The sequence below is a fragment of the Vidua macroura genome, chromosome 14 (assembly GCF_024509145.1).
Source record: "Vidua macroura isolate BioBank_ID:100142 chromosome 14, ASM2450914v1, whole genome shotgun sequence".
In the NCBI taxonomy this organism is placed as follows: domain Eukaryota; kingdom Metazoa; phylum Chordata; class Aves; order Passeriformes; family Viduidae; genus Vidua; species Vidua macroura.
Window position 1 is genome coordinate 13,293,016 of NC_071584.1, and position 144,179 is coordinate 13,437,194.

General features: G+C 41.0%; 1 protein-coding gene across 4 annotated transcripts; it reads left to right on the forward strand.

Moving 5' to 3' along the window:
* Positions 1–822: 822 nt before the first annotated feature.
* Positions 823–81,908, forward strand: KLHL13 (kelch like family member 13). 4 transcript variants are annotated; one of them, XM_053990303.1, is made up of 9 exons: positions 836–898; positions 11,052–11,116; positions 18,345–18,403; positions 57,910–58,051; positions 59,232–59,364; positions 59,619–59,815; positions 65,844–66,639; positions 73,709–73,822; positions 75,390–81,908. In XM_053990303.1, exons 3-9 carry the CDS (start codon positions 18,384–18,386, stop codon positions 75,875–75,877), a joined length of 1,890 nt encoding a protein of 629 aa, XP_053846278.1. In that variant the 5' UTR covers positions 836–898; positions 11,052–11,116; positions 18,345–18,383; the 3' UTR covers positions 75,878–81,908. The 4 variants fall into 4 exon arrangements, with proteins under 4 accessions (XP_053846279.1, XP_053846278.1, XP_053846280.1 ...); XM_053990304.1 differs by lacking the exons at positions 11,052–11,116; positions 18,345–18,403 and having other exon boundaries at positions 823–898; XM_053990305.1 differs by lacking the exons at positions 836–898; positions 11,052–11,116; positions 18,345–18,403 and adding an exon at positions 43,785–43,864.
* Positions 81,909–144,179: the final 62,271 nt, after the last annotated feature.

Consider the following 144,179-nt stretch of genomic DNA (forward strand, 5'->3'; position numbering starts at 1 on the left):
GGAGATGCTTTTGTGTCTATCACTCACATTCCCTAGGCCACCAAGGACTTGGTGAGGGGACTAGAAGGAAAACAGAGAGGGGCACTTCATTGGGAAGTGTAGTGACAGGACAGGGGGGAATGGCTTCAAACTGAAAGGGAGTAGGTTTAGATTAGATATTGGGAAGAAATTATCTACTTTGAGGCTTGTTTGAGGCACTGGCACAGGGAAGCTGTGGATGCCCCATTCCTGGAAATGTCCAAGGCCAGCCTGGATGGGGCTTGGAGCAACCTGGTCTAGTGGCAGGTGTCCCTGACCATGGCAGGAGGGTTGGAACTAAATGGTCTTTGAGGTCCCTTCCAAACCATTCTGTGATTTTATGACAGTTGCTGCCTCTTTCTGTCCTCCCTGCTGTTCTAGCACCTCGTGATGCACCAAGGTGACAAGCTGGAGACAAGCCCTGCTGGCAGACCTGCTACTGCTGTGTGCCATGGCCTCTACCCTCCTCTTTTCTTTTCTTTTCTTTTCTTTTCTTTTCTTTTCTTTTCTTTTCTTTTCTTTTCTTTTCTTTTCTTTTCTTTTCTTTTCTTTTCTTTTCTTTTCTTTTCTTTTCTTTTCTTTTCTTTTCTTTTCTTTTCTTTTCTTTTCTTTTCTTTTTCTTTTTCTTTTCTTTTCTTTTTTTCTCTCCATCCCTCTCTCGCCTTCCCTCCTTCCTTCCCTCTTTCTCTCCGATCCTCCCCTCACAGAGGCCCCGCCCCTTTCCCCGCCTTCCCGCCCCGCGCACGCGCAGTGCGCACCCGCCGGTGACGCGGGGCCGGGCGGGGCGGGCCGGGCGCGCGCGGGGAGCGGGGCCGCGCTCGGCACTTCGGGGACGCTCCGGAGCGGGACCGCGGCCGGGGCCGGGCGGCCGCAGCCGCAGGTGAGGGCGAGGCGCGGGGACCCGGCTCGGTTCTGTTCCGCTCGGGGGCCCGGCGGGGCCGCGTCCTGCGGGGCCTCTGCGGCCGCGGGGGGAGCGGGGCCGCACTCAGTGAGCGGCGCGGGGGGGCTGCCTCGCAGCGGAGGGGCTGCCCCGAGGGTCTCCGTTCACCGGGGGCCGCTCGGAGGCCGCGGGGAGCGCTGCTGCCGGCGGGGGCTCCCTGCGTGCGGGACGGGACCGGCGTGTCCCGGGTGCGCTTTGGGGGCGGCGGGCGGTGACCCCTGTGCCGGGGGGCGGCGTGCGGCAGCGCGGTCCCCGCTGGGGAGGGAGCGCGGACGGGAGTGCCCCCATCCCAGCGGGCACCCAGCGAGGGGTGCTCGGAGCCGGGCAGAGCCGAAGTGCGCCGTGCCCGGCGGGGCAGGGACGGGGTCCGGCAGGACGGGGGTCACGGCTGGGAGCGGCTGGGGACACAGCGCGAGTGTCCCGGCCGGGGTCGCGGCTGGCGGCGTGTGCGGACCGGGCTGCGGAGCTTGTGCCGCTCGCAAAAAGTATCTTTAACTCTCCTTTCCGAGGTTTTGTTGTGCAGCCATTGTAATCGTTCTCTTCCTTCACCCGGCCCGTTCTGCTCCTCAGTGTTTATTGTTCCCTGGTCCTTAAAAAGGCTGGAGGAGGTCTGGGTGCGGGAAGGAGTTTTGGGGATTAGTTCTGAGGTGCAGCCATTAGAAAGGGGGACGTAGCTGTAGGTTGTAATTAACTTGTCAGTTTCCTCTTCTCCCTGTTCTCATAAAATTTAGGCCAAGCTCTGTTTTTAGTAGGTACTGTTCAGGACTTTTCGCCTCCGTATGAAAAGTGCGATGTTAACTTAAGAACTCTAGGAGTCTTGGCTCGGCTCCTTTGTATAATTCAGGATACGCAAGGTGCACGTCTTTTTCAGATTTGTATGGCAAAGGGCTCTTTAGCTTGGATGTTCTGAGTGTTAATGAAACTGATGCTGTCTTGGACCTGCTGTGAAATCTGCATCAGAAATACTTCCCTCACTCATTTAAATATGCCTCATACATTTGAATAGAATGCCACAGAGGAGTTTTCCTTATTCTTTCCCCAGTGAGCTACACATAGAGATAATGCTAATGAATAACCTTCAGGGCACTCTTCCCACTTCTCTGATTTCATGGTAGAGCTTGTTCTGCAGTCCTGGTTAATACTAGAATATGCTGCAGAGTGTTGATAGTAAAAATAATTTGTGTAGTAACTTGGATTGAATGCTATCCTGAATGCACTTCTTGTGATCTCTTTGATTCTATGATTTTCAAAATTGTGCTTCTAAACATTTTCCTTCACTTCTAAAGTTCAAAAAATTGTAATGAGGTGCCAGCACAAATTAGCATGCTGCTCTGCTTCAAAGAAGCAAGACTGCTTCTAGTGAGCCAATGACTCTAGGTGTCAAAAATGAATTAAAGTGACTTTGCCCCAGCTAGCTTTTTTTTATTATTATTACTTTAAATAATTTCTTCTGCTCTTCTGTAAAAGATTCACTAAACTGAATGTCATCTGAGGCCGTAGTTCAACTGTACCTGATCTGTAGCAGTAATTGTGGCTTGCAGACTTCTGCAATTCATGGCATCATTGGCATAACTTCTGGTGATGTATGAAGCAGCTCCGCAAGTGTACCCCACCAGAAGAAAAGGTTTATGCCCAGATTCCCTGGTCTAGTTTGCAGTGGAGTCCCCCAGATGCCAGCAGAGCGTGTCTGTGGAGGGAAGCTGAGCACTGGGATCGTCTCGGGCAGCTGTGGGGGCCAAGCAGGGAAGGGAGTGTGTGCAGCTGGTACGGGAGGCTCAGAGGGGAAGTGAGATGTAGCTGCTGCAGGAAGGGTTCTTCTGCTGGCACATGACCTTCCTAGAGGCACAGTGGGGTTGGGCATACAGAGTAAGGCCTTGTCTTTTCCCCCTGAATTCCAGGCCAGGTTGGATGGGGCATTGAGCAACCTGGTGCAGTGGAAGATGTCCCTGCTCATGGCAGGGGGGTTGGAACCAGGTGATCTTTGAGGTCCCTACCAACCCAAATTGTTCTATGAATTCTAGTCACAGGTGTGATTTTTCCTTTGTTTTGTTTTCTAACAGGCTGAGAAAAATGCTGGAGTTCTTGAAAAAACAAAAACCAAAAATCAGCAAGCTATCTAATGTTGAATATATCTCAGTGTAATATGATACTTCTATGGTTTCTTTGACAATGGTCATCAAGCCCAGGTTGTCTGGATCTAGAGGTATCATTGAAGTTACCTCCAGGGCTCTATGTTCTTGGTGTGGTCTAGCTGTTAGAAGGGGATCATTAATCAACACTACAAAGAAAGTGTTGGTAGAGGTTCCAAAGGAATCTGCAGTGTGTTCTGCTGGGAGTGTTTCTGCTAGCACTACTCTATCACCTCCACAAACACTACAAGCAAAGCTGTCAGAAATGCTCATATTTTTCATGGTTGTTAGGTTGCTGAAATAGTTGTGATGCCTAGTATATGGCTTTTTTTTTTCCCTTTACAATTTTAGATGATATATCTATGCTGGCAAAACTTTCTGTGAAACTGCGCTATGGCAAAAATTGAACAATTATGAAGTGTTTTAAGGATAGCAGTCTCAGAAATATTCAGTGTTTGGCTGTTTCACTGTATCAATAGTGAAAAACTTCTCTAATGACTCTTAATAGCTTATCAGAGTTGATTTTGGCAGCCTGGGGCTGGTTTCACAGGGATGGATGCTTTTATCACAGATCTGGCATAGTGTTTATGGGTGTCAGTGTGAGTGGGAGGTAAAAGCTTAAATAGATGGGGCAACATATGTTCTGCTTTCCTTTCAAGGTTCTCTACTTTCAGGTCTTTTTAATTCTCACAGCTGTATTGCATTGTCAGAGTACTGTCTGGAAACATTTTTATGGCTTTTTTTTAACTATTTGTGATGCAACAGATTTATTAAAATTGTGAGATTAGGGCTTTGTGGATAAATTAGAAACACTTCTGTGGAAGAAACTTTTCTCAGTATATTGGCTAGCCCTAAGCCAAAAGCTCTTTGAAAAGCTACAAAGTAATTAAACAATGTTAGATTGTAGTCTCTGGTGCAAAGGGATGCTTTCAGTGGGCATTCAGGGGAATTGAAAAAATTTCCGGTTTTATCTGAATTATTATGAATGCTGATTATGAAATTATTCATTATTATGAAATATGATGACTTATTTTCATAAAGCTTTGTTTCTGAGGGCTTTACACAAGAGGAGGTGTTTTGGGGTGCATTTGCAGTGCAGACAGCCTATATCCTGTACCAGGAGGTTCTGGGAAGGGAACCTATAAGTGCAATAGGGTGGGAGATACAGGGAGTTGGAATGTGTGACTTAATGTTGGTGACAGAAGTCTTTCAGAAGTGGATTTCCTGAAGATATCTTTTGAATTTTGAGGTAGGAAGGGATCTGTTTGAACCCAGGAGGAGCTTGCAACCTGCAACAAAATTTAAACCTGACTCCTTTAATTGACTTGTGTATTTCAGAAGACTAACTAAGAAAATTTGGGTGATTTTCCATGTTCAGTGTCCTGTAATGAATTTGATGTCTTTGATGCCTGTTCTGAGAAGCTGTTTTCAAGTGAGTTGGCTGTACTACTTTTTGAAGAATGCCCCAGCTACTGATTTATATTATTGATGTTTTTGCTTTAAACTTGCTGTAGGAAATACGTAATTCAATTTCTTTTTATGGAAACAGTGCTTTGTTAAGACTAATGACAATGGTCATATGATTCCTTGGAGCTTTTGTTTTACCTTCTTTGTGACTGATGCAGCTGCTTGGTGGTGTGTTCTGTAGTTGTGAAATGTGAGATTTGTTCTGCAATGCCAGCTATTCTGCTTGGTTTCTTCAATGTGAAATATTTAAAATATGAACAAACTTATGTACAGGAGAAAGTACAAATGAAAATAGCTTGTGAACAGAAGTTTTGCTTTTAAATAAGTTCTTAGAGCTTTTGCCCTGACTTGCAGCTGCTTAAATTTTGGGGAAAACTTCAGACCTTGCTCCATTTCCTTATTAAAGACCATCAATCTTACCAGGTGCCCCATGCCTGCTTGAGTTGTCACATTGCACATTTTGCTCTCCCTTTTCAAGAGCCCCTTCTCTGGAGGGTGCCCAGACAGTGATGCACATGGAAGGCAACTGAGAGAGCAAAACTGCTGCTGTTCTCTGTGCAGGTGTGGATGGGACCAGAGCAGACCTGGTTGTCAGCAGGCAAAGCAGCAGGACTATTTACCTGTGATGTCAGACACTTGCTTTGGCTCCTGCCTCCTGGCATATGGACTTGTTTGTCCTGCCTCTCAGAAGTCTCTTTATTTGCCTGAAGTGGGAGGTGTAAGCTGCTTTAGGACAGAGGTCCTGTCTAAGCTGTTCCACCTCACAAGAAGAAAAACAGTTGGCACAAAGCTTATGGGAATGTGGTGCATGGATCTCATGGTTAAAACTAGGGATGGGGTGATTTGAGTGCCTGTCCCTGCTCAGAGGACTTAAAAGTATGTGTTCTAACAAATATTGCAGTACTCAGCTACTCATCATGTGAATCCTGGTATGAATGTTAATTTCCATCTTTGCAGGGCAGTGGGGGAAGGACTTTGTTCCTTTTTTCTTGGTGATGAAAATAAACTCATTTTATCAGTCTATTATTCAGAAATCGCAGATCAGGATTTAGCATCATGACAAGTGAAAACCGTGGTGCATGGTAAATGAGCTTTATTCACACCATAACCATCTGGTCAAGTGCAAATTGTTATGAGGGAGGTGAGGTGCCATGTAATGAAAAAATTCAGCAGAATGAGTGTGAGTGATTATGATTAAATATTAGAGAGAATCTTATAGGCTGAAAAAAGCAAAGATAAATGTGAATTTCAACGCAGTTCCTTTTTCCTGGCTGTTCTTTGGGATCTCCACGTGAGTGGTGTTCTCTAGTTTAAGTTGAATGTGTTCCACATGCATTTAATTTAGTATTGTGAGAACTTTGATTCCTTTGAATAACTGACCTTATCTGATAATGCTAATGGGAGGTATCCAGCAGTATGTTAAGATGATGATCTGAAATACCCAGTACATTTTTACTGTACTGGCTTTCTGAAGTTGAAGCTCTGGTTCTGTCATATATGATTGCAGTATGTTTTTAAATTTTAAAATAATTCTGTAAGAAAACAATGCAAAATATTTCTTTCAAATTTCGAACTTCTTCATAAACTTGTTAGGGATTGAAAATTAAGCAGAATATTCACACACTCAGACAGCAAAATCTGATGGTGGAGACTTTGGAGACAGTTTGGTGCTGCAGGTAATTCATCAAATGTGCCTCTGGGTGGTCCTGCCATATGCCCTGATCTTCTGGAGTAGCTCCATTGGCAGAGCTAATGCTTGAGTGATTGCAGGATGATTTCTTTCATGCTGCTTAGCTCATGGGAAACTTACCCACTCAGTAATGTTTTTATCAGTTTGCTAACTCACCCTGTGGCTACACCTTGCTACTGCTCTCGCAGGCAGAGGCAGGAATTGTGTCAGGAGGTGAGTGGAGGGAAAGCAGCATGGCTTCTCCCAGCAGATGCTGGGGATGGAGCATCAAACTCAGCTCAGCAGGATCAGGGCATTGCTCCCACTTCAAACTTGTCATGTTTCCAGATGCCTTTAAAGAACTCTTCCTGGGATTCTGTTCTCCAATTAGCTTTCCATCTGTGAGGAAGCCGAACTATCCATGTAACACTTAAATTCATGTTTTCAGGTAAATATTTATATTAAATCAGAAATTCTACACTACTTTAAGGAAGGGGGAAGACTTTTTCTTAGTTCTGGAGGATTCAAACACTGCTTTGCATCCTGCTGACAGATACCTGGCTCTTGAAGGGAGCCAAGAGGGAGAAATGGGTTGCTCTTCTGCCTTGTCAACTTCTGGCTTCTCAGTGCCTGACACTCAACCAGTTTCAGTGTTACAAAACACGTGGTTCTGGGCAAGTTTATGGCTGCCCACAGTTTTTGAATAGAATTGAGGAAGTGAGTAGCACATCCGTTATTTAAAGAAAGCTGTGAGCAGCACTAGAATCCTACAGACGTGGGCATGTGTTCTGTGTATATATTTCTTTTTTTTTTCAGAAGCTGATTATCTACCATGGTGCCAGAATTGTAGAAAACTTGTGTTAATATTTTATGCCTACCACCCCCATCATCTTTCATCTCAGTGTTAGTAACTTTTTAAGTAGTAGCAACTACAAGTTACAAAATACATGTGAGGTTGTATTGCTGACATTTACTAACAACTGAATTTTATTGCTTGTTTATGTTGGAAGCTTTTAACAGGAACAGCATTACCAGTTTTGCTCTCTTCAATGTTGAATTTATAATATAGCAATGATTTTATGGTTAGAAATTTAATCTGGGCTCTTGTGTTTGCTGTTCTAAGTAAAGCTTGTTTTTATACAGTGGAATTAAAGTATTTCCACCAGGGTGTATGTCCTATGAGACATACAAACAAAAGACTTTGCAAGCTTACACACTGAAGCTGGAAATTAGTAATTAAACACTTAAACTACAAAGGAATTGAAGGATAAAATCTAGATAAGTCAGCAATTGAATTTACCAGGTTGCAATATTGAATTTACCAGGTTGCAATATTGAATTTACCAGGTTGCTGGAGCTGCCTTATGCCGCTCCCTTGGTGGCTCTGCAAATCTGACCAGTCTCTTGTAGTTCCTCACCTTTGTAATGGGGAAGGAAATGTGCCAGCATTCACTGTCTCTGCTCCTTATTAGTACCAAACTGGGTAGTACCAAACACTGATATCTGTAATGCTAAAAGGACTGTTGTGGGGAGTTTTGTGATCCAAGTGAGGCTTGGTATCACATTTTACCCCTGAGTCTGAGAATTTTGTCCTTAATGGCCAAACAGAGTTCTGTTATTTAAAGGATCATAATAATGACATGATCATGTTCTCACCTGTCTTGGGGTTGGTAGAAGTGTTGTTAAGTCATCACTTATCTCAGTGATGTTGGTGCTACAAGAGAGCCTGGCCTGTATCTTTGCAAATCTTTTTCAGGAATGGTTTAGTACCTTGTCTTAATGTAAATTTTGATATGTGGAAGAGTTTGCTTTGAGGCTGTAAATGAGCCATGGTACAACCCCCCTAGCACTTCCCTGTAGCAAGAAGGTAGGGACTGAGATTTTGTGTTCCTACTGCCATTCCTTTTTTTTTTTCTCCAGTGTTTTAGCTGGTGATAATTAAGGGCCACAGTGATGCGCCAAGACCTTGTTATGATAGCGCCTCCCATGTGCAGAACAAAAAGGCAGTTTCTGTTCCCTTCCCAAATCTTGCTATGCCGATGTAGACTTTCTTCCACTGGTTATTTTTCTGGTGTTTGGTATGACTGTATAAAGGAACAGTTACAATTGTTGGTAACACCTTAGTAAGCAAGTAGTCTAGCCTGTGGTGGTAACATTTTTCTCTTTCTTGTAGCCTTAAGGGGATGTGATGGACTTTACCAGCACATCTTGCCTTCCTCCAAGGGCAGGGGTTTGTGTTACTGTAGGTGCTTACATATCTTTCCTGGCTCATGGAGCTCCAAGTTATGTCTTTTCTGAGAGAAAGGGCTGAACAGATGTACACTGGACTTGCCCTCCTCTTAAAATTGATTTCTTTGGTGATGATGAGTGTGCCAAATGCCCTGGCTTCTTTTGGGATGACAGCAGGGATTTCTTGTCTGCTGCTGGCTTTCTCTTGCTGTTGGATATCATTCCTCATTTGTAGGAGCAGAAAATATTTCAGTAAGGGGGTTGTAAGCCTTTACTCTGGCAGCTTAAACATTTATGTGAGCTCTTCTGCAGAATGTCAACCAAAATAAGCTGGAGTGGTTTAAACAGTCTAAATAATCACCCTTTGTATTGGTTGATCCTGAGTAAATAGGTTAGAAAGTACTTAAGAGCAGCTCAGCTGGAGCCTGATGGCAGAGAGCAGGGACAAGCAGCCAAGGGTGCTGAGCTCTTCCATGGCACAGCTGTTCCTAGAGGAGGAGATCCAAACCTAGGGCAGAGGTTCACAAGCCAAAGGGCTGCTTGGAGGCAGAAATGTGGCTTGTCCCTGCAAATAACCCTGTGATTACAGCTGAAATAAGAAAATCCCTCTTCATCATCCTCATGGGGAATGAGTGTATTTTTTGGTTAGGCTGTAATGATCTGCTGGTGTGGCGTGAATTTAGACATATTTCATGTGGAAGGAGGGGATGGCAGTGCTGGCACCCTTCTGGTGGTGCTGCCAGGTGCCAGGGCACGTGGTGTGGGGCTGCTATGCAACAGTGCCTTGTTTTCCCCACATGTGTACAGAAGAGTCCATGTTTTGGTTGTAACCAGCTCCCACCACTAGTTCAGATTGTTTGTTCATTAGTAAAATTAATGGTAAGAGGGAGTTGGACTGGAAAACATGAATGTGCAAGGTAAGAGGTTGCATGACAACACTTCACGGTCCTAAACAAGGAGTCAGGAATAAATAATGACAGAAAAAGAAATGGGAGGAGGAAAAAATGAATGGTCAGAGGAGAAAATGCTGTCTTTGTATTGACTTTATTGTTTCAGTGCCATCCCAGATGTGTCTAACAAGTCTGACATTGTCTGAGATTTTCATTACTTTCACAAGGCCCTGCAGTGTAACACTCGTGTGTCACCGGAGCAGCCTGACATGGCTCTGCCACCCTGCAGGTTGGGCAAAATGTGCTCATAGGGGATGGGGGGAGCTGGATCTTACTCCTGGTTTTAAAGGTAGTAAGAAACCACCAGAAACTACTTTCTAACTTCATGTCTTTCTGCCCTTCACCAAAACAAACTGTGTGAGAGGCTTCCTGGTGGATTGTGTGTGCCATTTCTGACACAATGGCATTTTAGTTCTGGAACTTGAGTCATTCTGATTGCTGCCATCCATAGCTGTGCATATATAAAAGCAGAATAATTTGACACATTTTAAGGAGGAGTATCAAAAGCTTCATGAAATAAGACTGCTCTAGCCCCTTATCTTCAGGTAAACCCTTTGTTTTGGTTAAGAAGTTTAAATGTCCTGTAGTGCTTCTGATCCATTATTATTGGTTAACCTGCACTTTTCTATGTGATTTTGTTGTTAGTATTGCTTTATTGTTTTAACTGGATGAATTATTTGATTGGCAAGGGCTTGTAATTGGAAAAAATACTGTTCATTCATTGAATTATAGAAGTGACTCTCACTTTCTGGTGCTAACGGTGTGAGAATATGGGTTACCAAGTGCAATGTTTTTGGTTTTTTCTTTTCTGAGAGGAAATGCAGAGGAAATGAAAGCCAGCAGTGTTATTGCCAGCATTTCTTCACTCAGCTTTATGTTAGAATGAATTAAAAAAAAATTAATGCCTGTGCAAATAACAGCACTGCTGATTGCTCCTTGTGTTTTGGGGTGACTGTTTGCTGTTTTCCTTTCAAATGGGTTGTGCTATATTTTCAGCATTAAAAAGAAATGCAGTGTCTCCTCCTAAATCCCTCTATCCCATTGTTCATGGCTGTAAGATGACTTTTCACTGCAACTTTGTGCTATTTCACCTCTGCTGGGACTGGTGCTCTCTGTGCAAGCCCAGCCAGAGCTTCCTGCTGTGGTAACAGCTGCTGGGGGGAATTTGTGAGAAGGGGGCTTGGCTTGGGATCATGGTGCAAGGTATTACTTCTGTTAGGACTTCTGTACCTCCTGTGGCTTGTATGCATTTAGTGATTGACATGAAGTGGTGGCTGTGATTCTGAAACAGTGTCTGCCTGAGTAGCTTCAAAGCAAAAATTAGATCTTTTTCTTCTGTGCTACTGTTGGAATAGATTTTTATGTGGAGCTGTGTTCTTGTGGGATTCTGTATGAAATATTCCATACACATGGAAAAGAGCAGGATGCCACAGATTTTTAGTGAGTTATGTGAACTTTTCCTTCAGGCAAGAAGTGGGACTATCCAATTTTCCACTCACACTAGAGACAGAGCTCAAAGGGCTGCAGAAGCCAATAGTTAACTCTGTTGGAGATGCTCTACCCTACAGTTCTTTAAAATAACATCTACAGTGGATAATAGTGTTCAAACGTGTGTGACAATTTTTTTCTCTTCCCAAACCTTATTCTAGATGTCAAAATTAACCTGGACTGCTTGGGAATGGCGAAACATAGCCCTGGGATCCTGCCATGAACAGTAAGAAAGTTGAGATACTTTGTGTATGCAAATAATTTTGTTTTAGTGACTAAACCCCAGTGAAATCATTCCTGCTCAATTAACACAACCAGGCACACATTGTGTAGCTGGGTGTGGAGGTGCTCCCAGCTTTCCAGGCAGTAAAGAGGCAGCACAGAAGGTCAGAGGGGTGGAGCAGCAGGGGAGCATTCTTTGGGAAACTGTAGTGGGGAAGTTTCTGCAGGCAGTATGGCACTGGAGGTGGGAAGCTGCTGTGGGTGATACATTAGGAAATGATTGAGGTAGTAGCTGAAGGATGCTTTCCTGTAATGTGTAATTATATTGTGAGACTCCATTGTTACCCAGTGTATAATTATATCAAGACTCCATTGTAATGGGTTATCTTGAGTGCAAATTAGATTGAAATGTGATTAGACAAATTAGTGGAAGAAAAAAAAGTGAATTTTGAAGTGCTCAAGGCTGATTCCAGATGCAGTTTATGGGAGGAAGTCCCCAAAACCCTGACAGAGGGAAGCTGCCAGGAGGCAGTGTCCTTTCACTGTCACTGCTCCTGAATCGACTGCTGTTAGGCAGGTAGCCTGGCTGATTAGGTCTTCAGTCTGAGCCTTCCTGTCTGACTTTTGTGTGGTGCTTTTCTTAAATGAAACTTAGTGTGTAACAGAGGTTGATTGAGCAGTTCATATAGCCAAGAAAACAAGATAGCTTGGAAGATATTCTTGATTGTTGATCAAAATATTCAGATATTTTTGTGTTGTTGGTATCCTGAGACATCCTAGTTTGAAGGATGTGTAAATATTCATGTATGTACATGCTCTGTATTCTTTACATAGCCTTTTCCAGATGTTGCAGTAGACATCCTTAAATTAACACATTGAAAATTATTCTGATTAATTTTCCTGGTACAAAATAGATGACTTGAGAGACTGTGTGGGTGAGTAATATGTTTGTAAAGTGTCAACAGTGTCTATGGAAAACTTAGACAATTTGTCAGCCTTCACTGGGACAGAAAGTAGAAGGCTTTTTTATTGTTACATATAATAATTTGGATATAGTCCATTGGAAACGTACATCTCTTGAAAACTCCTGTAATCTAAATTCTTCACAGCAGAGTAAATACTTAACATGCAAATGTTCAAATGAAAAAAATATTTTATTTTCTTTTGTAGGACTCTGACAATGTCATGTTTAATTCTTCTGTGGGAACAGTTTTTTCCCAAGGGCTTTCAAAAGCTGGTTTATATACTTCAGATGTTAGGCACTGCAAATATCTTGAAAATATCAGGACTATTTTTTGATGAACAAACTATAATTGTTAAATTCTTGTAGATCAAATCACAGAGCCTTTATGTTCTTTATGAGTAGAGCTGATAAAGACACAGGAAGCTTAGTGCTTTGTACAAAGTAGGGTATGTAACTCCAAGCAGATTCTGCTAAAACTGATTACTTTTGGCTTTCTGAGAAGTTTGTTCAGTTTACCTAAAAAGATAAATGTATATATTTGTAGAATATTAAATAGCTTTGAAATTTTTCCAAAATGCAGCTAAAGCTTCAGTTTACTTTTTCTGATTGTGGATTGGCTGAGCTAACAATTTAAGCTGTGCTGCTCAGAGGTAAAAGATTCCTTCATTTTGAACTGTCTTATTTAGCAAATTCACTGTTTGAGAGGTTGGGAGATCTAGAATGATCCTGGGTTTTTTTGTTCCCTGCCAATCAGATATCTAAAGGTTATGTGGCTTCTCTCCTGGCCTTTCTTTCAAGGTGGTAATTTGAGCCAAAAAAGCTGGACTGTTGTTGTACTGGTGTTCAAGATCCTTGTGCTTGGGAAGTTCTTAATGTCCATTTCTAGCACAAGTATCATCAGAAATCCAAATCTCATTTTGCTTTTAAAGCTGTTGTATTGGAAAACATCCATGTGCCACTAACTAAAGCTGAATGACCAACATGTGAAGTGCATCCTACTCAGCTCTCATGTCATTTGTGAGACTTAGGATAAGGCAGTGAGTGGTGTGAGCTGTGTTGTGCTCTGCGTACATTTCTGACCTAGTGTGTCCTGAATTGTCAGTTCAGTGTTTGTGCCATTTCAAGGTCTGCTCAGAATAGCTTTAGGAAGAAAATAAAGGAAAACTAGTGCCTCTTTGTTGATCTGCAGCCTGGTGTTCCCTTAGCTTCCACCTTCACCCATAACAGCACTGCAAAATTAGGAAGCTTGCTGACAGTGATTGCTATTGGAAATCATACTGACTAACTTCATCTAGAAGCATTTTTTCCCAGGCCTTTATTTGCATATTTGTAGATTAGGAGCAGTCTCCAGGTAAAGGACATTGTTGATGGAAGTAACAGCAGGTGGGAAGGCTTGGAGTTCAGTGGAAAGTGGTTCCAAGGTGGCTTGTCATAAGGATACTTGAATGGTAGCAATAAGGAAATACCAAGGATTCAATTTCTCAGTGGTGCAGGTGGTTCTGATACTCTGGTATGTGATGTAGGAGAGGGTGCCAAAAGGTTTACAGCAGAAAATGGGCTTTAATGTTCTGAACTCTTTGCTTTTATTGCCAGGTAATGTATATTGGCTATCCAGGAGTCGCTTGTGAAGGCTGGAAGATTTCAGTCTGCTGAAGTGTGTGTGCATTGTTTTACTAGGAGGCTTCACAGGCTTTTACTTCCTGTTTTTATCACTTGTTTCCAGTCTGATGTGAACTGGCCTTTTCATTAACGCTTCCAGAGTAGTAGTTGGTGCCTCTAAATCTGTGACACAGACTGTCCAGGATGGAGTTCCTGGAGAATGGAAGCAATCCATGGAGGATAAGACTCCTAACTTTGTACTGTTAGCACTCTTGGAAGATTATGCTTATGACTGGAGGAAGGGTTTTAATCATTGAGGCATTTTAATCATTGAGGCAGAAGCTCACATTACCTTTTGGAGAGGGGTAGCATGGAAGCTGCTTTGTTGTCTGGACACAGCAAACAGCAGGAGTTGTGAGCATTGTCACTGGTAGCCACTGCTCTGCGTTGTGGCTGTAGGAGCAGCAGTAGGAGGACAAGAGCAATTTGGGCAGCTGCCACTGACAGACCATCTGGGTGCTGTGCACAGCTCTGAACAATGCTTGGATCTGCAGCTGGGCATGACAAGAGGGTGCAGATGTTTGAGCCAAGGGCAGAAGAGACAGAGCAGTGCTGCTGTCCAGGAACAGAGCTGATGTGAACCCGGGTGAGTCACTAAGCTGTCAGGTCATTGTGGCTCTCGCAGGGAGCTGGCTTGTCTCACACTTGCTTTCTTGTGTTTTGGGGCACTGGTCCTTGCTGGCATCTTAGACTCACTGTCACTGCGGTGTGTCATCTGCAGCCTATTCCTTGTCCCCCTCTCTTTGGTCCCAGGCTGGGATTGCTGTGTGGGAAGATGATCTCACTAGGGCTCAAGGGAATGGGAGAGAAGTCCATTCATTCCTTGGCACTGCATTATGCTATGCTGTAATTGCTGAAGCTCCCAGTGTTGAGAGTATAATATAAGGGCATCCAGCCTAGGTCTGTTAGGCTTAGCACAGCTATTCAATACAACACAGCATTTTCTTCTTGCCTATGGTGCCATTTTAAATTGCAGGTGTTTTACTTAGGTGTGATTTATACGTGGTATATTAATGACTCGATCTGCTTCAGGGAACTGTTTTCTCTTTCTGTGTGAGTGAAATACTATACCAAGAAGCTTGGGGTTTTTAATACTTGAAGTGTTACTGAAGACTTCTAAGCTTGTGTGAGCATGCTGAAGCTTGTTTTATTTTGTGTTCCTAAAATAAGTTGAATAAAATTTTTATCAAACATTTTTAAAGTATGTTAATGAAGGCCATTCTGTAACTGCAGTTGACAAGCATGGTAGCACTGCTTTTGGTGGATAAGACTTCTTCACAACTGCAAAATTTCCATTAGGATAAGATCTGTTCTGCTACCTAGAGTTATATTTCAACTGTTGGCTTCCTTTATGACACTGAGTTTTTCAATATGCAGCACTTTGTCTGACTGAAGCTAATTGGTAGCTTCAGTTATATTTTCTGTAGTCTATAATATGGGGTTACTTTTGTGTCTGGACTTGATTTTTATAGAAAATGTTTAAGTACTTCTGGTTTGTGGGTGGAAGTTAGTAAATTATTCTACTTGGTAATGATTATCAGGTGATAGTTGATATAGGGTAATGCAACTCTGATGCCTGTTATAAAAACTGGGAGGCTGTGCTATTCTTCAGAAATGTGTACGAAGTCCATGCTGAAAACTGCCTACATCAGGCTAGTCTGCATTCGACTTCTAAGATGATAATACATTTTTAGGTATATATTCTCCGTATTTAGAGAGAGAGTCTCTTATTATTACTTATTTAGAGATTAAAGCTATTCTTTTAAGAGCGCAGTTCAATGTCAGATTTAATCAGTTGCTGCTGGAAGGGACAGTGCTGCTTCCTTCTCTCTTTGCCCAGTGGGTGCTGGGGATTTGAGGCTGCCCTGGAGAGCAGTGTCTCCCTGTCCCTCTGGTGGGAGGCAGCACTGGCTGTGCTGGCTCTGCCTGTCCCCTCTCAGCTGTTTGCTGTTGGCTTGTGCAGCTGGGTCCAGCACAAGGTAGGCAAGGGATAGTTGGGTGAAAGTAGCATGGGGCTGTGGCCCTCAGTAGTGCTCCCAAGCGAGAATTCAGCCTCCTGCTCCTGTGCATTTCACAAGCACTCTGGTTTTCAGCAGTTGTGTTTTGTTAGTTTTGATTCAGGGTGTCTGCTGTGCTGGAGGAAGGACTGGTTGTTACCACTGTAGGTCAGGTTCAATCCCAGCATTTGCTTTGTGATTTCTGAGACTCATGTAAAACCAACTTGCCTGCTGTAGGAGTGATGTTTGCTGAGGTCTGGCCTCTGACCTGATGAGTGTTTCTCATGTTCCCTGGGTGCTCACGTTTGCCCCTGAGGATGTGTGGCCTTGTTCATTTAAGGCTTCCTAGGCTGTGCCCTGCACACTTTGTCACTCCTTGGCATGACTTGTGTCACTCATTTGCTGTTGTTTCTGAAGAGCTGGCTGTAACTGATACAAGTAACCTACATAAGCAGTGTGCACTATCAACCCTGAATAATCTACAACTTCCTGACAGATGAATTACAGACATAAAAATAAGTTTCACCATGTGAGTTGCATTCAGTGGCATATGACAATGCATGTAGTGTGTTTGCTTTATGGAGTTGGAATTAGAATTAGTTTAACTTCTCAGAAATGCACAACAATTTTACATGGGTCTCAACCACACCTCTTTTAAATTGTCTACCTGTATTCAGGCTGGAGAAATTAATCCTTGTTCATTAATATACGTACTTCTTTTGGCTTTTCTGAAAGAATGATGGCAAAATATAACAGCAGCTACAAGAGCAGACCCTGCAAACCACAGACCTCAGGAACTTGCACAGTAGTAGGAAATTCAGCTCCTGGCAAGGGGATGCAAGTGTGTGTGGGTGATAAGATTTGTCCTTTCTGTGGCAGAGGTATAAGCAGAGGAGTGAATTTCTGAAATTTATATGCTGGGAATGTAGAATCAACACTGAGGATGATAGAAGCTCTATTGTTAAAGATGAAAGTTAACTAAAATTTTTCTGAGTATGAAAAATTCTGTTTCAACATGGAACTTTTTTGATCCCTTCATACTGTTGTGTAATGTATTGGTCTCGTTAGAGAAGCCTGTGTAATGTCCACAGGTTGGTAAAACAAGGACTGAGACTGAAGCAGCCATCCTAATTGCAGTAACCACACTACACATCACGTGGGACTTCACAAATAACGGAGTAATGATGGTAGGAGAACAGCTCAGGTGCTGTGGCACTTTCTGAATGCTAGTTTTGTGATGGAGGATGGATAAAACCCATCCCATTTACTCAGCAGACTTCTTTAACAGAGGAGAACCTAAAGCTTATTTGAAATAAGAGGATGTCCTGAGGTGTAGCAACATCAAGAGTTAAGAACCACTTTGTTCTGCCAGCTGCTGTAGTGTCAGTGGGAGGGAGTGGGCAAGTTAGGTGCTATTAAACAATTCTGTTTGATGCTGTCTCAGTTGTGGCATGTTTAAAGTATTGCAAAGCACACACTGAATTTATAATTCATGCTTACAAATACTGTGTGCTGTTTCCTTCCACTAAATATCTCAGTCTGCTTTAGCAAAATAAGATTTTAGACAGGCTCTTAAATTAGGAGAGCTTGTGTCTACTCTCTGAAGTCAAAATTTTATTTGTCATGGTACAGAGCAGTTGAAGGGGAGAGGATGATTTGCAGAAGCTTTTATTTTCTGTTATATATAACCACTGCCACTGTGACCTTATCTAAAAATTTGCTTCTGTATCTTTAAAGTATTGACTAAGAAAAATGAATTTCTTCTTTGGGCTGTGAATTAAGAGCAAGTTGCTTTAAAGAAATACCCAATGCATACAGTTACTAAGTTTTTATCATTCAGTTATGTTTATAAATGTAAAATATATAAAAGACCAAAAATCTGAAGTGTGGCTATTTTCAGGGGTAATGTATAGTTTAAATTTTGCAGTGTTTGCTAATGAATATATGTCAGCAAATAAAATGTTACAACTTTTTCACTGTCCCTTCAAGTGGGCGTATGATTTCACAAGCCAGAATATAGTCTGTAGTCTTTTATTTTGGTTAAAGGGCTATAAGTTACCATACTCCTGAGACATAAAAAAAAAAAAAAATAACTAGGAGTTTGTTTATCAACTGTATTAGATCTTAGAAATGGAAGTCATTAAGATTTTGGCCTCTTCTGTACAAATTAATGTGATTACGTCTTGCTTATAAATAATTTGAGCTGTTTCTCTTTCCCTTAAAAGGTGGCTTTAATGAGTCACAGCTTCCATTTTAGTAAATTGTTCATGGGATAGGCAGGCTCAGGAACAACTGGGTTAAACCAAGAGATTATTTGAAAAATCTAGGGCATGTGCTCTCTGTTCACTTGATTAGTTTTCATAATTCATCCTTGTTTCCACAGCAAAGAGCAGCCTAATGCATGCAAACAGGAAGCACTTTTCTTGCTTTTGTGCTCCTTCATCTCTGTAAAATTACAGAGAGAAAGTAAGTGAAATGGGAAACAGATTGTGCATGAATGTTTGGAACAAATCTTGGTTTGTTTTGTGAAAATCCATGGGATCAGAGAGCCAGGTGCTATTTGGGGATGTCTGTCTGTGACTCTGCTTCAGTTCTTTTCTGTTTGACTACAGGTGCATGAAGAACAGAGGAGATATTTCCGCTTAGCAGAGATGATGTGGAGAGACTCTTTGTGAGTAACTGATGTGTGTTTTCTAAAAAGCCCAAAATGCTAATGTGGGAATTATTTATTTTTTTAAAAATTCTCTAACTTAGAATAACCATTGTGCCATTTGTCTAACAGTTTCATCTGGGTCTGGAAAGCTGTGAGTGTAGAGCCCTTCATGGGAGCCATAGACAAAGCTCATTGTTGAAGGAAAGAGCTGGAGGACAGAGCAATGTATGGTTTCATAAGTGATGAACCACAATGCTTTACTTGTCTGTAGTCATCAGTCTACCAAAGGCTTTTACTGTTGACTCCTGAAAGTGTTCTAGACCGCAGTAAAACCCCTGGCATGGTGGGTATGGGAAACCTTTAGCAGGGTTAACTTGTTACTTCTACAAGCTTATTCTGCATGTCACATTCTTAACATTTTCCTGTCCTTGTCCAGTTTTGGATTGCAAGTCTGCTATATCTGCTGTAAACATGATGGGAATAGTAGCAGTCAGTGGAAGCTTTCCTGAAAGTCTTTAGTTCTTTTCTGCTAGAATAAACAACAATATTCAGGGATCAAGCAGCTAAACTGCACTCCTAAAATATTACAGGAAAGAAAGAACCTCTATGATGGAATATAACTGTACCTAAATATGTACTTAAAGGATTTGCTTTTGTGGAGACAAGGCCATTTTTAGAGAGCACAATTAGGTGATGCAATGTCTTATTTTTCAGATGGATTCCATTAAAATGCTGTGCTTTTAGTGTTATAGGCTCCTCATCCAGCTCATTCCTTTGGAGTAATTAGTCCCAGTGTTTCCTTTTTTTTTTGCCAGATTTCCAGTAACAGTTGTGAATTAAAGCAGCATGTTATTTTAGTATTTTCCATGATAGTCTTTGTGCTTTTTTTTTTTGTGTGTAAGTATAATATGAGTAATGTGGTCTTGAGTGCTTTCTTTTAAACCATAAACTTTGATACTCTGGAGCTGCTGCTTTGTTCTAATGATAATTATCTAGGAGAACAGTGCCTTTGTGGACAACTTCAGTGCTTTTCTTGGCAAGGAAGAGCTCAAGTTAGAAGAACTGCTCTTACCTCAGGCACCTTGATTTCTAAGTTTTCCTATGTTTGTAGCATTAAAGCTACATAGTGAAAATTTTTTCTTTGTTCTTTTCTTAAATTGAAGAAAAATCCTTTTATTACAACAGACTAGTAATTGCTTCAACTCCTTGGTAGGAACCAGTTTGTGTTCCTACACGTGACTTGCCTTTCTTGTTACCTGGATCTAAGAGAAAGGTTAAATGGTTTTTAGACTTCCCTCTTCCTGGAGACTTTTGGATGCTTTTTTAGATACGGTTTGTGATTTCTTTAGTAACTAATTAAAAAAAAGTCACTATTGCTTAATGTCCTCATTGTGGTTTGGCATCTGCAAATAGTGCCTCATTTGACAGCCTGTCTTGCTTTCACTCAAGAGAAAATCAACTTAAAGATAATGTTGGCTTGTAGTCATCTTTCCCTTGGCTTCTTCCAGGCTCTGCTGGCTGGTTCAGGAAGGCTGTGTGAGGATTTTTTGATAGCAATCTCTTGGCCAGATGCTGGATTCTTTATGAAGCAGCAGGAGAAATCCTTGTCCTCATCCAGCTGACTTACCCAGGAGATAGTGTTGATTTGATTTGATTTACTCTGTTATGTTTAGGTCTCTTGTGGACAAAGTCTGTGAAGTCTTAGCTGCAGTTGGCTGAGTAGCAATGATAATATGCAATAGTCTTCATTACTTCATTATTTTTTAAAAAAGATCTCTTTAATATTATCTGCTTAAAAAATTGGAACTTGATCAATTTGTTTTTTATTAAACAAGAAATTTAGGTATAAATGTTCCAAGTATCAGTCTTTACACCTTGAAGTGTTCTTATGGTGATGCTACAGTTATTTGATAATACATAAATTTGTCCTGGAGCTTATTTACAGATGTTGACTATATTTTGGTGAGGTCATTTTCAGAAAAGACTTTCTGCAAAATAGGCAGCAGTTATTTTGTGGGGCTAGCATTTAACTTGTACAGATGCTGTTAAGGACCTTTCAGTTGCCTAGCAGTCAGGTTTTCATGGTCTTCAGTGGGTCAGGTTGTGCTCTGATACTTGAGTGGATGAGGCTCACAGCCAGTGACACCCCCCATGAAGAGTGTTTTGGGATTTGCCTACATTAATACTCCTCTGTGTCAGCATTAGTAACTGCAATAACAGGTAATATCTTTGTGGACAGTTCCATTAGGTCTTATGGCATTATTACAAGGGTAAATGTGTGTAAAATATAATGGGATAGGTTGAGAACTTAATTTTTGGTGCAGGATGGAGCTGAAGGAACTGGTTCCTTTTCCAGATCTGCATGATCATAACCTTGGCTTTAACCTTTATGCTGTAATATCTTGAGAAGTATTGTGGACTATATAAAGGAAATTGCTTTTTGCCTGTTACCGTTGTTCTTTTTGTGTTTATTACTGTGTACTTGATGTGTAGAATTTTTGGTGAAAAATTGAAAAATATTTCACCTTTTGAATGCTCAAAGGTTTTAAAGGGCTTGAAATATACACTGCAACTTAGTCCATTAAGTTAAAAATAACTTAACTAATGAAGAAAAAATATCCAATAAAAGCTTTCTCATTTTCAATGTAGTATTGACTCCTAAATTAATAAACTTCAAAAATATTAATTATTGAGTGGAATTCCTAAGTGGATAATATTTAACATGAAGTTCAACCAAAATGCAGAGATGCACAGCATTCCCAATGCTGATTATTTCTGGACAGGCTGGATGAGGGTGCCTTGTTCTGCTTGACATCTGCCCATGTCTGAGTGAGTCTAATTTGTGCAATAGTAAGAAGTACTTGAGCCGTGCCCTTGGTAGATCAGGGGTGTATGTGACAAGTGGGGCACTGAAGGGACATGCTGTGTCTAAGCTGTTCAGTTTCCTCATGAATGGACTGATTAATGTGTTCTATTGGCCTTTCCTCTCTGTAACCACATAAAGCTTTATGCTCCTAAAATAATTGACAGTCAGCAGCTGGTTTCATAGCAGGATTTCTTTCACTTGGCAGTGAGGAAAAGATGGGATCCAAATGTCATGGTCCTGTGGTCTTTGTGGAGAATCCAGGTTTTTATTTCACTTTGCTGGATTTCTTATGTACAGTTTTTTTCTTACATGCAATGCTTATCTAATCAACCTTTTGTCAGCAGAGTTTATTTCATCAGTGTGGGTTTATTAAGTGTAGGTGATGATGAATAAGCTTTAATAAGTCGTAGCCACAGGTGACTTATATCAGGGAAAGGCTTTATGAGGGTTGGAAAGTGCAGATGAAAGTCCTTTACAGAGTACTGAAGAGATGGGAAATCTCTTAAGTTCACATTTTAAGAGCACTTATAAATTGATTAGATGCTTTTGGGCCAGCTAATAATAATTTCATTAATTTTACCATAGATATGTGAGTTTAAATTTGGTTAATGATGCAAATCCAGCATGAAAAAGTCAATCATCCGACTTAAAATTCAGAAGAATATTTCATTTAAGACAGTATTTTAATACACATACATCAGCATTGTAAAAATTCTACTTTCTGCTACTTTATGTTCAGTGCAGACGTTTAAGGCTGTCCTTGCAGGAGCCCTGACCTGAGGTCATGTGCTGCCTGTAGAAATGGGGGAGTTTCAGGTGCCTGCACCATCTGAAGTGAGGTGTTGGTGGGAAGGGCTTCTGACCCTGCTCTGAGACTGCAGCAGGCTGAGCTGTTCACTTAGACACTAGGCAGAGGATGGAAGCAGTGTCATCTTCTAGGCCATGAAAATGGACACAAAAGCTCATTTGGAACAGATAAACTTTAGAAGTAATGTACAAAGAGAGGAGGGGCCTCAGATGATTTGTGGCACACATGAGATAGTGGATTAAAATTTCTGTAAAAGTGTGTTCCAGCTATGCATTGTCTTATATCTCCCTTAATATATTAACAGCCAGATCTGCTTTTAAACTTAAGTGACATAAATATTTCTGTAAAATGTGACCCTGTTTGCTCTGAAATTTTACAATGACTCTGGTATTGTCAGACTTGTCCCTCTTGGAGTTCAGTTTAGGAATTGGCCCCTAACTGCCAAGACAGCGATTGACTTGAGAGCCAAGATGCCAGTGTACTTAAGCAGTGAAATAATCCTGTGTAGCTTGGGAGCACAGAAGCACAGTTGTGTTCCTGCAAATGTTACGCAGGGGTTGAAATTGCTCAATCGTTTTGAGATTATAGATTAGGTTTCATTAAGACTGCAGAAGGGTTTTCCTTTCTCCAAGTAACAGCAAAAGAGGTTTATTTTGCTGCTGTACAATGTCTTATTAAAGGTTGCAGTGGCTATGCAGTGAAGCAGTTTGTATTCTGATTTGGTACAGGTGTCCTGAGTTGTTTTGGGAAGTGTTTTAGGATGGTGAGGGCAAAGCAATAGATCTTTTGGAGCCCATTAGTAATGTGTCCTTTGCTGGGTTGCCAGGGTGTATTTTTCACAAGCCAGGTGTTTATGCTGCTTTAGCAGTGTTCTGTGTGCTGTACAAGCTAATTTTGCAGTAGAATGGTTTACATGAAACAGGAATTACTTGCACTAATTTTAAATATGGTTTTGTATTATGGAATTCATTGTAGTGAATCCTGTTCCATTAGTCTCACTTCCTTTTTAGTGTATGTGGCTTATCTGAAATTCACTTCTTGTAAATGGTATTTCAGGAAGTCTGACCTGATCCAACACATGCTGACTGTGCCTACAGCTGAATTTTGGTGAACTCTTCAGTGCAATATGAAATGTGGGTTTTTTTTAATTAACAAAACTTCCTTAAGATTTAGTCTTTGGACAATTTTTTACAACTTATTAAAAATTGCTTTCATTTCAAGGAGCCAAACTGAATAGTTCTGTTGTTGATCTTTTTTTCTTTTTGTAATAAGGAACAGTGTCATAGTATTTTCAGTTAAAGAGAAAAATCCATGGGGAATTTTTTTCAAAATGTTTTCTGATGCCCTCTTTAATCATTGCTCCTGAGCAGCCCTGACTCAACAGATGTTGCATGTGGGTGTGTTTGCAGCTGGATCAGAATGGCCTCTGATGGAAAGGCTGAGTCTCTGCTGTTGCTGTGCTAGCAGAGTGCTCTGCAGTCAGCTTGCACCCCTTGTCATGGTTAGTTTTGGTGGCTTTTGATCAGAAATTACCAAGTTTTTGTGATGGGATTGCAAGATGCAAAGTGTTACCTTAACAATTGCTGCTTAATTGCACTTCTAAAGCTGTGCCTGTGCTGTGCCAGACTGGAGCTCCCAATTCTTTCTGTAAGAGCTTGTGGATTGTCTGGGGATCTGTGCAAAATCTACTCCAGAGCCTAAGAAATGATAGTTACCATAAATCATCACTCTGACTGCTGAGTGCCATGTGCCACTGCCAGATTGGTGTTTTGAAGGAGAAATTATTGTTGCTTCTTCTTTTCCAGTGCCTTTGTGTGTTGGGGTCCCATGGAAGAGAACACAGAAGTGTTTGTTGGATGCTTTGCCAAAGGCTGATCTAATTGAGGGGGAAAAAGTGTTGCAAAACCAGCAAAGCTGAGCCCTGTAGGACATCAGAAAGCAGCTTTTCATGCTGGATGTGGTGAGAGAAGCAGGAGTATTGGATGGATGTGCTGTAGTAAATTAATATGGCTAAAGAGACAAGGAGGAAGACACTTGAGTAGTTTCAAAGATTAGGAAATCTGGGGCTTGTCAGAAGCCAGAACAATTTAATTTTGTGAGAGATGGATTTTACCTCACTAGATAATAAAGTAGAAAAGGCTGCCTCTTGAAGATGCTGTAGAAAAAGTTTTGGAAAACTGTTGTCTATTTGCCAGTAACTCTTTATACCTGCAGTATACACTTCTAGCAGATGGCTTTTACCCAGTTTATCCTAACTGATGACATAAATTGATAAAAAATATTTAGCGATGTAACTGCATTTATTTAAGGCCCTTGCTGTTCTGAATGTGTAAGTTTTTTAGAGAAAACAGCACCCTTCATGTTTCCTATGTCTTCACTTTCATGCCAAGGGACAGGATCCTGCAAACAAAACACTCTTTCTTTAGTGCTCCCAGCAAACAAATTACCAGTCAGGCAAAACTGCACGTCCCTAGTGATGTACTGCTGCAGGCAAGATAAAAGGCATAAGTAAAGATCTGTCCAAAACTCGAGGTAGCATGTGGGCAGAAGAGAAGAAATGAGAAGATTATTTTGATATAAATACTGTCACTTTCACCCAAGGCTTTATAATACTAAAATGTCTGAAAACCTAGTTCAGCTTTTGAATTTCGATTCTTTATGCTTCGTTGGCAAAGCGAAAAGCTAGTAAAGTTTGGTAGGTTTTTTTTTCATTATTGTAATACAGAATATTTTCAATGTCTGGAATGCTTTGTGGTGACAAAAATGACTTAATATTGATTTTAATTGGAAAGTAATTTGGTTCTTAATATGTTTTCAAGAGAGATTTTTGATGGAAAAATGAGATAATTGTATCCTTGTGAAGGGAACAATTCCCATCTTCTCTACAAGTACATTTTAGATATTGGAAACTTGTGATTTGATGTGATTCTATGTTTTAGAACGTCTCATCTGTTTTGTGGCTTTCTGTGATGTAGGTTTTTTTGAAACCACAAGACTTAATTTCTTATAGTAAACAGGAGATGGACTCCACAGATCTTCAGAAGTCATTTAATGCAAGTTGATCACCTTAACCCAACAGAAATTCCAACAGCAACCTTATTTCAATGTCTTTCCTAGAAATTAAATTCTCTCTTAAAACATAATTGTTCCTTTATAATATGGACACAGAAGCTATAGCATTGTTTGTATTATCTTGTCCTGTACTTTGTACACCCATAATGGTAGTTTGGCTGATCTGGTTAATTTATGTTGGAGTAACTGGGTTCATTCCTTTAAAGAAACAAGAAAAATAATTATTTTTGTAATGCAGAATGTTTCTGTAGAAAATGTTTGAGCTGCATGCTCAAACATAAATAACTTCATTAATTTTCATGCGTTTTGCAATTGAATAGGGACATCATACTTATATGGAACAGGTAAGATTAGGTGTCATAAGTTTATGATGAAATGTGCTGCTGGCACAACACTTTCTGACACTACTTTGTAAAGGAACTTTACATCCTGACATCCTATCAGGAATGACAGTTTTGACTTAGTGTTAGTCTGAGAAAGTGACAGGGATCCATCATGTGCCTTTCTTCACCTCTGTATGAAATGTAGCAGCCTGGCTATGACTGTTTCAGTATGTTGGTAGGATTTATTTTCTTTTATAGGTAATTGAAAATATTACTGCAGCAAGAGGCATCATTCATGACTAGGATTTTCTGTTAATGCCATTTAAGCCTTCCACTTTTTTTTCCTTTGGATTGCTAATAGCATTTTAAACCTTTCATTTAACTAGATTAATGTAACTGTTTTGAGCATTCATCTTAAGTATAAATGCTTAATTATTTCTGTTCCAAGGCGTGTATTGACATTAAGCAACCTTCTTTTAGCAAGTTTGGACTGAAGAAATTTTAATAGTTTCTGTAGTTTCATTGACTGATTTATGTACTTTTGTCTCAGTCTAAACAGATAATTCATAGGACAACAGTTTAAATTACTAAAGTTATGTTTTGGCAGCAGCTGAACCAGTCTTGAAGAATGACCAAACTCATTGGTATGCTGCTTGCTGCTTCCGGGGGGATGGGGGGATTTTCTTTATAGGTTTAATCTTGGATTAGAAGCAATGGATTTTCTGCCTTTTTTTTTTTTTTTTTTTTTTTTTCTTTTTTTTTTTTTTTCCCATAACAGGCACTCAAGTGCCTTTTGCCTGCTGGATGCATTTATGGTGACTTGAACATATTCAGTCTCAAGTTTCACTTTTCAGACTTGCACTCTGAGTGCACACAACCTCTTAGCAGTGTTTTGGTCAGTCACATTTCTGCTTAGTGTGAAAAATGGCTCTTTAATGAATAATTCTGTGAAACTCTGAAGAAGAAAGTTATATGCTTTCCTTAGAGCAGAGTTCTTATGTATGTGTTCTCTCCATCTCTGAAAGCTTCCTGTCTCTAGTAATCCCAACCAGTACCTACTCAGTTCTATTTCCTTCAAGTTATTCTTTTGTACTTCATTTTACTTAGCAGATGAACACATCTGTGTTCAAAGAAGTGATGTTACAAGTGCTTTCAGTCCTCACTATGTTCATGATTTTGTCCTTTGTTCCCAGGCATGTGCACTTGAATACTTTAGAAGTCCATTGCCATTCAAACTGTGAATGTTGGCATTACCGTATGAAGCCTTTTAAAATATATTCATGTAAGAATTAAAATTAGAAGATAAAGAACTAGAAAAAGATTCAGTGGATTTTTATTTTAAGGCTATGACAAACTTCTTACCTTATTTATTGGACACTTGTTTTTGTTACATCTGGCCTCAGTATGGTGTGTGTGACAATGTTTATGCTTGTTAAGGGGTAAAGGTTTCTTAATCTCAGTGGAAGAATTAACCTCTTCAGTAGAAAGTTTTTCTCCAGTAAATGCTTTTAGCTCTCCAAATAATCTTTGTTTTCAACCAACCACTAAAATTACCTAAAGAGTAGTAGAGTGAATACTTACAGCTGTAGTGTTGACTTGCATTAAAAGAAAATACCTGTAATTTTTTCAGGATTGGCTAGGTAAAAGTAATGCTTTCTTTGTGATGGAATATTTGATAAAAAAAGCCAATGTTTTTCTTCTGTGACTAGAAGTTAATAAGCAGGCTTAATGAGCATATTGAAATATGACACAGGTGTCCTCGTGTTAATTTTTTTTTTTTTTTCACAAAGAAAGAACAGTGGTTCAAAGCAGAAACATTCTCTTTCATATTTAAAAGCTGGGTTTTGGTTTGGGTATGTTTCTGGGTTAAATGCAGTTCAGTTTCCTCTAGACATGGCTGTGGGTCCTGCCATCTGTCCAAGTGCAGCTTTAGTGTATGGTTTGTGAGCCAGTGCCTTTTGCACATGAACTGTTTGCAACTTGAACTTCATGTGGGAGGCAGAGAGGTGTGGATCTAAAATAGTTCATATTTCATTCAAAGGAGGTCAGCTGCTGCTTTCACTGGGATAGGTGAACTTGCAAACTGCCCTGGCTGCTTGGAAGGTCTGGCCGGCTTGTAGGATGTTCAACATACTGTAAGCAGGTTTTTTCTGGAAAGCTGGCTTTGGAAAGTTCTCCATCTGCTGACACCTGTTAGCAGTGTAGTGTAATCTCCTGCTGATTGTCACTTTCCCTTTTGTTTCCTCTCTCTGTCTTCTGTCACTTGGGTGGGTGTCTGCTGATTATAGTTGTGCTCCTGGTGAGTGGTGGTTGTAGGGTTATGAGAAATTGTTTCCCTGCTCTGTTTGCTGTTTATTTGAATGCATCAAGTTAAAAAGAAGGGCTTTAACCAAAGCAACTCTATACTTATGATAAGGTGCTTTAAAGTCCTAAATCTAAAATAATCTACTCGCATAGTGTGTATGGCATTGTCCCTTAGAGAGAGGGTATGGTATTTGTTTGCCTGCATGTAATTTATTGATTGTGACCTTATATTTAACCTGTGTGTATAACTTTTGGGTACAGACTGGCATAGTTCTTAAATTGATGATGTACAAAACATTCAAAAATTACCCCTGAATGAATCATTTTAATATGCAGTTTGATCTGCCTTAGTTAGCAGCTGATCATCTAAATGAACACTTTTGAAATAAAAGTTGTAGTCTTGAAAAGCAACAATGCTGTCTCAATTGCTTGCTCCCCAGAAAATTTTGGTGCTGAAATTTAGCTCTAATCAATGTCCCTACATTTAGTCAAAATGGAAGAATTACATTATCTGCTATTCATAAAGGGAAGGGGAAAAAGTTAAAGAGAACTTTTATTTGAGTATGTCTGATCTGTTTTATTTAATTTTGCTGTTAACAGAAGTGACCTAATTTTGAAAAGAGAAGTGTCCCTTTCTTCATGGTTACCAAATACTTTGGTACCTTCTACATTTAAAACAAATGAAAGAAACTGTTCCCCACCCCAAAACAACTGAAGGATGTCTATATTTTTGCCTTATTTGAACAGAAAAATTCCCCACACCTGAACACAAAACCCTCCTTGCACTATAAAACCCGACCAATCAAAAACCTCCTACGTGTACATTCCACTCTTTTTTTATGCTGGAGGTGTTCTGTCTATGTCCCTGTGTGCAGCTTGGTAATACATTTGCCATTATTCTATTGTCATTGGACATCTGGGATGTCTCTGATATGCAGGTTGCAGTTCACTTGGATGCAAAATCAGTCATATCTTGGAAAATAATCACACAGTGGTGGAGACTGTGCTGGAAAAACAGTCTTGCTTGTGTTTGTTGTATGGGGAGATCAGTTTTGCATCTGAAACTGATCTGTTTTAATGAACTGCACTTTAAGCTTACTAATGTTGTTAAGGACATCTTGTAATAATGAAAAGTGTTGGGGTATATTTGCATTAATGTTGTGTCCTGGAGAATGAAAGTTGAAGCAGCTATTAAGTTTTCATGTGATCTTCAGAGGTATTATACAAGTATCCTGCAGGACCAGTGAAGGCTGTTCAGGGAAACAGCTCAGTTTTTCAAGCAGTGTGTTTTACATCCTGGTGACTTCCAATCCCATAAATAAACACACTGAAATCCAGACATCAGTATGATTCCTGTGGATAACAGTAAATTTAACAATGGAACATAACAGTGCACTGTTTAAATGTCCATGTCTGTCACGGAAAACCTTCAGCTATAACTACTGCTGTTCTGCCTTGTCACAATATTGTGTGTATATTTATGCCTGACCTTCCTATGGCACTGCTGAAACTTGAGCATCTTGCTAATCTCCTTCCATTTTCCCAAGCTATGTTTTCACATCCAGCTCCATCATGTTGGATTCCAAACATTTTCAGCATGCAACCACCCTGTTCCAAATTCCTGAATTCTACTTTCATTCTTCTGTTCCAGCTCACCTGTTACAGGGTGGTTGAATCTAAGGTGACAGCTGGGTAGGTGGAGGTGGATCAACCAAGGATCCGGGAGGAAACTTAATTTAAGGAGAATGTGTTAAATCTCGTTTTGCTTCTGTTGTCCCAAAGAGCACAGAGGTCATGTATCAACAAGTCAGCAAGTCCCTCAGAAGCCCAGCTGGACAAGGAGCAAAGCCTTGTTTGCTGTTGCTTAAATTGATGTGACTTGAGTGAGTCAGAGCAATGTGGAACATGAGAGCTGCAGCAGAGGAGTTTCCAGGCTTTACAGAGCTGCTCTCTCCTGGCTGGAGCAGCATCTTTGCCTTTGTCTGGGCTCCTCTTTGCTCTCACAGCCAGGTTTTCTCCTCTCTTGTTCTGTCTCCCGGTAATTAGAGCAGCAACGTGACTGTTCAGTTCTGTTTTCTGATAATTAGAGCTTGGCCCATACAGCAAAGTACATGGTTGTGTTGGGCTTTGCTCAGGGCCGTGGCCAGGACATCACTGGTCTGTCATTGGCAGCCGGAAATCCTTTTCATTGCTGCTCTGCAGTGGGGTGTGGCAGAGACTTGGGCTGATGAGGAGTAATTATGTGATGCTGCTGGCTTGTTGTGCACTGGGAGCAGCCATGCCTCTGCTGTACATGCTTCAGGAGTAATGAGCAGCACTGCTGGAGAACAGGAATGGCCTTGTTCTCCAGCCAGTTAACTGGGTTAGAGGACTGATGCAGAGGGAGGGAGGAGGGTAAATGAACTGAATCACATTGCTGGAATTTGCTGTGAAAAAGAATTGGTATATTCAACACCAGAAAGCTAAGGCTTAATAATTTTAGTTAATTTTACTTCTGCCCTTTGGATTCTGTAGGCTTTCATCAGATTAGAGCCCTGGAGTAAAGGCTTAGTCACACTGCGCCTTGTGCGTTGTTCTAGGGTGTTGATAAAAGACAGTTATAAATAGGCTGCTTATCTAAAATCCTGTATTTAGTTATTTACACCCAGGTGCCTGATGCAATGACTGAAACTTCTGAAAAACTTCTTAACCATTTATTGAATCTAATTATTTAAAATACTTGGTAGTCTTCAAATAAGCCTTTTCCTTTAAATTAATCAGTCTTTGATTAGTGCTATCTGCAACCCCGTCTCCCACAGCAAAAAAATGTTGCTGAATGAACATTTATTTCAAGATCCAGCAAAACTTTGACGTGTTTTAGAAATTTCTCCCCAGCAGCTGCTTTTTGGACCACACGGTGTTGGTAGTTTGCTTATATTTCTGCTTTAGTGAAAGACTCAAACAGAAGAAGGTATGCTTGTGCATGTTGTTGCTTGATTTGGGATATGAGCCAGAGCTTAAGTTCACAGAAATTTCATGAAAGGCACTAAAGAAAGAACAGTCTTCTGTAACAGTGTTTATGTAAAACTCCTGGGTTCGTAGTTGCTGTAACTCTTGGTTTCCCTGTAGAGGTTTATTATTCACTGAACAGTTTTTATTTCAGTGTTTACAGAAACTCTTGTGGCAAATGTTCATCTTATCTTAAGCTATGAACTGCATTTTGCTTTGAGTTCAGTACTGACCCTGCTGAATAAATATCTGTTTTACTGCCCTGCCTTCCTGCCTTCCTCCCTTCCTAATCTGACCACTGTATCCTGTGCTTTTGGAGTAATGTATGTTTGTCTCAGCAGAGATTTCCCACATATCCCCAGAATTAATCTTGCCTTCTTTTCATGTTTTCAGTATATGCTGTTCAAAGGCCTCCAAAGCTTCAGCTCTCAGGGATTTTACTGTCATGAAAGTACTGAGTTCCCTTGAGATTGCCTTTGAATTTCTAGACACCAATACTCTTTTTAGTATAAGGTTTGAAATTTAGAATCAGTGTTCCAAGTGAGTGAAGAAATGCTTTCAATATTGCAGGAATTTTCTCAGTTCCAGTTATAAATGTCTGTAGATACATGGGGAGGCAGGAGCAGGTCAGGCATGACTGATGCTAGAGCATGGCTTTTTAAAAATATTATTTTAACAGTTAGTTATGTGGGATTATGGCATTGCATTTTCCTGGCAACACTTTGTGCAATATGCAGCAAGACTTTGTTCAGGTGGTTGCAGTCACATTCTGCCTGGTCTGAGTTACTCTCATGATTCTCCTGAAGAATTACTGGGCAACTTTGCTGTTATATTAGTTATTTCAGAGGTTCTTGTAAAATCTTTCAGGCAAATAAGATATTATTTGCAGCATGATTTATGGTGTTGCTTATGGTGAGAATCATGTTTTGTATTTCTCATGGTGTTGTATGCCCTCTGCATATTATCATTCTGTCTTGTGTGGGCAAAATTGTAATTTCAGCAGCTCCAGAAAATGAAACTGCCAAACTTCAGAATGAGTAAAATATACTGCACTTGGAAGAACATATCAAAGCAAAGCTTTGATTAATGTAAGTTTTGCTTTGTTTAGAAATCCAGAAAATGATTATACCATGGGACACATACTGCAGAGAGTTGAGTAAATATGGCTGAAATAATATGCAGAGGTTTGTGGAAGGTGGGATGAGCAAGTCAGCATGCAAATAGATGTTCTTATGTGTCAGCTGTCTTACCTTGTTTCTGCTGTTTGTACATTAGTGACTGAGCATGGTCTTGGGTTTGATTGCTACTCCAAACTGCCAAATTCTGTTTTGAATTCACATAGTAAAATTTTGTAGTTCAAAGGTACAGTGGAAAATTATAGTCAGAAATACCTACTTTCTGTGTCAGAGATTATCTAAGATTGGAGAATCACTAAATGTTTGTCTTGAGAGGGGTTGTGAGGTAGTAGCTGACACACTTTGGAGTCAGTTATTCACTTATTTTGTTAGTATTATTTCATACCTAATTCTATGCCTTCATTCTTCCATCACTGAAGTCTTTTCTGCTTCAGAAACTGTTGGTGGGAATTTGACATCTAGAAACAGTTTTATATTGAAGGCATAGATTGGAAATGATCAAAAATTTCTTGAAGTCATAGCTGAAATTCATCTTCCCTTGTGTTTTTATCAATACAGAGTTAATTGCATAGATCCAGGTGTAATACAGGAGGAAGGGGGTTTATAGTTGTTTTTACCTGTGTGTGTGTCCCACTGCAGTACTAGGGATGCTTTGGTACTGGGAGGTAAGGTGGAGAAGTTTGATTGCTGGCCTTGTATGTGAGTGCTGGCGTCACCTATGGGGCACTGGGTACAACCACTTCTGTTTTAAACTGGTTTTTTTCGCTTTGCTTCAGTAAATCTGTGTTGTAAAAACAGTTATTGAAAAGTTGCTTCTGGTGGGATAGCTGCAGCATGTTACTTGAAGACATTTCCTCTGTTTCATTTTTTCCACCAAACATCTGCTAGTTTCATGTAAAGCTTTCTCTTTATTGTGCTGGAGAGCTGGTGAATAAGGACCCCACATATACCATGCTTTTTGTGACACTATGTACTCTGAATGTATTTCTTCTTTCCTCTCTGCTTTCCATGCTGCTAAGTCGAATCTGAAAGTTGATTCTTGTCCAGAAGTCATTCCACAAATTTTCTCACCCTTTTCACACTCTGCCTTTCCCAGTTCTTTGCTGCAGCTGGTAAGATGGGGCAAAGAGCAGAATAGCTCATGTCTCAGACCAGGTAATGTTTGGGAGGAGTGCTGTGTTTGTCAGTAGGTGTCATAGAATATCCTCAGTTGGAAGCGACCCCTAAGGACCATCAGATCCATCTCCTGGGTAGTACGGCCTTAGGAGCTTCAAGGCTGGGTACAAACTAGTCCAATCTAGCTAGTCCTAGCTATGATGTTGCACAGATCAACCAAAGCTTAAAAAAGGTAGCATTTTTCATTGGTTTCATAGACAATATGAGTTTTGTTTGTACTGGTCCTTTTTTTTTTTTTTTTTTTTTTTTCATTTAAAATAGGAATGTATTAAAATTTGTCTTGCTGTGTAGTTCTTGTGAATACCAGAAGGTGGCATAACTGGTTTTCCTAAAAGTGTTCTGATTGCAAGAAATGCACACAATGCTACTGCACTGATTTTAAAGCTGTTGGTGAAATTTTTATCTGAGGGAAGCCGGATCAGCTTGGATCTTGGCATTTAAAAGAGTGATTTATATAAGGTCCTTTAAATAACTCTGCCTTTTTTTTTTTTTTTTTCAAACTGCAAAACCCTTGTGTGCAGGTTTTTATAGGTAAAGTTTTTGAAAGTGGAAGTAGTTTACCTGAAAATGCAGTGGGGAAGAAAGGGGTCATCCAATATGTGTGCAGTGAAATTCTTTCCTGAGCTGTTTTACAGAATCCCAGTTTCCCAAGAATACATTGTTTAAATAGCTTGTTTTACCAATTTGCAAAAAGAGACCAATTCCTGTTTCTTTTAAGCTCTTTAGCAAGTGCTATAAAAAAAATAAGTTACTGGTATGGTAACATATAAATGATAGTTTTGTGTGGTAGCACCTCTAACCACAGGCAGGTTTTTAGGTGTACCAACATTAGGTGTTTGAAGCAGTATGTGAAAAGAGTGTGCAAAAAAGACCAGTGAACCTTTTAATATCAATCTATTTTCAGATCTAACTGGAAGCTTAGTCTTTGTGCAGTGTTGCCCTGCACTTATTGACAAGCTGATATAAGAAGGTATTAGATACCATCTCATTTGATGCTTTCCTTATTGGTCTGTCTCTGGAGCAGTCATCTCCACTATGGTGTTGATCAAAAAGTAGTTAAATAAACTTTAAATGGAGGTATTGTTTCCATTCAGAGTTGTAGAGAACTCCCTCCTAGAGCAAGGGCACTGGGCATGATGGGCAAGGTTTTGGTAGTGGGGTGTCAGTGCAGGGGTGCCCTGTGCCAGACACAGCTGGGGTGGATTTTACATTCAACCTCCTTTTTGTTAGAATACTTCATTGTAACGTGTAGGACAACCCTGAAACTTTTGAAGGAATGAGATGCATGAGATTTTTTCGCTTTCCTTCAGCTCCCTCTGGCAGACAAAGCCCCGAATTACAACTGCTTTACTTGGAGCTATTTCAGTGAAGGGCTTGTCCCAGCTCAAAGTTATCACAGTTGCTTGGTGTTCTCTATGTGTGCTCCAAAATGATATCTTCAGCAGTAGAAAAGTACATTACTGCAGCTGCAGAAGGTGCTGAAATGTAGATATTTCTTGGTTTAGCTGACTCTTGCACTGTGTCTGCGTGCATCACAGCTGTGCAATGCTATTTCACCCCAAGGACCTCTACACCATGCACATCTATTGATTCTTTATTTTTTTTTTCTCTAATGTGATCTCTCCTGAGCCTGCTGTGATTCACTAGAGCAGCCCAGATGAGAAGGATGTGACTGTTTTGCATAGGAGCCTAAAGTTATTTGCAGAATTTAGACCCTTTCTTTCCTGACCAGATGATGTGGGTGGAATGAAGTGGTGCAGCTGTGCTGGTGGTGGCTCTCACTGGGCTGAGCCTCCCACTCACCTCTCTGCAGTTTCTCCTCCTCTCAGCTTCATGGATTTATTTTCAGTTCTGTGTTTCTGAAGGGGGCTTTGCCAGGTGAAGAGATGTGGCCACGTGTCTCAATAAAGATGTAGGAAACTGTCAGGAGGGTGTGGAGTGTTGGTAAAATGACCTATAGAAGCTGCTACATGGACATTGGTGAAAGCACTGAACTGCACTTTTGAACAGGAGTCAGATGTCTGAAGTTTTATGAAACTTCATAAATAATATGTTTATAATCATAAGGTTTATAATCATAATACTTTAAAGTAATTGATTTAAATAGTTAATAGTTTTTAAAAATGCAAATAAGATTACCATTCTTCCATGGGCCTTTCTAAAATCAGCTTGTACTTTTCTTGCGATGTACAATTATTTTATGCAAAGCAGCATGTCCTCATTTGATCCTAAATTATCCAGATTGCCACTAAATAGGGGTATTGCAATTGCAGAGTTCTTCCAGACTGCTAAGTGAATATTTTAAAACTTAAAACCTGCTTTTGGAAATGAATTAATAGCTTATATATTTGCCTACCATAACATATTTGAAATAACTAACTGGCATATTTCAAAACTTTGCCTAGGAAATGTGGAATTTTAAAACTAAATTCCACAAATTTATGTTCTCAGATCTGCTAAAGATGAAAGCAGTTTGTAATATTCTGTTTATAATTTAATTATTACACAAGAGTTTCAACATTTAGTGATTTAGAAGTAGAAGATAGTTGTGTATTTCAGAGAAATGGAACGAGTTCATATGAAGAATTGTTTTTGTGATCGTATTTTTTTGTCTCCTGGAAAAATCTAAATGTAAGCAAGGTATGCATTTTGAAAGCTGCAAGTGTTTTTTAAATGTTGACGATCCCTAGGATGAGGCTAATTCTGTGTCATTAGTACACTCATTGATTGTACAATGAAAATTTAGTACAAAACTCTCTTTTTCCCACACTGCCTGTTAGCTGTTCTGGTTTTGTTACTAATTTCACCTGTTCTCATGGCATTTATTTGAAATTATCTGTGGTCCTGAAACTCCTTTTCTCGTGTAGAGAAATTATACTTTTTTATCCTCTCACTGAATGTGAGAAATTAACACTAGTGATAAACAATTAAAATTAGTGACAAATTTGAAATTGAACTCTTTGCTGCTTAAAACTTTCACATGTCCCTGTGTGGAGGCAAGCTGAACTTTAAGATCAAATTGCTATTTCATAAAAATTTGTATCTGATATGCTTCAGAGTACCTGAAGGCAGGTAATTCAATTGATTGCACCTGGGTGTCCCTTTTGTGACTCCTTGAAGGAGTCCAGCCAGCTGCAGTGCAGTGGCCATGGCATCCTGGAAGATGCATGCTTGCAGGTTTTATGGCTCCCAGGTTGCACACAATGATTTCTGACAACCTGGACTTGAAGCATCAGCATCTTTCTTGAAACCTTTTCAATCTCATTCTCTGTCAGCCTTCCTGAGGGATTCTGGCCTTTGGATAGAGGTGTCAGGAGTGTCCACAGTGGAGATTTTGTGGATTGGAGACATCAGAGGTGACAATGCAGTAGGAATTCCTGTGTTCAGGAAGGGTTTGTATTTTTGGCTTTTAATGAAACTGAGTCATTACAGAAGCACACAAGAGCAGTGATCAAGGCTTTGTTCTTGCCTCCCCACGCTCTTCTTCTCTTTTCATCAGGGACACTTTCTGTAGGTGTGCAGGACCACAAAAACACACTCCAGTGGATAAAGATGGTAGGATTTAGAGAATGCAAGAGGACTAACAGATTCCATATAAATAATTCAAGGATGAAAGAAAAAGCCTACAAACTTCTGCTTAAGAATATTTCCAAAAAACATTACCCAACACGTGACTCCTGTCATTTGCAGTTTGCTGTCTGTGGTGCAGGAAATACTGAAGTCGTTCATGGCTGGTGCTCAGTCCTGGCTTCTGTTCCATTACTAAATTGTTGAATATATTTGCAGCATTTGAGTCTGATGTGTAAATGTGTTTAGGCATACTTTACTAAAATAAATTGAGCAGCCAGCAGACTATAACAGCTGTAGAGAAGTTGTTTAGAAATAAATTCTTTGTAGTTCACAGTTTGACCTAATAAAAATAACTGTTGCTTCAGACAATTATCTTCAGCAGGGTCAGTCTGGCTGCTGTGACTGTGCCTTCAGTTTTCTGTGTTGATTTATTAAATATAATCACCTGGGGAAGATGAGCCAAGTTCTCTGAATAAATTGGTGCTAATTCAAAAGCATTTCTTCTTGGTGGTGTGCTGTCAGTAGAGTACATGGACTTAGATCAAAAATTGGAAACCTTCATTAGCTCACTTTGCTTTTACCTCCTACTGAGTGTTTCAAGACCATATTTTACCTAATAAATTTTACATAACAGTAATTTACCTAAGCAAATCTGATTTTTTTTTTATATTATAACCTGTGTCTTGTAATTAAGCTAACAGCGCATCTTGACAAATCTTACCTCAATTTTAGAGAAATCTCTCTCAAGAATGCACACAATAAAATGCAAGACATCCATAAGTGGCATAAAATAAAACCCACTTTCATGGTAAGAAACACACACTTCAGAATATTTGAAATATTTCTGAAACTTTGTTACCAAATATGCCTGAGACAGGCTTTAATATTTTAATTAATGAATGCTTCCAAATATTTAAAGTGTGAATACTGCAGGGACTGAATTTGTGCATTTCCTGTCTCTCATTTCCTGCAAGTTTTTGGGAATCAGACTTAAGATTTGAGCAAACTTATTTTACTTAAGTAGTTTTTAAAATAGTTGATTGTGACCTTATAGGAAATGGCGTGAGTTTTTTTGAATGTTTGCTGTTGCTGAATAATTTCAGAAGTTTCAAACTTAGACTGTAAGATTTTTTTTCATTTATGAATGATGCAAAGACCAGGGTTATGGACATTGGAAGAATGTGCGAAATGGAGAAACTAATTTCTCAACATGATTCTTTCTCAGCATATTTGGTTTGTTGAATAACTTTGGTAGTCTGAAAATCATGTGAGAATTTGAATCTCTCCTACCTGAGATGTGTGGAAGGGAGGGGGAAGTGGCTGTGTCAGATGCAGGGTAGTATGTATTTGTCAAATATATATCAAAATAATGTATATCTATATATATATATATAGTGTGCGTGTATGTATGTGTATATATATGCACACATATGCTATATACACAATCCCACATATATAGTATGCATATGTATATTTATGTATAATATTTTCACTGATTTGATGCATCCTAAAATGTTACTGCAGCAATTTCCTCATTTATACAGGAAAAAATGCTGAGTTAGTGGATAGTAAACTGTAGCACTTCTTGTTAAACACATAGGACATGCCCTGACTGCTTAACTTAGTATTTCAAGATTTGGGGATTTTTTTTCCTGTTTGAGAAAGGGCCCCACATATTGCTATAGAGACTTGACCCTGCACTGCTTACAGCATTTTGACAGCAGGAGGGGTTGGCTGCAAACCCACTTTATCTCACTTCTTTATGCTTTATGATTGTTCCTTGTTCTTTGAGCAATCACCCCAGTTTAAAAGAATTAAATTTATTTGATAGTAACTACTTTGTAAGCATCTCTGATCCATTTATGAGATGAGATTATGGATGGATCCATTTATTATCCATCACATGCATCTTAATGTCTACAGTGCAACTGCTTCGAAGAGCTGCTGTAACTTATATCTGATGTCCGAGGGCCTTTTTATCCCCAGTTATAAAAATTTTGAGACAGCATAGCAGGTAGCAAGTCAAAGTACAGGTGTAATTGTCAGAACTGTCTTTAGCAGTTTTAAAGCTAATTTCTTAATGAAATTTAAAAAAATAAGAATTCAAAGACTGTTTTTTGGTAAGATCTTTGATGTTCCTAGAAAAGTTGCCATTTCAGTAAAAGCATTGCCAGGTGCATATTGCCAATCTTTTTCTGTACTTCAGTATTTGGGAAATATTTCAGTGTTGCTGTGAGAGGACTGCAGATGTGACTGCAGTGGTTTCCTTTGGATTCCTCCTTAGGCAAAGATTTGTTTTCCCTTCATATGAATTTTGGTATGAATATTTTGACAATATATGGTCAAAGAAATTGTATTAATTAACTGACTCATGTATAGGGCAGTACTGTCAACACCATCTTTTAATTATTCTCTTCCAGTAATTGGAACAGCTGCAGTTTAATAGACTGAAAAGCCAGAGGTAGAGGCATGAGAAGCACCCATGTGAAGTGGAAAGAGCTGAGTAAGGAAGCCAATTAAATTATCACACAGTCAGTTTTTCTTCAGTTTCTAGACTTGTGCCTTTGCATTAAATATCTGAAATTATTTGGATATTGAAATGATTACTGCATTTGAGCTCCATGTCTTTGGGGATATTTTGCTGGATTTTGGGGGTTCTGCTTTATTTTCTTCTCTATCAAAATGCTCTTGTGTGGTGTAGCCATCAGCTCAGCAGGCTGGCGGTTTGAAGATAAAGAAAAGATGAGAGCAATTCCTCCCTATGTGAAACTGATTTTCTGCCTTCAGTTTGGAATGAGCTCTGCTACTGCTAATATCATAAACCAGGTATTTTATCATACAACAAATGCCCATTTTAAAATGGAAACATGCTTTTGTATCAATGAATTTTTAGAACACAGGTGTGGGGGAAAAGAATCTCAGAAGTTTGAATATGTTTACTGGTCTAACCACTACCATTTTAAGGTGTTTTTCTTGTTGTTGAGTCTGGCATCTTCTCTTATATAAACACTGTATCAGTAGGAAATAGTTTGTGACACAAATATTAAGACTTTTCTGTTGTCTACATTTCTAGATGAAAATGGGAGATATACATCATACTGTCACTGTAGCTTTGACTGTTTTTCTTTCTGGAAAGCTTAAGAAGCCTGAGCTTCTGGAAGTGAGAAGACTTTTCAGGTCATGCTAGAAAGGGTTTGGAAGACTTGAGAAAGTTGTGATGTAGCATAACCCTACTTTTCACCTAGTGCTTTCGATTCCTCTGACACCTAAGAGATGAATAAAAGGAGAGAGGTAAGTAGCCTGTTAAAGTGGAACAGCAATTTTTTAACCACAGCAAATCACTTGACTGAGCAAGTATTTTTTCAGTTTTGTTTTTAGCAGTTTAAGAACTGAGGAAAAAAAGTAAAACTCATTATCTGTGCAAACTGATGAAAATCCAGCAACATCTCTAGAAGTTGACTTTTATTCTGCTTGGTTTGCTACAAAAATTCAGGTGGCATTCAAAGGCTAAGAATAAATACTTTCAGACTAGAACAGTTTATATTGCCTGGGCTCTGAAACAGCTTTCTGCCTCTGCCTTTTTCTTCTTTTTGAACAACTGTGAAGGGAAGTCTTATGGGAAATGCAGAGATGGTTTAAAAGTTTTGTTGGATGTACAGATGCCCCAGAACTGTGAACACAGTGGGCTGTAAGAGGACAATGTGTTGACAGTTGCTATGTGTGACACAACGTGGTGGCAGCTGAGCATTAGAGTTGCACAAAGGAAGAGGATATCCCCAGAAAAGGAAGAGAATCACAAGGAACGTGGTTTTAGCTGTATTCCTGCTCTGAAGATCAGGGAGAGCTTTCAGAAGAAAAGATGCTGTGATCAGTGCCCTGGCAAGGGAACTCTGTGTGTGATTTGGTCATGTGCTTGCTGGGTGCCTGCTCTTCTCATCTGGGGCCAAATTTTGCTTGTTAATAGTGAAGCAGGATGTAGGTACAGAGATGGAGGGAGAGGGTTAGGAAGTGCTTTCCTCTCTTATCACAAGCACTTTTCAGTCTTGTCTCTGTGGGATCAGAGCTGCACTGCTGTTCAACCCAGTCAGTAGCTTCTGCCTTGCTTAACGTTTCAGGTCTGTAAAATGGCACCTTGGGATCTTGCCTTTGGTGGCATTATTTACTTTTTTTTCTTCTTATGCCACCTATTCCTTTCCTTTACAGCCAAGTTTTGTGCAGAAGTGTGTGATACTCGGCTCAGTGCAGCTTTGGAAACACAAGCGTGGAAATAGTTGCTTAAAACCCAAACACTTTCTCATCTTTTGTACACAGAATTAAGGATGGATAATAAGTAGAATATAACTTCAAGCAAGTTATAAATAGTAGATGCTTTTAATTTTGAATGTGAACTTGCTTGTGAGAAAACTACAGAAAAGCCCCTCGAATGGTCCCAAAATTATGTTTAATCTGTGCAGTTATCATGGGATTTTCAGCACTTGAGAGTTTTAAACTTAAAGCACATCTCCAGTTTGTGTGCCAAGTTGGTATGTTTTCAGAGCACTTCACTGGGAAAGTATTTTCTCAGCAAGGAGTATTCTGCACAGAGCTGTAACACTGTTTTTGGCCCTCAAAATCCTTCATTTGAGGATGAGCAGCAAAGCTATGTAATATGAGAACAGAAAAATGTATATTCAGTGGGTGCAGTGCACTCCAGGAGATCAGATTACTTTTCCCATATTTTCAAATGTGCAGCTAAAACGTTATTTTGAAGTCTCAATTAAAATATCAGAATTATATACTGAGATGTTCTGTTGTCTTAGGAATAGTTAATGTAAAGGATAAAATACATAATAATAGTACTTTCCTTGTGAATATGCAACCAGTCTGTGACTGTCAGGAAGAAAATGGGATTTGATTTATGTTTTTTCTCCTTATGTGTGGATAGGTGATTCATTTCTCACATGGTTGTTCTTTAGCAAGTGACAAGTATTTCCCTATTTTTAGAGTACCTGGCACTGCTACTTTCTTCAGTTCTGGATTTTCTACTTGGGCTGTTTGGTGGAGTAGTTTGTGCTGGACTTTGGGAGGAGATTTGGTTGGCAGTGCTTGGAATTCCTGTACTTTTAAAAATATGTTTACTGTTTTTTCTGCTAAGATTTTATTTATGTTGTTTGTAGAGTAAATGGAAAAATAAGTGGAACTAGGAGCACACAAAGGAGAGCAGGTATTTGAGGACTCATGTTGCCCTCTAGAGTGAATGACATTGTTGGGGGCCAAAGTGAGAAATAACTCTGATTTCTGTGCCTGTGTGGATTGACTTCAATGTCAGTCAGTGCTTGGGAATGACTTTGTGGCTTGAGTTGGATTTTATTCTACTGATCAAAAGGGTGTTTCTGGAGTTACTTCTGAAAAAATGGGTCCATTGATTGTCTTTAGCCTCATTCTTTTTTTTTTTTTTTAATTTGTCATGCTGCTCTTAATAAATAAAACATGTGAAGATCTCCTTGGGGGTGGCAGAACAGTAAGCCAGAGGCTTTACAAGCAGTTACCAGTTGGTTGCACTGGCTGCACAAGGTGTGAGGAAGGGAGTAACTGTGTTTGCTTATTGTATTTTAAGACACCTTCTGTATAATGGTGAATGTAAAAGCAAAGCTGAGTGTGTGAATGCAAATTAATGATTTTTTTTTTTTTTTTTACTTTGTGATTATAATAGCTGCTATTTAACGTCTTTCAACCTGATTTCTAGACCTTCAGTGCAGAGCTGGCACGAAGTACTAGTTTGTGTGTGTGTGAGAGACTGGACGCAGTATTGACCAAGTGTGTAGCCAGGCATGCCTGTTGGCATGTAAATACTTGAATTCTTTTGCTAAAAGTATGACTGTGCTAAAACTGCATAGATGTTTTTGCAGGACTAGTGTTTCTTAATAGTCACAGCAAATAAACACTATTGTCATACCCAGTGGTGTTTGTTCAGCATCCCAGTAGCAGCAGTTCCTGTGAAATTTGTTGCCTGGGTTAATGCTGCTCATTTGTAATTTAGAACTTCAGAGAAGTGGGAGAGAGACCCTCAATTGTTTGTCCAAGGGGTGCATCTGGTTTTGAGTGAGGTTGTCATGTGTTATTTTAATTCCTTGCCTTTGATTTTGGTAACAACTTGCCCAAAACTATTTTCAATCTATTTTCAATAATGGTGATCAGGAGCATCAATTATTCCCTGGTGATTTAATACCAAAATTGAATTTAACATTTTGAAAAACATTTTGTAACTGTGAAACCTGAAATGTTTCACTGTTACAGAACCCTATCAAAGTGTTGTTAAATGTTACTAGAATGAATAAATTCATAGACATTTATAGAAATAGCTACTGGTTCAATTCTTTATTGCTAAGCAGCGTGACAGGGTGTTGGCTTTTTAATGAGAGGATTAAGCTGTCCTGATGAATAGAAAAATTGTCATGCTGTACAGAGACTATTCTGAAATCTGTAGACTAAATATCTTAGTGTTGATTTGGTCTGCTGTGGCAATACATTAGAGGTGATGTATTTTTTTCCTGTAAGGTAATCAGTATAGCAAAATCTCTGCCTTCTTTTCCCTAGAAACCTGCTCTGCTTCTGCATAAGATGCTATTAAATTCCCCATTCCCTTTTTAATAGCTCGCCTTCCCTGCTCCCTGCTGTCGTCAGCCCCGGGAGGTCACCAAGCAGAGCCCTGAGCTGCAGAGTGGTCCCTGATGGGGACCTGCATGACCATCTGCTTCGTCAGCTCTGGAGGCAATTTGGGAGCTGCTGGGGGGGCGTTGAGAATTAGATTGTTGATAGCGTTCCTACAAAGACTGCTATTAGCAGCCTGCTAGTCTCTGCTTCTCTACTGCAGAAGACAGAGTGATATTTGTGTTCCCATATCATGTTGTAAAATGCATGAGATTTTGCTCTTCCTCCTTGGAAATGAGAATAGGAAAATGAGAGCATCCTGAACCAGAAGCTATTAGAAGAGCATGCAGAAACCTGCAGCGATTTCTGCTTTATTTTGTCTTCCTAGCTATGGATTAGAAGGACTGATTTTTGCAATGGGCTTTTTCCATAATGGCATTCTTGTATTGTTTGGTCAGAGCTTGCACAGGAGGAAAACAGGCTGCTGAATTTAGTCACTGATCTCTATTAGCCGTGGCCTAAGGCTATGCTGAGATTTATATCCCATTTGTATTGTTGCAGCTCAAAAGAAGAATGTTCAGAGGATGACAAGTGTATTCTGAGTAGGTATGTTGTTTCATTTTCATATGAAACCCATTTTTTTTTTCTGCTTCCATTGGTCAGAAATGAGGTTAATAGGAAGAGAATATAGTACAGTGCTGCAGTGTCCCTGTTAAGGTAGAACAATAGCATCAGAAACAGTACTTTAAAAATTAGCTGCTTTTATTAAATAAAGCTGCATTATGCTGGTGTGCAGAGTGCAGTCTTTTCTTTTTTTTTTCTTAACATATACTGCAGTCAGTGCTTCCCTAACGAGGTGGCACTATTGTTGAGTTAGAAGGATAGAATCATCATATTGCTTTAGGGGACAGCAGGATTTAAAAGGAGATGCCTTACAGCCCTGTTTTACAGATTGGAAGCATCGGTTTAAGGGCATTGGCAGAATCATTTCCTTGTTCTTAGCAGCAGCCACTGCTGTGTCAGTAGTGTGTGGAATGGAAGTCCTAGTTGGTAGTCTGTTATGGAAACGCTGTTTACTGTTATTGTAGTACCGTGGTGACAACATGCCATTGAAATGGAAAACGAGCTCTCCTGCTATCTGGAAATTCCCAGTTCCTGTGCTTAAAACATCCAGGTCATCGCCACTTTCTCCAGCATACATGTAAGTGAGAGAAATGAGGATAATAAGGTGGGAATTCTTTTTGTGAGACTACCCTGTGGCAAAATACCCTGATACATATTAAATGACATTGGCACTCAGAATTTTATCTTGTTTGCTATGTAGACCCCCCTCCCGATTTTATCCTGGATGTTTCATGATGGATGTCGTGTCAAGTCTTTCCCTTTTTGTTGAAACGTAGAGAAATTGTGCAGATTAAGCCCTATTCATAATGATACTGTGTATGTTCATTTGAAAAGTTTGTGGTGGTGTTAATTTGTGGAGCTGATCTTGAAATGACAAGTTAAGCTTTGAGGCTGGCAGGCTTTCTATATAGTGTATATGTGAAAATTTCCTGCTTCTGACTATTTCGTTTGGAAATTGAGCTTGAAATCACCTGCTGTATTGTATTGCACTTTTGTTTGTGTGAGTTCTTGTAGAGGTGAAATCATCCTGCTTTGGTCTTGTTTTAGTCTTTAAACTCTTAGCCTTAATACAAATTGAATGTCTTTATTAAAAAGTTACAATAAAAGCTTATAACATAAATTTGAATCATTCATATCTGAATACTTACATAGTTATACAGGTTGTCAGTGTAAAGTAGCTTCACAATGTGCCTTTGTCTTGCCAAATCCTGATGCAGCTTTTGTTCACCTTTTGTTGCTGTGAGTTCTGTGTTAGCATATACAGGTGGCTTTTTTTTCCTTCTCTGAAATAAAACTATTAAGCTCAGGGTACTGAATTCTTTCTGCCTTTAAGGAAAGCAGCTCTTCCAAAAGGAGGAAGAGTTGCTTTAAAATGCACAGGTAGCAGTGTAGGTGACTTTTCTATCTGGAAATTGCTGTAAAGGCTACTACTTTCCAATAAAATTCCAGCCTAATACCTACAATATTAATACTTCTAAGCTTGTATTGTCTGCTTACAGATAGGCTTTTGCTTCAGCTACAGTAGGTACATGCTGTAAGAGAGAGGTGCACAGGTCCTCTAAATGTCTTTTTTTTTTATTGTTGCTGAGCGTGGCATTGTTATGGTGGGGCTGAAAGGATCCAGCGCCATGTGCATGGTCACTATTGTTCTCGGGCAGAAGGGCTGGGGGAACAAACCTGGCTGTGCAAAACCTGTGCTGGGCACGCTCACATTTAAGATTAATTAATCTTATGAAAAGATGTGGATGTGCTTCAGTCTTTTTATAGAAAGCATCAAATATACTTAAGGCTACCAAAAGAGAAGGTTTTTCCTATAAATTGTTACCTATTCTGAGTTGTTAAAAAATATGACTTAAATATAAGGCAAGTATCATGATGATAAGAGTTATGAGACCTTTGAATCTATTTCAGGGAAACAGGGTCATTAGTGTTTTATATTATGGTGTTGTTTTTAAACTGTAGAGTCTTAAATGCAAGAAAAATCAGTCTGAAAACCAGTCTGATGTCTCTGCTGCTGAAAGGGAGCATTTATTTTGTGCATTGCCTTTAAAGTGCTAATCTTAACCCTGAGAATGCTCCAGCCTTTGTGATGGGAATCTGTGGCTGATTATCTCAGTATTTTGAAAGTATGAGCAGGTTTAGTGATCATGTTTAAACTGTATGATGCTCAGCTTATCTGGAGCATGAGAAATATGTGATCAGCAGCCTTAATCATCTCTTGATAATGAGTCAATGTATCTCAATGTTTATGAAGACATTTCTTTATTGGCACACAGACCTGACATTAGGAGGACTCATATATCTAAAGCTAAAATTATTCATGTGTTTTATTATAAAGAATGAGAAATGTGACAAAATGGCACCTATTTCATTAGGCAATATAAATCAACTAATTAAAAAATCTCTTGTAATTCAGGTTGGCCAGTAAAAAAGGTGATTGGATTAATTACCTTCATTGTAGCGATAACAGTAAATTTGATACTGTTTTATATAATCTGATGTTTTTCTGATAACTTTTCTGTTGTAAGTAGTACTCCGCACACTGGCAAAGAGCTTATGTTTTGAGTAAAGGGTTGAGGAATAAGTGGTGTGTGAAATGGAACACATATTGACGTAACATAAATGGCCATAAAACTCTAGGATTCACAGATGAACGCTTTGTTACTAAATATTTTGGATCTAGGGTATACAAAGGTATGATTGAGCTTTTAATCCCTTTGGTACTTGACATCTAAAGCTTATAAAATAGGGGCTTCAGTGTACTTTGGAATGCAAAGTAGGAAGGTCTTAAAAGTGGTTTTTTTTTTTCCTTGTATTTAAAATGAAATTCCAGTTTTTCAGGTTCCTCTAATAAAGCTGATCTTAGCTTTAAGAACTTCTTCGTGCTTATGATTTACAAGTGACATTATCTAGAGATTAAACTGATGATCAAGATGCATAGATTTTATTAGAGTTTTTTAGTCTGTGTACCTGATAGCTGAACTCTGCCTCAGTTTCCCTGTCTCAAAATGCTGAAACTGGTGATTGTGAGCAGGTTTGGCTTCTTGGAGGAAGCACCAATATACCAAGTGCCACTGCAAAATTGTTGGCTGTCCTGCAGTTGTGCAGGCTTAGCTCAGTGTCTGCTGGAGAAGTTTGTGGTGCTTGCTGATGGGGGAAAATGAGTGTGAGGAGCTCGTCTCGCAGAGTTCTGTGCCGTGGGGAGCTTGTGGCTGGGTAGTACCTGAAATGAAGGACCTGCAGGAGCTGAGGTGTGATGAGTTTGCAGGTGAGGACATGGTTCTGTCACTGGGAAGTCTGCTTGGTTTGCAGGATCTGGTACCCCTTTCCTGACAATGGGAAGGAGCAGAAGGGGCTTGCTGCCTCTTGGCTGGTGGATTTCTATACCACCAGTTATTTATCAGGGATATTTTCAGGACATCCTCACTGCAGAGAGGTAACTCTTCACTTTATACAGAGGGCCAAGGGATGAGGAAGGCACACATTCCCTGACTGCTGGTGAAACTGATCCAGAGTAGCTCGAACTTTCCCCCAAGCTGGAGAGATCCAGTGACATTGCTTAGGGAAAATTAGGCTTTATTGGACTTGGAAGACTGGCATGTGCCAATATATGTAGGTGTAGGGCAGCTGGCTTAGTACATGAGTTAGGAATGCAGCTGTGGGTACGTGCACACGCCTTTGTCAGGCTGCATTTTCTTTCGTGGCACTTATTTTGCTGGGGTTTAGAATATAGATGCAGTTTGTCAAACATGGTGAAAGCTGTTACAGCAAGCTTATGCACCACTAGTCAAATCATATTCATATTTGTGCTTGTGTTGACTATGTGGAGAGAGACCTACGTGACTTCATATATTAGGTGGACAGTTTTAGCAAGTGACTAAGAGGAAAGGAGAAAGTGAATAACACTTGAAAAAGTGGTGTCCCATGGCATCATGGCTGTTATTTAACATGACTGCCAAATGTTTAAAAACAAAAAAGCAACAGTGACTGACATAAGCAGAGGTTAAGAATTAAAGCAGTACTACAGTGAGGGTGAAGAACAGTTCTGAATTAACAGCTTTGAGGCATAAAGGAACATGAGTCCCACTTCCTGTTCATGGTGCACGGCATCTCATGCATTAAGAACTAAGAGAATTCTTTCTTATTCGCACCAGTAATGTCTTTTTTTTTTTTTTTTAAATTGTCCACATCTTCCATTAATATAAATGGAAGAGAAGTTTTTGGAAACTCGGGAGATTAAAGTGTTATGATGAACATCTACAAAGAATTCAATAATGCGAAAATTCTATTTGCAAAAACACTTTACAAAAGATTGTTCTATTACGGTTATGTCATGAAAGTATATTCTTAGCTGGTTTTTAGAAAGTTAAATGTTCAATAAAGTGGTTTTACTCACCTGCATGCCAATTTTAAAGATAAGTAAAATAAAAGAATTCTTATTTCAGTATAATCCACTTGTAATCTTAGTGCCTTCTATCCTTTGACATGGAATAGTATTAAATGGAAAGTATCCTTTGCATGTGTTTTTATAAATAAATGACTAATATTAGGAGAAATAAACAAATGTGGTATTCCAAATGTATTGCTATCAAAGGGTTTACTACGCAGTCTATCCTGAGCCATGTGGTTATGAAATTTGTCTGATAGGAAATGCTTTGCTGTAATGGAAATCAGTTACTGTGCAGAAAAGTAGAATAAATTCTTAATACTCTGGAGTAAGCAGCATTAGTTTTAGCTGCTTATATTGGTTATACAGGTTAATGCTTTTGTGTCTTCTTCCAACTATCTGCTTTGCTCTACAATGAGCTCTTTAATCTGTGCTATACAGTGATATACACTTAAATGGGAAAAGGTGTGTGTGTGTTTAATTCATCAGACCATCTGCATTAGTTCTCTTTGGTGAGACCATCCTATGTGTGTCTGCTGCCTTCAAAAGTCATTTTTTAGGAAATGAACCCTTTTGTTGGGCTTCTGAGAATTTGACAGACTACACGAAATTCACACGCACCTGTCTTTGGCAACATTTCCATTTTATGACATTGCTTCCTAGATATTTCAAATTTCAACATGTTGAAAGTCAATATGCAGCTCACCTCAAATATGTTTTAAACTGATCTGACAAGACATGCAAAAACATGAATTGGATAAGTGGGGAGTAGAAGAGGCTTGCATCATACTAGTAGGAGAATGCTTCTAATCCCCGAAATTTTGTGTATAGAGTTCTCCTTTGTGCCTGTTGATATTGCTTCTGCTCTTTATATAATAGGTATTTCAATAGAGTATTCTAAGTCTGAAATTTCATTCATACAGCAAATTTCATTGCTGTAATAAACTGATAAAAATGAGACAAAACATCCAACTTGTTTATCATGAAGTCTCCCGGGGCTACTGTTTTTTCTGGGGAGACTTTATAGGGGATGATGTGGCCTAGAGGTCCCCAAAATTACACACTTCTCCTTACACAGCAGGCTGTTGCAATATTGACATTGTGTTGTGACATGGTAAAGCATCTTTATTGAATTATCTAGAATATGTTGCTTAGCCTGTTCTGCCAGCATGTCAGTTCTGCCAGTTTGTTATTTTTGCCATTATTTCTTTGTTAAGATGAAAAAATCTTGTTCTCCAGTCACATCTTACTCATTGACTTTTCTAGTGTTAAGTGGTATTTTCTGTTGACATTTGGATGGGGCTGCCTATGGATTTTCAAAAAGTGCTTGGTGAATATCCGGATTTTAAAATAGTAGTTGCTTGTTCTAAATAGCAATAATGGGAATTGTAGTGTAGTAATGTGTAGCTATCACACTAAAGTGGAAGTGTGCATCTGTGTTACTGCCGTAATATTTTGTCCAGCAGTGACAAAGATTGTATCAATGTCTAAATTGCAATTGTTTTTTCATGGGATGAACAAGTCACATGCCCCTCTTATCTGGCATGCATAGATTTAAAAGTTTTATCACATAGGGGAAAAATATTTTACAATTGACAGTAATTAATGCCCCTCTACATCCTCTCCAGCAGACTGCATAAAGGAATGCTAAAACATCTGTGAGAAGTGACAGAGCAAGAGGAATGGTAAATAAGAATCCAACCCCTAGAGTCAGAATCTTACTGACTTTTAAGTTATCAGAATTATTCTGACCAGTATGTAGGGAAAAAAACCTCTAGCACTCTTGAAAGGAGTAGTTCCTAATTTGGTTACAGGAATACAATGGGATGTGTATTCTATGACCAAATATTGAAAGTGCAGGTGCCTCCTTAGACTTGTATTTGTCTCTAAGGAGCCATTCTGTTAACTTACTAATTTCTGTGTGTGGAAACTAAGGACACATGAGGTACAACTGTAATCTGCTGGTGCGTGCAGAATGGTTTTTGTGTTTTGTAATACACAGGAAGTATTAAGCTGCCTAGTCAAAATTCTTGTTTAACTCTTGAGTACTTAAGACCAAATATAAAGAGCAGAAAATACATGCAGTGTTAGTCCAGCCTTACCTATGAAATCTCATTTCTGTTTTACCTTTTTCAATATTACGGGAATAAAATAGTTCTCTTTATGTAGAAAAGCTACAAAATGTGTATTTCCTTGATTTTTGTTTCTAATAGCAGGAATCAACAGACAAACACCAACTTTGGCAAAAAGTTGTTAGTGAACTGTTTCTAATTTAGCATCATTAAACAATGCGAGTCTGCAGAGTTAAGCTACGAATGGCTCAATGAATGCAAACCCTTTGTCAAACAGATAAATGTGGATGTGATGCTAAGGCTCCCAGAGAGATTAAATGCTGTTAGGAACAAAAGCTTTATAGCAGTGACTGAGCCAAATATTGCTTTGTTTCTGTGGAAAACAAATTTGAATTAACCAGCGGGCTGTAATTATGCTGCAAACAGCTTGAGACCTGTGATTGTTTAGTTGTTTAAGAAGGAATTTTGAAGAGAATATTTTCTGTGTGCATATTCTTGGGAAATCATACCAAAACAGTTGATGTTGCTCAGTCCTCTTCTGCTGGCTTTGTGGCAACTGATCTTCTGCTGGCTTTGGTCACAGTGTGGCCTTACTAGAAAGTGATACAAAAAGGTTTAAGTTATGTTGGGAGTATCTTTGTTTCTGTGTTCTCCTACTTGCCATTGAGATCCACTGGTGCTGGGAACAGTGACAATGTCTTCGGTCACTTGAGTGTTTGTAGTAGCTCTCATAATTTCTGTTGATGTGTGCTTGGACACAATATGGTGATTGTATGTTGAAGTCCTAAGAGACTTGACTATATTTTAAAAAAAAAGGAAAAAAAAGAGGGAAAAAAAAAAAAAAAAAGGAAAGGTTAAGGCTTGACATTTAATGTCTCCAAAATGTTGCTTCTAGAAATAGCTTCACCTGGAGCCTGACTGTGGTTAAGCACATGTCATTGTCCCTGTCCTTCAAGTGAGGTTGTGGTTGTTCCCCTTTGTAGCCTTGCTGCCTCTGCTGATGGCGCTGGCAGAGCTGCTCAGGCTACATTGCTTCTGTACTGACTTCACCTTCTTCAGCTGGTCACTGCAACGAGCATCTTGTGCTGTGAGTGTGTCAGAACAGCAGGCAAAGCTGGGGCACTGCCTGCCTCTGCCCGTCAGCGTGTGCCCACAAATGACCTTCGTCCTCTCTGCTGGTTTTGGGGGTTTGCAAGTCCTGTATCCTCATCTGCTTTCCTTGGCCAGAGCCTTGTCAAAGTAAAAACCCACTTCTCACTGCTTTGGTCTATTGTATAGAGCCAGTTTTTATGTTCTCTTTTACAGAACACCCTCGGTTTAGAGGAAAGGTGGAAAATGGGACACCTATTTGCTTTTTAATTTAAGAAACAGTGAGTTTTACTTTGTACCTTTCTCCTGGAGTGGAGATTTAAAAGAGCTCAGTATGAAGTTACTAAGCAAATATTTTTAAATGTTCAGCTGCTAATGCTGCCCATCTAATGTATGGAAAAGATCAGGTGTAAAAAGTGAAATATTAAAGTATAAATATCAGAGCATTGTCCAAAGTGAGCAGTATTTGGCACTAGCAGCCATTAGCTGTTTTAGGAGGTTGCATTCACAGTAGTTACAGTGCAATGATAATTCGCTTGAGGCAGAAGGTCTGTAAACTTCTGGTTGTGGTGGCCCCTTTCAAGTGAACAGAATTAAATAGCATTTTAAACAAAGTCAGTAGCCTGATAAATACAAGGTGTTTTTAGTTTCAGCAGCAGCCTCAAGTTCATCTAATAAAAATTTGGTCTTTAAACTGTCCAGTAAAAACAGTGACATGTGAAGCCAATAGTGTAGGACAACTGGTCATAGTGATAAAGGACAAAAAGACATGATTCCCACTCCTAATGCACTGTGTGTGTCACAGAGGTGATCCATGCAAAGCAATTTAGGTCCTGCCTTCCAGTGTTGTTCTTGTGTTCATGTTCCATTTGGCTCTTGAGTGCAGCAATGTCAGTTCCTGTGTGCCCCAAACTGAAGTTTGAACCTGCTCCTTGGTCTGTGGAGAGGAGTTAATTTCCTATGTCAACTATTGTAACAAAAATTACCTTTTCTCTTCCTTTTCTCTCCTAGCTGGAGTCATGTATCTTTTTAAAAATATGAACTTGCATTTCCTATAGAAACTTTTTGTAATAAGAAATCATTAGCAGTTGATAAAAGCTAGTTAGTTTTACTGGGTTGCTGATACCATAAGAGAATTAAATTAGAAATTCTTGATAAAAAGTAGTAATAAAAGGAAGAGATGTTATTTTAGGGGAGGACAAGTATAAAAGTAACTTCTTTGCCTGAATAAAGGATTTCTTGAAATTGTATGAGCAGAAGATATGGAATGGAAGTGTGAAATACCACGACTGCATAATTTTTTTCATTTACATTATATTAATATTTGAATTTCTTAAAAAATATGATGAGATTTTCTTTAATACAATGCTGCCCTATCCGTTCTGCTTACTGAGCTCCAAGGTGGCCAGGTGCTTTGTTGGGGAATTCCTAAATTCATTATTCAGGGAGTTGGAAAAGCTGTTCATAATGGGAAGACAGCAATATAGGCAATATTTTTTTTTTTAAGAACCTAAGCTTACTTAAATACTCTTTGGCAGATTATGCATACCAATTAAAAAATTACTGTATTTTTAATAGCAAATGAAAGTTTTGTTGTATTTCACTGTATTTCACTTTTAATTAATAGGTTCATTAGCGAATTACATGCATAGGTGCATGCATAGGATAGCCCTGGGATGTACCAGGTTTTTTTTTTTTTTTTTTTTTTTTTTTTTTTTTTTTTTTTTTTTTTTTTTTTTTGATAGGTCATAAAATCATAAAGATTTGGCCTGCAATAAGAATAACATAATATGAAATTGAAATGTCTGTCTGTGTTACCTGATAAATACCAGAGTCCTGGCACATGCCAGGGGTGATTGCACCAGGAGCCATTTTACCAGTGACCAGAACATTTGTGGTCATGGTTCTTTGAACAGTAATTTGACAGAGAAAATAAGGTTAGAGTCCTTTCAAAAATGAGCTATTGAGCTTTGCCGAATTAAGAACTCGGTCTCTGGCCGATCTGGCTTTGGCAAAGCTTTTATTGAGTTATGTAAAGACTGGGTTTTAAATAAATTGGAGAACATGCAGCTAAAATATCTGTAACTGTAGGCTGATGTCCTTTGTTTTCAAAGAGTTTCTACAATAGTCTGAAAAATAGATGAATGGATTACTGATGGAAATGAACAAATCCTTAATAATATTCTTAGTTGCCTTGTTCCTGGTGCATCAGAATAAACTTGACTACTTCTGAAGAAAACATCATAACAGAATATTGGTTTATTTCATTTGTGCCACTAAGCTCTACAAAATGGCAACTGCATGATTTGAATATTCTAGTTGAGAATAAATTCTGTCACAATTTTCAAAGATCTTTGCATATCATCCATCACTTGGATGCCTCTGAACTGTTTTAACAGGTTAATACTTGCTAAGTGGTTTAGAAAGCAATTTGCCTCTGTGAATCATGTTGTAATTCCAGCCAGTGAAATCTGTCAGTATTTGCTAGAAAGTTAAAGCATGTTAATATCCATATAATGAACACTCTGTATTTCATCACTACAAAAATATCAGTTGGAAGTACTTGGAGGATTAACTTGGAGTCGTGAGAAAAGCACATTTGGTTGTAGCCTCTAGGAAAAAACTGTGCTGTACTTGAAAGAATCAACATGTGGTTAGAAAGAAAATTCTGATTCTACCTACTTTGTGATAGCAACTAATTAACCTCTGGCACCTTTCTCTGAGCTGCAAGCCACTGCTTCCCAGAGGTTGCAGGAAGTCAGGCAGCTCCTCTGCCTCCCTCTTGCAGTGTTAATATTAATTTCACATTCAACTCCAACATTCCCTTGTCTTACTACTGTGATGTTCAACCCTCTCCAGACCAAGTGTGTGTGTTGAAGGTGGTTTTAACATCCACATTTAGAGCAGCTTGTTGTGACTTCTCACTACGTGCTACTGTAGTTTTAACTTCTTTTAACTTTTATTTCCTAACTTTTTAAAACTCTGGTTAAAAATGGTACTGCTGAACTTCTTGTTTAATGATTTCTATTGATCAGAACAATAGAATTAATTAGAAAGTGAATTAACTTTCTCCTTTGGTAGTATGCTTAATTGTGATATACTGTACTTAAAGTAAAAAAAAAAAAAATCAATATGTTTATCTTCATTACTATTGAGTTAATGATAGTGCTTAGTAGACCTGTGTTAATAAATGTAAATAATGCCTTTGGTAGGTGTCCAAAGAAGCCAGATGTACTTACTATGGTTTTGTTGGGAAGTCAGTTGGTCATTGGGCACATTTCCCATCTGTTCTGGGTGTGAATGGCAGAGTTATTTCTGAATCTTAATGTTACAGCCCCTGCAACAGAAGCTACATTCTGAATTCTTTAAGATTTTGTTGCAGGATTCATGATGCAATGCTTGGGTTTTGCTCTTTGTGTATTGCTGTTAACACAGAGCTTAAGCACTGTTGCAATTTCACTTTGTCTTCCAAAGACAGGTTCTTCGTGGTGTGTGGAGATAAATGCTGAGCTGCTCCCAAGCCAGTGACAAAGGCAGAATTTGTGGTCGCTCTGGGAGTGCTCCTTCCCTGTTGGTGAATGTCACAGGGTTGGGATTCAGGAGATCAGTGCCTAATTGCCAGGTGTTATTGCTGACTTGCTTTGGAACTTCTGCCAAACCCAGCTCCTGAATGTCACTTTCTGCAGAAGGGAGAGGGTGCTCAGCCCTCCAGAGCTGTTAAGCTGTAGTGGTGTATTTAACAACAACAAATCAAACAAAAATCCCCAAGTCCCCACAAAGAAACAAAAACCCACATTGCCTTTTTTTTTTGGTCATAGTTGTTTAGATATGAGTCAAAACCCATATAGCATTAATATAATCTGCTTGTCTTTATTTACCTGGAATCATACACAGACAAGTTAAGGTTTAGGACTAGAATTGTAAAAGTTATACTCTGGTGAATTTTTATAGTGTGGAATTTTCAGTTTTTAATGCCTCATTCACATGTGCAAGTTTCTGTCCATACATAAAAGCAAATGTGGAAGAGAAATGGTGAAAATCTTTTCTGCAGAAGAACTTCAGGTGGTGAGCTGCTGAGCTTATGTGTGTGATAGAGAACTAACTGCTCATTATATATTGAAAATCAGGTAGAGAACTGCTTACAGCCACACCAGGCATATCAAATGTCTACTTTTAGGTATTGCAAGTATTTTCATATTTATTATATCCTCTCTGTTGACTGTGCAGTTTTGACAAGGCATTGTGTTCTATAGAGGATGACCTATAGAGAGCAGAGCTATGGGAAGTTGTGTGTCATGTTCAGAAGAATGCTTCCATTATCCCAGCCGTTCTTGGAATAAATGAATCATGCTCAAGGTCTTTGCCTTCATTTGTAAAACTTATGAATTATGCTGTCTGTCAGGAAGTCAAGTAGTGATGTGGCAAACATGGTAAAAAGCCCACTCCAAACAGTCAGGGAGGTTGGTTTACTTGTCTATTTCTTTTCATAATGATTTTAAATTATGTGTTCACTTTCTATTTTCTTCCGAGTTCAGAGAAACTATTTTAAATACTCCTTCATGTAACATCTATCTGATCTGACATTTTGGGAAGATGCTTCAAGAGCAAAGAGTCAGATTCATGCTTGTTGAATCTGTTGTTCTTCACACCCACGCTTGCAAGTCTCCCCACATTATTTTGTATTTCTTCTTAGGAAGACATGTACAAATTTAGAGACTAGATGTCCTTTGAAATTATGTAACACTCTTGCCTCCATGTGATTGTATGAAAACTGAAATAAACAGAACTCAGCAAACCCAAAACACCCTAGAACCGAGTGAAAAAATATTTTGGGTCGTGAGCCAGCAACTGCTTGCTGCTGTGTTGCATAGTTGTATTTGTTGGATGCAGAGATAGTCTGGAGAGCCCTTTTCTAAGGTATACCCTGTAAACTTTGTTTAAATGACTCTGGACTTGTTTTATAAAATACAGATAATTGTGTTTCAAAAATAGCACAAATCATGCATGCTGCAGTTCATCCACATTAGTTTACTCAGCTGAGTACATTAGAAGTCACAGCTGTTTGGATGTACCCTTGCTCCTACAATGTTATGTCTGTGTGCATAAAATCTCACTGTTTCAAACCCATGTACGCTGTTGAATGGTGAATTTGTTTTGAATATGTTTTCGTAGCTGACCTTTTGTACTCATGGCTTTGAGCAAGGCACATCAATGCTATGAGGGTAATATGTGAGTTTCAGAAGGTGCTCTCCAAGGTCTTTGTACCTGAAGAAGGTGGGGGTAAATGTTTTTTTTTTTTTAAAGTAAATTATGAAATTATTTTTTTTCCACAAATTCCTAATGTGTCCTTACATTATGATCATAATCAAAACTGGGGAAAAGGCGGGGGATTTAAGCACATTCTTGTTACTTCAAGTAATTTCTGAAACTAGTTTGAAGGCCAATGATTTAACCTGCATGTTTAAAATTTGGAAAATTTTCTGTATCTGAAATTTGCAGCAATTATGTCAAACAGCTATAAGTCTTTGAGATATGGAGATACTTGATTAACAATGGAGATGCCCTCTTCTGTGGATTAATAGCTTATGTTTGCTAATTAAAATTGTGTACATATTCATTATACCTCTTATACAGGCTCATAGGTAGAACATTAGATCACAGAAATTACAGAAACTAGTTGTTGCTAATATTTCTGTAGAAGAATTTTATTTACATTGTATAGTAATTACAGGTTAGCATAGTTAGGCTCTCAGATGTACCCTAATTTATATCTGAAGATTAAAATAGTATGCTAGTAATACTGCAGTAATTCTTTAACAATTCTACCTAAAATTAGCTCGTCCTATCTAGATTTGGACAGTAATTGCTTGGAATCAAATCTTAAATTAAAATTATGAAGTGTTTGCCTGGACAGTAGCAGCATACTGGATATCATATCCTAAAGGAATTCTAATTGTGTGTTTCTAAAAGCAGGTTAAAAACTCCAACTGCAGCTTGAAACTCCATGATGTGTATTTTCTATTATGAATAATCATGCATGGATGAGGTAATGCAAGCTGTAAGAATGAAAATACTTTTTTTTTAATATTACACTTAGAGTTTCAATGTTTCACCAGTTTGGCAAGGAAAACTATGATGCTTGATTTTGGAAACCAGATGAAACCTCTATAAACATCCTACAATACTGGATTGTAGAAATAACATAGCGTGCAATTGTCTAAATCAAGGAGCTGGGGATGGAAGGAAAAGAAAAAAACTTACAAGCCAAAAAGCAGTTATGCCTTTTTAGAGACTGTTAACGCTTCACTTTCTTGAATTAGCTGAAGGGAACCACAAAGGACTGATTGTTTCCTGCTGATTTTTTTTCCTGTAGCCTCTGTGCTGTTACATTTCATCCCAGAAGACTGTGGGTTTAGAACAAAAAATCACTGAATGAAAATGACTTTGGTCTTAAGGTTTCTCTGTTCCAATTTCCTTAGATCCCTGGTGGAAGAGGAGGATCCTCATATGAAAGTGTCTCTTGGTAGCAGCGATATGGGCGTCTCTGCCCATCTGCAGTCTTCGAAGACAGGAACCACCAGATTTTTCACCAGCAATACTCACAGTTCTGTGGTATTACAGGTAATGAAATATTCTCATGCCTGTATTGAGCTGTACTGAGAATTTTGGCCGTTCAAAGCAATGTGTCCACTCAATAGATTTTATTAGTCTAGTAATTCCTATAAAGCCTCAAAAACTCTCATGTTCTTGTGCTGTCAATGCCCACAAGCAAGCATTGCTTGGGACTTGGTTTCCTGTGAGAGAGAGACTTAGCTTTTAGCAGCAGCTTGGAAAAAAAACCTGGCCTTTTCCTGGGGTCATGTGCCAGTCCACTCTCAAGTTCTTAGAGGTAACAAGTTTTAAACTCTGAGATGACAGCTGTATCAAAGAAGCCCACTTAAATATCATTATTTAATTACATTAGGCATGTCCCTAAGATGGCAGAGCCCTGCCAGTTTTGGTGTAATGCCCTGTGCTGGGTCTGACTATGGCACTACTGTGTGGTAAAACATTATAGAGACAATATTTACATTCTTGCTAGTATTAGAAAAATACCAGCTTGAAGGAAAACGTTTTATGTTTGAGTTTCTGTTCCGCAGTGAATGAAGGAGAGTATTTCATCCATCCTCCAGTATACACAATCAGGCACATCTTTGGAAGAAATCTTGCTCTAGGATGCTGCTGTAGATTATTTTATTTTTTATTACAGTTAGATGTTATAAGTAATTCAGATGTATAATGGGAACTTATTTGGGGGTTTTTTAGCATGTCGCTGTGGTAACAAATTTGATAATCACAGAACCAGGTAACAGCTTTCCTATCAGGTCACAGACTTTTGCAGCCTGGTAGGTTGCAAACCCCTTAAATTGCTGTGGAACAGAATTATATCTAGAATACATATGTGACCAGAAAGCGTAGGTCCAAAAAAGATAGCAGTCCCTACCTGAAACAGCTGCAAAATAAACTCCTTCCTGAAAAGAACGTAATTATTTGAATAAAACTACTTTCTAAGGCCCGATGTATTTGGCATTCATCAGCTGTATCTGGAAAATAATGATTATCCTGCTTGTTTTCAATGAATACTAATCATTGAATATATTACCGATAATGGTTTTAAGATGACAAATTATTTCTTTGTCACTTTTTTGGACCTACACTACACATGTACATAACAGTAAATAAATATTTACATAGGGGAAATAAGAGATTCCAACTCTCCTCCCAAATCCAAGGGATGCTTTGCATTGTGCTTTTCCTGCAGGGTTTTGACCAGCTGCGAGTGGAAGGTTTGCTCTGTGATGTGACGCTCGTTCCTGGAGATGGTGATGAGGTGTTCCCTGTCCACAGAGCAATGATGGCTTCTGCAAGTGATTACTTCAAGGCCATGTTCACAGGTGGTGTTTTTATTAAAGCCACGTACTGCTGTCTCCAAATTGCTCTCATTCAGACACTGAGACACGAGTTCAGTGCTGTGTGTGAATCAGTCCAGGACTGGAAACAACACTGTGGACTAAACATCTCTCTCTACTGTTGCATATGGGGTTTTAAAATTAAATTTTAAAGTTATATTTTAATTATATCTAAATTTATGAAATAATTTCAACCCTATTGAAATGCTAATTTACATTTACCTGCATGTCTATTTCAGGAGGAATGAAGGAACAAGATTTAATGTGCATTAAGCTCCATGGGGTGAACAAAATAGGCCTAAAGAAGATCATTGATTTCATCTATACTGCAAAACTTTCCCTTAACATGGACAACCTTCAGGACACTCTGGAAGCTGCCAGTTTTTTGCAGATTTTACCCGTTTTGGACTTCTGTAAAGTATTTCTTATCTCTGGGGTAAGACTATTTGTTTCCCATTTACAATGTTTAAGGCCTTGGTATGTAGTTTTGTTTTTTCTTCTGTAATGATACTGACTTAGGTAATAATCAAAGTTATGTCTAAAACTTGCCATTATTCATAGCTTAGATTCACAGACAGCAAATTTGCTTTATGGTTTCCTTGAAAAACTTGGTTTTTTTCTGAGTAGTAGATACGGCATGAGTTTGATAGAAATGTTTTACCACGTTGAAATTCTTCCCTTACATGTCTGATTTGAGATGTTTCAGGGTCTCCCTGCATGACTGCACTCACTTTAGCATTAGTCTGCTTGCTGCATTCATTAGGTGTGCTTCAGTTATAGTCACTTTATTCCTGTGTTTACAGCCCTTCCATCTCAATGGGGTGCAGTTACCTGTTTTCTGAGTCTAACACAGAATAAAAGCAATACCCAGATAGGATCCCTCAGTACCTTTCCTGTCCTGCCAGCAGTGAGGAGCACCTGCTCTGTGGGGCTGTAGAACAGCAGTGGTGCAAGAGCAGCTCTGCCTGGAGAGACACTCTGCAGTTATTTCGAATGTTCACTGGAGGTTTTCTAATGTTGGTGTTAAATGCTTATATATCTCACTAGAACTCTGACTTTAACAGGTGTGTTCCACACAAATTAAAGAATTACTTGGAAATTAGCTTTTTGATTCTGTAGTGGGAAGTAAAGAAGCGGTATTCCTGTTGCTCTGCAGAGTACAGGCTTAGAAATGTGACCTCCCTTACTGAAAATATCTACCAGGATTCATGCAAACCAGAGGACTCTAAGCTGGTAATAACAGCAATTTGTTTCCTATGATGTGTAAGAGATATTCAGGCTTGATAATGCCATTTTGCTTTTAATTTGGAGATATTTTCTAACTGACCAGTTGTCTGATAATGTTGTGATAATGTTTCATTAAGCTTAATACTCTTCAACCCTACCCCACCTATTTTATCTTGCTCAGTGGTTTTTTAACCTCCAAAATGATGTCTCTCCAGGTTTGACATTACTGTAAATACCAACTTGGAAAAAGGTCTTGGTGGTTTTTCAATGAGGTATTTGAAAAGGGCTCCTTCTGATGGGAGCTGTGCCCTGGGGACACTGTGGTGGCCTTTCCCCTTTCTGGGTAGGGCAGCTCCTTGTTTATTTTGCTTTGTTAAGGAAAGAACTTTTTTCATATTGAATCGTGTTATTGTTTAAAATGCTCATTCTCTGAAAGTATGTTCACTTGTGATGTTGACTCAGTCACTGTTTTTGTTCCAATAAGAAATACCTTGTTTGATACTGCATTTCATTTTCAAAGAATGAGGGAGACTTTATTAATTCTCTTAATTTTATTGGGATTTTTTGGGGGAATACTTTCATTCAAACCAATGTCTAAGGGGACAAAATCTCATTCATGTGTAGCTGTAGAGGAAGTACAAAACTGAGATTGTTCTGTTAGCCTAGTTATGTTCTTAACATCCTTATATAAAGAATTTTTGAATGACCTCACTTCAAAAATTGTTGAAACAAGAGTTGGTGAGCAAAAGAGCTTCTTTTTGAAGGAGCATTTCTGTAATTTAAATGAATATTCTGAGCAAGTATTGAGCTTATTTTTACTGAAGTTAGCTGGCTTGAGAGCTGAGGTAACCATTCCCAGACAAATGCTTAATTGTCTTTGAATTGTCTGGGGAGTCCATTATTAAAGAGATTATAGAAGTCAGTTTATGTAAGGCATAATGTATTGTGTATTTCATAAGAGGGTATTGGAAATATTTACAAAGAAAAACCAAAGCTTAAGGTAACAGCTTAATTTGTGTAACAAAAATAACAAGACCTTCAAAGAACAGTATCTGTTGTAGCTGACTTGAAAGTGTTTTTTTAATTTGCTCTGCATTTACACCCCTCCTGTCAAGTAACCCATTGCTCTGATTATCTTTGCTCTGCAACCAAACAGACTCTCAGAGAAACAGTGGAATACTTCCTAAGGTGTTTTCAGTCTTACTTGTTACTATTGCTTTTCAATAATTATAGCTGTACAATAGACTAGGACTACTCTCATGTTCACATCTAACTGAGCTGTAATGTAAATAAAATTCATAAAAATGCCGTGGAAATGTTTTCAGAGTAGTGAATTCTAGACAAAACACTGATTTTGCAAAAGTAGCTGCAATGTACAAAATAGAGAAAAATGAGAAACTTACCCAAGTGAATTACAGCACTTAGGAAAATTACAGAGTAATGGGGAAAGGGTTGTTGCACTGTAATTAAAGAAAACATTTCCAAACATTGAAAATTAATGTCTTGGATGTACCTACAAAAAAAAAAATTTGTTCCTTCTATAATTTGGTGCTTTACACTTTTGTAACTACTAGGATATAGTGAAATACTGAGGGCTTAATACTTGGAAGTCGTGTCTTGTCAAAAAAACTTGGTTGTCTTAGGATGGAGCAAGTTAATCTGTTTTGTGGGAGTGTGGGATCTAACCCTAGGACCAGCTCTGACAGCCACCAGAAATTTGACTTTATACTGTAGGGGTACAATGGATTCTGTTTTCTGAGCTGGTCAAATTTCTGTGCTGTTTTTTCTGGGCTTCTGTCAGTGGAAGCCCATAGGAAAGTTGAGGGTTTCAGGGGTGTTTGCTCTTTTAAACTTTGACCCTTTGAAGCACTGCATTAAGTGCTTCAGTGTCTGACAGTCATTGAAATAAAACAGTCATTGAAACAAAACAAAGTTAGACACCTGATTGCTTTGTGCTACCAGGTTTGAGGGCTTGATCTTTTTGTGCATGCTGCTTTTCCTGAGCTGCTCTCCAAGGCTCTCATACTTGCAATCATTTTGCTGTGTCCAGTTTTGTAGTATTTTATAGTCAGTTAAGTTTTTATGAGAACTTGGGAAATGGTTGCTACAAAATTTCAAAGAATTAAGTGAACTGCTCTCAAGAAAGTACTTTGGCTTTTGCTTTGGGTTTTTCAGGCTGTTGTAACATGGTGCTGTGCTTGACCTTTCTTTTTTGAAAAGCTTTTTAGTATTTTCTGCAACTTCTCTTTTGTAATGAGCAATTACAATGAGTAATGTGAGTGAGCAGCTCTGCTCAGTAGTGAAAGTCCATGTAAAATAGGATTTATTTAACTGAAATTCTCAACTCCTTGTGGAGCTGCTTAGCTGTTTGAATGTTTATGTCTTTTAGCTCTTTCCTTGTGAGTATTTTTACTTGTTATTGGATACACTGTACAGTGTATATATTTTCACCTGATATTTCCATTCCTCCTGTTCACTTCAGTGGGATTTCCAGAGTAGCAGTTCCTTCTTTTCGTTGAAGAGCTCCTGCTTGACTGACTTCCACACAGAACCATAGCAGAAGTCAAACTTCTAAAAAACCAAAAAACCCCCAATGTTTGGGTAACTGAAGTATTTATTTAAATAACATTATTGTACTGAACTCTGTCCCATTTTGAATATTCAAGTAGAAGTAGCTATAGCATTTCTTTCTGTTGAAGGATTATTTTTTTGGCTCAGGATTTAAGAATCTCTAGAATATATATTTTTATGACTTTTAAGTCTTTGCAATATAATTTACCCTGGTACATTGGTTATTAACTTAGAACACAGTAAAGAGGGTAACAGTAATTTTGCAAGAAAAGTAGCATTTAAGACAATATTTAATATGGCACCCTGATTTAAGGTGAGTGGGGAAATTTGTTAGTGAGTGAAACATAGTGCACAATTTCATAAGCATAATGGGAAGTATTTGCAATCATATATGAAAAAAAACCCAACATTGAGTGCAGTCCAGTCCCAGTGGATTAATAAAGGCAGTATAAAGTCAATTTTCCAAGAATCAGGAGTTGACTGGAAGCTGCTGATCATCAGTCATTAACAGTGTGTAATGTGTCAATAAATTTTTCAAACATAAGTAGTCCAGGAATGTGCTCAGTTGCATAGATTTACAGTGTAACATAATTAGGGTAATTCAGAACTCAGTGCACTCTGGGCACTTGATAAGTGGCAGCCAGTCAGCAGTAGCTCCAAATCTTCATTGCATCCTGAACATGTGCCAGTGGCACAGAACCTGTACAGGTTTTGCTTTGATCTTTTAAGTTCAAGCGTGCCTTTCCTGTATGCAATAATTTCTGCCTGTCTACTTTGATGTGGAGGAAGTGCTGCATCTCTCTAGTTTGGTGCCAGACAATGTATTCCAAAGTGATTTTTAAATACAGTAACTATATAGCAAGAGTTAAGCTTTGTGGTATACTGCAAGTCAGCTGTTTGTGGAGGGGTGATTTTTCCATTGCTTTATTTTGTAATAGAAGTCGGAAGAAATTTTGGAAGAAATTCCACTAGACAGGTTGCTCAGAACCCCATCCAGCCTGGCCTTGAACACTTCAGCGATGGAGCAGCCACAGCTTCTCTGGGCAATCTGTTTGATGTTGATCCTCAAAACCAGTCATGAGAATATTCTGTAGGCTGTTGCTAGTTGGTGTGATTATATTTTTCTATAAACAATGTGGTCTGTCTTGTAATACAAAAATTATTTCCATGTATATAAAGCACAAATATTTTCATAATAGAACTCCTGACAGTCTGCTGCACATTCATTTTATAGACAGGACATGATTACAGGATTAGCAGGCATTTCAAGATGTGTGAATGAAGACTTTGGATGACAGTAGATCTTAACTCTAGGGCAAGTTAGATCAGTTTCTAGTGAATTAAGAAAATCTCCTATTCCTGTACTCAGACATTTGAATTGTCTGGTATTAAAGGACAATGATCAGATTGAGTTATACCGTATTAAAATCTTCTAATCTCTGTCATGACCAGAAGTCATTTGAAGGTTTTTGAATTCTTAGGCTTCAGTCAGGTCCAGTACTCAATCTTTATAATCTTTTTAAAAATAACTGTGAGATTTGTAAGCTTAAATTCTTCTGGCATTAGGAATGTAATGAGAATCACAAAGTTGTGGAAATGGTTGACACTGAGTAGGACTGACACTCAGAGAGACTAGAACACGTGTAAATGAAGCTTGGACTGGAATAAGGTTTGAATGCAAAAAAGCTGCAATTCTCAGCAAGAAGCATTTGATTGACTTGCTGGGCACATGTACCAGAGAGCTTCCTGAAAGGAACTGACTGGGTTCACTGGAAACCCACTAGAAGTTGTGCCCCATGCCTGGCATGATTCTTCCTGTGCCTTGGATCCCAAGTGACCTTAGAAATTCAGGAGCCAAAGATATAAAAAGATAGATGCAGCTACAGTGTGAAACAGGTGATTGCCAAGATACAGTCACTCCAGTACTGAGTTAAATCACGGTGTGATCCATACTGCTAAAGCATTTAATGAGCAGGGTATTTTTAGGGAAAATCCTTCTAGGTTAATTATTTTTTAAAAATTATGTATAAACTAAGATCACTACCTTTGTCTTATTTTTGACATGTATTTAATTTTGAACAGAGTCTGTAAGAACACTGTCTTGATTTATTAAAGATCCATTTTTCTTTGTTTTGAAGGAATGTGTTCATGAGATTGAACACTGTAAATATTAGTTGTCCCAAATATGTGGCATGTAGGGGTTAGCTGTGCCATTCTCTTTGATTTTATTATGCCAATACATTTTTAATAGTGCCAGAAAATGCCTAATGGTGAGACTTGTTTTGCTCTCTGTAACCTTGGGATGATCACCCGTCCCTTAACTTTATTTTCCACATGTCTTTCTTACAAAGATGTTTTCAGAGCTTTTCAAAGATGGAGTGCTATACAACTGCTATGCTTCATCATTGTATAAGCTATTTGACATAATATATGCCACCTGCTTGTTACTTGTCTCATTTCTTTCTTCAAAAGAAGGAATAAATTGGGTCTCCCGTTGCAGTCATGAATATATATACTGCATTGAATATTTGCTTATGTGTCAATCACCTTGAGCACTGCAAAATGCTGAAATATTGCTGATTCTACAATATTGATTAAATTGTACATTACCATTTAGACACCAAATTAAGAAAGTGTTTTGATTCCTTGTTCTGTTTACTTAATAGGTTTCGTTGGAAAACTGTGTTGAGGTTGGGCGAATTGCCAACACATACAATCTCACAGAAGTGGATAAATATGTTAATAATTTCATCCTGAAGAACTTCCCTGCATTATTAAGTACTGGTGAATTTGTGAAACTCCCCTTTGAACGTCTTGCCTTCGTGCTTTCAAGTAATAGCCTTAAGCACTGCACTGAGCTTGAACTCTTCAAGGCGGCGTGTCGCTGGCTGCGCTACGAGGAGCCTCGCATGGAGTACGCTGCAAAGCTCATGAAGAACATCAGGTTCCCCCTGATGACACCCCAGGATCTTATCAACTACGTTCAGACAGTGGACTTCATGAGAACTGACAACACCTGTGTCAACTTGCTTCTGGAGGCCAGCAATTACCAAATGATGCCGTACATGCAGCCGGTGATGCAGTCGGAGCGGACGGCGATCCGCTCGGACAGCACGCACCTGGTGACCCTGGGGGGGGTGCTGAGGCAGCAGCTGGTGGTCAGCAAGGAGCTGCGGATGTACGACGAGAAGGCCCACGAGTGGAAATCCCTGGCTCCCATGGATGCGCCCAGGTACCAGCACGGCATCGCCGTCATCGGCAACTTCCTGTACGTGGTGGGGGGCCAGAGCAACTATGACACCAAGGGAAAGACGGCGGTCGACACGGTCTTCAGGTTTGACCCTCGCTACAACAAGTGGATGCAAGTGGCATCTTTAAACGAGAAACGGACCTTCTTCCACCTAAGTGCCCTCAAAGGACATTTGTATGCAGTCGGAGGTCGGAATGCAGCGGGTGAGCTAGGTGAGTCCTCCTGGAGCCACCCCGTGCCTTTTGCTGGGCATGGAAGTACCTTGCTGCCCAGGGAGTGGGTGGAGAGAAGCAAGCTGAAGTCATTGGAGTGCTGCTGCTTTCTGGAAATACTGCAAATGCAGAGAGAAATTTGTCTGGATACTATTAGAAGTTAATTTTAGAATTTTAGAAGGGATCCCACAAAAAAATTCCAAATACATATCTTGTGTATTGATGCATATTATCCAATGTCTTGGCCTTTACCAGGAAGCATGAAGTAAGCATCTATGCCTGTGTAAGTGTGGGGGAATATAAATGCAGTTTTAAAAAGAAAAAAATAATCATTACTTCAGCTGAGAAACAAAATCCATTCCTAAGGGATACATGGCTCTAGATGAAACTTACTCTTGAATGAACATTGCATTTTAAAAGACAAAATTTTTCTGGAATACTATTTGAAATGCCAAGGGATTTTTTAATGTGTTTTTTTGTTTTGTTTTGTTTTAGTCTTATGACTGTGATTTGTTTCACTCACACATTAGTGAGATTCAGATATTCTGATGTTCTGGACTTTTTAATTATTAAAAATCTTATATTTCACCTATGATCTTATTTGTACAAATGACTGAATGACTTGGTCCTGGTGCCTCTTCTCTTCCCCCCTCGCAAATATTTAATTTAGCTTGACCCAAAAAAAAACCCAAAAAAAACAAACCAACCCAAACAAACAAAACAAAACAAAAATCCCACCAAAAAGCAAACAAACAAAACCAGAAGAAAAACCCCCCATATCAGTTTCCAGGAGACAAGATAGAACAAATAATAAATACATGGTAAGTTTAAATTTAACAAAAATATGCAGAGGATGACCCCTATTAATCCACTGCATTGTGCAAAGCCATAGTGGTTAACATTTAGTCAAGTCTGGAATAGGAGACTCAACTGTAAATTTGTGCTTTAAAATTGAAATGTCACAGAGTTTATGCTTGGAAGTTTAGCATAATATTATATCTAAACCAGATGCAAATCTCATTATTTTGTTTACTGCTTTCAGCCCAACACTCAACTGTCCCTTGTCTCTTTGTGGTTTCTACCTCTTGCTACTAAGATTTACTTTTCAGAAATGCACAGATATCTGTAAGTGCAGTGAGAAACATATTTAATTGAAACAACACAAAACTTGATTTCTACTGCAGGATCTGTGGCTTCTTAAAATTACTGCATCTTGGTTATTCACATACACAGGTTTAATTCATTGTCATGTTGCAAATTTTCATAGGAAACATTCAGTACACTACTTCCACCAGAAAAAAGTGGCCTGGCTTTGCTAGAAATTTTAATTCCATTCCAGTGTTTGATGAAATGGGACATTAAAAAATGCCTCCTGTTCCAAGAAGATGGGAAACTGCTTAGCAATAATTTATTTTCCCTAGATAGCCATTTTCTGATGCAGATCCTGGGGTTTTCAGAATGTTTTACTATGTATCACTATATACCTGAAAATACATCCTAAACAATCTCACTATCCTCTGGAAGACTAAATGTACAAACTAACATGTATTGATTGCTGTGTATCAGAAAACCTGATATATAGCTTCAGTGAGCTATTTTCTAACAGTATGAATTAATAGCAGATAATCAGATTGCTGAATTTGTGCACTGTACAATCTGAACAGAGTAGGGTTATAAAAATGTCAGTGAAAAAGTTGCAAGTCTGACAAAATCAATAAGAAATAATATTGTCACTAAGCCAGGGCAACCTGTGTGTGAAGGAGGCTTTGAGTGCAGTGTTACCTTAAATTAGATCCAGCAGTATCATTCTGCTGACCTCAACTCTTCTGCTTTCTTTAATTAAAATACAAAATTTATCACCTATCTAAAATTCTTTTGTAAAGATATCATTAGAATGCTGTAGCAATTTCCACACAGATGTGAAAAATGCCACTGGATCATTCTGTGGGAAGAGAGCACTCTAAATGCTAAATATTGTAGCTGTCTGATGCTCTGATTTGGGGCTTCAGGTTCTTTCCTTGTTAATTGTGAGGTGAGTCACTTTTCATTTTCATATTTCTTTCATAAACCTTGCCAACTGGAAGATGCAATCCAGTTTAAACTTCCCATTCTCTTCAGAAGAGAAAATCTCTCAGGATTTTCAAAGAAGAGAAGGCCAAATGTGTGTTGGACAGATATTAAAGAAGTTGCCCTTGGGTTCAAACTAATTTCAGTCTGTTGTTAGAGAGGAAAAATTCCCAAAACCTGAATTGAGCTTTCTGGAAAATGGGCTCTTATGGAAATGGGCCAAAGGATTAAAGTTACTAAAACAGGTTTTTTCCCCCTGACATTCACAGGAATAAAAGTTATACTTTTTGAGGCTTTTTATCAAATCTTCTCAAAACAGTTTTCAGATGTTTCTTCTTCTGAGAACTTTGTAAATGCCACTTTCTACATTTGTAGCACTTGCTGTAATGTAATAATGAGCTGCAGTGCGTGCCATGGACAGGATGAGTGAATTTCATGTACGTGGTGCATGTGTTGGAATGTGGTAAATGTATCCCTTAAATGTCCTGAGTTATGATATTATAATTTAGATTTTTCAACCCTGTGACAGCTTAGGGCTGTGCAGAATTAAGCACCACTCCTGGAAGGATTGTAGATAATTCTGGTTAGTTCCCTTTAAATGTCAAGGCAGGCACCTGCCAGGGGTATTCCCAGAAGGCAGGAGAGCAGCCCTTGGGCACGGGAGGAGCCCAGCCTGGAGAGGGCAGTGTGAAAAAAGCAAGACTTTTCGGAAAAAAGAGACAAAGGGAGAAGCAGATGTGGCTCACAAAGACACTTGTGAAGCACAGCACATCGGCAGATTCCAGCTGAACACTGGAGATTGTTTCCTGACAAGTAGATTTTTGTAGCTGGTTTGTAAGAGTTCAGTTGTGGTGCTTGATGATGACAGAAGTTGTATAAGTACTAGAAAATTTGTGCATTTAGGTATTTTCCAGATACTTCAGGCCCTGCTGCTGCTGTTGATAGGCTTGAGTAGAGTTTGGGGTTTTTATATATGGGCTTTTCCTCAGCACTTTAGGGGATGTTGGATTGTGACTAAACCACAGATTCATTCATCATGCTGCAATAAAGACAGAAAGAGAAAACTGCCAGGCCAGTTACCTGTTCTTTTGACCCTCTGCCCATCAAGTTGGAAGATATTTATTTTCCAGGTGCCCTTTGTGATGTTGAACCCTCCTTGTTTATGTAAAAATTTCCCCTGTGTGTGTATGTACATATATATATATATATATATATATATATATGTATATATATAAAGAGATAGCTAATATATTTTAAATGTTGTTGATGGATGTGCACCAGTATCCAATTGGGCTGTTTACTGTCAGAGTAGTATTGTGAATATCAGACCAGAGTGTGAACTAGAGGACCTCTTGTGCAGAGACTTATTTTGGAGTGGCTCCTTGCTATGCTAGGACAAAATTAGTCAGGACTATTTAACCAAGTCAGCTTAGAGTTGTACATGAATAAGCTGTATTATAGAAATAGCATAACAAAATTAAGAGCCTGGGTTTTGGGACATCACAGAGTTGCTAAGTGCCGCTGTAACAGATCTCAAGACACTTTAGAAGCTACTGACTGAGAAGTGTTAAATATCTGTATACTCCTTAAATAGCATCACAGATGGAACTATAAAATGAGTGCAGGCTGAACATCCCTTGGGACTGCCAAAAATTTGTGTCCTTTTGAGATTGCTTAATTCTCTTAAAATGAGGCCTGTCTTCCCTGGATTATGGTAATGAACACATCAGAAGTTCTACTGTTAAACATAAATAAAGTCTGGTCTGAATCATTCATGGTGTCAGAAGAATGAATCCATCATTCTCACTTAAGTGCATTAAAGTAGCAGTTTTAGAGTGTTTCGTGAACTCTACTCTGTCTGGAGATTTTCTGGAGATGTCTCTCTCAAATTATGGGCACCTTTAATAGCTGGAATTTCGATTTTTTTTTTCTTTTCAGTGCAGAGGAATATCTTGCTAAAAGACAGAAGTTGAATGACCTTACAAGGTAACAGGGAAACAAGTACACAGATAAATTTAACAGAAAAGTAGGGTTTTGCAGCTGGAAAGTGATTAGCTTTGTTTTAGAACACAGCTCATGGTGAGATGTGATGTGAGATTTGGGTTGGAATAGTTTGTCTGAAATAGTGTCAGACAGTACTCTGGCTGTACTAGGAATGTTTGAGACAGTTTTGAAGCCACATCAGAAAGTGATGAGTCTTGGACTCAGCACCATCCTTTCTCAGATAAATAATGCCCTTACAACATGGTGATAGTGATGGTGGTAACGGGTACCAATTCTGCATGTTTTGTCTTCTCTTGCTAAAGGGATATTTTGGCTATGGCTTCTCTCTTAAATGCAGTTTGTAGTGCAGAGTGAGATCAAACTGTCCAGCGCTGAATGTCACATTCATCTGTGTGCTGCTGGCTCTGCAGTTGCTTTGCACATCCTCTGCTCTCCCTGTCCTTGGAGTGTGTTAGAAACACGAGTTCCTCGCCTCGGTGCAGAGTGGGAGCACTTTGGGAAGGGGATGCAGTTTTTGTGGAAACAGCAGAGCGATTTCAGCACAGAGGAGCATGAACAGGGTTGGAAGGGGCTGCCCTAGGGGTGGAACTGGGACAGCTGTAATTACTTGCACATCAAATCTGTTTCCTTCTGGTTTTGAAATTTCTGCACATCTTTGCTTCTCATTGCTAAATAGAGCAGAGTGGAAAGGAGCTTTCCTTTTAAAAAAATATTGGAATAGATGAATATGTTTACAAAAGCGAGCATGGGTTTATTTGGGGATTGGGCAAAAACTGCATGTGATGTCAAGGTGGCACTGCACAGAAACACAACTCACAGATTTAATTTTAGGTGTCATTTGTGGAATCAGTTCTTTGTGCCTGTACCTTTGTTTGGGTAAGAGAGTGTCTCCAGCATTCATTGGATTTGTGGCTAAGTCCGTGATGGGATACAGAAAACCTGCAGCATGGAAAATAATACTTTTTTTTTTTAAAGGAGATTTCTGTCTTTATTAAGAAAACCCAAACAACCAAGGCAGATCTCTCAGAGTAAACTTGGGAAGTTGCCCATATATTGGGCAGATTTTTAAAATCAAAAATTTGGTACATCACCAGTACTGCAGACACACCTGACTTCAGTTACTTTGTATTGGTTTGTTATTTTTTTGTCCCTCTTACACATCCCTGAGATGGTAGAACTGGGAGTCCTTGTGTGAGCCACTTGCACAGAACCAGATGCATTTCAAGATTTCATTACTATTTTGAAACAGTTTTAAGAATATGAAATTAATAATTTTATACATGCAAATCAACATTTATAATTTGTTTAGAAAAAAAGCAGAAATCTAGTGTGTTTTGCCTTGTATCATGAACTTATTGTTCTGGACTGGCACTTTTCTGCATTTCATAAATTTAAAGTTCAGCTCCTGGGTGGGGAAAAGCTGAAGCAAATCCAGTGTGCTGTAACAATTTAACAATTCTTATGTGCAAAATAGATTTTTTATTTTTCACTTCTAGCCTCAGATGATGCTGAACTGGCTGTCAAACAGTATTTCTGACATTGGAAATGGAAGCTTCTATTTTCAGTGCATGTTTTTCAGTACTCGAGACACTAATTGCATGAAATTATGTATTATCATCCCATTTTGCAAGAATAAGGAGGTTATGCAGCAACTAAAAGAGAATTCAGAAGGTCACTCTAATGTGCTCTGTACTAATTTTTTTCATGACTAGGGATTTTTTTTTTTTTGTAGTCTGAGACCATAGCTATACTCTTTTAAAATGATCCAGAGGATCTTTTTAAAACAGCTTTGGAGTTAGGGTGAGGTGCCTTATATTCACTATGTGTTACTGACTGATGTTCTTTACTGGCCTACTCTATAATTCTGTAATTAGGCTTAAACTAAAACTAACGAGATTCTGCCTTTATAATGACAAGTTTCTCAGATTCTAAGGGTATTTTCTCTCTTGATTGATGTGTAATCCTGCACTGTTAAGTCACCATCACTGATTCCATAGAGCTGACTCAGATTTTCTACTCTTGATTCAATAAAAACCTTGTTCTAAAGCAAGTAAAATGCCACTTTTAAAGATAGATTCAATTTTTCTATGTATAGTTCATAAACATCCAACAAAGATTAAGCAGTCTTGAATTATTTAAAATGAGATCTAATTTGTCTTTAAGATAACTTAATTATTGACAATTTCTCTGTGCATCATAAAGTCACTATATTATGGGATTTTTGAGTCTCTTGTGCCTCTCTGATCATACTGCAGTATTCAAGCTGCCAAACCTAGAGCTTGCTCCATTGTTGAATCTGCCTTTTATTTGTATTCCCTGTGATTGTTGCAGCCCTTTTCCTGCAGCCTGCATCTCTCCCATCTTACACTGGAGAGAGGTTTCCTCCTCAGGAATCCATTCTGCACGGACTCCTGGGGCTGGGTACAGTCCTCTGTGATTTCTGATCTGATAAAACCCTTGATCATTTTAACATTCCAACTCGCAGAGAAAACTGCACAAATGCAGTTGTACATCAACACAGGCACAGTTTATCTCCTTGCCAGATTCAGGGATGTTTCATCTTTCTTTTTTTTTTTTTAAGCTTGGCTTTTGTAAATGGATGCGGTGACATGCATATTCTGTGCTGTATGTTGCTGTTCAAATCCTTAATAAAACACTGCAATACAATAGAAAATTAGTTAGCAAGGGACAGAGTGTTCTCTGAGCAAGTTTGCTGATGGTACAGCCCAGCTGCACACCATCCTATGCAACCTGTTCTTAGTGGTGCTGCTTTAGCAGAGGAGTTGGATGAGATGGACTAGATGATTTCCTGAGGCCCTTTCCAACCCCATCTGTTCTGTGACTGTGATAGTGCTCAATAATTCCCTTGAGACTCCCTCAGCTGAACAGTGTTACTTGTTGGCACTTCCTCTGTGAATGTCTCTGCCTCTGCACTCAGCTCAGCACCAAACTGCCATGCTGCTTTCAACACCTCTGTGCTCTCATTTGTCTCCAACAGCCACTGTGGAATGTTACAACCCCAGAATGAACGAGTGGAGCTACGTGGCAAAAATGAACGAGCCCCACTATGGTCACGCTGGAACCGTGTATGGGGGGTTAATGTATATTTCAGGTAAATGGTGCCTGTCAGATCATCTCTGTGAAACAATTCCTTGTCTAATTTTTTCTGTTTCAGCAGCAGACAGTACAAATTAGTCTGTGGTTGCAGTAGGATTGCCATGGTATCAGTAGTGATGCAGTTTCATATGAAGCCAGTGAAACAGCACATACACTGCAGGCTCTGACAAAATTATTGTAGATAATATTATGCTTAGTAATTGAATAGCTCTGAATTCCAAAACAGTTACTCTCTTTGCCAGTCAGAATAAAGTTTTCTGTAGCCACATATAAAAATTTATATAGCAATATAATTAAACATAATGTTGTTATAATATATAATTATAATTGTGTATAAGAGTATTAAATAATTATAACATGCATTATGATATAATATAGCAATTAAACACACCCACCCTATAAACTTTGGAATGCATTGGGAATTTTATTACTTTAAACACTATTTGCCTTCACTGAGGTAATGGAAATGGCTAAGTTCTCATGTTAATCATAGCATATAAGTGATATCTGTACTTTCACTGGTTTCTTATTTGGAATATGCTCGTACTGTGTGTCACTGAGGTTGTAGTTTCATTACATTTTTTTCCAATGTTTTTTCAAACATTGTCTGAAAATCTTCTATTAGCTTTATTTAAAAAAAAAAAGATTCAATCTGTCAGTGATCATTGTAAGGATCACAGGCCTATATTCTCCTACTGAAATTTTAAAGGATGTCCTCTTAAGAGCTAAGCTGAAATTCAGGGCAGGAGATGGGACAAGGTTGCTTAGCTCACAAGAACTGGTGGGGAGATGTGCTGGAGCAGCTTCATTTAGGGGCTCTTGTGCCAGCAGGCTAGGAGGAATTTGCTTTAGAATTTACTGTAAGGTACAGATGGTTATTTTTCTGTGAGCAAGTCCATTGAGCTCCTAATTGCTGTGCTGCTGGCAGTTGTGTTTTGCCCATTTTGCTTGTTTTACTGCAGGTGGCACATGCATATGCTATCTGCTGTGGTTTTTTCACATAGATACCACAGATTTTACTTTTCCTTTTGTCGTGAAGCCTCTCCAAATGCTTTTGCAGAGAGCTATGGAGAAGGTAAATGTAGAGGGAACCATAGGTAACTATTAAATGAAGAATATTTGAAATGTGTCCTCTCTCTGTTCACTTAAGTTGATGAAAAAAGATTTTTGATGAAAATTCTACTATGTGATACTTAAAACACAGTGGCATAGTATCAAAATTTAAAAGGGAAATGGATTCTTGATGGTGAGAAACATAACTAGCAAACTGAATTAATACAAGCAAAGAAATAACTTTACAAAATAGAAGCATAGGTAAGTTTTTTGTTATTTTAATCTGCCAGTATTGATTGTGTAATGAGGTGCAGTGTGACACATGGCTTCTGTCCATATTCCCATTTAAAGGGACAAATGTCATTTGAAATGGAGTACTTCTGTGATAGTAGTCTAAGCTAGAGTGAAGAAGTTTTAAGGAAGATGGAATTCTTTCAGTAAAATGTATTTTTTGTTACTTAACGCTTATTAGGCTGGGCACTACTCTAACATGTGTCTTGTTTCTTTAGGGGGAATTACCCATGATACTTTCCAAAAGGAACTCATGTGTTTTGACCCTGACACGGACAAATGGACTCAGAAAGCTCCGATGACGACAGTCAGAGGTCTGCATTGCATGTGTACTGTAGGAGACAAGCTGTATGTTATTGGTGGAAATCACTTTAGAGGAACAAGTGATTATGATGATGTTCTAAGCTGTGAATATTACTCACCAACTCTAGACCAGTGGACTCCAATTGCCGCCATGTTACGTGGGCAAAGTGATGTTGGGGTTGCTGTCTTTGAAAATAAAATCTATGTTGTTGGAGGATATTCTTGGAATAACCGGTGTATGGTGGAAATAGTTCAGAAGTATGATCCAGAAAAAGATGAGTGGCATAAAGTATTTGACCTTCCAGAATCTCTTGGTGGCATTCGAGCCTGCACTCTCACTGTTTTCCCTCCGGAGGACAATACAGGGTCACCGTCTCGAGAGTCTCCCCTTTCAGCACCTTAGAACCATCCCTTGGCTCACCATGTTGTAGTAACACCTCTGCACTGCATCATGGGGTCTGTCATTTTTCTTCAGTAGTTTCTGTTAGGCTTAGCCTACAGCATTTCATACAATTACTGGAAAAAAAAAAAAAAAAAAAAAAAAGACTTTGGCATTATTTGTGCTGTTTGTTTGGCCTAGAATGTCTCTCAAGTGGTTAAGAAAAAAAGATGTACTCGCCCGAGCCAAATGTTTAACAAATGAGAGGATATTCTCTGTAAAATGTACAAACTAGGTACGTTATTAAAGTTGTATGTTCGGTGTGAGGTACCTTATAGCTTACATTTGGGAGCCCAGTGAGTCAAATTTGTATTGAACATGTCACTGAATTTCATGTTGAAATCCTTTATCCTTTCATTTTTGACTGCAGATCACAAGGGTAGGTAGACCACATCAATGTGAACTCTCCGAAGGTTGCCAAGGGGCCTGAGCTACCTCCCTCTTTACACAGAGTATTTTGACATATCTGTTTACCCACCTGACTTTGTGGGTGCTTTCAGAGCATATGAAGTTTCTTAGGCAGAGGGAAGAAATAAAGTAATTTTAAAATATTAGCACTGTACAGGAGCAGACGTTGTAGAGGCCGGGAGTTTTTTATAACATATATCGAGTGTTTTTCCTGAGTCAGTTCAATGATGCTTCAAACAAAACATCCGAAACATATTTGAGTTTTTTAATTTGTTTTGTTTTCAGGAATTGGCTTCCGCTTGCATGGGAGCACACACTATTAACAAATGGGAATTCAGTGCAGTTGTGTATTCTGTGCTATGGCTGTACTGAATATGGGTAGTTAAGGGCTAGAAACAGTAACTTAAGCCACTGAATTTGACCAAATGGTTCCATCTGATCAAATTGAATCTGCCTTTTCTCCTTTGCTGTTGAGATAACTTGCATAATGTGTCCTCTGTATAGTCTCAGTTAATAAGGTTATTTAGCACAAAGTGCAGCTTCAGTGAGAGAGCTGCTTTTGCTCAGTGAACCTGGACTACCACATTTTACCTTCTTTTGTTCAATAAAACTTTTAACTGCAGTTACCCAGTCTAAGCTACCTCATTAATGTATTTGGTTTTCTTCCTCTGCCTCACTGTCTCCGGGATACGCGTTACGTATATCCACGCGGGTAGATGAATCTGCTAGGAAACCAATGCAGGAGTGATCATGAAATGGGTATTTTTGACCTACTTTTAAGAAACTATTTTGATCTGATGTGTTCATTTTATTGTTAGGGACTGATGAAAAACCAGTGTTAATGATTTTTTCCTTGGAGGACTGCTTATGTGTGCAGCCCTGCAAATTCACAGGAATCTCTACCTGCTCCAAAATACAGTGCCCTGCTGACAAACTGCAGCTCTGATTATGCCATTGTGATTGTTCTGAACTTCCCATCATGTTACAAGTCATTTTGCTGATGAACAGCCACAGGGGCGTCCTCTGGGGAAAACTGTTTAAACCAGCTTATTGTGTTACCTATTAATAATAACCAAGTAAAGCTTAAAAGACTTTTGTTGGGATTTTGCTATTTGTGTTTTGTCCCTGCTTGATGCATCAAGCAGCAGGATTACTGTGGTGTCAGTTTTGAAAATGCTGATATTTATTCTTTGTGCAGTTTACTAGTAATGGTCACTACCAAAATCTATATGTAAGCTTTAGGTTTCATAATTGTTTTGGTTAATGTCAAAATCAATTCTTCCTCTTTAAACAATTGAAGTCTCAATTCCATGTGTCTGTGCAAGGTTGTTGCAGGTGGAATAGTGGCACCAGTGGATACTCCTGGAAACTGGCCATTGAAGATAAATTGATTCATCACCCTAAGAATACTCTTCTTATGCTGTGCAAAGCACTGGATAGAAAAATGTTGCTCTGTTGTTTAAGGATTTTTCAATCATTTTAGTATCACATGCTACTAATTTTTTTTTTCCCCCGCTCAAAGACCAGATTTTAGAACCTGCTTGAGTTTAAATCCCCTGAAATCCATATTCTGTGTCTTCTATTAATTAAACTGAAAAGCACTTGAAGGAGTTGCAATTCTTTTAGGATAATGTAAATATATCCTGCTCTTTGTATGCTGGGGATGAGGGACACAGTGTTTAAAAGTGGGTATCTCACAGGTATTCTCTGTTTGGAAGAAGCTTAACATGGGTTCTGATCATTCTGAGGTGGTTTAAAGCCAGGATGTCAGTTTTGTGTCTGAGCCTTGAATAGCCAGGAGCTGGTATACGGCCACAATGTTGAGGGGATTTTTTTTGTGGGTTGTTTTGTTTTGTTTTGTTTCATTTTTTGTTTATTTTATTTTATTTTGACTCATTATTTGTTATACGTAAAGTGGAAGAATTATTTTCGAACATTTTGTCATCAGTGGATTAAATGTAGTGCTTCGATCAAATTAATCTTTGGGGTTTTTTGTTTGTTTGTTTTTTTTAATCTCCCTCTGGATTAAAGTGTTTATAATTACATTAGTTAAAATTTACTCACTCGAATTGAAAAGCAAACATCAAAGACTTGCCCAAAACTGCAAACTGCTTTCTTCTGTAATGTAGTATAAAAATGACTTGATGCTCATTGCATCCATCTTAACCATGGCATAAGAGCCCCTTTCCATCTCTGAACCTGCAGCTGTAGGTACACATGGATACAGCAAATACCCATCTCCATTTCCAGTCAGGCTGCCTCTTCATAAATCTTAGATTCTCTCATGTTGCACTTGTAGTACCTGAATCAGAAAAGCATCTGGATAAAAAGCAATTATAGCTATTTGACTTGAATGAAATTAATGCTGCATGGTGTGCCAGCTGGAGAGCCACAGGAGCTGTCTGCCCTCTCCCAGTGATGCAGACACACGCTGCAAAATTCATTCAGACGTTGCTTTTTGGTGCCCAATTAGCAGCAAATGCCAAAAGTGCTCACTTCCATATACAGTTTGGCCAAAGGCCCATCTGATATCCCTGCAAAACCCAGCACTCTGACTCCAGATACCCAAGATAACATTTCCCTTGTTCTGTGTTTTGAGATAGGACAAGAACAATAGGGAAGAAGACCTGGGAAAATCCAGGTTACATGAAGTTTCTTTGCCCTGTTAACATCAGAGGGTTCATCATCTGCAGATGTCCATTTCTTGTGTGATTCCCCTCCCCTTAGAAAGTTGTAAAGTCCAAGAACCTGGTCCAGGGAAAGCAATTCCTGCAAGGATCCAGCCAGTCTTGTGGCTTCTTGGGATAATGGAGTTGTGCTGAAGGGATGAGCACTGGTGCAGCAGAACGTGGCTGACAGCCTGGCTGTGGCTCTACAGGCCCCTTGGGTGCAAGAATCACTTTACCTGTTCCCAGAACAAAAGTGAGTTGTTTTCTTATAAACAATTCTATTTTTAAATTGTCCGTTCTGTTTCTGAGGGGTAGGATCTCTCAGGAGTAGAATTTTAGTAACAGTCAGAAGCTCAAACCAGTGATCTGGTCCTTTAGTGGAATAATGGCAATCATGGATTAGAGCAGTTTGCATGCAGATAAATAAAGTTCTACCTAAAGGCTTACAGTCTTAATCTGATGGGCTGGTTGGACATCAAAAAATAATTTGATACCACAGTAACAAGTACAGTACAAATATCTGGAGAAGTTTCTAACCAAAGAGTTGAGGATGATCTGATTAGAAAAGATCATAGCACTTTTCTTTGTAAAGTTCATTCTGCCTAGCAGAATTGTTGTTCCTTCTTAATTTGCCCTCCAGCTGGTGATTACCTCACCTTTACACTGATGTCTGACTCTGCTGGTCACTGTTTTTTCAGTCCTTGGTTTTGTAGCTGACATCTCTGTTACTTCCTCTGCTCCTGATCAGAACAGATAAAGCTGAGGCTTTTTTAGTGGCACTTATATCAAGAGAGAAAATAGCCCTCTGTTGATAAATGTATTTGTAATTCAGCTTGTGCATTCTTGGAAATATAAAAGCAGTTTTAAGCTAGTGAAAGGTATGTGCATGTTGCAGGAGTAATGAGTGTCCCGTTTCCTCCTGGCTTGCACCTGACATGCTGTGTGGAGGGCTGTGTGTAGTGGTGACCCAGAGGTCTGCAGGGAGAGCCAAGCTCTCATGTGGCACTTTATGCTTTCCATGCTTTGTGAAAGTGTTCTTTATTGCACACCATATGTAGCTTACTGGGTATTTTTTCTTTTGTATTTTAAATGTGAATAATGATTCTTCGTGTGCAAATGTAGTCAGAAAAAAAAAAGTCTTAAAGGGCAGAGTTATACTTTGCTTAATTGATAAAGTTTTTAGTCCCGTGAGTATTGCAGGACCCGTTCAGCTGTGAAAAGGTGATTGCAGTTTGAGAGCAAGCTAGGAAATCTGGATGGCTTTCCTGCCTGTCACCAGGTCACATGTTCTTGTTGCCAGTCTTTCACAGGTCTTTAAGAGAAGTTCTTTTCTTGGTCAGTAGGCTCGCATTTTGATGTCCAGTTGGACCCGCTGATTACCCACTCTGGGGAAAACGTGGTGGGATGTGTTTTCACAACCTGAAACAACATGGCTTGTTTTTTTCAGGAATTCCACCATCAGTGACACACAGGAGTCCCCCAGAGTTCTTTAATGACCTGGGAATTTGTACAGAGATGTAGCCCAGGGAACCTGGGAGTGGTGCTACAGCAGGAGCCATAAGTGGCTGACATTCCTGAGGGATGGTCTCCTACTATATGTATTACTTTGGCTCGAGTGCTGTTTTTTCCCCATCTGTGGGAGTATGTATTGCTGCTGTTTAAGTTTTTAACTTTTTTTTTTCATGAAATGAGTAATGCCTCTGTGAGTCTGCAGTGGGAGCAAAAGGTTCAGGTGGCTCTTTCTTTCAGAGCTTCACGCTGTCAGGCTGTCCACATGGTTATTAAACCCTTTCTATTTGGAGTTCTGTTTCCTAAGTGTTTAGGAGAAATCATTTTGCAATGTGAAAAGATCTCGGATGAAAATGTTTTTGGGACTGGAAGAAAACTGCATATTATTTTAGATTTTTTTTTGTCATGGTTTAGAGGTTAGTTTGGACTTTCAGCTCTCACAGACTGAATGGGGAGTGATATATATTTTTTTTAAATTTTTTTTTAATAACTTATAGTTGGCTTAAGTGAGTCAAAGCTCAGTTATTTGTACCTGCTTGCACTCTTGGCTGGATGTTGTATTCTCCATCAGACCACAGCATTCTGTGCTGTCTGGCATCTGTTTCCTTGTGTAAGAGCACCTCCTGTCTTCCCTGCTGCCTGTTGATGGAATTCCAAAATCAATCTGAGCTTGGGTTCTTACATCTGAAGTACCTGTGGAGCTAAAGACCATGTGGAGCTGTGGATTGAGGGCCATGGCTTTGACATTTAATTCCCCACCAGCCCCTCACTGCTTTGCAAGATGTTCTCAAACCCAGCTAAAATCTGTGTGCACGAGGCAAATCTCTCAGGCTGAAAATTTTAGTAACCTGGGCATCTAAAGACCACCAGCATGTCCTCGTCCCCTCTGCAAGGAGAGTTGTGCCCACGAGCTGCTGAGGGCTCTGGAAGGGGGCAGGCACAGGAACTCCTTGGGTAACCATAGCTTTTGCTGGCCTTTGATTCTGCTCTTCCTTCTGTGCCCAGATGGAGATGGTGGGAGGGAAGGTCAGGGTTGGGTCACACTTTACAGCTCTCAGTAGAGAGCAAGTTTGTTTCTTCTCCTCTGTCTGCACAACACTGCAGGAAAAAGAACTGTAGGAACATTTCATATTTTAAACATTGTTTCACAGAACAGTATTCATTAATAAAGGAAAAATTAGTCTGTTTTAACCTGTGTTCCTCATAACCAGGATTGTTCCAAAATACTTGGCTTCTGTTGAATTAACAACTTTGCCTTTACCTCCCTTGTTCAACGTTACTGTAAAAAAAAAATTGCTTGGTTTCTTTTCCATTTGTTTTTCATTGCTTGTAACCTTTTCTTAGAAATGTGGAAATAATTTTCCTTACATGTTTTATGCACCGAAATAAACACACCACTGATCACCTGAGTCCCCTCCCCATGTTTTTTACTCAGTGCCTGCCAGTGTATCTTTCCATATTTTTACCCAAATGTTTGACAGCTGTCAATAAATACCATCACAGAGTTCATAAAATTCCTGCTGATGGGTGCTGCATTGTTAAGTGGGGTAAAGAGGGGTCATCTCTTTTCTTAATCACTTTTGGAAAAAAAATTGCTTTGAAGACCAGGCCTGCCATGTTTAATACATTTGAATGCAGATTGTTTTGGCCTGTGGTTGTTAACTTTTTGAATATTTGTCTCTTTCAGATATGTAATTGCAATATTTACAGTGCCTTCGATACAGTGCACTGTTTACAGAGTGTGTGTTCCCTGCCCGTACGTGGGGGAGGCACTGGGTGCTGAGGTTTCCTTGGGCCCTGCCTGCGAGGTTCCCTTCCTACCCAGAAAGACTCATTGGGAGTGATGTTCTTCCATCTTCAGGGGAACAACCTTGTGTGACTGAAGAACCTCTAGCAGGGTCAGGAGCAGTGAACTTGGAAGGAAAATCAAAGCAGCTTCCTAATTGCTGTTAAAGCACAGTCCAAGTTTCCAGAAAGGGGAGAGAGAGCTGCTGTCCCTTAGGCATGTTTTGTCAGGAGCTGAGGATATTAGCAATGAAAGGATTGTTGCTGTAAATAAAGACAATAAAATAAATCCCTACATCTGTCCCCAAAACAGAGAGAGATTGCTTCTGTTGATACACCACACTATTAATATTTGACTTTGTGTGTATATGGGATGTCTCAAGTGCTCATATCACATAAGTGATGCCCTAGTTCCCATTAGTCAGTGTTTTCTATCTAGTCACTTCTGAATAATGTTTTAAAATTACATAGAATATTAGAGGATACACTTTTCTGGTTTTATTTCCTAAGCCTTTTTAAAAGAGATTTTATGTATCTAGTTATTTCAGCATTACTGCATTTAGTCAAACCCAGGAAATGTGAGATGTCAGATTTTGGTTCATCATTCAGATCTTCTTGGAGTTTCTGCTTCTCCTTTTTACTTTATGCAGTTTTTAGGAGGGGATGGCAAGAAGAAACAAAGAAAAGGAAACATCAGTTGCAACTGAATAATAGTGTCTGCTGTCAGCAGCTCTGCCATTTGGGACAATTTTATGATTTACAATCCTGTCAAATTTATATTGTGTAATAACCCAGGAGGTTTCCATCTGGCCTGCAGTGCCACAGTGCTGGGAAAGGAAAAACCAAACATCTTTGCATTATTCCCTGCTCTGTGACTTCTGTCTTACCCCATGGAGTAACAGTGGGTACTCGCCTGCACTGAGGCACCGCAGCCTCAAATCCCATCCCTGCTCCTGTCGGGGATGGCTCCAGTCCCCGCTGGGCCAGAGCTGCCCACAGCCAGGGGCCATCTGTGGCCACCTCTGCCCCAGCTGGGCTCCAGCCCATGGCTCTGGGAGGCTGAAGGGATGGAGAGTGACTCTGGGAAGGCAGGTACTGCTGTGGCTCTCTGAGCAGGGACCAGCAGGGCTCCACTGTGGACAGCAGAGCCATAGAAATGCCTTCATCCATGCATGGAGGAAGGATTGTCTCTTTCATCTTTGACTTTTCAGCAGAATACTTTGAATCTAGGCTCTCCAAAGCATAGGACAAATCTGAGCTGCAATCATTGCACATAGAGGTCACTAAGAGCGTGTCTGTGTGATCTCATCTAGTTTTAGCACTCATCAGCCACTGATTGTGGAGAGAGTGGGGATTTCTTCTCCCCCCCCTTCCCCCCCCCCCCCCCCCCCCAATTTTCTGCCAAGGCTGTAAATACTTCTCAGATATTTTGTGAGTCTGATTCCAGGCAGTCTGGGTCATGCGGAGGTTTAAGTAGTTAGGGACATGACTGAGACCTCTTCATGTCACCAAGCATGTGTCCTGTGCTTAGGGATGCTGACAGGAAAAAAGCTGTGACCTTGTTTGCTTTCCCTATCCTTACTTCCTTCCCAAAGAAAACCCATCCTCATTGTAAACCAGCATCTTCATTAGACCAGACATCAGATTGGGAATTTTAAAAGATGTCTCACATTCTTCATCTCACTCCTCATTTTTGCTGTCTTTTAGAAATTAAGATGAATTTTTTGTCTTACCATCATGTGGCATGAGAGACCAATGCCATTGAATAAACAGCTGCAGCTTGGAACTTAGGGTTACAGCAGAAACAATGTTTTTTAAAGAATCACATTTCATTTTCCTCTTCCATATTTATACACTTATAAATGTGGAGTTTCTGGAATTTAGATAACTTGATAGAGATGACATGTGCCATATGGTCTTTAGGACAAATTCCAGCTTCATTAACAGTTCACTGGCTGAAAGAAATAGCAATTAGTCTTTCGTGCAGTCTAAAATCAGCTTGTCAATTAGCAAATAAACTAAAAATTGCTGGAATTTCTTTTTACAGAAGCCTCTGCTCTGAGCCTTCTCCCTGCACCCCACATAGAGCTGACTTTGCAGCATCAAACCATTGCACCCTGTGTTCATTGTCACTGCTTTGCCACTGGAAATGGGTCAGGATTAAGCAAAAGAATCTCAATGTGTGTGATGCAAATATGAAAGCAAAGAGGCAAGTGAAACCTCTGCATTGCCCTAAATTGTGGGTACAGTGCTGGGAGTGGAGGGAGGGACCTACTGGAAGAAGCCCTGAACGTTGTAGCTGGTGGGCAAAACCAGTGCCCTGAGAGAGGAGTGCCATGAGCCTCCAGGGAGAGGTGATGTCCAGCAGGGTGGCTCCTCAGCTTCCCAGGAACCAGCACTGCCATTTGTTCAGGTTCTGGATGGGGATGTGGGGAGAGCAGGGCCGGAGTCTGGGAGGGGCACCCTTGGCCTGGCCTGCCCAGGGGCTGGGTCTTGGTCAGAGAGGTGATACATCTTTATTTTCCCAGTTCCATTTGCTGGAGGAAGACCTTTCTCTTTCCTGATTCTTTTCTAAGCCGCCTGGGAAGCCTGTATTCCCTTACACCCATAAAATGGGAACAAATAATTTATTACACTCTTCTGAGGCTGGTTATCAGCTAAGGCTTGAAAGACTTGTTTTCTCCAACTGTTTATTGATATTACTTTTTGGTTTTTACTCAAAAGCCCTAAGATCTTGTGATCTACCTGGAGGAGGATGGGGGGGTCAGGTGACATTTTTAATGTCAACAGCAAAGACTGTGCTGTCAAGTGGCTGTATTGGCCACCCACAGAAGGTGCAGGAGAACCTCATGATCACTGGTTATTTTATGAAAACAGCTCTTGAATTGTCACAAGTAACTGAGTAAGTGAATGAAAGTCTGCCGTAGCCAAGTATCTAGTGCAGGCTGCCCCTCCTGGCTCTGAACTCATCCCTGTTGGTTAATGCCTCTGCAAAATGCTGTACATGGCTGCTGTGATGGGAACCATCAGCCCCTGAACTGACCTGTGCTGTTCTTACTGGAGGTGGGATGCCCCTTGTTCAGCTTCTAATTTCTACTCTCTTACTGGGGACCTTATCCATGTGATTTGACAGCCTCCAGTGAAAACACTTCACCAGAACAGTAAGTAAAGCCACCTGCCAAGGCTTGTGACCCCATTGTCTGCAGATCATGGACAGCACATTCTCAGATGTGTGGTACTGAGGGGTGGATACTGGATGGCCTCATGTGCCTTTCAAAACTCGGGAGTAATATTTTGGAAAGACCCGGTCAAATGACTGTAAAGTAGCTTCTCCTCTGGATGTGTTACCTGTTGCTTGAGCAGGGAGGGGGACAGGAGTGGTTTGAGAAGCCAAAGCATTGTAATGTAAAGACCCTGGCAAGAGAGACCCCAGGTATCTGAATTTGCCAACACCAGAAATGCTCATTTGGGTTTGTTAGACAGTTCCTCAGTTTCTCTTTGCCCTCCCAGTCCTGGCCCCTTTGCTTGGAAAACACGCAGATGACTCCATGTCTGACAGCTCTGAATACTGGAGGGGAGGGTTTCCCCACAGGCAGCTCTGCTTCTGCAGCTCAGAGCAGCTGCAGGATTCTGTTCTTGTTCCCATAGTACTGCTGATGTGGCACCAAGGACAAGGTCACAGCACACAAGCTGATCTTCAAAAATAATTTTAGTAACTCTGCTAATGATAGTGGAACTGAGCTGGAAATATTCCTGTCTGAAAGAGCTGCAGAAAGACACTTTTTTCTCTATAATTCAACTGAAACTGGGTTTGCTCCTAGTGCAGCCTGTTTTGAAACCAACCCTTGTGTGGACCTGCAGGAGTTAATGCCCATCTCCACTGTCAGATGGAAACTTCCAGGGCTGGTAGGGATGATGGAGCGTGCAGAGGAGCTTGCAGGCCCCTTGCGTGTTGTCTGCTGTGCTGTCTGCTCTGTATTTAGGCTGTCTTGTCTTGCTAATCACATCACATCTGTCAGCTCTCTGTGGCTAGAAACAAATTGTAAACAAGATGTCAAGGTGGAGTGGGATGAATTGTTTTAAAAAATGGACAAAAAAATGAAACCATCTTGAATGGCAAAAATATAATGGGTAAATAGCAGCTGAATGTTCCTTTTAAAATTATTTTTAGTGCATGTTTTATCATAGCTAATGAGTGATGGTTTATACATGAACATTTGGTAGTAAAGATGTACACCACAGTGGCAAATCTAAAGCAGTTTCATTCCTTCTCCTTCTCATGGTCTGTAGCAGGTGCTTTACCATTTTTCCACCATTAAGACACTGGAAAGGGCTGCAGCAGTTTAGTAGCAACTTTTTCTTGCAAACAGTACAACCCCACCAACCAACACCAGCAGCATTCACCCTACTCACACCTTGCAGAATGTCTGATATTTCTGTGCTTCATTTACCAGGTTTGCCCAGTAGCAGGACTCTGGTAATATGATCACAGACAATATGAGAGAGAATATGTCCTGTAGGCACAGAGGAAAGATTTACAGTTTACTTATTCAGTAAAAGTACTTTGGTTACTAATTAGAATTAATTTTATTTACTTAGAATTTCTATCACCAATAATTGTGTGTTCTCAGCTGAAAAAAAGTGATGAACAGGAAGGATGTAATAGAGGAACTGTTTTTCCACAGCTGAGGAAGATGCAATGGTAAATACTCAGAAGATGCTATGGTTTATGTTCATTTAAGGTCCATTTTCCTTCCAGCTCCCATGAATGATGTGGAACCAGGTGAAATGTTTGTGTGTGGGTCACAGATCAGATTTATAGGTCTTGATGGAAAGTTATTTTAAATAATTTTAGGCTTAGAAAACAAATCTGGAGCGTATTCCCAGTATTAATATAGGCATATGAACAAGTTTTGGTTGTGGCCATCACCAAGTAGGGAGTGAACAATTTTCACCAAAACAATTTGATAAAATTACAGGTAAAATTAGTTTTATGAAAGCTACAGTGATTTTTAAAGAAATGTTAGGAAAAATACTGTTTGGGTCTTAGGGTTTTGCTGCTTAAGGATGGAGAAGGCCAGGGCAGCACTCAGGTCTTTAAATGCCCTTTGCCAAAGCTGCTGGTACCTGAGAGCTTCATCTCCCTCTTGGGCACAGCTTCCTCCAGGCAGGGGAGCATCTTGCCTGCAGGCTCTGCTTCCAGCTGTGACAGGGGCTGGGTTCAGCATTTTGGGTTGCCTCTGGTGTTATCAGCTGCTCTTCACTGAGCTGTGCTTTTGGATTGGGTGATGGACAGAGATGGAGAAAGGGAGATCCTGACCAGCCCTTTGACCAGCATGCTCACAGGAAATGCTTTGTATAGTCTTAAGAATTTCCAGTTGTTTGCTTTAACACTTCTGTAAACATTTTTTTTTTTTTTACCAAATTTAGCCTTTGTGTGCTAGGGCAATGCAGGGCTTATGCTGCATCTCACAGGCAGGAGTGATGTGACAGCATGGAAAAATTCAACAAGACACTGCCTGTAATTGAGGGCCAGCATCTTGTGATGAAGAGACATTGGAAAGCTGTGACTTAAAGAAGAATTGAGCCTGACACAGGTGGCAGGTGTGCAGGTGGCACAACCCTGACAGGGCAGTGCAGCTCCTGTCAAGGACCTCCAAGACATGCCACAAAGGGAATAAAAGAATGTAGCTGTGGGTGTGATGCATGGTCTGAGCACAGGGAGGGGTAAGGGCTAATTTATACCTGCACAAGATTATTTCTGGGTTTTGCATGTAGCGGTCTGGTGGTTCTTTTGTATTCTCACAAGAAAATAACTGATTGCTCTGACTGTTTTTACCCCTCAGAAAGGCAGAAAGACATTGTTAATTTCTTTGATGTATTTTTCATGTATATTAGTCTGTGCTGTTGTATTAAATAAGAGTAACCATGATTTGCTAATGAGAATCACTGTATTCCCAGGGACAAACCAAGAGTATTTTTAGTAAGGGGACAGACTAACGAGGTCACTGAGAGGATATGTGGTTGAATTAACTATTTCTATTTAATATACAGATATTTTGCAAAGGATTAGACATTGTAAATCCAGTGGCCTTCCCAAGTAGGATAACTATCACTTTGAAATTTATATTTAATTGTCCACTCTTGACTTTTATGTCATTTAGTGTGTCTAGCCATGCTATTAGAGACTTACGTCAGGAAAGGCCTGCTGTGACCTTACAATACACAAACCTCCAGACAGTTCCTCTTTATCCTTCTCTCTGGGAAGTCTGTTGTTCAGGAATAAAGGCTTGGCATAAAGGGAAATAAAATTTAGCTGTACCAGTGTGGAGGGAGGGGCAAAATTAAAGGCTATTTTTGTGTGTAGAAGAGCCCTCGAGGCTGATGGTTTTGGGATACCTGGATGTGTCTGATGGCCTGGAGCTCCCTGAGCTCAGGATCCAACCTATCTCAGACAAGGCTCTGAAGCTGCCATCATAGAAATGAACCTGCTTTAAGGCCAAGAGATCTCTGGGGAAAAAAAACCCCTAGGAATGGGGATTAAAATACTTTCTTAAAAATAATTAAACCCAGAGGTTTAGCAGTAACTGCAAAATGGGTTAATTCCCAATTGGAGTTGCTTCTCACTAAGCATCTGATGGCGTGAGAGCCGACACACAGAGCTCCCACTGAACTGCACTAAATGAACTTCTGATGGCTTTTCTCCTCCAGCAGGCTTAAAGCTGCCTCCCCCGAATTAAAGCTGCCTTTTTTCATGTAAGGAGTGCAGCAGCAGAACTTGCTGGCATGGTGAGCAAGCTGATCAGATGACTAATGGCCCTCGGTTGTGGAAATGATCCTTGAGGGCTGGTTGCAAATGCTCAGCGGTGATGAGAGCATCTGCCTACAGCAGAAGGACCACCAGACCCCTGGAGCTCCATGGCCCAGCATTCCAGAGAGTGAGGCCTCAGGATCCCAGCTGTCCCTGGGAGGAACAGCTCTGTTCCTCTGAGGCCTCAGTCCTGGGGGCAGAGGCTGCAATTAAAGCACCCATCCCTGTCCATGGAGGGCAAGAGTTCTGGCTCTGGGAGACAGTGGAATGTGAAGTTCACTGGCATGGCAGACTCAAGGCAGCAATCCACCACAGCTGCCACTGTGAGGGGCACAAGCAAAGGGAGCAAAGTCACTGGGAACATGAGTTTTAAATAATGTCAATATGTTCTCAAGGTGAGAGTTTGCTTTATGTAGTTGCTCTGGGGCGCCAGTGGTCCTTTTACTTAAGGTGGATGTACTTGTCATTGCTAATCAATTGGTAAATACCAGTACTATGATATTTTTTTGTGTCTGCACAGGCATAGGCTACTCCTCTGCAGATGCTGACTTGGATGGTGCCTGGGTCTTCAGCAGGAAAAATGACGGAAGGTCCTGCACTGCCCAAGCTGCTCTTCAGGCAGCTCATGGGTAAATATTAAATAATGAAAATCCCAGCAAGCTGCCAGCTCAAGCAATGCCTGTGGGATCTCTGGGGGCAAAGTGCCATGATCAGTCATCCATCATTGTGTAGGGTTTTGCTAAGATAATTTTAATTCTCCTTCTTCAGGTGAGAAGACCAGAGCTCATGAAAGGATGGTGTGAGCAGGGTCATCTGCTGCCTCCAGTAGGGAGAGCTGACCCAGCCGTGCAGCTCTGCAGGTGGGAGGCAGGATTGAGTCTGCCTTGGTGGGAAGGAAAAAACCAGTATGTTAGAAATCTAAAAGAGTGAAGGGGAAAGGAGAGCAGTAATAGGATAAAGGGAGCATTCCACAAAAGGGAAAGATGTGCAGCAGAAAAGGTTCTTTGATATCTTTCCAAGAATGTCTCAGGTGTTGGACACATCAGGCAGCATGCCCTCTGCACTCAGATGCTCCCCCTCTGACAAGCCACCAGTTCCCAAATCATGCTTTGCAGAGTCTCAGTGGTCTGGGATTGCTGCTCTGTGTGTTGGCAGTACTAGGGAGGACAGCCACTGTAGTCACACAGTGAACAGGCTGCACCTTCCCAGGGCTGGAACTGGGAGCAGAGTGGAGCCTTCTGGTTGCCTCTGGTTCCCTCTGGTCTCTGCACTTGCTGTGGTTGTGAATCTCAAACCACAGGTCACAGTGATACTGCCATAGGCAATGAAAAGTGGTGATAACGAAAATAAATCAATGTCAAAATCCATGGTTCTAATTACTCAAATGCAGTATGACACCCTAGAATTGTAATTGCCAATTTCATCTTCTCTGGCTGACCACAGATACGAATTCATTCAAGTAGCAAGGAAGGAATTAAGTGTTAATTTTATAAAAAGGAAAGGCTACTAGGGATTTAAATTAGATTTTTAAATTAAGTATAAACCTGTAAAAAGTCTTTCTGAGTGTTCCCAGTTTCTGTCATTGATAATTCCCTACAGCAATAAAACAAAATGGTATCAAGTGTCTGGCAAAATGTCAAGGCACTACCCCCGTGCAGCAGGACAGGAGACAGCCTGAGCTGGGAGCACTGGAAGTGCTGGCAGGAGTAGGTGGGTTCAAGGCCTGGGCTCAGCATCATCCTTCATCCTCCACCAGGGCTGTACTTGGCAGCGAGGTATTGAGGCTGGCTATCGAATTTTCAATGGGGCTTTAAAAGTCCTTTCTCTAATGGAGCACCCGATTGTGCTCCTTAATTAAAGATCGCGGTCCCGCTGGCTCTGCCTGTGGAGCGGGAGGCAGACCCCGAGTGCCTCTGCTCACTGCCCTCTTATCTTCCTGGCGTGGCTGAGGAGGCTTCAGAGACCTGTCACAGCGCAGATAAGGACAGAAGCAAATTAAGATTTAGGAATTTCTTCTGGGACCTTCCTAGGCAAAAAGAGGCTTTTAATTGGTTTTCAATTCTGTGGCAGCCAAAGGTCTTTAATTAGGTTTTACATCATTCTCCGTTATCGCTCTCCTTTTCTATGTTTAGAAAAGGAGAAACCCACTGTGGTTTAGGTTTTTTTAAACAGGTAAAAATTCACTATTTGTCTTTTTTTTCCCAAAAATCAAGATGCTGAGTGATTTCGTGTTGATGCTAATCAGCAAATGAATTGCTGAAACTTAAGCCTGCAAAAGACAATGCTGCTATATTTAGCTTGTCTGGTAAATGTAATATTAAAAGCCTGATAACTTTATTTTTAATTATGCTTTTTCTCCTTGTACTATTTAGCTGGCAAACTGGTTTTAAAATTTTTGTCTGAAGCTCCCTTTTCTAAAATCACTTTCCCAATTTTTAAAATCTTTAAAACAGCCTTAAAAATACCTGATTTGCAGAGCTCTGCTGTAGCATTGACACTTTACAGAGTTAATTTTGACAAAAATACAAAAAATAAAAATATGCTTGTATAAGCCTTAATCAATTGGGTTTTTAATTGGAGCTCCTGTTCTGCAGTGATACCTGAGACTGGCAGGTGCTGGCTTTCACTCAGGCTGGTGAATGGACCAGCTCCAAATCCCATTCCCTGCACCTGGTGCCTGGGGCAGCACAGCCTCTGGGAGGTGAGCCCTGACCAACACCTTCCAAAATCAGTAAAAACGGTACTTCTGTCCTGAGCAGATTTAGGGTTGGACCAAAAATCCATCAGTACTCTGCTAAGTATGGTGGTGGATCATTGCTCAACTCCAGACAATATATTTGTTAAAATCCAACCAACCAACCATGGGTGGAACCACACTGTCACTGTCACTCATCCTCTCTGGCTGAATATGAACCAACTCCTGAGACTGAATTATTTTCTGGGTATTTCCAGTGATTTGGAATTACTAGGAGTGAGTGCTACTCTGTTATATGCATGTTGTCAGGAAATAAACCTATTAGTTGATGGGGAGATTTGTCTCTGTACACTGATTTTCTCTATCCTGAAGAACATTTTTATGCCCAAAATCTGCAATGGTTTTGGAAGTTGCTCTCTCCCCTGTGTTCACATCTGCATGTGGATGATGTGATGATGTGTCTTAATAGTGCAGTTGTTCTTAATCATGGTACAGGCAAAAAATTTGGTTGAATTTGTGAGTGAAGATGAGCCGGGGGAGCTTCTCAGGACAAAATGCCCTGCCCAGGGGAGCATCTTGTCTTCATCCAGAAGATGCAGCACTCATCTGGGATGAAACTACAGCTGCCAGCACCTCTCCAGTACCATCCATGGACACCATGGATGCTGTTTTCCTCCTTGTGACCAGCAGTGCCATTTTGGTAACACTTCCAGTACCCACAGCTTACACAAAACCCTGGACTCCTTGGGCATGGGTGCCCTGTGCTGGACCCACATCCCCAGTGCCTGTTCAGCTCCCAGCAGTGCAAAACAGGAGGTTAATCCCAGTTGCAATAAGGGCCTATGTTAAAAAATATAGTACAATGGTTTTATCAAGAGGAGGGAAAACCCCCAAACCTGTTGTTAAATCTCATTAGTTTCACTATTTAAATTATTATTTAAAATTATTATTCCATCTGCATGATAGAAGTTGCTGGCTTTGTTAGTAATTCCCTTGAAGAAAAAAAAGCCTTTCCAAGTGCACCTGGGTGCTGGAGGGTCTGAAAGGAGATGCTGCTGCCTGTGGCTTATGGAATGGGACAGGTCTTGCTCTTTATCACTCTTGAACATTAGTAAGATAATGAATCTGTGTTCATGAGCCAGCATCCATGGCTATACAGTTTGTTCCACCCTCTCTCCAGGGTCTTGTTCTCCATGCTGGCTGAGGGATTTTCTTTCAGGATATCCCCAGTTCAGCACAGCTGCCTGCTATGCTGAACACATCTGGGCAGCAGGAAGAGGTTCCCTGAATTTGTCTCCACTCTTGTTCCAAGGAGGAGTTCATGTCCCACCAGTGCTCTCAGCAAGGTTCATTCCTCCCTGACACCTTAGGAGTGGCTTTGTTGCTGCCTCCCTGTCTGTGTTTCAGCTACTCATTACTCCTTAGGGGCTGCAGGGAGGATCAGCATTAAAATGGATAAAAATGTGTATCTGGCACGGGAAGGGCTCTGGATTGTACGTGCAGTGTGTTGTACAAAGGGCTGATGGGTGACCAAAGTGTCTACAGTGCTGCTGGTCTTCCTTGGGACTGCTCTAAGACATGAAGGGATCAATTTGGAGGGTAGATTTCCTTGGACAAAAATAGCAAATTGAGTGTGCTGAGAAGTTCTGGGTGTTTTGCTTTCTATCCTGGGAAATGTTTCCAGAGGAGCAGATGCTCAGCAAAATCTGTTGCTCGATGCTGACTCCACAGCTGATCCAAAATAGCAGTAATCTTTCCATAGACACTTATAAAGAGGTTTTCATGCTTAAAAAATCCTGTGGAAATACTTCTATTAGTTTCTGTTTATGCCCTGTCTTCTTGGGTTTTTTTTCTTTTTGGCCTTCTTTGAAAATGGTGGTATTTTCAGTTTAAAAATTCAATGGGAAAGAGTGAAAAATACCACCTGTTTTTCTTCTCTTTCTCTGTGAAAACTGCAGTTTCTGAGGAGCAGATGTTCTCTGCCAGATGAGAGGGGCTGGGTAGCTCTGCCTGCCCTTGGAAGAGCTCAGGAGTCCCTGTGCCCCAGATTGCTGCTGTTTGGGATCCTGCTTAGGTCCCTTAGCTCGCTTTGAAGTTGCAGAGGGATTGGGATGGTTTTGGAGGCAAAACCATCACCCCCTCTCAGCCAGGCACTAATCCTGCTCTGGGGAAGTCCTGCAGTGGCAGTGAGCAAGGTGTCTGCATCCCCCACGCTGCGTCTGGGTGTCAGCGAGCTTTGGTCTGAGCTTTGGTCCCCCAGCCCAGGGCTCATGGGGTACAGAGGTGCTGCTGCTTTAGGAATGAGCTGCTGTTTGTCTCAGTGGACACTGTCAGGTGAAGGGAGTGTGGGAGCACACTGACTCCAGTGTAAATGGGAGAGCATTAAAATTAGCGAGGTTTGTTCCTGTAATAGGTAGCTCATTAGGGTGAGTGCTAAGCTTGTGATGCTCTGGTCCAGAAGCTGCCCTGGCTGAGCCTTCCCAGCACTGGGGCAGGACCTGTCCCAGCACCAAGTGCCTGTCTTGGCTGTGCTGCTGTTCCTGTTCACCCCCACCCCAGCTGAGCTGAGGAAATCCTGCAAACTTCCAAGGTTTGGTGACCACAGGCAGGTCACTGCAGGGTCTCCTGGCTTGGTGCAGGAGTTGCTGTCAACCCTGTGTAGACCAAACCCTTTGTACTATCTGAGCCTTTTTGGTGCACCCTGTGAGAGACAGCCTTGAAGACACAGGCTTCAGCATCTGGCATTATAAAACCCATTTTTCTTCCACTTTTTGATTATTTAGAGGTGAAGTGTTTCTGGGAGGCAAATGAGAGTATCTCATACTCCTTGTCCGGCACAGAGAAGCTCAAAAGTCACCTGGGCCCCAGGCTCAGCCCCAACAGCAGCAATACACTGACCTGTACAGGGCTGGTTAGCCAGGCATCAGGCTGGGCAGTGATTGAATGCTAAATCACACGCACTGAAGATACTTCAGCAGCGATTCTGATGGCTCTTCAAGAGCGATGGTTCTGGTAGAGTGGCTTTTGATTTGTTCCTGGCCCATACATTTCTGATCTTTAACGTGGTGGTAGAAATTGCTTCATTATGAACTATTTCACTGCAGCAGACTTCAAATGTTTGGGAATTAGAATCAAATTGCACTGTTGATTGCTTTTCTTTTCCCCTAGATCTTGAGTCTTCAGGAGCTGAAGTACATTTTTTATTCTTCCTTCACATGGGCCTGTGTCAGTGATCACCTGCTCAATGTAGAGCACAGCTGAGTCAAGCTGTGCCTCTTTGCAAGGCATTCTCTGTTTTATCTGTGCCAGTCCCTCTGATGTCACCTTTTCTCTGACTCTCAGCCTGACCATTTCAAGGTTTTAGAAAAAGAAAAGCCTGGTAATACAGGGCAGTTTTACATAGGTTTGATGTTATGTCTCCCCCTGTAAAACAGCTCCTGCCTTGAACTTGAGCCTGGCATATTCCTTGAGCACTACAGCTGCTTCATGACCCAGGATCCTTAATGACAACCATGAAGTAGATTGTCATCACTGATAATGCCCTTGCTCTGAGAAGTCTCATTTCAGCACAGCCTGCTGGTAATCCCAATGGAGCTGGTTCCTGCTCTTAATTCCCAGCTGCTCTGTCTTCAAGCAGTAACTCACTTAAGGAGATTTCAGTGACTGCCACACTCTGGATAGGTGAGGACAAGTGTGTTTCCTCAGTCCAACAAGGAAGCTTTCTTATAAGGAATTATGTGCTATTGGTCAGGCATGATTTCCCATGGATGAAAACACATAGCATTTTGTTTCCCACTTGTTTTTATTCAGTTGTTTTACAGCTGATCATTACATTCTGACAAAACAGCAGAAATGCTGTTCTGCTAACCAGACTGATCACAAATGTCCAGCCTCCCCAGTATTGACAATTAGCAAGTGTTCTTCAGATGAAGATGACTGTCCAATATGAGAACATCGATAAAGAAATAGGGTGATTAACAAAACACTGAAAATGTATGGATAAATCTGAAGCTGTCTGATCTGGCTCTTCACAAAGCAAGCAAGCAAATAATAAGGTTAGTCAGAGGACAGATTCATCACCGTCATGAAACCAAATTGGTTTTTATAGGATTGTGTGATTGAAAAGGTTCTTGTGGAATGATCTGGCTGGAGACCAATGAGATGTGACTGAAGGTATTTGGGAGACTGCAGCTTCTTCACTATAGCATGCAGTAATTACTTGGAGCAAGAAAGGTAGTCAATACCCACATACATCTGTTCATGCTGGCTGTAAGTCATCTAATCTCATATGTGCATCTCTTCCAGGGTATTTTTTGGTTCTCTCTACTGTGGCAGAGGAACAACAGAAAAAGTTATGCCTTAATAGGAGTTTGCATTGATTCCTGCACCAGACAACTGCTGAGGGGATGGCAGGCTGTGCTGTGCAAGCACTGCTGTCCATGAAGAGTGGTTTGGGCTATTTGGGGGAGGTGGTGTTGGTCAGCAATAGGAAAAGGATTACAAGGAATCCTGCATTAAACTTCTCCCAGGATAAAGCTAAAGACTGTATCTAAGCATAGTGGAATTTCACAGTGCAATTTTGCCTTGTTACTGGCTACTTTATGTAATCCTGTATCAGGTATCTTTGGCCTCTGGAGAGTTGGGCATCTTCCCTTAGTGCCTGTTACTTTTCTGCAACTCCCTGTTTCAAGTGTGTTTCTGGATCTAGCCACCTATCTCTGACCAATTCATATATTTCAGTCTATAAGGTTTCCTAGATATCTTCCTGGCACAAATGAGAAGTTTGATGATACACAGACCACATGGGTTGTCTGGTCCTAAGCTTTCTCACTCCATAAAGCAGGGATTTCAGGTATCAGCTATTCTTGCTGTTGTCTCTGTCTCGATTTGTTTCTTGCCAAGGACTGGAAAGTAGGTTGCTATTGTCTTAGGCTGTTGTTTGGAAGTATCAGTTCCATACCTAATTATGCATGAAATCAGACTGGTTTTTTAGACACTTTGAAGTTTTTACAAGCATGACATAGAGTAAGAATGGTATGGAAATAGATCAATATTTCCTCTTACTTTGAAGTTACTAAATGTACATCTAATTACAAAGTGATTAGACAGAGTCACCACAATATGTCTCTTCTGAACATAGTTTTCAAGCAGTATAAATACTCTTAAATATAAAGCATTTCACAAATAGGAGAGCAAGAGCTGTGAAGTTGGGCTCTTTGTGCAGTCTGAATTATATACTGAACTTCAAGTTTCCTTCAAGTGAGCAACAGCATTACATAAAACATCAAAAGCCTTTCTGTGTGCTGCACGGAAAGAAAGATCTACCTGCTTAAAAAAGCAGAATCAGTGATGGAAGACATTGCTTAGTTGTCTGTTTCTACAACTTTTCCTAGTCTTTTTTTAATAATCACTTATTTATAAGTTGTAGGATTAATGCCTGAACTGCTTTAAAATGAGGACCTGGGGATGCTCCAAGGTTAACAATCACATTTTTTTCATTTTCTTAATGTTCTATTTCAGTTAATAAAAGCTATTGCACCCAGTGATAACAGTTACCCAGAACAACAGATAATTGAATAGGTTTAATGGAGCTTTGATTTCAAAATACTTGCCTTGAATGACAATATGCAAAGTTAAATAAATGATGGATGAGCAAGATTAAATGGAACAGAGCTGTAATCTTCCTTACATAATATAGGAGACATTAATATAATTCTAAATACCTGTAGTTAAAGCTATGAATGTCATAGTCAAGGAGATCACGATGCCACTGGCAAACCTTAATTTGTGGTCTGGGCGCAGTTTTGCACAAGCAGGAGCCCCTGAGCAAACTGGATTTGGAAGGTGAATGCCTGAACACATCCATAGGAAAGCACACACCTAGTCTGACTCAATGGTAGCAGCAGCTCATGGACATGTGGGTTAATTTTGGGTTAAAACACCAGTCTTGTTGGGTTCCTCTAGACTTTTGCTCTGCCCTCCAGTCCACTGAGCCCTCAGTGTTACAGGAGTTGTGTCCTTCATGATGGCCACTTTTGGAAGATGCATGAGATTTCTGCAGAAATCCTTAAATTAACTTTTTAAAGCCCTTCAGGTGTGAAGAGAGCTGTTAGGACAAGGTGCTCTTACCCCACCGCCAGTTTAAACAAAGGCTCTCAGCATCATTTTGGAAATGATGCAAGGTTAGTGAACCTGGCAGTGCTTCAAAACTATTTTAAAGAGATCCATGAAGGTCATTCAGGGATTTACAAATCTAAGAAATGTTAGATAAGACTTCCTGCATGTATACAGCCCAGTCAAGGGGAGAAGCTGATCACTGCTTTCCTCCAGTAAAGCTGTCTGCAGCAGTGGCTGAAATGGTAGACTTGTCCCACGTTACTCTCATCTCAGGGTGGTATTTTCATTCTGTCTTTGCCACGAGATACTATGGAAAAACAGGCAGTCTCTTCATATCAAATCTGTTCTTTCCAGTGTTGGACAGTGAGCCAGTGCTCAGTAGGTACAACTGAAGCAATTAGCAGAGTAACATGGGGTTAGAAAGGCATTCCATGTTATCTAATGATCCAGAAGAAAATAGTATCATAATAATAATATGGTTAATTTAAAAAGACACAAGTCTGCCCTGATCTGATTATGCACTGTTAAAAAGTAAAAAGGGAGAGAAATTGAGAAATTGAGTGCAGTTGCTTCCCAATATTTTTCAACAGGAAATCCCAAGTGGGTACGCAGTTAGGAGTGAAGCCAGAAGTGCTGGAGAATGGAGAGCTTTAAAAAGGGAATGGTATTGCCAACCAACATGTTCATTGTGATCTAAGACCTAGGGAGAGGCCATGGCTTTATGCATTTGGAGCTGTGTTTGTTCAGGATGTGGAGATGATGCCTGCAGGAAACCCATTTTTTTTGTCCTGATCCCCCACACTCTCCATGCATCTCTCTGCAGGAGCATCGTGAACTAGGTGTGATCAGGGAATTATATATCAATGCCTTCTAGTAATTTTGTCTATTTCAACATTCACAGTTTGTATAAGATTGACTTGAATCAGAAAATAAAGACATCCTATTGACCTAGCTTTCCTCCTAGACAGAACGGGGCTATCCATGACCATACATAGCTGGGACAGTTTCTTTCAGACTCACATTCAGTTCAGAGACATATTGCTTCTGCTCTGAGTCTTCTGGATCAAGAAAAGGACTCTTTTCAGCCACCAGACTGGGATGATAATCAAGGCTCATCAGACAATATCAGGGTCATGGGTTAATAAGACCGTAAATCTCAGAGTAATTTCTCTGAAAGCTGCGGTGAAGTCATAGTCTTTGGCAAAAAATGTCAGCTGTATCGTTCCAACCTTATTTATCTGAGAAAAGCAGTTATAGGTAATTTGTGAATTGTGCGAAAACATGAACTCATGCATAATAATCTTAATGGAGCTTGTTTACGTCTTCTTCTTATGCATAATTAGCAAAACATATGATCTGAGTTGTTCTCCTCGTTTAGAGCCCTGTTTTGGCTGGTTGACACAGCAGAGTTGGTGTTGCCAAGAGCTATAGTGGGTAATGTTTTCTGATAGATTTAGTGTGGGATGTCTGTGCACAGCAGTAGGGTCTGTAAATATACAACAAAAAGATCAAGGCCATCATAAACAGTAATATCTGCTGCAAACCAGAGCTGTGGGTCCAGCACTGGCATTTCCTCCATGCCCTGCACAAGTGAGTGTCATCAGCTATGTCTCATGTAAGAGCCTAATGCTGAGTGACTGATTGTATCGCAGCCTTGAGACTGTGCCTTCTAATTAGATATGCAGAGTGAATAATTTGAGTTCAATTAGGTGTTGCTGGCTGGACAACCAGCAGTGTAATGCATATCTACACTAAATGTTATAATTAACCTGTTTCATGTCCTTGGTTACTGACTCTTGGGCACTGGAAATAGCTGTTTTGGATTGTTTGGGATTTTGTGGCTTTTTTCCTATTTTGGCATTATTTTACCGCATCCAGCTAAATTAAAACCAGCATTAGGTGTTATTTAACATCTTTCTACAAACTTTATAGGAAAGCAGCATTGTTTGCATATGTGTAGCTGTCTTGGAGGTCAGGAATGCTCCTTTCGTTCTTTCTCTCAGGGAATTTTCTTGCATCTGTTGCTAAGAGACAATAATGACTGGTACTTAAGAGAGACCCAAGAAGTTGCCGTGGTTCAGGGGAAGGGTGCACCTGGCTACTCTCGCTGAGGGGTTTCTCTTGGAGGGGCAGAGATACCTCAAGAATTGGGCTGGGGGAAGGGGCTGGGCACAGCTCCTGTCTCTCTCACTGTTGAGGGGAAGGGAGACAGGCTGTGAGGGGAATTCACCACCACCACTATGGGGTTCTGTCTTCTTCTACCGCGAGTAGAGCAGCCATTGAACTGGGACCTTATTAACACCCGATCTCACCAGAAGGGACCCTCAGCATCCACTCAGGTGCCTCAGGGAACGCCTGGGACCCCTTCCCCCCCCTTCCCACTCTGAGGGAGCCTCTCCCGGCCGTGTTCAGGAGCCGGGCTGCGCTGCCCAGCCCCTGTTCCTGTGCCACTGCTCCGGGTGTTTCACTGCACTGTAACCGCACACCCTGCCCGACAGGACACCCCGCGGCTCCTGCTACGGCTGCGGAGTTTCTGCTACATTTCGTTTATTACTGCGTCATTTTGCTCGCCTCTGCCATTCCAGCTTGCTTCTTCCGAGGTTCCTGCTGCAGCTCCTTTCGCTATCCAGAGGGGCCCCGACACCGGCTGTCCCTGGCCTTTGCAAAGGAAGCCGCTTCTCTCTCTCCCGCCGGCCCGGCCGCCATCCCCGCGTGAGGGAGACGCGGTCGAGCTCGCGCCACAGCGCCCCCTGCAGGCGCGGGGGAACCATCGCAGCCCGCCCGGCCGGGAGCCAGCAGCGCCCCTGCTGGCCGTGCCCGGAACTGCAGCCAAGGGGAGCTGGGGCTGGGTTTGTGCTCTGCTCGCTGGGGCTGTCGGCGCTGCTGCTCGCCTTGATTTACACGGACATGTAATGTACAGACACACCCTGGAGTGTGCACACAGTGTACAGACACATCCTAGAGTGTACATGTAATGTACAGACACAGCCTGGAGTGTGCACACAGTGTACAGACACATCCTAGAGTGTACATGTAATGTACAGACACACCCTGGAGTGTGCACACAGTGTACAGACACACCCTAGAGTGTGCATATAGTGTACAGACACATCCTAGAGTGTACATACAGTGTACAGACACACCCTAGAGTGTACATGTAATGTACAGACACACCCTGGAGTGTGCACACAGTGTACAGACACACCCTAGAGTGTGCATATAGTGTACAGACACACCCTGGAGTGTGCATACAGTGTACAGACACATCCTAGAGTGTACATATAATGTACAGATACACCCTGGAGTGTGCATACAGTGTACAGACACATCCTAGAGCGTCCATGTAATGTACAGACACACCCTGGAGTGTGCATACAGTGTACAGACACATCCTAGAGTGTACATAGAGTGTACAGACACACCCTAGAGTGTACATATACATGCTAGTAAAGAACTGTTTTTCCTCTTCCCATGTCTTTGCCTGAAAGCCCCATAATTTCAAAGTTAAAATAATTTGGTGGGAGGAAGTAATCTTTTCCATTACAAGGGAGGTTCCCGCCTTCCTTGGCAGACACCTGTTTTTCAAACTAAGAAAAGTTGTTGTACTAGTTCTAAGTTCTGATCACATGCTTGTTGCCAATTAGGATTCAGTGAACTCTTACCTTTCTATGCAGCTTTCAAGCCAGTGGTGACTCATGCAGATGTAATAAGTTTCTGACTAGTTGTTTATGTAGCCTGCTCCAATGGGAGACTTATTTGCAGATAGATCTCAACAAGTTACCCCTCTCCTATTCACTCTTCATCATGTTGCAGTGTGTAATTTGCTTGCTAATTACACTGTTCGCTCCCTTCTTGGATTTTTGAAGCTCTTTTAAAAATCAGTAGGTTTTTATAATAATGCAGGTGGGTGTGCTCTCTCAGAAAAGGGTAGGAGGGAGAATGATTTTTGGGTATCAGATATTTGCTCGTTGTTAAGAGTGCTGCTGAAAAGTGAAAATGTAGCAGGAAAAGCCTACACAGAATAGATGAAGAGAGTGCAGCTGAAAGGTAGGAGAAGATCAAACTTCACAGCCCCAGGATGACCTCAATTAAACCCCCACACTCAGTCCTGCCAGTTGTAGCCTCTCCCACTGCCTGGAGTTGGTGAGATCCTCTGCTCAAGGCAGGGCTGAGCCAGGGAATAGAAAATGCTGGGTTGTGGCTGTTCCATCTCCAGCTTATCCACTTCCTCATTACCTTCAATGGTAACTCTCATTTCAGCTGCTTTGCAGGATATGCTGTGGCAGCCTTAGTGTGAGAATATCCTGATTCTGAAGGGAGGGTAATCGTGCCTCTCCCTGACACCTCTGTGTGTTTTCACCCTGCTCCAGGATCTCCCTCCTTTGGCTTTGATGCTTCAAACAATGACTGCTCATTAGCACAGCAGAGCCAAGCCTTAATTTCCCCAAATCAAAAACTTTTTCTGGCTCTGCAGTTTGTGTGATCTATCCAGAAGGTGCATGTGCTGGAGCTGCTGCATCTGCCTCACCTGCATCAGAGTCCTTTGTGTGTTGGCAGAGAAATTGCTTATCATATCTTTGCTAGATATGAGCTTTTGCAAGTAGCAAGTGAGATCAGCATGGGCTTTTTCTGAAACTGAGAGTCTCATCTGAAATCTTTCACTTTTGGAGCTTGCTCATCCCATTGAGCCTTAGTGATGCTGTCCTGTAGTATCTGCAGCACAGGCTGCTCCCATCCTGCAGCTTTGCTTCAGGTACTGCTTGGAGCAGGTATCCAACCCCCCTAGATGGGCTCTCTATCACCCTGCACGCTGTGGGGATTTGGTACCTTATTAGTTCCTAAAAAAAAAAAGATAATTTTCCTTGGTATTTCAGATATAGGGCCAAAATTTTGCCAGTGAAGTGCAGCTCAATTAGAGATGCTCTAACATTACTGCATTGTTACTGTCCATGGGGGTGGAATTCTGCTGGTTGGGTTCCTTATGCTGCAGTGCAGTGGCACAAACCTTGAATTGGCTTATCTCCTCAGCACATCTCTAGGACCTGTAACACGTGGAGCTGCTGCAGGACTGTCCCTGTGCCTATCCACCAGCTCTGCTTCCCCCAGGAAAAACATGATCCCTGGGGCCTGATACCCATGGAGCCAGCAGGCAAGTCTCCCAGAGCAGAACAAGTGATGAGGAGTGCAGTGTGGGATTTTCATTCAGACATCCCACGGGAGGATGAGATTTCTCCCAGCATGGGATCATCAATACTCTTCCTTTGTGCTCCCTCCTAAAATTGCCTGTGTTCAATCCTGCAGGGTATTTCAGGAGATGCCAGGCTGTTTCTTTGTGGTTGTTTATGGCTTCAAATGTTTTTCCTTTTACTGCATACTTCAGATGCAATAAAAGAAAAATGAAGGGGCCATTAAAGGAAAATGCTCTTCCCTGGCATTATCTACTCTGTGGGATGTTTCCAGAATTGCTCCTGAATGAATGCTGCCTGTACCCCTGCACCATTTGCCTTGTTAGTCACAGGATGCTCTCTTTGCTAGCTGGTGCCCCTTTTCTGGGCTGGTTTCCCACCCCTCCTGCCTGCAGTGCACTGAGGTCGTGCCCACAGGTAGGAAAAAGAGGAGATGCTGGAGCCTGTGGCTGGGGGCAGCTGCAACCAGAGTGCAGCTGCTGCTCTGGGTACTTCTGCATCCTTTTTGAGCCAGGCCAGCTGGTCTCAGCCCTTGCTGAAAAGCTTGGCAAGGTGCTGCTCATTCCTGAGCTTTCCGTGTTGCTACTGAAGATTGGATACTCTAGGAAGCAAGCCTGGAGCATAAACCTTATCCTTATGATTTATGACTAGAGCTCCTTCTAAATGTGGAAGTCGTGAACCAGCTCTGCAGCGTGATCTGCATAGGTCTGGGAATCTGAGAGAAAAAAAAGAATTGTGTAATTAAAACTGGTCTGACCCATATGCACATAGAGCATTTGCTGGAGTGCAGGGCTTCTGCATACACTCCCCTTGGTGTTAGGGAAATTCTGGGCTGAGCCTGGTAACTCATCAGGGGGGTGCAAAAGGCACAATCCCACTGTTAATGCTCTTTCCCTGCCAATCTTCATGAATCAGCTCCAAAGGCATTAAAGAAAAGCAATTGGGGACTTATTAGCAGGCAAAATGACACATCTTCCCCTTTCCTTGGTCTTGGAATCAACTGAGCACTTTGGAGACTCCCAAAACAACTCAAGTGGGATGCTACCATTCTCTGAGGAGACCAGGGACAAGGAGCATCAGACTGGAAATGTGTACCCTCAGCACCAACAAACAGACCCCCCTCTTTTTCTCTTCAGCACTGATGTAGAAGGCAATAAATGATGAGACCACCATTGATTTTCTAATTACAGCTCTTGCCTTGTGACTTCTGCCATCTGCTAGGGGTGAAGGTACCTTGAGGGCATCATTATTTTAAATTCTACTTCATAATGAATAAAATATTAAAGGAGGGCAAGATGACCTTGTCATACAAATTTGATACTGGATTTCTGATTGTTTACTTCATAACAAGTTTATAACAGGTTTATAGCAAAAGTGATTGATTAAGGTAAAAGGATTGAAGGAGAGTCTCTCCCAGCCTTGCAGATCTTTCCTGCTTTGAAAATAACATCATGAAGAATTTATAATCATCAGCAGTATACTTTGTAGTCAGCACTGGACTGGTGTAGAATAAGCTGATTTTAATGCAGCTAAATACAAGGCAAGGTACAATGCAAAATAAATGTAGGCTGTGTAGGAAAGATAGTGAAATTGTTGCTTTAACAGAATGCTTCAGAGGAGAATTTATGATGTACAGTTACCAGATGCTTTAGTGTTTGCAATGGCCCTGGGTGTCTAACTTGGGGGTCAGGTGTCTGCTCAGTGAGAGTCAAAAAACTGAACTGCTCTCTGTCATCTGTGCTGCAGAAGTGAGAGGTGGCTGAACAGCTCCTGGCACCACTGGTGCTCTCACAGCATCATCCTGCACTTCCTCTGGCCCTTACAGATGCAAGAACTTCATCCCTGGCTCTTCCTTAGCCCAAAGGTCACTGTCGCCATGTGTTGTTTTTGTTTTCTATCTAGCAAAGTCTTACAAAGCCTTCTGCTGGCAGGAAAGGCTCTCTTTGTGCTGGTGCTCAGAACTGTCGGTGGGGACTTAATTTGTCTTTTACAATTTGCAGCTTTGTGTTCTCACTGCTCCACACATCACCCTGTGGCAGTCAATACTTCTAATGGGTGGAATTGGCAGTGCTCTTGCTTAGGCAAGGAAAAATCTGTCTCTGAGGCTGTCACTAGGAGACAGCTTCAGTAATGCTACAGGTGAGCTCACAGGAGAGAAAGGGCTTGCACTGTATGAAAAACCCTGAGTCTGGGAGCTGCAAGCCTGAGACTGAGCAGCAGCTGTGGGTGCTCACAGCAGACCTCTCCTGATGGGTTGCACTTCACTGGAAAGGGACCACTAGCCAGAATTTGCCTTTGTCTTCATCCATGATTTATTTGAGCCAGCCCTGGAACATTGTGGTGACAGCAAAACCTGACATTTTCTGTATGATAGTGGCAGAGCAGTGGCCCTCGGCTGTAGAGATGTGTTTGGCTCTCCAACATTTTCTGTGATCTGTTGGCATATATTTGTGAGGGGAAAAAACCCAAGCCCACAAAAATTGTGCTAATTTTTGGCTGGTGGTTCTGTTGTTTATAGGAAAAATAACAAAGGAAGTAGACTTCCTTCCTGCCTTTTTTCCCTCCCTCCCTCCCTCCCTCTTTGGGATGCAATGCAGATGCCAATAGATGCATTAGGGGGAATTTGTGAAATGATTGAACAGCAGGACTGGCAGATAATGCAGAGAGTCATTTTGCCCTGTGCTTGCTCCAAGGCAGGAACCACTTAGGCATAGATTTCTGTCTGCCCTCATCTCAGGAGCCCATCCCAGGAACTCTGATGGACCAATTTCCAGATGTCACAACTATTTAGCCCTGTGATCCTGTCAAACCCTCCTTTCCTCTATGAGGAACAGGCATCAGAAGTGTTAATCCTTATCAGGTTTCTCAAGGTCTGTCTCACTGACTTTTAATTTGCATTTTCCATACTTTCCTTTTTTTTTTTTGGTTGTTTGCTTGAAGTCAGATTTCATCCCAGTGCTTCTCTCAGGCTCATCTGAGATGAACCCTTGAATTCATGAGCACAGAATCACTGCTCCCTTGCCTTGCCTGGCCATGTTCCTTCTTTGCCTTGCACTTCTGGTTCCTGCCCTGAAGTCGTTAATTTTCAGGCTGAGGCTTCTGTGAGTTAACTGGAAAAAGAATCCAGCATCTTCCACAGCTTGTGCCCACTGCAGGAATAATTTCTGCTTTCATTCATTCCCCTCCAGCACCTTCAGTTCACCTTAAAAGCTGGCAGTGGAAGCTGTGCTGCAGCTTGGAGCAGCGTTTGTGGCTGCCCTTGTGTCACTTGTGGATGTGGAAGTCATGGAGTGATCCCAAATTGCCCCATTCTCACCCTGTCCTCAGCTTCAGAGAAACGAGGAAGGCAAGGCACTAATCACTTGGGGCGACAGGCGCTCAGACTTGTCTCAGCAGCTTCCAGCACAGGCTGTTATATCACAGGATAAAATTAGACTCTGACCTTGAAACCTATATGTGGCAGAGCAGGAGCTGTAGCCTTGAAGCCACCCACATCCCATGTAATTCTTGGGATTTTATGCACTTTGAAAATGCTCGTCTTTCATTCTGACAAGCTTAAATCTTCTCTTACAGCACAAAGTGCTCCTGCCTTCTTTTCCAGACTTTGTCTCCCTCAATTTCTCTCCACTGTACACCATGCTTAGAACATTTTCTCCTAAAGCATCTTCACCAGAAAAAAATCCTTTTTATCATGCATACAGCAGCGTGAAAGAGAATGCTGTGCCAAGCCTCAGCTCTGCTCAAGAGTTACTGCAGCTGATATATTTATCTCCCAGGCTCAGCTCCCCCTGGCAGTCCATTCATGGGGAAAAAACCCAGCAACCCCCACCCCCCAAAAAACCCCAAGAGGAAAGCAAGACTGAAGCCTTGATTATAAATAGATTTTGTGGAGAGGCAATATTATCTGCTTAAGAAGCAAGCAAACAAACAGGAATGCACACAAAGAAATCCTGTCTCTCCTTTTGTCCTCTGAAAGCCACCTTGCTGCACTTGGTGTGACGGTGGAAATGAGCAAACCCCAGAATAATCAAAATCATGAATGTTTTGGTACTTGTATTTAGTGAGAATGTGGCTGCCCCTCCATGAACAATAGGTGTGTTTGCAGTTCAGTGTAAGTATAATAAAACCATAGCAAGTCTGGGCAGATCTCACTGATTTCCACTTCAGTGGAAGCAGATAGCAAAGTCAGGGCTTTTATGACACCTAATCAATGGCAAACCACACAATAACATGTGTACAAAAAGTACTGGAAACTCCAATAGCCCCCGGGAGCCCAGACCAGTCTGGCTAGGCTTCAGGTGTGTACCATCATCACTTTATTTAATTTTATGCCAGTTGTAATGTGCACAGAGCAACAGGTTAATACACTGTAAATCAGGATAGGAACTGTCCTTTCTCATCTGTATTTGCACTATTCCATGCTCAAGTTTTTCATTAGCAGTTAAGTCAAGTTTTTAAAATCAAATATTGAAAAAACTTTTACAAGCATATTTTTACAAGAGTTTTTTGTAATTTTTCTCAGAGTATTTTTTAATATGTATATAGTAACTACTTACACTTGTAGTTTGGTAGAAATATTATTTACACATAACACAATAAATATTAATTAAAGAAATTATTATATATTTCTATATTTATATATATATATATATTTATATATATTATATAAATAAAATATTAAAACACATTAAACAAATTCACATTTGTTGTGAATCTTGAAAGCTAGAGGCCCTTTTCTGAAATATTTACATTTTAAAGCCAAGTTAATAGTAATGAAGTCTGCATATTTAAGAAGAAAGAAATTACTCTTAGCAAACACCTTTGATTGTTTTTCCTTGCAAAGAGAATGCTTTCAATAAGAGTTGTGTCTCTCCAGTGGATGCAACTCTCACTGTAAAATGATGTAATTAATCCAGTGCTGGAATATTATCATGTGAATCCATTTCTCCCTCTCTTCCTCAGTGAGTATCATGTTGCTGACAAGCACTCTTAGTAATGTAGAGTATTTTTGCAGTTTCTGGAGTTGAGGACTCTGTCTCCCTCATAGACCCCAGGATAAGAGTGAAAGAGAGACTTGAATGAGGCTGTGAAATGTTTGTTCTTGTGTTGAAATGATTAAAATAATCTCACCATACATAATACATAATGAAAGTGTAGGTACCCTCCTGGGACAGCCGAGGAGCCCTTTAATAATGGAACATTGCACCTCTGATAATGATTGGATTTTGGATTATGGGGTCTTGGGAGAACTAATTTCTGGTTTGATTGGAATGATCTGATTTACACCCATATAAACCCTGGGCCAGACTGAAAATGTGCCTTTGCTTGATGGAAGCTTTTGGACTGAAATGTGGGAGAGAAGATGGCTCATGGGGCTGTGCTTAAAGATGTTTTAGTGTCTCTTGTCTTGCATAACAATTTAGGGAGACTTCTGAAAGTTCATTAGAGGATATATTCCACTCCCACTTTCTCTCTCTCTCTTGATCTCATGATCTCTTCTTGTCTATTCTCTTTTCTTTCATTAGCACTTTATATCATTTGACACTTCATCAGGATGATGGCCTGTTTACTGTATGCAAATAATTCCTGAATTATGCATGAATAATTATGAATTTGCGTATTGGTTTCCTGAACTGGCATATTGCCATGTAAAATTAGCTTCACTTTAACGTGAGCACAAAAACACGCCGACACATCCAATTAAACTTGAAGGAAGAGCTCACCTTGAAGGGAACACGAAGTATTGAGCCACTGCTGGGAAAGAGCAAAGTACAGCTGGAGCCAGGTAGGCGCAGCCATGATCCCCAGAACAGGGGCAATGGTGCAATGGAACGGGGCCTTTTTGCATTGTAGCACCTCTTGTGGATCAAAGGTACCTTCAAGGTGTCACCTCACATGTGGCACGCCCTGAGCTGACCCAGCCACCTGTGCCAGGGCAGGGATTTGGTGCATTGCTTGGAGTCAAAGCTGACTGCAGAACCTGACCTGCCCAGCACAGCCCTTGTGAACGGCCTGTGGTGCTCTGACTGTGAGATGGGAAGGAGCCACACTGAGGATTTGAAGCCTTCTGCATTTCAAGATTTGTGTTTTTCAGGACTGGGTCCCAGCTGAGTTGCTGAGGTCACAGGTGGGCACTTCTGAGGTCACAGGTGTCTGTCTCTGGTCTGCCAAGGCACCCTCTGTGCCATCCTGGCAGAACTGTGGATGAAACACCCTGCATAATTGCAAATCAATTAATTAAACTTAAATGTGGTATTTAAATTTTATTTCTCTGCCATTTTAATTGCCTATAAAATCTACTCCTGAGTAGCCAGCCTGCCTCTGATCAGATGAGCTGACCTGCTTAAAAGAAGACTTCAAAAGCTGAAGGTACCTTGTTTTCTCTTGCTGCCAAGCAAAGGCCAGGGGTGAGCCCACTGCACTCATGCTCTGTCATCATCATCTTAAGAAGTTCTGCTATGCAAACCCCCTCAGCAGGGCCACTTTGTGTAGCAGATCTAAGAAGGAGGCTGGAGGTGGTAGCAGCCCTTTCACAAGAAAGAGAACAAGTATTGAAGATCTTTTTGCCTTTCTAGTATTTCTCCCAAGATGACATGGAATATATTTAGAGAAGGGCTGAAGACAGACATTCAGTAGGCACAAAGAAACTATTGAAGAGCTGTTTTCAGTTGGCAATAATTCTGGTTTGAATCTGTGGTGCCCCTTTGAGTAAGCTCTTTCCTAGGTTTGTATTTAATAGCTGCAAGCTCACGTGTCTCTGCATAAATGTTCTAGGTATCCTCTCCTCTTTGAATTTCCTGCCAGGACAAAGCTGTTGATTGAACCTGTTTGAGCAAGTCTTAAAACATCTGCACCAGTCTTGGTGTTAGAGTGCTTTGTTCTGTGATGTTTGACAAGGGCTAATTAAAACAATTGTTACAAGCTATTCTATCTGAAATATTATCTGAATTACTCCACCTGAAGTGTTTTGTGTCTATTGCAGCACAGGAACCCCAGGACAGATGAATATTGCTGCCATGTATTTGCAGGTATTCCTGGCTCTGCTCTATGTTTGGTGAGTGTTATTTTAGTTTGATTTTTGGTGAGGATGTGTTTAAACTCATGACAGCAGTGAGCAAAAGGACAAGTTAACATAGAAACCCATGTCCTTTCTCTCAAAATCTAATCATTGGACACACTATTCTCCCAATAAGTCTTTTATTCATCAAAATCAGCTTAAATAGTTCGCTAAAGTAACTTCTTTTTTTTCCTGTTAAAAAGAGAACCAGTAAACAAATAATAATATTTTATTACATTTTAGTGTGAATCTGATTTCTTAGCAAATGAAGGCATAATATTTTCTTTGTGTGCCTTGCCTTCATAGCACATGGGGCCATAAACTCAGTGACATCTATAGAAAGGTGAGTTGCTGCTCCTTGTTCCATCCAGCAAGCAACAAAGATGATTAAATGAATCCAAGCAAACCCCTATCTATGGACAAAGTCAAAGGAGAGTTTAATATCTAAATTTTCTCCTATGAGTTAGTTTCATTGTGGAGTATCACATTTCCTTCAGATTCAAAGATCCGAGTAATTCCAGATTGCTTCCTCTTGTCTCCCTCCTTTTTTAACTTGATTCTTTTACTGGGGTTTGGGATAGTCAATGTCCCAAACCCTCTTTGACTGGGATTTGGGACAGGGACCATCTTCCAGCTGCATGCACATGGATCATCCTGCATAACTGAGCTGTAAGTGCCATTGGGGTGCTCTGGCTAAGTTTTCCCAGTGTCTTGTGCTGTGGTGTTCATTGGAGTCTTTCCATCTTCCTTCTTTAAATCCATTCCTTGCTCTCTGCCTGGTTCAGGCTTGGAGGATGCTGACCAGTGCTGGCCCTTTCCTCAGCACTGAGTTGTGCTGCTTTCTAGGAAGGTGATCTGATCCATGTTCCCCCCCAGCAGCTCCACAGGCATTGCACAGGGCTGGTGCTATGCTGCCAGAAGCAGGCAGAGGTGCATCTGCACTTGGGCAGGAAAACAGGCTGGGGAGCTGGCAGGGCTGCTGTAAATTGTGTCTGTGGGGGGTACTGAGCTGGTGACAATGGGGAACGTGGATGCTGAGCCTGAAGCACCATTTCATTGCATCATTTTCACCCATATGATTATTTACCTCCCCATTGGTGAATATCCTCTTGATTCCAGCTCAGAAAGTGATTACTGGGGCCTGTGATCAAGCTGCTGTTTCTACTCACCTTTCTCCCTCTGCAGTTTATCCTCTGACTCCTGACAATCCCTGTGGCTGAGGCGGGTGGAGCTGAGCAGGGCTGTAGATTCAGGAGGGCTTTAGGCACCCATGCAGACCTGGCTCACCTGCCCCATTCCCTGTCTCCCTTCCTGCCAGTTCATGTTTCACCTCTGCCAAGCCCTGTGGGTGTCCTGGGCCAGAGCCACAACCTCGCCTCTTGATCTTTGTGATTTCATTAACAGAAACTCGGGATGATCCTCTCGGTGCAGACGTGTCTAATCTTCTGCTTGGGGATTTGAACTGGGCAAACACAGACATCTGGCACCAGCTCCAGCCCACAGAGCTTAGTGGGTCCTGAGAGGGAGAGAGCAGAGGAAGAAAAGGGAGTTTCTGTTTCTGCCATCTAAGGATGGAGGAAACAGGCAGGCCTCCTCCACCAGTGCCAATGGGCACAGCTGGCTGGAGGGCTGAGTTTTCACCTGCTGACTGTCTGTGCCTCTCTGCCAAAGTAAAAGGATGTTTAATTGGTATGGAAATAAGCCAGCAACATCCTACATCTTCTTTTCTCTTCCTGGAAGCTCAGAGAGAGGGTGACTGGGGATTTGAGCTTTGCAGAGATCTGAGATATTTTTCCCCAAAACACACATTTAAGCCTACTCTGTTCATGCTGTGTTTTTTTTATACTTTCCCTGTTTTTCATTTGCTTTCCATGTTTTTCTTATCATGACAATGGTGGTGAAAAATAAACACTGCAGCCAACAATGCTGTTCTAATAAAGCTGCAGTTAAAATAGCGAAGAGAATGCAAATTAAATACCATAACCATTTAGAAAATGTACTTTTTATTAAATATGAGTACTTTCCATCTCAGCTTTAAAACGTGGGTGGATTCTATTAAATGTAATCATTTTCCTGGAGGATTTCAGAGTAAAGGTGTTGCACAAATGCACAGATAACAAATGAGGGTGATTTTTAAAAACAGCACAGAAAGGTGCAGTTAAATATATGGATCATAAAGATGCTCTGTTATTGACTCAACCTCTCCCTTCTCTTTTCAAGTCTGCTTTCTTCTGATGCTGCTGTTTTCCATGGCTCCCAGAATGAATTTTTCAGAAACATTAATTATATATTTATAAACATAAACACCAGTAAATTTGGCTTTTTTAGTGCATTGCAGAGAGCTCTTCCAGCTTTCCTTTTGGCTTCAGTCAGAGCAGGATTGAGCATCCAGGAGCTCAGCCTTTGGGCTTAGGTTTCAGTGCTGACATCCAGCCCCTGCTCAGGCTGCTGTCTGTCTCCAGGGGCTGGAGATACAACATTTTTCAATACTTACAGCTTGCACCTGGACATGTGGATGCTGTGGCTAAATCTTGGCTAACAGGAGATGTCTGCTTTTCTTTCAGGTTCTTGCAGGCAGCTCCTGTGTAAAACCACACAGCTGTTGTAGAAACCATCCTGTGGCCACCTGCTCTCCCCAGGTGTCAGCTTGTATTGTAGTCACTACCCAAATCCTGCTGCGGATCTGGACTTTGGTGACCATTCCCCAGGTAATTCCAGGAAATTGCCATCATGAGGCCTCTTCACAGCCAGTAGCTAAATGGCACTGCTTTACAGCAGTACTGAGCAGTGCTGCAGTTCTGTGAGTGTGGCTCAAGGCTGGCTGCAGTACACCACAGCTTCGTGCTGCCTTCCAGTTGGTTGTTGATCCTTCCAGGACCATCCTTTCCTTGGCAATTTCTGTTGTCAGTCTATTCCTCTGGAGGACTCATGAAGCTCTAGCAGTGTGCAGACCTGACTTTGCAAAAAGCTATGATGTTCCTGTAGTTTGTTTGCCTGCCAGTGGATCTGAATCACTTTTTCTGTTTCATTTGTTCTGAATTTCCCTTCTGAGAAAAAAATCAAGACACAGGAGATGCCTGGGGTAATGCTCTTGTCTTTTCCTCTGTCTGGCTCACAGAGCTGTGTGTGCTGCTCCTGTGAAGATGGGTTGGATCCAAGATCTCAGTGCTCATCCCTGCTCCAGTGCCGGGAATGGCTGCACTCCAGAAATGGCCATGCTGAGCTTGGGATTGCTGTAATGCCTCTCATTTTGCAGGTGTTTGGTGCAGTGTGGCAAGGCACAGCATCACCTGCACAGGAGCAGCAACACACCAGGAATCAAAGGACACCAGAGTGACATTTGCCACAGGAAGTTACCTCCAGCCAGAACTGGTTTTGAGACAAAAACACACAAGGCAGGATGGTGCAATTAAATCATGCATGACAGGGTGTGCTGGTTTAGCACAGCCTGGTTTTTGGTAGCTGGGGGGAAGCCACAGAGATGGTTTCTGTGAGAAGCTGCTGGAAGCTTCCATGATGTCCAACAGAGCCCCTCTCTGATGGCTCTGGACATGCTGCTGGCCCAAGTAGAGAGGTTGGTAACACCTCTGTGATGACACATTTAAGAAGAAAATCAAAACCACACAGGAACAGCTTTATCTCAAGGGTGGTGAGGCGCTGCCACTGAGACCATCCCGGTGCCAGGTGTGTGGCCTTGCAGCCGCCGCCATCCCGGCACAGCCCACGGTGAGCTCTGCCTGCCAGGCTGCCTCTGGCCAGCCGGGCAGGGGCACTGGTGGTGGCTCCTCCTTTTTGTCACCCCACATGGACAGAGGAGTTGAATGGTGATGGTGGCACAGTGGCCAGCACCACCCGTGCAGTGGCGGCCAGGCCAGTGGCTGGCAGCAGAAATATGGTGAACGCGTCTCTGACACAGAACTTAAATGAAATCATCTTCTCAGCACTGTGAGATCCTGAAGAAATCTTTGAACTGGTGGAATTTGCTGGTGATAGTACTTACAAACAGCTGGGTTTTTTCCTTCCTAGTCGGAGAAAAAGGAGGAAGTGAGGACATGTGGAAAAAGACAACATGGTGACACCAAGGTCAGTGAAAAGAAAGAAAGAGAAGAAGTGGTCCAAGCATCGGAGTCGAGATTTCTCTGCAAGCCATGGTGAAGACTATAATAAAACAAATATCTCCCTGTAATCCATGAAGTCCATGGGGGGATGCAGAGATCCACTGGCAGCCCGTGAGAAAAGCTGCTCACACTGGAGCGGGTGGGTGCTGAAAAGCTGTAATCCTTTGGGAGACATGAACAGAGGGGGGCCTTGTTTCCAGAGACAGAGAAAGAGAGGCCTTGCTTCCAAACTAGAGCAGCTTACCCTTAAAAGACTACACCCCACGAACTAAAATGACCCACACCATGGCAGTTTTGGGAGGACTCTTTGCCCGTGGGAGGGACTCATGTTACAGCAGGTTGGGCAAAACTGCTACTCATGAAATTGGAATCATGGAGACTTTCAGGGAGAACTGTCTCGGTGGGAAGGACCCCACACCATAGCAGAAGAGAGACTCCTCTCCCTAAGTGAATTGAAGAAAAATTTTGAGTGATGAACTGACCAAAACCCCCACACCCTGTCTCCCTGCACTGTTGGTGGGAAGGAAGGAGGGGCTGAGGGGACAAAGCTTATTTTACTTCTCATTATCCTCTTCTGACTCTGTTAAAATTAATTTGCTTTATACCTATAAGTTTGAGCCTGTTTTACCCTTACAGTGCTATTCTCCCAATCCTTATCTCAACTCATGAGCCCTTTATTACAGTTTTCATGGGTGCCTGGTGCATTAACCAGTGTCAAACCATGACATCAGGACAATAAATGAAAATAAAAGAAAATTTTAAAAGCCCTCAGGCTTCAGCCCACCAGCTCAGCAGCACAGGCTGAAAAAACTGTGAGTGTTTTATTCATGGTGGGTTTTGGGGCACAAAGAGTTTAAAATCTGTGCCAGTTGTCTGATTGGAAATACTTGGTGGTGCCCAAGTTTGGGAAGGTCTCATGAATACCTGAAAAAGTTGTACACATAACTTAAACAAGAGTCCAACTCCAGCACACATTTTGATTTAGTTTTTTTACACTCCACAAGTGCTGCATGGAGTAATTGCATCTGTTCTCTTTCCCAGTTGAATTTAAAAGAAGTACAGCAACTTTGCTGACACCAAGCCTGAGATAAACAGGGGCATGTGAGAAGAAAATTACCTTCCATATAATTTCATTCTCTGTAAGTAAAACAGTAAGAAGGTCTGAGGATATCTTTCACTGTTTTATGACAAAAATTGAGTGAAAAATCAGATAGTGGGAACTGTCAGTGCTAAACATCATCATCTGTGTACGTGAAGCTTGGAGAGTAGCTGTTAGTAGATCTTTCAAGGTTAATGTAACTGATTTTATTTTGTTGATTGAATAAATGATTATTTCCAGAGGGATTAGTTATAATCCAGAAGTTAACATGTCATTTCATCTTTGATTGTACTCCTACAAATCTTCCATATAACCTCTCAGGCAGACAGCTCTGCAAGCTCAGCACTTTTTAAAGAGGGATTTGTTGCAATGCAAATTATTGTGGTGTATCTTTGTACGAGTTCTGAAGAGAAATACTGTGATGATGCATTTTCCCCTTTGAAAATGCCAATTCATTGAAAGTGAAAGGTTTCACAGAACTTTGGCCAAGACATATGACTTCCTTATTGCTATTCCAGTTGATATGATGCTGGGAGTCCTGGGTTTCTACACCTACTTTCCTTGGAACCCTGACTTGCATATATCCTTTTAGATATCTGTAGGAGGTGGTAAAGGGTAAATTCTGTAAACCTGGTGCTGAAAATCCCCCCCTGCATGGGACTTTGTGCATAGACAAATATGACTTAGCAAGTGTGAGGAATATGAATTGGGGGCTGGAAGCAAAGAGAGATAAAGGATGGCTGGATGTGTATCTTCTCCAGAAGCTCCTGTTGTGCTATCAGCCCACTTCTCTGGAGTTCATCTGGAATATGCTGCAAAGTGGAGTCACCTTTGGCTCTAGGCACAGGGATAAAGAAAATGTTTTCAAAGCAAGGCATCTTTCCAAACCTAATCAGCCAAAACATTTTTAAGCTTCACCAATCCAGCCTACACAGCTTTTTAAATTTAATTGGCATTATTAAGGTTTTTAAGGAGGAGAAAGATATACCATAAAACAAGTGTGAATATAGAGATATCTTTAAGACATTTAGAAGTGCATCAATTTGCTGCTGAATAGAAATATTAGTGAAAGAATGTGACCTGCATAATGCAAAATCTTTGCTTTCTCACCAGGTACTGCAAGAGGAATCACAAACATTAGCAAAGTTCAGGAAGTCACAGCACCCTTTTCTGTTTTTCAACTTTGCAGAAGTCCATGTTTTCTGATGTTTTAATATAGTTTACTATATATTATCTTTGTATTTGTATTAACATAATTATATTTGTATTAATATTTTCTATACTAATGCTTATTTTTTTAATGTGATGGCACCGTGGAGAGATAGTGAGTACACCTGGGTTTTTGAGTGCTGCAGCCTGAGAAAGGGGTCTGCTTCGGGTGATTTGTTTTCAAATGCATCTTGGCACAAGAGCAGCAGTGCAGAGCTCATGCACAAGCCCAAAGGGATCAGGGGGTGCTCAGCACCCAGGGATGGGCTGCAACAGGCACTGGGACTCTTGGCAAATAACCTGCCATGAGTGGCATGTCCTGAGAGGTTGCTGAAGTGTATTCTAGGATTTACAAGCTCCAGAGCCTCCTGTTCATCCAGAGGTAATCATTGCTCTGTAGTAGCAGGTTTTGCCTCTGCCTCCTGGTAAATCAACATTTCTCTGAGTACTTCTCCCTCTGCACTGCCTTGTTGTGCAGGCCCCCTCAAGCTACCAGCAGCATCTTCTCTCTCTGAAAAAGGTTTATGTGGCAGATGTATTCCTTCCCTCATCCCCTTGGGGATTCTGTCTTTGCTGCCACCCCTCTTCACATCTCAGACACCTTCCTGCAGAGGGTGAGCTGGGAAATCTGCTTGTGCATGGCTGGCAAATCTGCTTGTGCATGGCTGGGAAATCTGCTTGTGCATGGCTGAGGCTCCTCTGCTGCAGTCTGGATCAGGCAGGAATCCATAAAGAGGTGTGCAGCAGAGGTGCAAAGGGTTGCTGGTTCAGTGTTTATGGAGAAATGAGACCCTCAGGCAGATTTGTTACTGCTGGAGGACAATCCACCCAAGGGGGGGGATGTGCTTCTGGTCTCCATCCCCTCATCCCTCCCATCCCTCCCTGTGCAAGGTGCCAGTGAACCCTTTGGCACAGGCAGGATCTGTCTGCCTCTGCTGCAGCTCTCTAGGGCTGCTGGGGCTGGCTTTAGATTGCAGTCTTGGATTTAATCACTGTTTTGACAGGCTGCAGAAAAAATATTGCTGTTGGCACCAGGAGCAGAAGGAACATGAGCAGCCCCAGATAGAATGAACTGAAGGAAAAGAGCTTGTTTAGCTGGGGGCTTCTCTCCCCAATGAATTTCAGTGTCTGGCAGCAAGTGGCAGAGGTGTGAGACCTTCTCAAAAATAGGTGACAGGCATAATTTCTAATAGGGAGTATTAGACAAACCCCAGAAACAGGTTCCAGGGAAAGGTGAGTGCTCTGGGCTGGTTTGCTTTCAAACACAGTGCCCATAAATAACAGGTTCCAAGGCATGAGGTGTGGTAATGATTCCTGTGTTCCTGTTAGGGACTAAATGAACTGACACCCCACAAGCTTTACTCCCTAGATTTGCATATCTAATATTTTGTAAGATGTGAAGTTTTCTCCAGCCCTTGCTATTTATTTGTGCACATAAATAAGCAATTATATTGAACCTGTTGTATCTGCCAAGACATGGTCCTTGTGGGGAAGATCCCCCTGTGTGTGTCTGTGTGATGATGCACTGAAGGAAAGGGAGGAATTCCCAATCAGTGTAAGCTTGCTGCTTCTGATTTTCTCTACAAAAATCTATTATTTTTATGCTCAAATTTCTCTTTACTGTTCAGGGATATTTACCTAAACAAATCTGTACATCTGCAATGCAGAAAAGAGTGGAAGCTATACTCACTTTTTTGTTCAGCAAAATGTTGTACAGGATTTTCCATAATTAGATTATTTCAGCTGTACTTTTTCCTTAGAGTTTTCTGTCATCCAAATAGGATTGAAAGTATCTTAACGTTATTGTAGGTTAACAGACTTTTTTTATACCAGTGGTACAAATTCAGATCTGTAATTGTGCCTCTAGATCCTCTTCTATGATGTATTCATTTTAAATACCTGTTATGGAATTCATATATGGGGAAATAGGTATTACAGATTACTTTTATTGCCACTGTGGTGTGTTCCATTCTTCTTAGCAAGCTTGTGGGCATTTTGTTCAGATATCTATTATTCATCACTTGCCTGATATGTGCAAATGTGGGTGATTTTCAAAAGCTCAGCCATTTAAAATCAACAGGTTTTAACATTTTGCTTTTGGTTTCCCAAGAGAAGCTGATTCAAGGAAAGTGCAAGGAAACAGCCAAATAGTTAAAAATTCTTCCTGTGGGATGATCAATCTTTCTCAAATAGAATTGTGACCCTTGGCATGCTTAAATTACTATTGATTTAATGGTAAAAAATACATTTTTATTAGTTTTTATTTTATTTGTCCTTTACACTGAGATCCCTCAAAACTGTAAGTATTTATACAAACAATTTATGGTCATATAATAAATAGTCTTCACAATTTAATTAAAAAGTCAAGCAGCATAACTATTTTTCAAGCCCAATGAGTAAAGATCCTGCCATTTTTATGTCATAAATCAGGATACAGACTGTCAGTTTAATCTCTTCTGTTCTCAGCTGATGCACCCATGGCATAATACTGTGTTGCTATGAGCACTTGAGCATTTTCTCGAATGCTTCAGAGTTAGCCCAGGAGGTGTAGTTAGCCCAGGCTGTGTTTGTATCTCCTATTGCCCTCAGGAGTGGATGATCCCTGCTCCTTGCTGGTGTGTTTCCTGGCTGAGCCGTGTGTGGTGGCAGGTAATGATGAGTGTGGCTGTGGTCCCTAAATAACCACCTCTGGCTCTTGGCACAAGACAGTGACATTTCCTGGATGTGGACATGCTGCTTGGTGACACAGAAACCCACCAGTGCCCGTTGGCATGTTGCCATTTCACTGCTGTAAAACTCTTCATTTGGTACATTCTGCCATTTGCCACAGAAAATTGCTGGGTCTGGTCTCCCATTGTCCATGGATGGGTCAGGGAGATGTGGCTGCCTTGCTGGGGTGTGGTGAGGGGAGTGCTGGCAGCACTCATGAGGGTGCTGTTTATTACACAAGGTTATGAAATCATCTTCTGCTTCAGGCCTGGGCAGACTGGCCTTTTCTGCAGAAATTGCCTGTTAAATGCACCTGTCCTTTCCAAAGGGATCCACAGAGCTCTGCAGGACTCCTGGAAAAGGGTGTTGGAGCACAGGGTCTGCCATGGGGTCCATTAACTGGGACAGAGGGGACATTGCAGCCTCTCTATGGGAAGGACATGGTCACCTTGGCTGGGGGGGACATCTGTGCATCATTTCAGCTGTGACGACCGAGCTGCGTGCCCTGTGTGGCACTGGCAGCACTGAGTGGCTCCCAGCATGGTGGCTTTGCTGGGGAGTGCAGCTGTTCTGGCACTGTCAGATTCCAGTTCTGTTGCTATTTGAACAGGTTTCCATTTCAATTCATTCTGATGGCTGTGGAAAGACATTTGAAAGACTTGTTTCATGGCCAGTCCTGCCTTAACCTCCTGTGCTGCACTCGCCTGAATGCAAGGTTTCTTCCCAGCTGCAGCTGGCCCAGGTAAATGGCTGGGTGTCCCTGCACTTACCTGTGCTGGTGTCCTGTTCTGCTTTATAATTCCAGAGATTTTAAACTGAAAATAGACATATGGTTTCTAAGGTCAAATACTGGGCTGAAAATGGCACGTGTGGACACCGGCACATGGGCCCTGTGGGACCTGCTGGTGTACCAGTACCAGTGACTACCTGGATCTAGCTCAGATGGTGTGGTTTACAATGGGAGCTTCAAGAAGTTTTCCAGATTTCCTTCAGACTGCTGGAAAGTACCATTCTGACAGCCCCTTAGCAGAGGATTTATTCTTGAGAAGACTGATTGGGGATCTCATTAATGCACATAAATGTCTCAAAGGCAGGTACCAGAGGATGGTGACAGACTCTTTACAGTGATGTCCAGTGACTGGACAAGGAGCAATGCCCATAAACTAAAACATAAGAAATTTCACCTCAACACGAGGAAGAACTTCTCTAGATTGAAGGTGGCAGGGCTCTAGAACAGGAAGGTCATGCAGTCTCCCTCCATGGAGACCTTCCAAACCCACCTGGAAGTGTTTCTGTGTCACCCCCTCCAGGTGACCCTGCCTTGGTAGGGGGGTTAGACTATAAATGGTGGGTGAGCAGATAAGAGATGCTGCCTAGAACCCTGCCAGCCTGATCATCAGAAAAATCAGTACTGAAGCACTCAACGTGCAGGGAATTGAAATGAAGTTCAAGTGAGGCTGAGTAGGTGTTTGTTCAGCAGCTTGTTTAGACTTTAATCACAGTTCAATCTTTTAGTTAGATAATTGTTCTATCAGCTGATAGTTTGAATTGTATTGAAGAACAATATGTTAAAACACCTTCAGTGGGTAGCAGCAAAGGAGATGAGTTTGGATTCCTTCTTGTTCATTTCTTACATATCACTGTCTCAGTTCCTGTGTTTTCTGATTGCTTGAGTTGCATGGTGTGCATTTTCCTCTACAAACACTGACTCCAAACACACATTTACCAGCATTGCCTGACATGATAGCTTAGGAAGCCAGGACTCATTATCAGAGGTCAAGGCCTCTGTGTAATTTGCTTGGATCAGGAGTTGTTGTTACACTTCCAGCTGTGCTGTGGGAATTGGGACTAATTTCCTAGCGATAATATGCCTGAGTTTTCTGTTTGGATAGTTTTAGGATTTGCGATCTGTGTTTCTCACAGGCTTTGCTCTACTAAATGCTAAGTTGCTAGGTGGTTTCAAAACCCTTGAAGTAAAGCTACATACATTTTTTTAAAAAAGAAGTGAATTTAAGCTGTGCTTCAAGCTATGTTTTCTTCATTTTATGGCATTGCTGTGTGCTGGGACAGAGAGCATTACAAGTCCATTGGGTTTTGTGTGGTCTTTCTGTAGGACACAAGCCATCACAGGAGGCTGTGCCCCCCAAAAGCTGTTCAGTGCACAGCAGTGAGCCTTGGCCTGTGCTGGGCTGGAGGTGGCTGGATGCTCAGGCAGCTGGAGGCTTTCCAGCTTCCAGCCCTGCAGCTCCCCGGGCTGAAGCTACAGTGAGGAAGTCTGTGCACACTGCAAATCACGAGATGTACCAAGTTCTCCATGTTGCCAGGGAAACATCCAGTCATAGACACAGCCCCTAAGCTTTTTGCTCAGTTTGCTCAGTCCCATGGACTGAGCAGTCCTTCATGGACTGCCAGTCTGGCTGCTGTAGGTGGAAACTGGGAATGTTATGAAATCAGAGGGGGAAAACTGACTTTGGAGATCTTGGCAAAGAAGACTCATACAAAGGAAATGAGAAACAAACAAAAAGTGATGCATTTTGTTCTTGGGGTTTTTTCTCCCATAAGAATGGAGGGCTTTGTTGGCATTTGGGGATTTGCCAAGCAGGTGCCAAAACCAGTGTGTTCCTGGGCAGGGGACTGCAGGGATTTGGTGCCTTCCATCCAAGGCTCAGTAATTCTCCACAGAGACCTCATGAGAGCAGATAGATCTGGTCTAGGTAAGCACCAGGACAAGGGGCCAAAGTCCAGATGTGAGGGGCTGCCCCAGGGCACACAGCCTGTGGCACAGCGAGTTTGGGGAATTATAACAAGCTTCACGCTGAGCTGACAGCTGGGTCCTGCTGCCAGTGAAGCCAATGGCAAAGCACTGGCTGTGCTCTGGAGCAGGCAGGCTGAGCCAAAATTGGCTGCTGCTGTGTCTCATTTGCATGGAAGTTAATTACCTACATCTTCAGGTTCACTTATCTTTATGGAGATGGGCATTAAATCTGGCCCCTGTGGGTTTCGCAGTCCCCTTTGGACTGGTTTCCACAGTCTCTGAGGCAAGACCCACTTCAGGTGCATTTTAGTCTTACCTCTGCAGAGAGAGCCTTGGTTGGTGGCAGTCATGTTATTGTCCCTGCTTTATTATTCAACCTGTATGGAAATGTGCTTAGAACATGGCAGCGAGGTGGAAAATCTGCTTGGACAGGTAATGCACCTGCCAGACATGAAATGTGCAAAGGGTTTTCTGAATGCAGCTCTGACCAGGGTTTCAAATGGAAATGTTCTCTCTGAGCATGCAATGCCAGGAACTTTGTCCATCTCTGACTTTGGCCCTCCTTTGAGTGGGGGATGGACTAGAGAATTCCAGAAATACCTTCCAGTCTAAGTTGTTATTGGAATCCTTATTACAACACTAGAAATTTGAATTAGTAATAATGGAATGACATATATGAGCTCTGGGTGAATGTAATTGGAATATATCCCATAGCATTCTCATTTTAGCTCTGCTCAGCAAAGTGGGATGATGAAATTTTGTGTGCACTTTCTATAGACAAATATCTGTGCAGACCACTTGCCTAAATTGAACTAAAAATCCAGGTTCTGGTTATTCTAAATGCAGCCTGCAGTGTTTGAGTTTTTTGTTTGGTTGGTTGTAGGGTTTTGGTGGTATTTTGGTTTTTTTTTTAATTTCAATTTTTTATTTGTACTTGAATTCACTAATAAAGAGATAATTTTTTTAAAAAATGTCGTATGACAAATCATGACTCTGGTAATGAACATTTCAATGAATGATTGCTCTTTGCCCATGGCTCTCTAAGCTTATTTCAAGCTGTCTGCAGCTGTGATTCTGCAGTGAAACTTTTTATCATCCAAGTACTGTCTGATGTGGGTCTTTAAGATGAAAGGGAAACCCTCTCCTGAGATAAGCAGCTAATTTTCCATGTTGGTGTTCCCAGTGGTGAACAGCCAGTTGATCATGCAAGTCAGTGCCTTGAACTGGGGAATACTGGTGCCAGGTATTTCTGCAATGCTATGGGGTGTCACTGGAGTTAGTGGGGCAGCAGGGCAGTAGCTGGACTGAAATGGCTTCACCATGCACATAACCTCTGGAAGCAGCCCACAGTTGGGAATATTTTATGTCTTTTTATGTATATCATCTGAAAATATATCTTTTCCCCTGTACCTCTGGTTCCCCTCATTAATTTATTGCTGAATTCATTTTATAGATTTAAAATCAAAGATTTACCATTAAGAATCAAATGTGGTTTTCCTAAAAGATGAGGAAAATGATGTGTCCTGTAGTTTCCATTTGGACTGACTGTTTTCAGGTGCTCTGCTGTCTAGATCCATTAATGGGTGGCAGGTTCCTGCTTGCTATTTTCCTTTATTTGGCAATGGATGGGGAATAGAAAGGCAGATGAGAACAAAAAACCTCAAGTTAGATTAACAGAAAGATTAAAGCTTTTAAAGGAGAGCTGACACGGTGTGCACATAGTAATTATTAGAAAATACATGCACAGATTAAAGAAAGCTGGATAAGAGTTGTAAAAAACTAGGGAAGAAGCTCCAGTGTTTTTATTTATAGAGGAAAATACCTGGGGTGGCAAGGAGCAGCATTCCCTGAGCTGCTGTGAGTTAAGGACTGTGGAAGAGGTTGCTATTTAATCCTGTAGGCAGGGAAATGCTGGAGATATGAAAAGTCCACAGGGTGAAAGGTGCACAAGAAGACAGTAAAAACTGTCCAGAAGGAAATAGGTAATATGAGGGGAAACATGCTCAAACCTATTCTGGCTTACTCTAGGCTGATTTCTATTGAATGCTCTCTTTTTCCTCCCCTCTTTTTGGCTTTTACTAGTTTCTGTCTATTTCATGGTTTAAAAAATGTATATCAATTTCTTTCCTAAGCACAAGAAGTCAAAGAGCTGAATTTTAGCTGTTAAGCTAAAGCAGCCTAAATAAATGATCACTGCTACATCAGGCAACAAGTGTGCACCCATCCATGCGGCCCTGAGAGGGGAAAATTACTTCTTTTTCATGGGAGGACTGAGTTGGTTAAAATATTTAATAGTTCCTTCTGTTCAGGCTTTATCCTGAATATTCACATTCTCCACTCAGCAGGAAGGCAGCACAGATTCCCTTCTTGGCAGCAATTTTAAAAACAGCCCCTTTCACCTGCGCCCACCTTTGACAGACAGCCTGTGCTGTGCTTGTGGCCAGAGGTTCATGCAGATGTTCGTGCCTGTCCGCTGTTTCATTCTGTCTCTGTCCTGCAGTTGCTGTTTTGGTCAGGGCATCCATCTGTGGGGTTTAGCAAGGCTTCACCCCACACCTTCAGGAAGCCACTGGATCCTCAATTTGACAGGAAGGTGTCTTGAGCCACCCTCAGAGTGCATGGCTTCGCTAGACATGAGTGCCTCTGGACAAAAGCTGTTTTCCATAGGCCTGTCTTGCTCCCACTGATGGATGAGGTTTAATTGAGACATTTTAGCAAGTCCCTCAAAGGACACACTCCTGGCTGCCTGCAGGGGAGGTGCAGGAGAGCCATTTCTTCAATTGTGATTCAATTTGCCCAGTCAAAATTCCTTGGAAACACTCCTTCCTTTTTGTCCTGGCCAAACATGTAGCTCAAGTGCCCTAACAGATTCAAAACACCTGAATGATCACAGTATTAACACAGTATAAAGAGTTCTATCCTTCTCTGTCACCTCATTGCAGCTAAGAGAAGTGTAATGCCAAATGTAGTGCCAGTGACAAATGCAGAATAACTCCAGCTGCTGATGGTACAAATTGGATTCAGCTGCAGCTTCACACACGCTCAAGAAGCTGGAGAGAATCAAAAGTCTGTTTAACATACTTGAGTGTTTGGGAGTAGTTATAAGGTAGATGGTGTTTCATGCTCATTAATCAAGGGCTAAGGGAGAAATTCAATTGTTCTGCACTGATTAAACCTGTCCTTGCTGCTCTAAAATACACCTTCACTTTGGAGCCTTCCTTAAAAAGATAATGCATCTAGGTTGTATTAAACAGGGTCATGTTTGGGTTTTGCTGGGTAATATTTTAATTTGCAAAATTGCAAGAAAGGCAACTTAGCTCATACAAAGTGTGAGATGAAGTCTTTGGTGTGAAAATTCCTCTCTTTAACTGACCCTTCTGAGGTCAGTTCTCCCCTCTGGAAAGCCAGGGAACAAAGGAATCATGCCAGAGACTGGAGAGGGAGATGCTCCCAGGCTGCTCCAGGGTCTGCAGAGGCAAAGCCCATCCCTGGCAGTGCTGGGAGCTGGGAATCCAGCTTTGTCTGTGCTGAGAAATTTGGCCACTGTAGCAAAACACAAACACAGTTCCAAAGCTGTTTTAGTGAGCAGAATAGGCTCAGTTAGCAAATGGAATTCATGCTGGCACTTTGTATCTCTGCTATTGTATTTTGCCAGCAGAGAAATGTGGCAGATAGAAGCAAGTGTATTTTTTTTTTTAAAATTCCACCACTAGTAGAGCTTGGCAGAGCCTGGTGCAAATCTGGTGTGAGTTGCCAACCCCATGGCTCCAGGCATGGAGGGAAGGATTGAAGCAAACACCAGATCTTTCCTGGACTCACTGATAAGCTGAATGTGGGCACTAAGCAGAGGCAAAACCTCTCTCAAACTCCCTGCCAAAGGAAACCTTGTTCCCAGAGGCAGCTGGGAGAGGAAATATTATGCAAACTCCAGTTCTCCAGTGTGGTTTTAGGAGTATATCTGCTAAATTCAGGGGCCTGGGGATGGGGGGAAGATCATCACAAGCAAAATATGCCAAAAGAGTGTCCAGAGCTGGTCACTGCATGCTTGTGTCTCTGTTGGGTTCATGTGGCTGCTGTTGCTGGATGGGTCCAGGTGCCATCAGATTCCCCAGAGCCATGCATTTCAAGGGGAAAGAAAGGCTCTTAATTTTTTTTTTTTCCTAGCTTTCTGCAGAGTGTGATCTCCAAATCCCTGCGGAAAGGGAAATTGCATACTGGTTTTTGTTGCTGGGCTTCATGAGTGGGACATTTTTTTCTGCTCTATGGTGCAGCATGCTCTGTTTCTCACAGCTATTAACCTTGTAAACGTGGGTTTGAGACTCAGCCATTTAAGCAGTTTTAGTTCTTTCCTGGGGCTTGATATATTTTTCCTGAAAATGCATCATTACAAAAGTTTATTGGGAGAAACTGCCATTGGCAGAGGTCTCTTCCACCATAGCCCACATCAGGTATGTGATGTGTTGAGGTTTATTCATCTCATTGCACATATTTTTAAAATAAGGCTCTTGGACTGGGGAGGGAGAGATCTGCCCTCTTTTACCTGCTGAAATTAGTAATAACTAGAAGCTGTCAAGTGGTGATGGGATAGGGATGAATCTGAGGAAGGAACAGAATCAGGAAAGAAATGTCAAGAAAGGAAGGCTGAAAAGAAAGGCAAATAATCTGTTTGCTTTACGAGACAGGAAAGACTTGTGGGATATTCAGTGGAGTTTGTTGGGTGAGATGTCACCTCCATGGCTCAGGGTAGCTCATTTGCCCTGAGAGCAGTGCTGTGGTCCCTGGGAGATGAGAGCCATGGAGCAGTGGTGCAGCCTTTGCTGTTCCCATCCCACTCAAGAGGCAGAATTTTCTTTTCTCATTTTAATTTGTGCCACTGCTGACAGCAGCATTTGCCCAGGCAGAAGTTGCTCTTACAAGAATTATATTCCTTTTCTAAAATTGCTTCCACCACTGAGTGCTTAAAAAGAAATCAAATGGCTGCCATGCAGCTCTTAAATGAGAGCTGCTCAGAGAGCAGCTCAAGAGGTCTCCAGAGAAGCAGCAAATAAAAAGTCTCTTCTGTCTCTGGATTCCTACTCTGCTCTGAAGCAGGGCTGTGAGCCAGCAGGGTGGGGGGAGCCCTGTCTGTGGATATGGAGCTGAGGACTGGGCAGGCTGGCTGGGAGAGCTCATCTTGAGAGCTGGCTTGCTCCTTCTCCCTCCATGCTTGGCTTTCCTTTTGATCTTAAAAGCTCCATTTGGAGCCAGAGCAGCAAAATGGAGGCCAGTTGTGTGAAGGCAGTGTGGGGAGAGACCTGGACCAGAGCACGGCTGTGAGCTAGGATGTGACTGGTGGAGACGAAGCCTGCAGGGGAGGGAGAAAAAAATAAATGCTTTGGGTTGGGAATAAGGTTGTTCTTTTCTGCCTTGGCTGCCAGAGGGATGCTGAGGGTTGAGAGCTACTGAAAAGCAGAGTTTTTCTGGCAGAGGGATGCAAGCCTCCTGACTACACCCCACCGCGAGGAGGATTTGGCACCCAAACAAAGTAATTCTGTGCTGAGGCACTCTCTCCCAAAGACTTGTCTGAGGGGAGAAAAATAAAGGGAAGGGGAAGGAAGACAGCCAGCAGAAAACCCTTAGAAAGAGCAACTCCTGGTTAATGCTGCACTGGAAGCTTTGAAGATCAGTGGTGACAATTGCAAGGTGCTGCACGAGGAGAGCAGCGGGCACAGAGCTCCAGATTATGAGCAGACACCAGGGCCAGGCTGCTGGAAGCTGGGTGAAAAGTCATGTCACCAAATGCAGAAGTAGAAATGTCACATTGCAAACCACGGGACAGGTGACAGCCCTCAAAATGTCACAGTGACACTGCTAAATAGGAGGCCCAAAGTTTAAGGGTGCCTTGGGAGAGGCGCCTGCTGCTGCCATTTGGTGAACGACCACAGCGGTTGTCACAAGGGCAAGCAGTGACAGGACAAGGGGCAATGGCTTCATGATGAAGGATGGTAGGTTTAGATCAGATATTAGGAACAAATTAGGGAGATGTTGGCTAAAGAGACTCCAGAGAGCCCATTTTTCTGGAGGAAACTCTTTGAATAGTTCTTTTCCACATCCATGCAGGTTGAAATACCATTTTTTCAGTCAGGGGGTAGAATTAGCAAAATTAAATTTTTGACTTTGAATCCATCAGATTGTAGGAAATGGAAGCAAAAAAGTAATTGTAAAAAAGGAATAGAATGACTGTTTGCTTCATGCTTATTTAACATTATTTTCTATTCTCAAAACCAGCATGTTGACTTTATTATCAGCCAAACAGATTATGGTGTCTGAAAGCCTAATAACGACTGCTGTACCCCCACTGTTTATTTCCTAAAAAAATTTTGATTGCTGCTGAGAAGACATTGCTGGCAATTCAGGACTAGGATTTCAGAGAACACCGATTTTTCAGCAGAATATTATGAAGTGTTAAAGAGTTACTGAGAGCCACCAGTCTAAGGCTGATGTTATTTATATCCTCTGTGTCTGGTGAAAGTGATAAATCTGCGAAGACAGGGAGGATCATATCCTGCAGCCCATACTGTAAGGGCATTCCTTACCCATAAATTGAAAACTAATGTTTATTTCTCTTTAATTAAATACTCCATTAGCCAAAGACTGTGTTAAAATATTTAAAAGGAAGTAATGTAATCAATATACCAACTGTGCCACTGTAAACATATCTCACATGCAGTAAGTGCAGGTTTTCTTTCTTTGGTGAATTATGAGTGCTTTGAAAAAGACAGGTGGAACATTGTGGGTTGAGATGATCTGTAAATACAAAAATAGAATTTTTTTCCTTGCCTCTCATGAGGACACTTCATCAAGCTGGTGTCTTGGTAATGCTCAGTGTATTCATTGATTAATTTTTTTGGGGGGGGGATAGGCAACATTTCTCCTAAAATCTTCATCTGCTTCTTAGGTATGTTTGTGTGTGTGTGTGTGTGTATGCATAAAATTATTGTCCAAAGCAGAGAATTTTGTGCTCCCATTAGTTTTACTCTTCATGTTGATTACATTGCTCCTGTTCCTGCTCCTGTGTGGCCACTGGTGACCACTCAAGTAGAAGAGGCTTCACATCTCAGAGGCACCAGGGCCTTTCCAAAATATGCCCAAAATAGAAGGGGAGGGAGGAGAAGCCTGGCAGAAACCAGGTGGAGGAGTGCAGAGATTATTTTTTTCTTCAGTCTGGTTAAAGTCAGGCTTTAAACCACTGAGGAAATAAATGCCTTTTTCCCCCAATAAAATAAATATTCTGCAGTCCTTCCTCTCCCTTACTGGTACCTGGAGGAGCTCAACCAGAATCATGAAGTGCCTGATTTAGTGTCCACATGTTCTCAGCAGATACTTTCTCCCCTCTTGTTATTGCCTTGCAAAGCATCCATTGTACCAAGGTAATCAAGGGGAATTTTTGCAGCCACTTTCTTTCCTCAGAAAAATATTCCTAGTGGTGTGATGATAGGAAAAAAAATGTCTTTTGTGCAGATAATCTATCAGTTGAATTAGTTTACATGTGATTTTAATGCCAAGAACCTCAGACTGCTTAAAAATAATAAAAAATGAAATGTCAAGCAAATAAAAGTTAATTAAACACACAGTGAGAGAGGCTTAATTTTAGTCCTAAAAGGAGCTGAAGCTTTTGCAGAACATCTCTACAAAGGTAACAAAATCCCTCACTGCAAGGTGTAAAATATCCCCCACTCCCTGGCAAGAAATGAGCATCTGAAGAGCATCTGTACTCCAGACACCACCAGATGTGGAAGAGGTCATTTGCTGGGATGTTGGGGAAAGACACAGACCCTCCATGAATTGTTGTATATTTCTAATATTCTTGAAAATCTTCACACAGAAAGCACTCTGAGTTATTCCAAGCCCAATGCAACACAAAATTTAAAGGTCAGCTCTTTTCCCATGGCAGTCCATGGAGGTGTGTGTTTCACAGGAAGCCAGGCTGAGCTCCAGGCTCTCCCCAGCATGCTTTTTTTTTTTTTTTTTTTTTTTTTTTTTTTTTTTTTTTTTTTTTTTAATTTTTTTTAATTTTTTTTTTTTTATTCCAGCATATCAGCTGTGCTGAAGCAAAGAGGAGAGCCAGAAGAGCAAACGAGACAAGGCAGCGAATACTGCAGCATGGGCAGGTGGGTTTCTACTGAAACAAGTGTTTGCCTGGGCACAACAGCAGAGGTTTTCATAGGAATGTTCACTGCCCTGGCTGAGACTCCTACCAAAGGTAATAAACCAGTAATTCAAGGCTTCCCCATCACCATAGCTCAATCAAGTTTGCAGCCAACTGATGTGTGCTCTGGTCCAGGGCAGCTCCCAGGGCTGTGGGGTCTGGGAGGGGTCAGAGCTGCAGGAAGGGGGGAAATCCAATATCTGGGTCTGTGCCTGGCCCTTCAGGACCACAGCTGGGATAGGGAATGTCCTAAAAAAAAAAAAAAAAAAGGTATGAAAACCACAGAGCAAGGGCTGTCAAATCAAAATGAAGGGATATCCAAGCAAAATTACAGTGGTGGGTGGGGCTCTTCTGGTGGGAAACCTCCTGCCCTGGCCAGGATCCAAAGCCTGCTTAAATGCCTCCAACCAGTGGAAAAGGCTTGAGGCTATAGCCAAAATAAAGATGCCAGGACTTGTTCACAAACACCCCCAAAACTCATCATGAGGGTTTCATCTTCAGGCAGCACAAATGCCAGGAAGAAATGGAGGGAGAAGAGAGGTTTGCTCCCCATTTTATTTATGTTAAAGGACTGTATGCTACATTTCCTGATTAATTTTGAAAATATATAAGTTAGCAACAGAAGATATGAGACATGCTGTATTTAATCTTGGAGTCTGCAAGGCTTTCCTCACCCTTGACCCATCACTGATTTATGTGTGCCGTGGAATGTGCTTTCTTAGTGGATGGGTAACATAATTTCATATCCCAGGAAATGATAAGCTGCCCAAAATGTTAGAACTTCAGACTGGTGGGTTTCAGTCAGGCTCTTTTCTTTAGTCTTTCTCTGCATTCTGCATGTTTTTGCTTAGCACCATCTAGGAAACATTTTCACAAAGTAGATGGTATTTTGGTAAACACATGTAATCTTTAACAATATAACAGCTTTGTTAATCACTGTAACAGATAAAATGCTCCTTCTCTGAGCTGGCCTAGTTTGGAGGTTAAAATTATACAGCCTACAAGGGAAAAAATATGGGGGGAAAAAGTGCTCTCATTCTGTTTGTATTATTTGCAGTACAAAAAAAAGAGAACATCAGCATAATCAGGAAAGCAGACTTCATCTTGACAGGTAACTTTATTTTGAAATGTAATTATTGGGTCAGACTCGCAGCATGGGTAATCCCTAAGGTTGTGTGTCCTTGGAGCGTGGGAGAAGAGGCAGGGATGAACAAAGGGATAATAGTGCAATGACTGTTTTTGTCATTTTGCTTTCTCTGTACTTACAAAGAAGTCGACCTTGTTGCTCTGTTGATGAGCTTGCAGTGCAATGCAAAGAAAAGCAGCCAACATTTGCTGTTAGATGCACAGTGCATTAAATCCATGAAGACATGAGCATACAGGTCCTTTGCTGGGTAGTGGCAGGCAGACAGCAAATACAGACATATACTAAACCTTTTTTTTGTGGGGGAGCTGTGGGATTACCTGTACATCTTTATATGATCACTCAGTTAAAAATAAGGAGCATTTTGGTGGCTTTACCAGGACAGATGGCGTGGGCTGGCAGTGGGAGCGCGCAGTGAGCCAGAGGCAGCCCTGCTGAATGTGCCATGCTCTCCTCTCCATGGCTGTCCTTTCTGTGTGCCCTGACTGCTCGTGGCTCTCAGCTTGCAGGGACCTGCACAGAGGTGCCAGCCAGCCCAAGGCAGGCGGGGTGGCACTGATTAAGTGCCTTTCCTAATGATGTGCTATTAGAGGGGTTTTAGCCAATCCTGGGAAAGGACTTTTGTTCTGCTGTTGAACTAGTAAAGAATAGGTGGCATTTGAATTACTGCTTTGCCCCTTTCATTTCCAAAGACTGTGAACATGTTTGCATTAGTTTCACCACTCAAGAGGTTTGTATACCCCATGCCTTGTCTGGCAGGACTGGCCATCAGTCTCCTGATGCTGTCTGTTGTCCCAGAATCTCCAGTGACTATGCAAAGTGCTGGATGCCACACGCTCATTCCAGATTTATCAGTGCAATTTGCATATACTTAATATTTGTGCCTCACTGATGTAAAACTTGAATATTGTTGGTTTATTAACTTTTTTTGGGGGGGAAGGTCATTACTTCTGCTTTATGGAGGTGTTTAAAATGTGCAGAACCTGATGTAGATGCTTTGATTGCATGCATAAAACTTGTAGGAAATACTGTAATAAAGCTTATAGAGCAGATAGTAAATGTCTTCATGTTTGGAAGGAACTGGATGTGCTTTTTGTTTCCTGATGAGTGGTTCATCAGTGTTAAGAAACAATTTTTCCATAATCAGGGTGTATCTCAGCTGCAACCTTCCCCACATGTCCGTGTGGGTTGGTAATTGAGCCACTTTTTGTGAGGCTGGGTTTGCTTCTGGGAGCCTTCCACCACAGCCCCTTTCAAGCCATGGTCTCTCCTCTCACATACCATGCAATTCTTCAATTTTTCTCTTTCAGCAAGCAAGCAAACATCAAAACTGGCAAAGATTTAGTACCGAAAATGCTTTCGTTTTACATGCTGGTAGGATATGGTTGTGTCAAAAATATTAAAAAAAAAAAAGGAATTGTGCTTTCTGGAGTAAGAGAACAAATCAGAAAAAACGTGCAGGGAAAATTCTCCTGCCAGATGCAATACATCCATCCAAACAAACCTTTGTGTTTAAGCATGCAATGCTGGTGATCTCTTATGGCTGCTGAGGGTGCAAGGTGAGGAAGAATTGGACTGAACAAGGTTAAATAATCTTTCAATCCTCCTCTGGTACTGAACTCTACAATATCCTAAAAGATCCGTCGTATATCTTTCATATATAGAGGTTTTAGTGACTTATTTTCAGTTTGTGTGTTCTGACCTAGTGAAATGAATGAATGTTGCACAATTAATTAATTTATCAATCACATTCAGTAAATGGATTGTCTGATCTGAAACACAGAGGGAGAAATTAAACAGATTAATGTCTTTTCTCAGCTGAAGCAAAAGCAGTGATCAGAGCTGGATGAATTAACTTTAAAATGAATTGACATCATTTCTGCAGACACAAGTAGTTTCTGTCATGTTTGAGGTCATGTTATTCAATGTCCATGAAGCAGTCAGGCATGCTGGCAAAGCTGGGACTTTTCAGAACATCAGCCTGCGTGGTAATTCATGCCAGTCTGCCAACATCCATCTTTCATCGGCCTTTATCCTTTCAGAGGAGGAGGAATGACTTGGTGTTTTCATCCCTCTCTGTCAGTGCCCAGTCATTACAGGAGAAACTGATGATGGAGCCAGGGTGTTTAATTCACAGATCACAGGAGTGCAGCAGGGAAACCTCCCTCCCTCCCTCAGGAGGAGCCTCCATCTGCCTCCCAGCCAGGAACCCAAGCCAAGCAGCCCCTGCAGAGGCACCACTCCAGCACTCAGGGGGTAGCAGCAGGGGAGCTGACACACTCTGCATTGACAGATGTGTTCAGGACTGGGGGCTCCATAAGGAAGGTGCTTTCTGGGCAAGCTGAACCGGGTATGGCCCTAGAAATAGACACTGCTGGAGGTAGCAGACATTCCACGAGCCAGGCAGAGCGTGCCTTACCTTGTATCCCATCACTTATTGGAAGGGGCTGTCACACCACTGAGCTCACCTTCCTGGTGCCCTGCTGCTGGGAGAGGGGGTAAGACCTGCTCTAGGAGTGGAAAGCAGAGGGGAGAGTGGCCGAGAATTTGGGAGATGCAAACTGAAGGACTTGAGTTCTTGGTGAGCTCAGAAAACACATTCAAATAGGCCAGTGGGGTTCAGGCTGCCTGCTTGTTGTCAGCTCCTGTGGTGGCAACCAAAATTTGGAGAGACCTGCAAGGTCTGGTTTTGGTTCATCTGGGCCTCTGAACTGGTGAAAAACAGATACATTCAGGGGAGAGAAGCCTGAACTGGCAGAGGCAGTGACTTCCCTGCCATGGGCAATGGTGCTCAACTGCTGCCCAGAACTCTTGGGTCACCTCTCAGGAGCCAGGCTGAGGGGAGAGGAGCAGCCAGCCTGGTCCACTGGGCCATCACCTCCTTTTTCCTCCTGAGTGAGCTCCCAAAAGCAGGAGCCTGTCCAGAGCTGAGAGCAGCTCCCTGCCAGCCACACTCCCCTCCCTGCCCAACTCCTGGGGAGGCTCTGCCAGCTGAGCTGCTCCTGGTGCCAAGCTCTGGCTTTACTTTTGTGCAAGCAAGTTACTCTCTGAGAACACAGAACTGCAGAGCTAATCTCTGTTCTTAATTTGCCATTAAAGTTTATTTTCAGCAAATTATTCAAAAAATCCACAGCACAGCTGTTCCACATTAATCTCTTCCTTCTTGCAGTTTTTTTTTTCCCTTTGGCAGAAGGCAGTTTCTGTCTCTGTTTGTTTGTTGCAGAGCCATGTACAAGAGACAGGAGCCTGATGAGCACTTGGGGCAGGGAGAGACTCTGTGGAGGTGGGTTTCACCTCACAGGAATTTGGAGAGGAGGTGGGGAAGGGTAGCCCATCACCTGAGACATCCCTGCCCCAGTGAAGGTCAGGGCAGGGATTTCAGAAGCACAGACACACCAGGCTGCTCTGAGCAGAGAGGACTCAATCTGAATTATCCTGCCAGCCTCATCACTAACAGCTGTAAAGGCAGTGCATGGGCCAGCTCATTTCCTTTACTGATGACAAGAGGAATTAAAGCTGAACGTTTCCTGGAAATCAGATTAGTGCCGTGTTAGTCAGTGGGCAACAGAAGGTTGCCTCTGGGGAAGAGTGTAAGGTCAGAAATTTAGTTTTAACTTTTGAAATCACCCTTTGGGTGGCTAAAAAATGATGCTACAATAGCTCATTGATACTGTAATCTTGAAAGTAAGTTCTCTTTACATAGGTCCTTTAGTCATTAAATAGGTGATTTGAATTAACCATTAACTATTATTGAATTTGATTATTTAATATGTGTATTAAATAATAATAATTTAAAACAATATTGATAGATCATATTTAATTATTTAATTTTGCTATTGAATTAATTACTAACTGTAATGGAATATTATTAACTACTACTTGAATTGACTACTAACACAATACAATTGGATTCCTTTGAATAGCACAGGCCCAATGTGTAATGCAAAGTCAATTTGTCTAGGTACTTTTACGTACATGGTTTGCAGTTGTTGTCCCCTTTCTCAACCCAGTTACTCAGAAACATGCCTGCACTTCTGCGATATTTTTTAAAAAGTAATTTATTTTTCTGAGCAGCTCTATCTTCCCTTGTTAACAGACCCTGAAACACTTCAAAGCAGAAGGTGAATGGGCATTCAAAGTGGGAAATGTAAAATGTGTGAGCTGGTAAATGTTGCATATCTCAAGATGGAGAGTTTAGCATAGACAAGAGCTGGAAAATATGCACAGTATCGTTTTTGCTACAAATTTAAGACTGAGCTCTTCTGACCCATCCATCGTGTGCTGCCATACTGTTGGATGCAGCACAATACTGGCAATACCAGAACTGGAAGGGAAATGTGTGTCTTATTAGAAAATGTATCTGGTTGGAAATTAGTTTCATCTATTGCATATTTTAAAAATCATATGGTCTTTAGATTCAATTTACATTTACCCCATTCAGTAGCCTGAAAGCCATGGGGTGTTTCAAAAGGGATATTTTCCTGTACATTGAATCCCACTGGAGTCTAAGACAAAGCAGAGTGACTGCTTGTGCAGAATCGTGTGGCAGTGCTGTTTGGGGAGTGGGAGCCATGTACAATAACACTGAATTAGGACCAGCCTAGGAAAAAGCCTAGGAAAATTTGAGCAAATTTCATGTCTGTTAGTTCAGACTCCTCTTAGGGCCAAAACACTCATGAGGTACTTGGATGGGAAAAAGGAGGTAGATCTTAATTTCTCCTGGCCCATTTGGTTGGCAAGATGCTGTGTCGCCCTGATTTTCAAGAGTCTTCTAAAGCCTTCTGAGTTTACATTCTTGTAGAGAACTTTCCCACACAACTTTCTGTAAACAATCTATTGTTTTGCATTCTTTCATAGAGGCGGAGAAATTTGATGTACAGGTAGTTTGTCCAGTGTCATTGGAGAGGTGGCACATTCACAATCCAATCCACTGGCACCTTTTGAGAACTATAAAAGGTTGGAGTCAGAAGAAATAAATTAGTCTCTTCGTCGTAACCAAAGCTGTGGTGCATCGTTTTTCCTTGTGTCATCTGGTGACAATGCTGCACAGTAAAGATTAAATTTTCTTCAGTTGCTTTGAAAAAGATGCAAAAGGAGAAGTGAAAGGAAAGGGCAGCTGATAAAGATGTACAGCAGGTGGGGCAACGTGGTGCCTTGAAAATCAACTTCATAAAATAAATCTTAAATGGAGGAAGGGTGAAGTTAGGAGGATGGCATGTAAAAGCAGAGGAAAGAGTGATACTAGAACAGGAAAATGTCAGTGCAGGAAGGCAGAGATGTGGCCAATGTTTCAGGAGGAAGATCTGGCATCTCCTAATTTCATGGGAAATTTTTTTTGTTGGATTCTATGGAACCAACATTTCCACCTTTTAGCTGGTGGTGCCATGTTTTGAATCTTGAGCAAGATGCTTCTCTCCATCTGGCACAACTTGCAGCGAATAGTAGCACACCTCCCAGAGCCAGAGGTGATGAAATAGTCTTTAATATGTTCCTACCTTCCCTTTAGTTCAAAGGTTTAATCTTGGCCTCTGAACCACCCACTCTCAGAATCACGTCCTCCAAGCAGACTTAATTCCTACCCATTTAGTCCTGTGTGAATTTCTACAGGAAGAGAAAGCCCACCTGATTCTGCCCACATCTGCCTCTGTGTTTGATATGGAGCTAGGAAGGGTGGTTGGTAAGCATAACCTGGGATAAGAGTGCTCTAAAGGTTTTCTTGTCTTAAATCTGTTCCAAAGATCAGAAAAAAACCTACCAGATGTCAATTTTGATAAAGTTAATGAAAAATTGTGGTTCGGGTAATATTTAATGAAATATGTTTCTACAGCTGTTAAATAACATTAATTCTTTAATTAGAGGCAGTAAGAGAAGCTTTAAAAAAAGACACAAAGTCCAATTTGAGCCGCTGCAAATGAAAGAAACTTCAAAAACTTAAAATATGTTGCATTCTTCCTGCAGTTTTACTTATATCTTGTTATTTTTGATTCATCTTGTCATTCTGAGCTAAAGGGTTCATGGGCCTAGAAAGCTGTAAGCAAGGAGAGACCAGCTGGGGGAAAAGGAGGCTCTCCAGAGGATTTGTAGGAAGGTGGATTTTCTGACATCCAGGTTGTTGTGGAGAGCTGCTTTATCTCCCCACTGCACCTCCCTGACACCAGGGCTTTGTGCTAAGTCCAGCAACCAAATTTCTGCCCCGGTCATGAAGTGTTGGGTTCCTCTGGGGACACTTTGTGGCTTTTGCAAAAACACATCCTGAAAGCATTTTTCTTTCATTTTGATGAGGAATGGGAATGCTTTGAAATCTCAGAAAATGCTCAGGTTAAATCATACTCCACTGAGGGTACAGGAGCTCCCTGCAGCACCTTATCAAACAGCACAGCAAGGACATGCCCTTTCTTTAGGCAAGTGCACTCTTTCCTGAGCTGTCCTTCTCTGTACGTTGGAGCAGAGCTGAATCTCTCCAGGTAAAATGGAAATAATTTCCTCTTGACACAAGTTTATCCTGATGTAAGGCTTAATTGATAGCTTGCAGGGCACTTGTGTTTTCCAGGCTGTTGGTTTTGCTCTAAGCACAAATTTACTCAGTGATGTGAATATTTTGACAACTCTGCCTATCTGTGCTCAGGAACTGCAGTTTGGTGTGAATTTCCAGGGTGTGTTGACCCAGTTTTAAAGCCTAAAATGAGCATGCTCTAGATTGATATGAAACTACTGTAGTTGGCAAAATAAAACAAAGAAATGGTAAATAATCAGTAGTAGAGTATATTCTGCACAAGAACTTTTAGGACAGTTTTGCTTAGCTGGCAGAGGTGTGTTTTTGTCCTTAGACTTTCTCCAGAAGGTAATTTTTAAAAAAATGGTGCAATTCAGCTTGAAGAAACTTGTCATTCTGACCCACTTGCATGTCCTCATGGACACCTCTCTTCAGCAAATCCCTGCCTAGCTGTAAACACACAAAAAAATCAACATGTCAAATCAAACAGAATTAGTTTTCACATGTTACTTCATTATTCTTTTGCCATCCCAAGTCTAATAAATGTCTCATTTGGAATTCTCTCTCACTCATATTTGTGGTGTTTATTTTTATGTGCTTATTTTTTGGCAACTCAAGGCTCATTCTTTAAGAATAAAGAAATCCTTTTTGTTTTATGTGGTGTTGTGTGAGCAGAGCTGGGAAGCCTGTGATTGTTTTCTTTAGATTATGTAACAAATTAGCTTATTCCAAAATATTATGCTCTGGGGACTGATCACAGGAAGCATGAGAGAACATTTGAATACATTACCAGATCTCTGCAATACATACATGTGGGTTTTTTTTTTTTTGTATATAGAACAGGGTTTTAAGTAGGAGTCTTCAAACCATTTTGCTACAAACTCTCCTGACATTGTGTTTGTGCTCTCCATACAGTCAGAAAAACATTTACATGCTGGAAGATAGTTGATTTTGGTACATGATTTGAATGTGGAAAAACATTTGTACTAATTATGCACATGCACAAAAAAAAAAAATAGTAAGGAAGTTCTGTGTTCATCTCTTTTATTTTTGTGATCCAAAATCTGGCTATAAATAAGAGTGCATTTGCTTAATAAAGAAGTATTATCACTTTGCTTCACCATTTCCCTCTTAGGTAAAATTAGCTGTGTTGCTAAGCCATCAAAATGCAGCTGAGAGGATAACAATGACGAGCCCAGCTGTGCCCCTCGTGCTCCCACAGAGCTGCTCCTGGTCCTTGGTTCATCACTGCCTTTTGTCTCTCCTCATCGAGGAGCACATAAATTATGGTATTGCCATTAAATGTAAATTCTTCTTGGCCACTTTTTATTCCAGTAGCTGCTGGGAAGGTGACATGGATACCTGCTCACTGTTCCTCCCCTGAGCTTTTTTGACTGGGGTGGAATGAGGAATAATAACTAGATTATTGCTGCTGTATGAAGGCAACCAATTACTGGTTGAAGCAGGTAATTATGATGCTGAACACAGCTAGGAAAGTTAACATCTTGGCAACTAGTTGAAATTTGAAATAAAACCTCAGTCCCATTATGTTCTGTATGCAGAGTTGTTGGCTCAAGCCAAAATAACAAATTTGGATCAGACTTCCCTTGTACTGGGATAATAAGTGTGGGATTTCACATCTGGCCTTTCAGGCTGGGCTGGTTTAAAAAAAAAAGCATCATCAGTAAATTCATTTTTTTTTTACTAAAGCCATCAGAAATTGCTTACCAGGGTTTCGCAGTGTGGTGAATAGCTTCTTGTGACTTCTGACTTTGGCTTGATGAGTTTCCTGTTCACCCTGATAGCTTTCAAAATGGAAGGGAGATTCTAAAATGACAAAAACATCAAGGGATAAAAATTGTGTTGGCAACTGCAAGCTGTGTGAACATTCAGACCGCCCCAAATGTGGGTGTCTGCAGAGTTACTGCAGAGAACGGCAATGTTCATAAGCAGATTACTGAGTCATGAGCATGTTTTGAATGTGATTACAAGCAGAGAGACAGAATTAGTCTTTGATTTCCATAAAAAATTAATGAGAGACACAGACAGGGACAGACAAATTGAAGAGTTCACTTGGTTAATTTTCTACCCAGCAGCTATTGTAAATGTTCCTCTTATTTAGCAAAGAAAGATATTAAGTCTACATTGGTTGTGCTGGCCAAGAAAACTATTAGTGAGCTGGAGGTTTACCTGGGGGCAAACTGTCAGCGAATTCATTTTGGGACATTTTGATGCATCTTTCACAAGTGCAGTCAATTAAGGGCTCCTCTGGAAATGATGTTTGGCTGCTGTGCTCCTGAACGACAGCTCTGTCGTTGTGTGAGCACCAGTGGAGTGATTCCCTCCCTTGAAAGTAGAGTCTAGTTGTGTTTTAAAAGGGTATTAGTGAAATTATGCCCTGCTACAGATGGGATAAGATGGCATGAAATCATCATTAATGCTATAAATGCAGCAAGTGCTACATCTCTAGGATGTAATTTTATTTCTTTTATTCATGGCTGCTGGGCAGCTTATAATTGAAATGATACAACCCTAGCAGTGGGTCTCTGAAGCAGGGCTGTGAGGTTCACACCATTTCCCATGGATTCTGGTTTGAATCTGCCAAGGTCTAGCTACTGACTTTAGCCAGAATTTAAGTACACTTTACCTCAGCCATGCTCCCTCAACTTTCACTCAAGGCAGCCAAAATGCCACCATTTGGCAGAAATATCAACTCTTCCAGATAATTTGTGAGGAACAAAGAGTTCTGATGTCGTCTACAAAATGGAGTTTGCTCTAATTTGCACTAAATACCAACGAACATTTTTGCAGAGATTTCTTATCCAGATTTAATGTCCTGTATTTAGACTATTTACAGATGGTTAAACGGTGAGATGATGAGTTCATTCCCTATTTAAATGCAACTCACAACAGAACATTGGAAGCTATACTTTAAAAGGAATAATTGCCCTGACTATAGAAGACTTTGTTCCCATGGAAAATGGCTAAGAAACTTGTGTTGTTTAATTGTTTTCAACTTCTTCTTTTTTCTCTTTTTTTTTTCCTTTAAATCTTGCAAAATGCTGGCTTTTCAGTGAGAGGCAACAAAACTCTCGTAAAGCTTATGATGGAAATGGGCATATCTGTCTGGATGTAATCAACAGAAAATTTCTCTGTATAATAACAATAATAAAGATTCAGCTTTGGGGTGGAAATATTTAGTATGAGTATATAAGGTATTCTAGTTGACTTTGAGATGAAATATGGAAAAATTCACGGCCACTGTGTGTTGGGAGGAACAGCTCACTACAGTAAACAAGGTACTATTTCTTTAGATATCTTTTACGATTATTGGCAGGTAAGACACATGTTTAGTTTCTGCTTTTATATTCTCTGTTATGATAGTGTCTGCATCAGCATCTTTGTGCTACAGAAGTGCCATAAATAATTCATATCTTTATTTAAATAAATATGGGTTTATTTCCAATTGGCATGGAAAAGGCCTTTATTTTCTGTATCATTGTGCACAGTTGTCATACCAGCCCCTTATTTCAAAATGTTTGTGAGTCACTCAGAACACATCAGTAAATCAAATTGCAGCAAACTTAGCCTGAAATTTAATTAGATGATCAACAATTGTAGTTCTGTACTTTCCTAACGAAACGTATCTCATTGCAGACAGTTTACAAGGCATTGTCACCTCATCTGAACCCATTATTCTTGAAACAACATGGCAAAGCATTAAGCAATTCTGTTGATTGTGCTCTGTTGAGTAACAGGGGTCCTTGAGAGTCATTCTAAATTAGTTGGTGATGTGTAATTCAGCAAAGCAGGAAGGAACATAACTCTGGCAATCCTTGCTCCTGTGGGATGGGAACCACATTAAAAATAACCTCCATGGTCAGCAAGCATGGCCTGGGTAGAGAAAGGATTCACTTAGTTTTGTGAAGAGAAATCAAGTGGGTAAATTAGAGCAATCAGATGTGGGAGGCAGCTCCTGCCACACACAGCACCATACAGCTGGAACACGGACTGTTCGTGTTCACGTTAGTTTGTGCTGAGCTAGAAAGATGGACATCTACATGAGTTAGAAGATAATAAAAAATTCCACAGATTAAAGCATGCAGGGTAGGTTAAAGCAGAATAGAAGCACAGGCAGGAAAAAGCAGCACAGCCTAGAGGAATATAAATCAATGGAGATTGCAAAAAAAAAAGTGAAGAGGAACTCGTGCCTTGATTTCATACTGCAAAGCCCAAAAAGAGCACAAGAAAAAGTAAAAAACCTGCTGACCAACCCATAAGGAAACAAAGAGTCTTTTGGTATATTTAGTTTTTCTGTTTCCAGGGAAAAAGCATCACAATGACTAGGATTTTCCCCAACTTTCTCTTCTGTTTTTATGATAATGGGAAATTGTTTCACAGTTTTTCTTATAGGTTTTTCTGGACTTGTTGTTTAAGTCTCTTTGTGAGCATGGATATGGAGTTATGGATAAGAGTGCTTCTAACAAAATTGATCTTTGATGGAATTACTCACATCCAGATCTCAAGTCCTAACTCAGTGATAAGAAGGAGTAAAACCTGGGTCTTGTTGTGAGTGGACCTGAAAACATGCCAGGAACAGGGTGTCAGAGAGGAGCCATGGCTTGGAGAGCATCCCTCCAGCTGGGGTGGAGCCCAAGCTCCAGATAAAGTGGGTATGGAAACAGGGGGCTGCAGCCTCTCAGTGGGTGCCTGTGAACTCTTAATTTATTGTGCACAGTCTGTCTGCTTCTCCTCTCCTAGAAATATTATAACTTCTCTTCCTCTGCTAAAACCCCTAACCTAAAATATATCAAATGGTCTAATATTATTGATTATATGTGCCATCAACCTTTCTTATTTAGCAAAGAGTATCAGTGTCCCTTGTTTGTCTAACAAAGGTTAAGTTTAACCTTCAAGGCACAGTGCAAAGAACATCTGTTTATTCAGACTTCTAGCCTGGGGTCTGAGAAGCACAGTTTGTATTTGGGACTTCTGGCTGACATTTGTTAACTCAGTTTGCATGCATTTTAATGTGGTTTCTTGTACCCCAAGGCAGTTGTTTGGAATATAATATGATGGGATATAAATATATATATACGGCCAAATTATTATTTTCCAAGTTATTCCTGCTGGAATATGAAGGAGAAAATGAGTTTTTGAGATCTTAAAACCCTCAGAGGTCACCAAGATTTTCATCAAGATTGGGATGTGGCACTGGACACACTAGAATTCAGCAGCATACAAAGCAGAGGAAGAGAGGAAAAAGACCAAACCTGACTGGTCTGAGCCTTTTGCTTCTGTGGGGAGAAGCTGCTGCTGGGGAGCAATGGATGGTGACTGTGTGCTGGGCATGGAGGAGCTCAAACCTCTGCAAATGGAACCTCTCAGTCCCAAAGCTCTTCTGCCTGTGCGGCTCAGTGGCCACACCAGTGTTGAATTAAACTGCACAGCGTTGTGCCATGCTGGCAGCAGAGCTTTGGGTGGGGACACGGCTGCCACGTGTCACAGGCTGGGGGGGACACCCGGCCCCTCCGCGTGACCGAGTCCTGGGTCACCCTGTGAGACCTCTCAGTCCCATCCTCGCTGGGTGTGATTTCTTGTCTGCCAACACAGTTCTGCATGAAGACTGCAAAGAAATGTGGGTTTGCAAGAAAATACCATTTCCAGTAGAAATCATGCTAAAAATTTATTTTTTTATTGTTGTTATGATTGCATAGAACTTAAATATGGGGCCAAACTTGAGTTGATGGCATCTCATTAAAGCCAAGGGAATAGAAATTCAAATGTGCATCTTCCTCCAAGTGGTTTATCTAGCAGCAGGAGCTTATTATCTGGTGTGATGCTGTTATCTGCCAGGAACTGTGTGTCTGTACCAAGCTGAAGACAGATACATTTAAACTCAGAGGGTTCTGAGTGTTTCTGATGACTGAGATAACAAAAAACTTGTTTAAGGGTTCAGTACAGTTTACTTAATGGCATCAATTATTCAAATGGGCTTCTTTATTAGTAGGATTAGTGCACTGCAGAAGCCAAATGGGGCTTCTTATGATGTCTTAAGAAACCTAGAAATGGAACAACACATACTTTTAGATAATATTAGTATAGGTGGTAACATAAAGCCTGGTCTTTATTGGAGGACTCCAGGGGCAAAACCAGAATATGTGCACAAAAGCCCACCTCCCACGGGGGTGCATACAATTTTATAAGTTTATTAAATTAGCATAATTGACAAAAATCACTGATTAGGAACACAGGTGGTGAGGCAATTCCCTCCAGTTCAAGCCTGCTAAATCCTCCCCCCTCAGATGGAAACT

Bases quoted from the DNA above. Each gene is read 5' to 3' on its own strand.
- KLHL13 (XM_053990302.1), top strand. From the start codon at position 44,362: ATGCCATTGAAATGGAAAACGAGCTCTCCTGCTATCTGGAAATTCCCA. The intron at 44,460-57,909 runs GTAAGTGAGAGA...CAATTTCCTTAG, and splicing joins CCACTTTCTCCAGCATACAT to ATCCCTGGTGGAAGAGGAGG. The intron at 59,365-59,618 runs GTGGTGTTTTTA...TGTCTATTTCAG, and splicing joins CTTCAAGGCCATGTTCACAG to GAGGAATGAAGGAACAAGAT.